The sequence below is a fragment of the Ovis canadensis genome, chromosome 14 (assembly GCF_042477335.2).
Source record: "Ovis canadensis isolate MfBH-ARS-UI-01 breed Bighorn chromosome 14, ARS-UI_OviCan_v2, whole genome shotgun sequence".
Classification (NCBI taxonomy): domain Eukaryota; kingdom Metazoa; phylum Chordata; class Mammalia; order Artiodactyla; family Bovidae; genus Ovis; species Ovis canadensis.
In genome coordinates this window covers 21,741,257-21,885,435 of record NC_091258.1, presented here as the reverse complement: position 1 = coordinate 21,885,435, position 144,179 = coordinate 21,741,257, and the positions used below count along the sequence as shown (strand labels likewise).

General features: G+C 43.9%; 1 protein-coding gene and 1 pseudogene across 3 annotated transcripts; both read right to left on the bottom strand.

Moving 5' to 3' along the window:
- Nucleotides 1-23,767: 23,767 nt before the first annotated feature.
- Nucleotides 23,768-123,021, bottom strand: HSD17B2 (hydroxysteroid 17-beta dehydrogenase 2). 3 transcript variants are annotated; one of them, XM_069552541.1, is made up of 5 exons: nt 122,465-123,021; nt 52,358-52,570; nt 45,595-45,780; nt 31,762-31,899; nt 23,768-24,186 (listed from the first exon to the last, which is right to left on the bottom strand). In XM_069552541.1, the coding sequence occupies exons 1-5, from the start codon at nt 122,730-122,732 to the stop codon at nt 23,825-23,827; spliced, it is 1,167 nt and encodes a 388-aa protein (XP_069408642.1). In that variant the 5' UTR covers nt 122,733-123,021; the 3' UTR covers nt 23,768-23,824. The 3 variants fall into 3 exon arrangements, with proteins under 3 accessions (XP_069408642.1, XP_069408643.1, XP_069408644.1); XM_069552542.1 differs by lacking the exon at nt 45,595-45,780 and having other exon boundaries at nt 122,465-122,941; XM_069552543.1 differs by lacking the exon at nt 52,358-52,570 and having other exon boundaries at nt 122,465-122,941.
- LOC138418488 (gametocyte-specific factor 1 pseudogene) lies at nt 56,455-57,547 on the bottom strand (annotated as a pseudogene).
- Nucleotides 123,022-144,179: the final 21,158 nt, after the last annotated feature.

Sequence of the window (144,179 nt, the reverse complement as noted above, 5' to 3'; positions counted from 1 at the left end):
TACCATTCACCTAGGTTCTCACACCCACTTCCCTTCTCCGACCTCTGCTCTGATCATTGTCCCTGCGTCTCTTTACCACATAAGACACCCCTGTCGAATAGATCCTATCCTTAAACCTGACACTTTGCTGCTCCCACCTCGGCTTCTCATTTGACCTCATTGGAATGGCAACGGCTCAAAAACGGAGAAGAACAATAAGCGTGCTCTTCAAGGCATGGACCAATTCTGGAGTCCATGGTAACGGAACACCTGAACTAAGTCAGTAGTATGAAGCACAAACCCACACTGGATCATCAGAGACCCTGCAGGTGTTTAACCAAGAAGGGTGCTGGTAATGGAGGACCCAGATGTCATCTGGAGAAAAATAAATCAAAGAAGAAACAGTTTCTCCGATACCACAGCAATAACCATGCAGAGATTTGTCATTAAATGTCAGGCATGTGCCAGGGATATTTCTGAGATTATTCCACTGTTTGTCTGTTTAATAAATGCTGAGTTCTGACACTCAGCCAGGCACTGCCTTGTGGGCTGGAGACGTAATTTACCATCTCCATTTTATCCAGGAAGAAGCTGAGGCACAGAGACATTCACTGACTCACCCGATGTCACACAGCTTGTAAGTGATAGAACCAGGATTTGAATCCAGGTCTACTGACCTCAAAGCCGACACTTTTCCTCTCATGTCACTCCACAGGCAAAAGCAAAAGAACAGAATTAGGATATACGCATAAAATCGCATAGCTTCCCAAGACCCTGATTGTTTCCAAACAGAATCATTCAGCAGTACAATGTACTACCTTATTTTCTTTTAATATTTCCTCTTTTCCTGAATTTATTTTTCCAGATGGTATGCATTCAGTTCAGTTCAGTCGCTCAGTTATGTCCAACTCTTTGCAACCCCATGGGCTGCAGCACGCCAGGCCTCCCTGTCCATCACCAACTCCCAGAGTTTACTCAGACTCATGTCCATTGAGTTGTTGATGCCATCCAACCATCTCATCCTCTGTCGTCCCATCTCCTCCTGCCTTCAATCTTTCCCAGCATCAGAGTATTTTCAAATCAGTCAGCTCTTCACATCAGGTGGCCAAAGTATTGGAGTTTCAGCTTCAACATAAGTCCTTCCAATGAACACTCAGGACTGATTTCCTTTAGGATGGACTGGTTGGATCTCATTGCAGTCCAAGGGACTCTCAAGAGTCTTCTCCAACACCACTGTTCAAAAGCATCAATTCTTCGGTGCTCAGCTTTCTTTGTGGTCCAACTCTCACATCCACACATGACTACTAGAAAAACCATAACCTCGACTAGACACACCTTTGTCAGCAAAGTAATGTCTCTACTTTTTAATATACTGTCTAGGTTAGTCATAACTTTCCTTCCAAGGAGTAAGCGTCTTTTAATTTCATTGCTGCAATCACCATCTGCAGTGATTTTAGAGCCCCCAAAAATAAAGTCTGACACTGTTTCCCCTGTTTCTCCATCTATTTGCCATGAAGTGACGGGACAGGATGCCATGATCTTAGTTTTCTGAATGTTGAGCTTTAAGCCAACTTTTTCACTCTCCTCTTTCACTTTCATCAAGAGGCTCTTTAGTTCTTCTTCTCTTTCTGCCATCAGGGTGATGTCATCTGCATATCTAAGGCTACTGATATTTCTCCTGGCAAATCTTGATTCCAGCTTGTGCTTTCTTCTCCAGCCCAGCATTTCTCATGTTGTACTCTGTGTATAAGTTAAATAATCAGGGTGACAATATACAGCTTTGGTGTACTCCTTTTCCTATTTGGAACCAGTCTGTTGTTCCATGTCCAGTTCTAGCTGTTGCTTTCTGACCTGCATACAGATTTCTCAAGAGGCAGGTCAGGTGGTCTAGTAGTCCCATCTCTTGAAGAATTTTACACAGTTTGTTGTGATCCACACAGTCAAAGGCTCTGGCATAGTCAATAAAGCAGAAGTAGATGTTTTTCCAGAACTCTGTTTTTTCGATGATCTGGCAGATGTTGGCAATTTGATCTCTGGTTCCTCTGCCTTTTCTAAAACCAGCTTGAACATCTGGAAGTTCACAGTTTACATATTGCTGAAGCCTGGCTTGAAGAATTTTGAGCATTACTTTACTAGCGTGTGAGATGAGTGCAATGGTGCAGTAGTTTTAACATTCTTTGGCATTGCCTTTCTTTGGGAGTGGAATGAAAACTGACATTTTCCAGTCCTGTGACCATTGCTGAGTTTTCCAAATTTGCTGGCATATTAAATGCAGCACTTTCACAACATCATCTTTTAGGATTTGAAATAGCCCAACGGGAATTCCATCACCTCCACTAGCTTTGTTCACAGTGATGCTTCCTAAGGCCCACTTGACTTCACATTCCATTAAATTCACACTAAAAATCTGTTTTCAACACAAATGACTTATTTTTTAAATAGGATATTCTCAACATCAGTAATCCTGTATTAAGAAAGATTTCATGTGTGACTCTCTATGGTAATAAAAACAATTAGAAAAGCAACTATGAGTGATCACTTGGAATGTAACTGTATGTCGTCACATATTTGTTTAGGTCACATTCTATGAAATATTACCTAATTTGAAAACAAGAGTTATGCCTCACTTTTAAAGTCTTTATTGAATTTGTTACAACATTGTTTCTGTCTCACGATCGGGTTTTTTGGCCTCGAGGCCTGTGGGATCTTAGCACCCTGACCAGAGATAGAACCTGCACCCCCTGCATTGGAAGGCAGAGTCTTAATCACTGGACCACCAGGAACGTCAACTATGCCTTACTCTTCTTTGTCTCTTTCCAAGCCAAATTCCTCAAGTAGGCTTTTGTTTGTTTGTTTGTTTGTTTAAGTAGGTAATTAAAAGATAATAGACTTTAAAAAACTGTTTTTCTATTTACCTAACTGCACATAATGTTTTTAGTGACTCTCCTGTGAAATTTGTTTAATAAATATTGGCTCCTCAAATATTCTGCATACTTTACTGTTTTGCAAGATAAATCTATCTGCAGGCATATATTCACAAACTCAAAGTCTTCAGGTGTTCAGTGCTCAAGAGTAATGGAGAATTTCCAAGTTTTCTCCAGGAGATTAGAATTATGAAAATCTTAGTTTAGGATGTACTTCTCCCTTCTGATTTAATCCTGGTGCCAGATTCTACTCTCTCTGTCAAGCAGAAGATGCAAGGTTCTTCCCAGAAATTAACTACAGGCCCACTACATCTGGTAACATCTGGTTGGGGACATTCCCAGGTAAAAAGTTAAAGGTGACAAATGGCTTCTTCTTGATGCCTATGATAAAACAGGTCAATGTGTTTTTTTTTTTTATTAATTTATTTATTTATTGGAGGCTAATTACTTTACAATATTGTATTGGTTTTGCCATACATTGACATGAATCCACCACCAGTGTACAATGTGGTTTTAAGAAGCCAGATAGATGAGCTACAGAAGGAACTGTTTAGTTTTGTAGCAGAATTTAGAGAAAATGTGAGAGCCTGGAGTAATCTTTCTAGCCAAGCAAAAGGCCCTCAAAGTAAGAAAATGTGAAGATTAAATCTGGAGAGTTTTCAATAAAATTTGGTCTTAGAATAAATATTGAAGTAAATCATCAAATTCAAGGATGCAGCTATACGATCATTTTCTGATTTGGGGATGTCAGATCTGAAGGTTTGTCTCCTAGATCTTCTTTGTTATGTAAGAGAGATTCTAAGAATCTTAACGGAAGTGGTTTGTTACACAGCCATGCGTAACAGATATTGACTTTGAAACATTTGCCAATCTTATGTGTATGAGGTATGGCATCTTGTTTCTCTCATCTACATTTCCTGGCTACTAGTGAGTTTAGGAAACTTTTTATTTGAAATGTGGTTGATTTACCGTGTTTCATTAGTTTCAAGTGTACAGCAAAGTGATTCACTTATATATATTTTATATATATGTTCTTTTGTATATTCTTTTCTATTATAGGTTATCATAAGATATTGCATACAGTTCCCTGTGCCATACAGTAGATTCTTGCTGTTTATCTATTTTATATACAGTAATGTGTGTCTGTTAATCCCAAACTCCTAATTTATCCTTCCCTATACCCTTTCCCTTTTGTTAACTGCAAATTATTTTTCTATGTCTGTAGGTCTGTTTATGTTGTGTAACTAAGTTCATTTGTATCCCTTTTTTTAGATTCCACCTGTAAGTGATATCATATGATATTTGTCTTTGTCTGACTTCACTTAGTATGATCATCTCCAGGCTCGTCCATGTTGCTGCACATGACTGCTATGACTGAGTAGTATTCCACTGTGTGCAGGTAACATCTTTTTTTATCTATTCATCTGTTGATGGACGTTTAGGTTGCTCCTATGTCTTGGCCATTGTAAACAGTGCTACCATACATGCACTGGGGTGCATTTATCTTTCCAAGTTAGAGGTTTTGTCTTTTCTGGATATATGCTCAGGAGTAGAATTTCGGGATCCTATGGTAACTCTAGTTTTGGTTTTTTAAGGCACCTCCATACTGTTCTCCTTAGTGATTATATCAGTTTACATTCCCACCAACAGTTAGAAGGGTTGGGAATCCTTTTTTTTTTTTAAATCCCTGTGGGTGCCCCTATACCTGTACATTGGATAACAAGGTTTGGAAGGGGGAAAAAAACATGTTTCTCTGAATTACCCAGGAGAAATCAGCTCTGTGGGATAAACTACAGTGCAGATATTTCTGGAGAGAAGTTGTAAGGGATACAAATAATCCCAGAATGTTAGGTTGCTGGCTAGCCAGGTATTACACAGGATGGTGGTAACACTGTAGCTGATTTCAGCGATAACACTGTTCAACAGACTGTGGCCCCTATGCCCTTGATTCTGGGAAAGTTGTCGACTGGATTTTTAGACATTATAATCCATAGTACCAAATGTGCAATTCTGAGTGACTCCTATCCTCTGTAACAATAGTGGCAGAAGCCCCAGAGCCTCCAGCAAGAATCAATGGGAAACCACTGGGTCAGAAGGCTCTCTGGTATAAAAGAAAGTAAGGCTGAAACCGGCTGTCCTCATGTTGAGGCAGAGACAGCTGGGTGGCAGCGGAGGGTTTCAACACACCCTCCAGCCCCCTGGATTGGCAGTTAGGAATTTTCAGATCAAAAATGGTATGCTTCCAAGTGTTTATACCTGGGAGCAGAAGAGCAAAACTAAGAATGCCTGAGGTCTCCTGGAGCTTACTTCGCCCAGATGAAGTGATTACAAAAAAAAACAAGAAATGCATGAAATAGATGCCAACGATTCCAAAGGTAGGAGGAAGTAATAATTATGAAGCTAAGAAAAGCTGTCTCATGAATGTGAATTATGCATGTTGGAGGCTTATGTGTTTTAATACTTTAAAGTGTTAGAATTAGTAGTACTGTCTTGTTCCAAAAATTCTAACTCATATTAAATCAACTCTGAATATAAAAAATTGACTATAAACTCAACTCATTTCCTTGATGGAGAATACTTTCCTCCTTAAGAAGAAAATGAAGGTGGGGAGAAAGTCCTGAAAGCTCTTTTTACACTGAGCTTCCCTGAGAAAGGGGCCAAGGAAGAAACTGGCTTCAAGCTGAAGGTTTTAAAAGTAATTATTTTCGGAGGTTGGGTCATTTTATACATCCCTTTTACTTTGACACTCTGTCTACTGGTAAAGGGATTTTTTTTTTTTAAGTCAGCATTGGAATATAATGTACATGTGATAAGATCCACCCATTTTAAGTCTATGGTTTGATGACTCTTGACACAAGTATTCACTTTTGGCAAAGCCATCACCGCAACGAAGAGGTAGACTGTTTCCATCCACCCTAGAAAGTCCCTCCTGCCTCCCTGTGGTCAGTTCCTGACCTCCTGTCTTAGGCAACTGCTGATATGTTTCTGCCATATTATGTAAGTTTTGCCTGTTTTAACATTTTATATAAAAGGAATCTTATATATACTTTTTGTATCTAGGTTCTTTTGTTCATCCTAATGTTTTGGGATTTATCCATGTTGTTTGCATATTTCCTGCACTTCCAAAATAAATTGCTTGCACCTGAACCTTCATTAGGGTCTCCTTCTGGGGCAATCCAAATTAAGACAGCAACTCTGAGTCAGATATTAGAACAATTGTTATTGACAAAGTAAGGATAGGTTGGCAAGCAAACAAATAAATGATAGGTAGACAGATAAATAGATGATAAATAATACATAAAGCCAAGAAAAGAATGATTGGAAAGGAGAAGGATCACAGATATTTTTATCTGGAAAGTTTGTATTGATTTCATTCATATTTCTTATTGAATGTTTAAAAATGGCAAATTTCAGTTTCTTTCAAAGATTTTTATTGTGGAATTTCAAATCTATATAAAAGTAGACAGAATAGTATCATAAATTTTCTATTTATGGAAAATTTTCCATTTTCCAGCTTCAGCTTTCTACCTACAGCCATTGTTACATTTGTACTTTCATCCACTACCCCACTCTGTATAATTTTGAACAAAATACTAAATGTCATACCATTTCCCCTATGAAACGGCTAAAATATGAAAATATTTTAGCATATACATCTAAAAGATAAGGTCTTTTAAAACAACTATTTTTGAAACAACTATCACACATAAAGTAACAATTTCTTAATATCATAAAATATCAAATTAGTATTAAATTTCTCAACTATCTAACAAATGCTTTTTTATAGTTTGTTTAATCAAGATCCACATCAGTTCTCTGCATAGCCACTCACTGATGTTTCTTTCAAGTCTCCTCTAATCTATATTCTCCCTACTCCATCTCACTCTGTTTCCTGCACTTCGTTTATTAAATAATTACTTGATATACTTTAATTTGCCAAGATTTGGCTAAATCTAATGCAAATTACATTTTGCTTCCTTTGAGTCATGCAATGTATAACCCAGGGTTAATCCAATGCTTTAACATGATTTCTTCTTTTTTGCAGACTAATGTTGGAAAGTCTTTGTATTTTGGAAGGCATTCTCAAAATGTAAATGCTTTGGAGGCTGTGGAAACAGACATATGTATATGAAAGTAAAATCAGGAGTGCTTAGAAGCTGGATAAGTAAAGAGAATGAGAAAGCCAGCAATAAGTGCCAAATTACTTTTTAAATCTAGAAATCGATCATGTCACTTTCTCAGCTTAAAATGTTTCTGTGGTTCTCTATCACACTGAGAATAAATTCAAAACTCCTTACCCTGGCCCTGTGTGACTTGAAACTGCCTTTGCAATCTTACCTTACTATCTAACTCTCTTATGACGATACGATCAGTCAGATGGCCTTCTCGCCACCCTTCTCACACCAGTAGGGTTTGTGCGCTCGCTTTGTCCTCTGCTGGGTAATGCTTTTCCAGAATGTAAACAAGTCTGCTCAAAATGGAGGACTAAACAGATGCAGACTATGCCCCAAGTTTAAAAACACAGAGCCAAACCTAAAAACAAAAGACAGTGTTCCCGTGGCCACCAGGGGAACTGAGCCCCAGTGACAAGGAGAAGTCAAAACCGTGTGGCCTGGGAATGCAAAATGGGACAACCGCTTTGGAAGACAGTTTGGCAGTTTCTTACAAAACTAAAACACATTCTTACCATCTGATCCCGCAATCATTGTCCTTGGTATTTATCCAAGGGAGTTGAAAATATGTCCACACAAAAACCTGCACATGGATGTTTACAGCAGCTTTATTCATAATTTACCCACCAAACTTGGAAGTAACCAAGATGTCCTTCAAGTAAGTGCAGGGATAAATAAACTGGTACCTCAGACAATGGAATATTATTCAGTGCTAAGGAAAAATGAGCTATCCAGCCATGAAAAGACATGAGGAAACTTGGATGTATATTACTTTGTGAAAGAAGCCAATCTGAAAAGGCTACATGCTGTATGATTCCAACTATAGGACTTTCTGGAAAAGGCAAAACCACGGAGACAGGAGAAAGATCAGTGGTTGCTGAAGGTAGGGCGGAAGGATGGATGAATAGGCAGAGTACAGAGGATTTTTAGGGCTGAGAAATTTTCTGTATGATATGACAATGGTGGCTACATGTCATTATACATTTATCCAAACCCGCAGAGCATAGGACATCAAGAGAGAAGCCGCGGTAAATTTTGTACTTTGGGTGATTATGATGGCTTAATGTAGGTTCATCACTTATAACAAATGTACCACCGTAGTGGGGGACATGGACAGTGGGGGAGCTTATGCATGTGTGGGGACAGTGAGCATATGACAGATCTTTGTACTCTCCACTCAACTTTGCTGTGAACTTGAAACTTCTAAAAAATTATCTTAAAAAAAAAAAAAAACCCTGGATGACTCGTGTGAGGCTCTATATAAAATAAATACTCTGGAATTTTGACCTTGAACTCATGCTTAGAAATGGAATTACTCGTGGGGCTTCCCTGATGGTCCAGTGTTAAAACTCTGCATTTCCAATTCAGGGAACATGGGTTCAATCCCCTGTCAGGGAACTAAAAATCCATATACCGTGTGGCTAAAAACAAATAAAAATAAAAAAAATAGAATGGAATCACTTGTGATGATAGCTCATTTGAGCATAGAATTCTGGATTGAAATTCACTTTCACAAACCCAGAAATCAAGAGCTATTATTTTTCACAGACCCTCCTTGAAAAAATTATTAAAAAATGAAACTAGAAAAAGACAAAGGTTGTGTCATGTAAGAAGAATTAGTAAGGACAGAAATCAGCAAAAATTGACCAGAGAATCTAAATATTAATTGATTATAAGTTGTGTAATTATTTAGGAATTGATTGTAAGTAGTCTATTTGGTTTAAGAAATAATACCTGAAAAAAAATCAGCCAAGATGGGAAAGGAGCATTTTGAAGAAATTTCAATTGTCCTCATCTTATTCAAGAAGAGAATAGAAATACAAATTTATGTAGATACTGTGTGCTGCATGCTAATTCGCTTCAGTTGTGGCCAACTCTTTGCAACCTTATGGACTGTATCCTACCAGGCTCCTCTGTCCATGGGATTTTCCAATTCAGGGAGCAAGAATACTAGAGTGGGTTGCCATGCCCTCCTCCAATGGATCTCCCCAACCCAGGGATAGAACCCACGTCTCTTACGTCTCCTGCATTGGCAGTCGGATTCTTTACCACTAGCACCATCTAGGAAGCCCCATGTAGATAATAGCTTTTAAAATAGAGCCTTAAGTGTACATGTGAAATTTTTGAGTAACCACTAATGGAACCGAAATAGAATATGGTAAAGGTTTTAAAAGGAGGCCAAAAATAAAAGAAAAAAAGCTAAAAAAAATAAAAACCATATGGTATTGGCATAAGATAGACACATAGGTCAATGAGATAGAGTATAATATAGAAATAGAAGAATCCAGAAATCTATACGATCAGTAAATGTTTTACAAAGTGTGACAGCCATTCAGTGGGGAAGATAAAGTCTGTTCACCAAATAGTTCTGGAACGACTGGATGACTATATGGAGAAAAGTGAACCTGATCTCTGCTCCCACCAGCATGGGATACAGCATGGGAATAGAACTCTATTCATCTCTCAAAACGCATTGAGCCGCATGCTTAATGTGCGTGTGTGTGTGTGTGTTTCTTGTACATGAAGTAATAATTTTTTGTAACTGACCTATGTTTGGTTGCTCTGTGTCTTTGTCACTGTGAGCAGGCTTTCTCGTTGCGTTGCATGGGCTTCTCACTGCCGCGGCTTCTCTTGCTGCAGAGCTCTAGCGGCCCGGCCTTCAGTAGCTGCAGCACGTGGGCTCAGTAGCTGTGGCTCGCGGACTCCGGCCAGGGGGTTTAGCAGTTGTGACTCACAGGATTAGTTGCTCTGCAGCATGTGGAAACTTCCTAGACCAAGGATCTAACTCATCCGTGTCCCCTGCATTGGCAGGCAGATTCTTATCCACTGTACCACCAGGAAAGTCCAATGCTCAATTTTTTAAAGCGCTACTAGAAATGATTACGAATTCCTCTCAACCTTTGCTCTCAGCCTAAATATCACCTCCTCAGAGAGGTCCTCCATAACCACTTCAGCAACTTCAGCACCTTCAGCATCTTGGATTGTACTGACTTCAGCCTGAAGAAGATAAAACATTATCTGTCAGGTGAATGCAGAGAAACAGAGAGTGAGCTGGGCAGTCAGGCAAGAAGAGGAAATTTATTAGAGGGAAAAGAGAGGGTGACTGGCTCTTAAGGAGAACCAGCGTTCTCCCTTTCTGACGGAGTCCTTCTTACACCCCACCAATGAAAAAATCTCTGAAGGGATGGTCATGTAGCCGGAGTTCTGGAATCTGGTCGTGTAGCAGCTCTGAAAAGACAGGCACCAGTGAGATAACAGGATGCCATTTGGGCAGCTTGGGCAGCCTCACAGATCACTGTGATTTATTCTTTGTTTGCGAGGTTGACATAAGGAGCCATCTTATCGAGACCCCATGTGGGCCCTATCATTATTCAGCTAAAATCCTTCATCCCTCTGCTCTATAACCCACCTCCCTACCCCCTGCTTCCTCTCTCTTCTCTTTTTGTTCAGCCCCTTCCTCCGTATGTTTATCCCATTCCCTCCCACCAGCTCCAGCCCCTGCTCTCTCATTATCTTGTCTTCCCATCCCAGTGTCTTCATCATCTTCTACTGGAAATGCTTTCCAGGCCTCCTCCTCCTCCTCCAAGATGGTGGGGATCACAAGACAAGTGGTGATAACCACTCCCAATGGTTAATTTGGATTTTGAAACCTCATACTTGCCCTGCCTTCTGGGCATCCTGTCAGTCTGTCTGGTTTTTCAGTACCTAATGATTTGCTGTTGAGAATCCAAAATCATTTCTGATGGCCCTGGAACAGAAGACTTCACCAGGAAAGTGGAACTGAAGCTGGATCCCTACCTTTTCTTCTCTAAATGCTACTTGCTCTTCCCCTTGGATGTGGTGCTAATTCTGTCCTCGCAGGGTGCCTTTTAAGGAAGGTTGATAGAAACTGTCCTTGGAGATTAGAAAGCTCAGCAAGCCTGACATGCACAGTTACACACGTTGTACATTTCACAACACACCCTGCTAAGGCAGTAAGAGGGGCCTGAAATCCAGCCTTCACTCCCTTTACCAAGCCGTACGTCTGTCAACTAAAAAAGAAGTACAACTTGAGATTTAAATTCATTTGGGGCAAAATGAGGACTGCAGCCTGGGAGGCAGTATCTCAGATAGCTCTGAGAGACCGCTCCAAAGTGGCAGCGGGGGAAAGTCAATAGATAAGGTTTTGGGGAAGGGGGAGTTCAGGACCATGAAGCGCTCATTTTACAAAAGGGTTTCTGTTAGTCATGAGGATCTGATGTCACCATGAAGGGATTTAGTGCTTCTCTAGATATGAGGAGATGCTAGGATTGAGATCATAACATTTGTTCCTAAAAACATCCAAGTATCTGAAGACCTGTCCCACCAGATTGCCGGGAGCACAGAGGGCCTCACTCCACCCTGAGCTCCCTCAGGGGGTGATGAAGGTCAACAGCTAGAGCAGATGGGGTTCAATCTCCATGGCAGATGGCAAATGCCTTTGTTGTTCAGTTGTTGGCAAAGCTCTTGGTAAGTGCCAATTTGTAGTTGACACATCCTTCAACTGTGTCTGTCTAGTGGACAATTAGTAAAATTGCGTACTAATTTGCAAAAGGCACTCTAGGAACTAGCACGCACCCTGAAGCCTAGCCTGGGGGAGACCCTAGCCAGGTAACTGGCTATGACTGGATGCAGAAGGCCTGCAGCCATTCAGGGCCCTGATTAACAGGGCTTTTCTGAGAAGATATGAAAGAAGCAGCCTTAAGGCATGTGCCAGTTTTTAGTGAGGCCTGTTATATGATGTTCAGCAAGTTAAGTGATATAAAATCACTTAACTTGTAAAATCAGCCACAGCCCCTGCCCAACGATTTCCATCCACCCACTCAGCTTTGGCCAGAGAGGCCCTCACATCGTGGGCCTCTGCCACCTAGCCTGTACCCAGATCAAACTGATTCAGCCATGCCAACTTTCCTTGTGTCAGGCGAGCATATGCTGCTCGGTTCTGTCTCATCACAACAGAGATTTGGAGTGACGGACATTAAAGCCCTCAGGGTGTCGCAGCTCTCAGGTCTTGGACAGCCCGTGTTATAGCTCTTAGACAAATCGGTGTTACAGCTCTATTTTATTTAGAAAATAGCAAGGGAATCCATCCTCGAGGCATGAGGGCATGCCGACCCAAAGATGGGAAGAGAAGAGAGTAGGGGAGCGCGCCAGCATGCGGGGGAGAGAGAGAGAGGGCGTGCTCTGTGGCTCCTCTTTTTATGTCTTTTCCTCCCCCTGGGCCTTCCCTATGCAAACTGGGCTAGCCAGGAGTGCTGTTAGTTCTACCAGAGGTCCTCACTCAGGTCCTCGGACCTTCCTTTGACCTTCCTTTTTTCTATTCTCACGGGCTTTTCCCTTCCTTGTCTTTTAGCCACCGCCATTTTGGACTCCTGTTTCCTGTTCTAACTACCCAACACTTGGATTAGTAAATGCGTGGTATAATTTATCTTCTTCCCTTCAATCTTACGATGTTTCTCTCGTTGACACTCTATAGTCTCAATGCCCTTGTGGACGTTGGCCCTCCACAGGCTGTGAATAGTCCTGGTATACTCCTGTCTCCTACACAGTGAGTTCTGGTTGGGCAGGGGCGATCTTCTTTGCTTTAGACCTATGCCTCCCTCCCATAGCTTCTCACCCAGTGTGGTTGCTTCATGGTCTACTGAAGTAGGGTTGTCTCCTATCTCTCAACGAAGTAGGAATTTCACCCATTTTTTCTTATTTCTTTACTTTTTGGCTGCCCTGGGTCTTCATTGTTGTGCGCAGGCTTTTCTCTGGTTGTGGCGAGCAGGGGCTTCTCTCTAGTTGCCATGCACAGGCTTCTCACTGGAGTGGCTTCTCTTGTTTCAGAGCATGGTCTATAGGACATAGGGGCTCAGTAGTTGTAGTGCTTGGGCTTAACTGCCCCTCAGCATGTGGGAATCTTCCTACACCAAGGATCGAACCTGTGTCGGCCTGCACTGGGAGGTAGATTCCTGGCCACTGGACCACCAGGGAAGTCCAGGAATTTCACCCTTAATGAACACTGAAGCAGAGGTCACAGAACACCAAAGACACAGAGAGGGGTCCCGTCTTCCACTTTGCCTTTACTGTGTAAAACTCACGAGGCTGGATATCGTCTGCTCAGTTCCCAGCCTCTGCCTCCTTGTACTTTTCTTCAACTGACCATTCACAGCTGTCCCAAGGGAGAAGGTTTCCTGTCCCTTCTCTTCATTTCACTCAGGACAGAAATGACAGTCCTATGATAACAGTGAATTAGTGTTCTCTTACCTTATTTGAAACATTGATGAACCGCCTTCTCCCCAATTTTGGATAGAAATATAAACATCAGGGGTAAATTTCAAGCGGGAGATTTTGTTGACAATTCAAACACTGTGTAAGTATAGGAAAGAATATTTCAACAAAGGACACTGACACACTACTTAAGTCTTCCCTCTTGCTGCAGATAGCCTTGCCTTTACTGGCAGAGGCACACAGGTCTTGGTGTAGCTCACAAAGGGAACTTGTTATAAGGTAGCATCTCATGGTCTTTCTAGGGAAGAGACTTCCTGAGTTCCAATGGACTTCAATAAAGCTTGGCTTATAGTGGGTGCCAGAGTATGCCTTGGAATGAATGAAGGATGACTGCCTCTTTTTGAAGGCCTAATCTTCCCATTTCTCATGATTATAACAGGTCCATTTACTGGATGGATGAACCATAAACTCTGTAACATCATTAGCAGCACCCAATGCAACTAATAACAAATCTCCCATCTCCTTCCAAGCTCCTCACTCATTAACACTTAGCTCTCTACATTTGTTGTTATTCAGTGGATAAGTTGTGTCCAATTCTTTGTAACCCTGTGGACCGCAGGGACCCTGTCCTTCCTTGTCCTTCACTATCTCCTGGAGTTTGCTCAAATTCAAGTCCATTGAGTCAGAGATGCCATCCAACCATCTCATCTTCTGTTGTCCCCTTCTCCTCCTGCCCTCAATCTTTCCCAGCATCAGGGTCTTTTCCAATGAGTTGGCTCTTTGCATCAGGTGGCCGAAGTATTGGAGCTTCAGCATCAGTCTTCCAGTGGATATTCAGAGTTGACACACAACTCTTTACACTAGGAAAAATCAAAACATACCATTCACATGAGATAAATGGCTCTGAAGCCATGTAGCTTGTCTATGAAATACTGACTTTAGGAAGGATTAGGAAACATTCATCTAGAATGGAAAAAAATCATCTTTGACCACCCACTTCCTTTGGCCTCTTGCCTTCTCTCAATGAGAGATGATGCTTCTTTAGGTCTTTCCTCGCGGCTAAGCCAGAGCTCTGACTGAGTCATTGGAATAGCCCCTGCCAGCTGCGGGCAAAGCTGTTTGGAAATTATAAATCAAGCCACCATTGTCATCAAAGGCTGGATGACAAATCAGTTTCTCCCTTGCACGAGTTTCCATCAACTGGTCATAGCCACAGGAAGCACACTGCTGGAACAGCACCTGAGACCTTATCTAAGTCTTGGTGGGGAAGGATTTCTAATTGCTCATCAATCCCTTCCATGGTTATTGTTACCAAAGTGAAAGTGAAGTCACTCAGTCGTGTCCGACTCTTTGCGACCCGTTGACTGTAGCCCACCAAGCTCCCCCATTCATGGGATTCTCCAGGCAAGAATACTGGAGTGGGTTGCTATTTCCTTCTCCAGGGGATCTTCCTGACCCAGGGATCGAACCCAGGTCTCCCACATTGCAGGCAGACACTTTAACCTCTGCACCACCAGGGAAGCCCCAAAAGAACCACCCAAAACTTGGAAATAAGGCAAAAGTCTTTTTATTATCAGGCTAGAGCATTGTCTAAAAGCCCTCAAAGGACCATCTGAGTCTCCAAGGAAATGTGAATTTGTATATTGACCAGAGACCCAGCTCTGCAAGGGTAGATAGTAACTTGGAAAAAACTTAGAGTACAGATTATTTTTATGTGGTAGAGATGCAAATGATTTCTGGCTAGCAGAGAATATAGACCCAAACAGTATGGATATATTGTCCTTATATATATTAACCAGTCTTACAGTTTTATATCTTACTTAGCAACTAAATTCTAGCATCCTTCTATTATTTTAAGAGCACTGTATTTTTACATATCAGTTTTCATATCCTCTCTGAAGCCAGCTCTGCCATCCTGCTGGTTCTCTCATTAATGAGTTAAATAAAACTTTGGGACATGCTTGCTGTGCATTTGTTTGAGATGTTAATATTTTCTAAAATTATTCCTTGACAGTATGGAAGGAGGCGGGAGGCAGCAGGAGTTATGAGCTCTTTGTTTCTGGCCTGGGGTCCAGAGGAAGAGACGGCTTTGAGGATGCTGCCTGCACAGCTTCCGTCCTGCAACTCACCTTAAGCTCTCCATCTGCCAGGTATCCAGCTCTGGAGACAGAGACACACGTATGTGTTAGCAGTTGCCTGCTTGGGCCACCCAGTTACCTAGTGATGAGAGAGATCATGTTGCCTTTCTACATTAGAGGAGATTTTAAAGATCTAATGAAACCCCATCAACCCCCTCCCCACCCCGCTCTTTTTTATTTTTGTCTTCATCTGGCCTCATCACACAGCATGTGGTATCCTTCTTCCCTGACCAGAGATCAAACCCACACCTCGTGCATTGGAAACACAGAATCTCAACCACTGGACTACCCAGACCGTCCTGGAATCCCATCAACTTGATTCAAGGAAGTGATGTATCACCTCAAGCCCAGCTAAAAGAAGTGAACTTGAATAAAATCCATGTGGTCAATAAAGCCCTCTCCACATCACAGCATCTTTCCTAATGCTCTGATGTGCCAGCTTTCCTTCCGTCAGGACCACAGCACCCTGTAATTAGCAATAGGGAGTAATAACATCTAATGCTTATTGTGTGCCTAATATCTCCAGGTGAATTCTAAGTACTTAATATAAACTGCAAGGAGATCCAGCCAGTCCATTCTGAAGGAGATCAGCCCTGGGATTTCTTTGGAAGGACTGATGCTAAAGCTGAAACTCCAGTACTTTGGCCACCTCATGCGAAGAGTTGACTCAATGGAAAAGACTCTGATGCTGGGAGGGACTGGGGGCAGGAGGAAAAGCGGACGACAGAGGATGAGATGGCTGGATGGCATCACCGACTCAATGGACGTGAGTTTGAGTGAACTCCGGGAGTTGGTGATGGACAGGGAGGCCGGCGTGCTGTGATTCATGGGGTTGCAAAGAGTCGGACACGACTGAGCGACTGAACTGAACTGAACTGAACTGAACTGAATATAAGCTAAATCACTTAATATGATAACCACTCTATAAGACAGGCACCATTAATTATCATACTCTCCATTTACAGAGGAAGGTACTGAGGCACTAAAAAAACCAAGTAACTTCCCCCAAGATCTCACAGCTCATCAAAGGCATACCTGAGGTTTGAATGCTCAAAGAATGTATACTCTAAGTGCTTCATAATAGGCTTCATTCACAAATTAGAAGATGAAGATGTTCCTGGTGGTATTAGGGTTAAGACCCCATGCTTCCAGTGGAGGGGGTGTGAGTTCCATCCCTGGTCAGGAAACTTAAGTTTGCACATGCCAAATGACACAGACCAAAAGGAAAAAAAAAAAAAAGACACTGCACAAATTCAACTTAAAAAGCTCAACTCTTGGGATAGTGAAAAAATTCTGGGAATGAAGAGTGGTGATAGTCACACAGTGTTGTAAATGTCCTTTATATGCCACTGAATTGTGTACTTAAAAGTGGTTAAAATGGTTAATTCACATGTTATATATATTTTACCACAATTAAAAAAAAAATAAAACCTCAGTTTTACTACATACTAGCTGTATGACTTTGAGCAGATTAACTTTCTAAGCCTGATTTCCTACCTAAACATGGAGATGTTAATAAAGTGTGTGCATCATAGTGCTATTGTAAGGACTGACTTGGTTGATTAAATTGCTCAGCAGAATTCCTGGCGCATAGGAAGACAGAAATGATTGTTAGCTTTAAAAAAAAAAGAAAAGTAGAAATTCTTACCAGCAAGAGTAGGAAATGTGAATTTCACTGTTTATCTATGAAAGACTACCTTGTACTCTTGTGAGAGGAAGAAGTATTAGCCAACCACCAGTCGTTCCACCGTCCAACCTCAACCTAGAAGAGACACACCAAGGGAACCTCATCTCCACAGCCATTGTGCTCAGATGCAAAGAAGAGAAAACCACCCACCACTATCCTATGCTTGGGGGCCCTTCCTAAATGCTAGGCACCGGCTAAACCCCCTTGCATTATGATGCTACTGTCTCAATCATTGTATGAGATTAGCATTACTGCTTGCTTCTTAGGAAAAAGAAGATCCCACAGATGCAGAGAGGTTCATCAGCTTGCTTAAGGTCACCCAGCTGCCGAACAACAGACCCAAGATTTGAATCCACATCTATGCATCTTCGTCAGTTCTGACTACTATAACAAACCACCATAACAAAACAGCTTCAACAACAGGCCATTTATTTCTCACAGTTCTGGAGTGTGGCAAGTCCAAGATCAATATGCCAGCAGATCTGATGTCTGCACAAGACCCACTTCTTGGTGTGCAGATGGACACCATCTTGTATCTTCACAGCAGGGAAAGAGAAAAGCAAGCTCTCTCCTTTCTTCTTCTAAGGGCACTAATCCCATCATGAGGGCTACACCCTCATGACCTAATTACCTCCCAAAGGCTCCACCTTCTAATACCACCACACGGTGGTGTAGGTTTTCAACATATGAATTGGAGGGGATGCATTAACACTCTGTAAAAATAACCCAAAAATGCCCATACTATACCACCTTGCTGCTCTGCCACCAAGAATGTGATATGTTTGGAGCAATATTAACCAGAATTCAAAACACAAAACAAAAACAAGTCCAAGTGAAGGAGGAGGAGAGGGTCATCCTTTGACTTTGAAATGGAAGAGACCAGGAGTCCTAGATGGAGCAAGAGAGGAGGAGAGGCCTATTGGGATGCTACACAAGAAGAAATATGCACTCCATCCCTCTTTGTAGAGGGAGCATCCTTCTTGAGACCCACGAAGACAAGGGGCTGTGTTTTAGGAGCGAGACTTTGAAAACACTGTGATGATGATAAGGAGGCGAAGGAGATAATTAAAATACTCGTAGTTGCAAGTAACAGAAACAGAGTTGCTTTGTTTTGTTTTTAAATTTTTGGCTATGTTGCACAGCATGTGGGATCTTAGTTCCCAAATCAGGAATTGAACCCACCTCTCTGTAGTGGAAGCATGGAGTCAACCACTGGACCACCAGGGAAGTCCCAGAAACTGAGTTCTGACCTCTTTGAAAAAAACAGGAGTTGATTCACTTAATCAAGGCAAGCCTGGAGAATAGATTGGAAAAAATAGAATAGATGAGACCAAGTGCCTCCAAAAGATTAAGAGACAGGAAACAGAACTGTCATTTGTAGGAGACTGCCACCATCGCTCTTTTTATCCCTCAATCAACACCCCATATCGTAGGAAGGTCATATGTCTGTTCATGATGCCCAAGTCCTTGAGGCTGAGATTCTGGAAGAGACAGGCTTTAGACCTCTGGCTTCTATAACTGGAGGAAAAGCATTGCTTTCCACCAAGATCTCACACCTGGGGAATAACTTCCAAATAAGAAGATAAGTGGATGCTTAAAAGCACAACGCCCCCCATGCCAAACCCCTGCCAAAAAATTCCAGTCATTGCAATGTCTATGATATATATTAATATTAATAGCCCTTTTATGATTTTTCCAGTCCCAGTATACTTGGATACTATAAATATTCAAGATGAAAGTGTAAATTTTGTGTTCATCAATGAAAATGTCTTGCATAAATATTTAAGTCTTACAAAAAAGTCCTACCCAGTCTAAAGAATAGCGTTTTCAGTTAGGACCTTCTCTGTATGGAATTACTTCATCTCGGACAGTAAGGAGAGAGAGTACAGGACAAGTCAAAGAAAGAGGTTGCATGCTATCCAGCAGCGAATTATTACCTATTATCAAAACAGGAAGAAGAACAGAAAGCAGAACTAAACCAAATTATCTCTGTGGTAAAATTCCTAGGGCAATTACCAGAGGCCAGAACACTCTCATGTGGATGAAAGAATTTGAGAAGAACAAATAATTGAGGACAGAAGTTTTGGGTTTCTTTGTTGATCTTCCTGCTTCCCATGGTAAGCTGGGATTTTCACGTTAGTCATCTCCATATTTTGCAATATGATAAACAGGTTGTGAGAAGAGCCAGGACAGGGTGTCCTACCACACTAGACACAGTGTGCCTACCACTGTTCTTCTAGCCAAGTGTGATTTCACACCTGAATTTCTAGAATTGCCAGTGATCAGATGAAATCTTCGATCCCCACCATGGGGCCCAGAAAGAATTTTGTGTCACCTTTTCCCTGAGGGACCATGCTCACAGATTTGGGGGCGTATTATGCGTGCTCTGTTGCTCAGCTATGTCTGACTCTTGGTGATCCCATGGACAGTAGCCCACCAGGTTCCTCTGTTCACCGAGTTTTCCAGACAATAATACAGGAGTGGCTTGCCATTTCCTCCTCCAGAGGGTCTTCCTGACCCAGGGATCGAACCCGAGTCTCCTGCATCTCCTGCACTGCAGGCGGTTTCTTTACTGCTGAGCTACCAGGAAGCCCCCACAGACTTTGAGGATAAAATCCCAAAATAAATTTTAACGGAAATAATTGCCTTTCTATGGAAGAGGGCCGCTAAACCATAATATCACCTACCCTAACCTCCTTTATTTTTTTTCTTTAGTTTCATCCCTTTCTTCCTCTCCTGTGATATTGTGACATTGCCTATTTTCTCCATCAAGCATTATTTTACTCTTCAACTCTGAATTCCTCCTACAGTGTATGTTTGTCAGGAACTAATTCTGTTGCAAAAGATAGAAACCCAACTCAAAATAGATTGAAGAAAATGTATCAGCTCACACCATTTGGAAATCAGTCCAAACAGTAGATATGCAGGTATAGCCAGATCAAGGGACTCAAACTATGTCATCACTCTTTGATTTTTCTTCATCATTCTGGTACACTATCCTCTTTATTCTCTACCAGATTCTCCTCTGTGGGGTCTAGAAGCTGCAGTTTAACATGGACATTGCAGTGGGAAAGGATAGGGTTTTCCTCCCAGTGCCCATTAGCAAACCTCACACAGTCAGGAATCATGACTGGTTCTTGTGTGGTCATGTGTCCACCTCTGAACCAATCACTGGATCCAAGAGTATACATTGATTGGCCAGCCTGGGTCACATGCCCGCCCCTATGGCAGGGCTGTGAAGTCACTTGAGTGACCATCTCACTAAAATCCTCCGCCAAAGGAAAGCTAGGCAGGCAAAAGAATAAGCAACTTCAGACTACAAACATATATTCAACTTTTACATTCATTCCCAACTTCCTTTCCTTTTGCTTCTTGTTTCTTGCTGTGGAATTCAGGTCTGGATATTAAGCTGAGTCTCTGAAACACCCACCTGGTCCAGCCATGGACACCCTACACTTGAGATCCCAGGAGAAATATTGGCTTATAAGATAAATCAACAGAGAAACACTGTTTGGAACTTCTCTAGACCAAGTGTTCAGGGGTCCTGGGTCCCTGAGTGGACGTTTACGTGTGAGTTGGACTGGGGACTTTTACTGGGCAGGAGGTACCAACACCTCATCAGAGCCATTTGCATGGAATTACTCTTCCTCAGAATTACATCATCCAGAATGGCATCCCAAAACACAGATATATCACCAGTATAATGAAACTCATGAAATTTAATGTTCCATTCAATAATGTAGTAAAGTTTATTTCCAGACCTTTATCAGCTCCCTGTGTAATAAATCATATTTTCGCCACATGCTTTTTTCTGATTCCTCCCTCTTATCCTGGGTTGTAAGGATGGCCCTCTTCCCTCTGCCAGTATTGGGAAAATACAGAAAGTGAAGAGATAAATGGGGCGTGGGTACGGGCTTGCATGCAATTTACATGTGATACTGTGTGCCCGGGTATTAAATGTACCTTGCATTGTGCCCTTAAACAGAAAGCAGAACTGGGGAAGATAAAATACTTTTTGCCAAGAGTCCTGTTTTTGAAATACCTGTTCGTTTTGCCTTCCCCTAAGAATATGACAAATACCCCAATATTGGGGCTTCCTTCTGCCATTAGCTCTTATTGTTTTATTGTAGTAAACCAGGAACATCAATTACTGTGCAGACATGGTCCAGACATGGTGTTTTGTATCTAGTACTTGTCTGTCTTTTTTTCTGAGAACCTGTAGATATTGTTCTAAAATTGAAATATATCTAACTTATATGTTTTTAGAGTTTTTTAAATCTGGACCATTTTTAAAGTCTTCATTGAATTTATTACAGTATTGTTTTTGTTGTTTATGTTCTGGTTTCTTGACCATGAGGCACATGGGAACTTAAACCCACACCCCTGCATTGGAAGGCAAAGTCCTTACCATTAGATCTCCAGGGAAGTCCCTGAAATTTATTTTAATGCTTGTTAATACTTACAGATAACAGCCTCTTCTGGTTTAAAACAGGGTCTCCAGGTGACTGTGAAATAGAATTCCAGATCCCTTCCCCTACCATCTCTTTCTCTTTTGCTTGCCCTAATCCTCAGAGTCTGGGTCCATAGGAGCTGGTGTGTTTTCAAAGTACCAGGAAAATGGTGGTATCTCATCTTCACCAGCTTTTTGGTTGGACTTCTCATCCTCACATCAGCCCCTAGCTCAAGTGGCCCCTGCTACAGCATTCCCCCAAACCACCCTACAGACACCCTGGGTCTTCATCCTGAAATTCTCTTCCTCTGTCCATGAGCCTCAGTGATGTTTCCAGACCTCCCACTTCTGCCCAAACCCAAGGGGTCATGGCCAGAGCGGTGGTGAGAGGTGGTCAGTCTTTCTCCAACCAAATGGACTGCACTGTGGTTTCTTTCCCTCTGTTGTTGTTTCTTGTTGCTAAGTCGTTTCCATCTCTTTTGCGAACCCAAAAGATGGCCCTAAATCTCCATGGGGTTGAAAAACAGAAAAAGAACCTGCACAGTCTAGAAAGAAAATGAGACAAAGGGAGGTTTGCGATGAGCAAGGTGTCTGGATCTCTACTTCCCTCGTGTCAAGCTGGTTTTCTTTCTAGTTACTTTCCTGCCCCGTCTGTTCACCAGCTCCTCCCCTTTTACCTCTACCAAGTGAACTTGGCTGCACCTTCCTTAGTATCTCACGTTGCTCCCTTCAGCTGGACTTCTGCAAGTAACGATGCTGGCTTTTCCATCCTACATGCTCATATGGAGGCCACAGGGATGGTTACCATGGACACCAATCCAGCCAAAAGACCTCAGGGCCCGTGCTTGAGATGGGAGGCCTCATCCTGTTATCCCCCAGGCTCCTTGGGTAGAGGAAGGGAGAAGAAGGGCATGGACCACTGGTTATAGACAATGAATCCAACACCTTGGCTGCAGTGGCTGCAGTGAGACATCAGTGCACAGTGAGAAAGATTCCATTTCACGGTGGTCCCTGCCGTTTCTTCCTCCTCTTCTCTCATCCTGCTCTGTTTCCTTTCTTCATCTCTCTTTCTCTCCCCCTCTCCTGGCGGGCAGCAGAGTCCAACCTGGATTTCAATTCTAGCTCTGCCTTTTGCTAGCTGTGTGACAGTGATCGAGGAATTTAACTTCTCCGATATTTAATTCCCTTGCCTATTAAACAGGGGTGAAGATACCTACCTCCATTCTCTAATGAGAACTAGATGAGAGAATGTCTGATATCTATCCAGGGCAAAGTAAATGCCGTCTCCCTTCCAGTAAGTCCTATTGAAACTATGCAACTCCGATTGGGACTCAAACCCATTGTCCTTTTTTTTTTAAATTTTTATTGACTAATTTTGGCTGCCTTGGGTCTTCATTGCTGCACACGGGCTTCCCGTTGCAGTGGCTTCTCTTGCAGAGCACAGGCTGTAGTGAGCGCAGGCTTCAGTAGTTGCAGCACATGGGTTTAGTTGCCCTGTGGCATCTCACGTGGGATCTTTCCGGACCAGGGATCAAAACCTGTGTCCTCTGCAATGGCAGGTGGATTCCCAACCACTGGACCACCAGGGAAGCCCCTCAAACCCACTGTATTTTAATTGAAATCACCCAGCTGGTCTCAGGACTTCATGAAGTTCGGGTTCTTTATGTCTCGTAGCAGAAGAGTGATAGGTAAAAAGCAGATTTATTGAGAAAGATATACGCTCCACAGACCGAGTGTGGGCCATCCCAAGAGGCTTGGAGAGCAGCCCTGAAATATGGGGCAGTCAGTTTTTATGGGCTGGGTGATTTCATAAGCTAACAGGTGAGGAGTAGGAGGGTCACTCCAACTGTTTCAGGGAAGGGGTAAGGATTTTCAGGAATTGGAGCACGGCCCGCTTTCTGGCCTTTTATGGTCGGCTTCAGAACTGCCCTGGCACCTGTGAGTGTGTCATTTAGCTAATACATTGCGATGAGTGTCTGTCTAATGAGGCTCGATCCACTGGGAGTTGAATCTTCCAGCAACATAGGCCTCATTGGTTCTAACCAGTTTTGGGGGGGTTTTTTTTGGTCATATGCTCAATGGCGCTATCATTCTTTTAAAAGTTGTGCCCTGTCCCCTTCCCTCCTGTCTCCCTATTCAACCAACAGAATTCACAGGGGCTGCAAGGTAGGAAACCACAACTTTAATGAGAAGCTTGAGATTTCTTTTTATTCCAAGACGCTTAACATTTTCCACTGAGTTGCCTACATAGCCTCATTCTCCCAGTTAGATGTGCTTAATACTCTTGGCATCTTCTTATCGTAGCTATGTATTTTTCTGCTAAGATAATCAAATATGCCAGTAGGGCTGAAGGAAGCAAAACAGAGCCATGGATAAGACAATTTCCCCGGCGCATAAAATGCAAAGGGGCTCTGAGCAGAGATGGCATGCCGAACGTCCAGGAGCACTGGGGAGATGTCCGGATCAGTGCAGGTTTTCATTAACCTGAGAAGACTACGTTCGCTAAGGATATAGTCCTGGCCGTAGTCCTCTTGCACTTCAGGGGAAAGGTTGTCCAGGACAGTTCTCTCCAGCGTCTCCCACATTTGACTCGTGCCTGAGATGTCTGAGATGCAAGAAGAAAAAAAAAGAGAGGCTCAGATGCTGGGAAGGCCAGAACAGGCATGTCCTACCCTTAACTGGGAAGAAGGCTCTTGTGAATTGGCTTCTGTCAGGAAGGACATTCCCAAATGCTTTTTAAAGTAAGTGCTTTGATTTTTATTTTTTAAAGATTTTTGGATGTGGGTCATTTTTAAAGTCTCTACTGAATTTGTTACAGTATTTTTTCTGTTGATGATGTTCTGATTTTTTTTTTTTTTTTTTTTTGTCAGAGAGGCATGTGGAATCTTAGCTCCCCCACCAGGGATTGAACCCACACCCCCTGCATTGGAAGGTGAAGTCTTAACCACTGAACCTCCAGGGAAATCCTAAAGTATGTGCTTTATAATGGCAATTCTATTCTTTTAAACAGGTATACAGAACAGGGCACAGAGGACTAGGTTTCCACAAACTGAACAGCTCATGTAACCAGCAGCTAGACCAAGAAAAGGAAAAACAAGCCAAGGCTCCTTTCCCAGGAGCAACTGTTCCAATGAACAGAATAGAGTTTTGCCTGACTTTAGATACACGCACACATGGGTAAATTATTGATCTGTTATACTATGATGGCCGTTGAGATTGTTTTCAATTTGAGGCTCTTACAAATAGTGTTGCCATAAACATTCTAGTACGTATCTTTTCATGACTATTATATACAATATAAAATATCATATATATATTATCTGTGCCAAGTCACCTCAGTTGTGTCCGACTATTTGCAACCCTATGGACTGTGGCCAGCCAGGCCCCTCAATCCACTTTTAAAAATATAGCAGTAATGCCTGTGTATTAAGTTAAATCTATGACATTGGGAATTCCCCGGTAGCCTAGTGGTTGGAATTCCAGGTTTCCACTGCCATTGCCCAGGTTAAATCCTTGGTCAGGGAAGGTCCCAAAAGCCTTGCAGCCAAAAAAGAAAAAAAAGTTAAAAAATAAATAATTTTGAACATGATTTTATCTATTTAATAAATATAACTTTCATTTTAAACAACACATTAAAATTGAACACATAATGATATGTGGTTAAATATATAACCATAATTTAATACAGAAGTAAATTCTTGCTTATTATAGAAAATTTAACAATATCTATGTGCTGTGCTGTGCTTAATAGCTCAGTCATGTCCAACTCTTTGTGACCCCATGGAGAACAGCCCACCAGGCTCCCCTCTCCATGGAATTCTCTAGGCAAGAATGCTAGAGTGGGTTGTCATGCCCTCCTCTAGGGGATCTTCCCAACCCAGGATTGAACCCATGTCTCCCTCATTACAGGCCGACTCTTTACCATCTGAACCACCAGGGAAGCCCAAGAATACTGGAGTGGGTAACCTACCCCTTCTCTAGGGGATCTTCCTGACCCAGGAATCAAACCTGGGTCTCCTGCATTGCACACGGGTTCTTTACCAGCTGAGCTACCAGGGGAAGCCCCATAATATCTATGCTAAGTCGCTTCAGTCATGTCCGACCCTGTGCGACCCCATAGACAGCAGCCCACCAGGCTCCTCTGTCCCTAGGATTCTCCAGGCAAGAACACTGGAGTGGGTTGCCATTTCCTTCTCCAATGCATGAGAGTGAAAAGTGAAAGTGAAGTCGCTCAGTCGTGTCCGACTCTTCGCGACCCCATGGACTGTAGCCTACCAGGCTCCTCCGTCCATGGGATTTTCCAGGCAAGTGTACTGGAGTGGGTTGCCATTTCCTTCTCCAAATAATATCTATATATTTACTTTAAAATATAATTTCGATGTCTGCTTATCGTATAAATAATGAATACTAAGGAAACGCATATTTTTAAAAAATTAATTTCCTCTGAGGTCACTCACAGTTTTCTGTCATCTTACAGTCCCTCCTACTTCATGAACATATACATGTATGTTTGACTTCAGCTTAATTTCATTTCGTTTGTGTTTTCACAAACAAAACACAGAAAGGATCATACTATATGTGTTTTCATTGGAAAACATATAGTATGTATTTTTTTGTTTGTTTGCAGGTTTTGTTTTTGGTCGCCTTGCTTAGTAATAAATCGCAGACCTGCCTCCTGGTCAATGGCTCGAGGTTTAAACCAGAGCTGCAGAATTTTCCACCGAGCAGTTTTTAGTCACTGCTTCTCAATCAAAGGACGACACAGTTGTTCCTAGGTTTCCCCATTTCAGGCAGTGCTGCCATCAACAACCTTGTACAATATATCCTTGTGTTTCTCACCCTTTACTTCTTTTTTTCTTTTTTTAAAATTAATTGTTATTTTTACTTTATTTTGCTTTACAATACTGTATTGGTTTTGCCATACATTGACATGAATCAGCCATGGGTGTACATGAGTTCCCCATCCTGAACCGCCCTCCCACCTCCCATCCCTATATCATCTCTCTGGGTCATCCCCGTGCACCAGCCCCAAGCATCCTGTGTCCTGTATCGAACATAGATTGGTGATTCGTTTCTTACCTCATAGTATACATGTTTCAATGCCATTCTCCCAAATCATCCCACCCTCGCCCTCTCCCACAGAGTCTAAAAGTCTGTTCTGTACATCTGTGTCTCTTTTGCTGTCTCGCATACAGGGTTATCGTTACCATCTTTCTTAATTCCATATATATGCATTAGTATACTGTATTGGTATTTTTCTTTCTGGCTTACTTCACTCTGTATAATCGGCTCCAGTTTCATCCACCTCATTAGAACTGATTCAAATGTATTGTTTTTAATGGCTGAGTAATACTCCATTGTGTATATGTACCACAGCTTTCTTATCCATTCATCTGCTGATGGACATCTAGGTTGCTTCCATGTCCTGGCTATTATAAGCAGTGCTGCGATGAACATTGGGGTACACGTGTCTCTTTCAATTCTGGTTTCCTCAGTGTGTATGCCCAGCAGTGGGATTGCTGGGTCATAAGGCAGTTCTATTTCCAGTTTTTTAAGGAATCTCCGCACTGTTCTCCATAGTGGCTGTACTAGTTTGCATTCCCACAAACAGTGTAAGAGGGTTCCCTCTTCTCCACACCCTCTCCAGCATTTATTGCTTGCAGATTTTTGGATTGCAGCCATTCTGACTGGTGTGAAGTGGTACCTCATTGTGGTTTTGATTTGCATTTCTCTGATAATGAGTGACGTTGAGCATCTTTTCATGTGTTTGTTAGCCATCCGTATGTCTTCTTTGGCGAAATGTCTATTTAGTTCTTTGGCCCATTTTTTGATTGGGTCATTTATTTTTCTGGAGTTGAGCTGCATAAGTTGCTTGTATATTTTTGAGATTAGTTGTTTGTCAGTTGCTTCATTTGCTATTATTTTCTGCCATTCTGAAGGCTGTCTTTTCACCTTGCTTATAGTTTCCTTTGTTGTGCAGAAGCTTTTAAGTTTAATTAGATCCCATTTGTTTATTTTTGCTTTTATTTCCAATATTCTGGGAGGTGGATCATAGAGGATCCTGCTGTGATTTATGTCGGAGAGTGTTTTGCCTATGTTCTCCTCTAGGAGTTTTATAGTTTCTGGTCTTACGTTTAGATCTTTAGTCCATTTTGAGTTTATTTGTGTGTATGGTGTTAGAAAGTGATCTAGTTTCATTCTTTTACAAGTGGTTGACCAGTTTTCCCAGCACCACTTGTTAAAGAGATTGTCCTCACCCTTTACTTCTTTAGGCTACTGTCCCCAGAGGGTAATGATCTGGTCAAAAAACAGGTATATTTTGAATTTTAATAGCTACTGCCAGATTACTTTCCAGAAAGGTTGTAGCAACCCACACTCCCTCCTGCAAAGCGTGTGGTTGCACAGGGGTTGCTGTGGGGGTGAATCTTGTTTGCCAGCCTGGGTGACTCTTGGATATCAGAACAGTGAGGGAGCCTGGCTAACCCAGTTATACTCAAGGAAATGCAAAGAGGGTTTCAATCGCTCATTTGTTTTCATGAAGGCATGACACCCTGACACCCATACTTAAAGAAATGATTACCCTGACAGTTACCACTCTGGGGGCTTCTTTGACTTGGAAAACATGTTTGCATGAACTATCGTTCCTCCAGCTGCTTCTTCCCTAGTCTCTGCTCTCACAGACTAGGGGGTTTCTTTTCCTCTCCACTTCTTCCCTCTCTGGACATCACATGGACATTCTAATCATTCTTGCACCTGCCCTGCCCACAATCCCCGAAGCTATGTTTATTGATGACAAAGCCACCAGCCTTTGATCAAACTTCATCTGCCTCTTCTGACATACAGTTGCCCTTCCCCTACCATTTTGAGGCCATACACAATAAAGCTGTTAAGATGACCTGGTTCCAAATCCAAACACTAGCTCATCTCAGCTCTGGCTGAGAAATTCCTTAACTCCTGAGCCTCAGTTTTCTGCCTACGAAATGGCACTATCATGATGCCTGCCTCGTGTGTGCCCAGTGGCTCAGTCCTGTCGCATCTTTGTGACCCCCGTGGACTGTAGCCCACCAGGCTCCTCCCTCCATGGGATTTCCCAGGCAGGAATACTGGAGTGGGTTGTCATTTCCTTTTCCAGGGGATCACATAAAATCTTAAAATGTGCTTGGAGTGCAAAATGTTCTAGCTATTTTTATTGCAAGGGACCCCTAAAATCTGATGCCTCCTTGAATGTCTTCAGAAATTGTGTGTCCCTAAAGATCCCTTTTCTCATCTCCCAATTCAAATGTCATTCTCCAAACATAAGTCCTCAGCCCTCTACCATCTGGCCTCTTGCCTTTAGAGAGCCCAGCAAATATCAGCTTTATTTTTCATTTTATTTATTCTTTTTGGCCCCACTGTGTAGCATGCGGTGGGATCTTCCCTGTGATCAGGGACTGAACCTCAGCCCCCTCCGTGGAAGCATGGAGTCCCAAGCACTGGACTGCCAGTGAAGTGAAGGGAAGGGAAAGTTTCTCAGTCGTGTCCAACTCTGTGAGACCCCATGGACTCTACAGTCCCTGGGATTTTCCAGGCCAGAATACTGGAGTTGGTAGCCTTTCCCTCTCCAGAGGATTTTCCCAACCCAAGAATTGAACCCAGATCTCCTACATTGCAGACAGATTCTTTACCAGCTGAGCCATGAGGGAAGCCCAAGAATACTGGAGTAGGTAGCCTACCCCTCCTCTAACAGGTCTTCCCGACCCAGGAATCAAACCAGGGTCTCCTGCACGGCAGGCAGATTCTGAGCTATCAGGAAAGCCCACTGGGCCACCAGGGAAGTCCCCAAATGTCAGCTTTAAATTGAGAGCAGCTTAGTTTATGATATAAAAGAACCAGACACTACACCAAGGGATCTGATTTCTAATTCCCCACCATTGTGGTGTCATAGACGTCCATGCTGGAATATCTGTTACCCACCCTACAGCTGTGTCCTCGCCTGGTGAATGATGTCGATTAAACCTACCCCTCAGGGCTATGATGTAAATTAAGACATATACAGAAAGGATGGGAGTAAAATTGGAATCATAATTAAGGGAACAATTTAGAATTATCCAGTAAAGTTGAAGATAATGAAAATCTATGATCCAGTCATCCCATTCCTGGGTATGTGTCGTAGAAAAAATCACATACACACACACATACACCACAGTACGTGAGCCAGGAGCTCCACAGAATTGTTCACAAGTGTCCCAAGAAGAAAGAAAGAAAGAAGAAAAAGTTGCTCAGTCATGTCTTTGCAACCCCATGAGCTGTGTAGCCTGCCAGGCTACTCGGTCCATGGAATTCTCCAGTCTAGAATACTGGAGTGGGCAGACATTCCCCTCTCCAGGGGATCTTTTCAACCCAGGGATCGAACCCAGATCTCTTGCATTACAGCCAGATTTTTCACCATCTAAGCCACCAGGGAAGTTCAAAGCAACCCAAATATCCCATTGATAGTAGAAAAATTTGTGGCATATTCACAGAATATGACACAGCAATGAAAAATGGATGAACTACAGCTATGCAGAGCACAGAAGAATTGTGAAAACATAATATTTTGTGAAAAAAGACACAAAAGATTACATCCATGTTGATTCCGTTCAAAGCTCAAAAACTAATAAAGGCAAACTATTGTTTGAGGATGCAGGCATGCATGGAACACTGTCAAGAACAGCAGATAAACAATTGTTAGAGAAGGTACAGGAGGTTAAATGTTGCGGGAGGAGAGAGCCAAAAGTGGAGAGGACCGTATGGGGGCTTCTGGGAGCTGGAAATGTTTTGTTTTTTGATCTGGATGTTAAGTGCGCGAGTTTCTATAACAATTTACTAAACTGTGTATATGTGATATATTTCTCAGTTTGAAAAAGAAGATCAACAGCATCGAGAAGGAATGTATGGAAAATGGCTAGTGCCTGATAAGAGCAGCTGCCCCCAAATGCTAGTGATGACAATTTCACTGGGTCCTTGAAACAATCACTTAATTGCAGGGCTGCTGTCTGGTCCATAGTGCATCCTACATCTCTGTGTTGGAAGTTTACGTGGGCTGTGTCACCAAGCCCTCAAATCCCCTGCCAGTTAATCATTCTCCCCTTTTCCACTAGCTGTCGGGCAGCTCTCCTCGCACTGTCTCCCAGGCTGTCACATTTGGCATCGTCTCTGACCCATCCTCCTTCCCCATCAACTCCCCTCGACTCTTCTCCCCACCCAGAGAGTCCCTCCCCAGACTTCACCTCCCCTCCACTCCTACACTTCTGGTCCCACCTCTCAACCCAGATGGGCCACGTGTCTTTCCCCAGGTTTCCATCCCAGATGAACCATTTCACCATCTTCTGGCTCCTCCTGGACAGCTCTGGGAGACTCCTGGCTGCCAAATACCTCAAGACAAAGTTCTGCTTTCCTTTTCAATTTACATCTGGTGCATTTGAGTTAATATTCAGACCTCTAGGGTTTGTTCTTTAGCGTGTTAGGCATCCCTCTCCCAGTGTGTGGTTTTTTATTAGACTTGCTCTTTTACATCTTCGCCTAAATCACCAATTAAATGCTTGATGGCCCAGAACTAAGGACTCAGCCATGAGGGGTCATTTGCCTCTCCCTAGAGTCCAGAAATTCAGCAAGAGGAGAAGAAAGGACAGCCATCTCCTCCCGGGGTAGAAGGAGGCAGATCATATCCATATCCTCCAGAGAGGACGAGGTGGTGTTTGAAAAAATACGTGACATCAATATAATCATGGGTGTGAGGAGGCAGGGGAGCAACTATAGATTGCAAAGCCGGGCACTCGGCCATCAGTGCTTGAAAGAGGGGCTTCCCAGTTGGCGCTAGTGGTAAAGAACCCACCTGCCAATGCAGGAGAAGTGAGAGATGGGGGTTTGATCCCTGGATCAGGAAGAGTTTCTGGAGGAGGGCATGGCAACCCACTCCAGTATTCTTGCCTGCAGAATCCCATGGACAGAGGGGCCTAGCAGGCTGCAGTCCCCAGGGTCACAAAGAGTCGGACGCAACTGAAGCGACTGAGCGCGCATACTCACTTAAGAAAGGCCCACCCATTCCAACCCTATTTTGGTCCACCGCTAATAGGTTTGATTTGACCTCTGTCGGAACAGAACCTCTGTCAGAATCTCTTCCAGAATGAACACTTCTGGGCTCTTGGGCTCAGACACCTACTTGTTTTGAAGCCTCCGGGCTGGATGACAGAGACTTTAACTCCCCATTTGGACAGCTCTTGTCGAAGGATTGATGAAAACATGATCAGAGCTGCCTTGGATGAGCCATAAGCTGCCATCTTCTGCATTGGAACCCCTCCTAGGGAACAACGAGAGGAAGAAAAAAAAAATCAGGTCTGAGGTTTTTATTTGTTCATCCACTAAGTTTTTAGATGGCACCTACTTCATGCCAGGAGCTGGTATTAGCAATGACTAAGGCAGACAAAGAAAGACAAGGGCTCCCAGTACCCAGGTGAGCGTGTGTTCCTGGTCACACTGTTGTCCGGCTTCCTCTGCGTCTGCTTTCCACAGCTGTTCCATCACAGCTGGTCCAATGACAAACCAAGTGTAAGGCTCAGTCCCTCCCAGCAATTAAGCGAATGTAATAAAGAGCGTCTGCCCAACCCCTGGCCTTCCGGTTTGGCCAACCTATGTTCTGAGGTCCTGGGTGGACATATGTTGGGGTAGAATGGGCACTGCTCACTCCATTACTGTACTTGTACTTGGGCTTAACACATTGCCGCAAGGAGTAACAGACACCACAGGGAACTGCGGGACATCTCTGTAAGAGGGTATGACCTGTCAGAATGGCCATCATCAAAAAGACTCTGCGTAATAAATGCTGCAGAGAGAGTTTGGAGAAAAGGGAATCCAATTACTGTGGACAGTGACTGCAGCCATGAAATGAAAAGATGCTTACTCCTGGGAAGAAAATTGCAGCCCAGCAAAACTGAGGGGCAGGGAACATAGGCATTGAAGAGATACCTAGAAGAGCTAATATCAATTAGCATTATTCTTCTTACATGATTATTAAAGCTCTGGTCTAGGATTCCCCTGATGATCCAGCTATTAAGACCCCATGCTTCCAGTGCAGAGGGTTCAGGTTTGACCCCTGGTGGGGAACCTAAGATCTCACAAGCCAGGCGGTGCAGTCAAAAAAAAATTTTTTTTTAATAAATCTTTGGTCTGGCTCACATAACTTCCTTTTGGGAAACACTCTCCCTTATCCCTCTGTCTTTGCAGGAAGGCCGTCAGTCAGAGGTACTGTCATCATTAAGACAGGCCAACTGGCCAATCATATCTTGCATCCCCTGGCTATGGAGACTGGGTTGGGGCTGTGCATGTGACTTCAACTGAGCAGAGTCCTGATATAGATTGTGGAAGGGAGATAGCTTTATCATTTATTCCTGGATATCTACATGTGATAATGGTGAAATATCAGAACTCCTGGGGCTGTTTTGGTCACCACCTCATGGAAGGTAAGCATAAGAAAGTGGTGACAAGCGAGTTCAGGAAGCTAGAGGTGGAGGGTTGTGGACTGAAATGGAGATGGAGCTGGGGGAAGAGTTATGATGACCTTGAAGCTTGTTTGCAACTGTCAGTGAGCTCATAAACTCCTACTTCCTTCTTTAAGTTCCTTTGAGGTTTGGCCCTGTCACTTAAAAGAAAGAGTCCTGAAGTTTAACTAATGCAATTTCAATACAGAATCTGGCATCAAATATTAAGCTCTGATTCCTGCTTGCCACATATTTAAGCTGCTTCTTATTGAAGTGATTGAATTAAGAGTTCAAAATCCAATTCCTTCCTTTGACCCGTGAGAAAGGCCAAAGAAGCTAAAGCAACTTGTTCAAACTCTCAACCCAGTTTGGACAGTTAGACTTGTCATTTCTTCACAGTTTTTAGAGATGAGGTATGCGTGGCCAGCTGGAAGGCAGGTTAGCAGAGGGCAGCAGTTAAGGGCTGGCTTCTGGAGCCAACTGTGCCTGTGTTCAAAGTCAGTTAAAGTTAGGAAAACCAGTTCATGTTTATGCACCTGTCTTTTGATCTGTAAACTAGGAATAAGGGTAATACGTGTATCACAGGATGGTTGTGAAAGCTGAGTGAATGTTTGGTACAAAACAGGCTCCCTAATAGACCTTCCTGTTATTTGCCCAGGCACTGGATTGTTTGAAAGCTCCCTCAAGTGATTCCAGTGGTCAGATTTGGTTGTTAAATGCTTCTCAAGAACATCTCTGAATTTTTTCCATTTATTTCTGTCTTCTGGACGTGTAAATCTTAATACAGCTTGGGACCTGGGAAAACCGAGGTTTATGTTTCGGTTGTAGAAGTTGTGACTCAGAAGTTGGATAGTGACTTGGCATTGTTGTCTTATCTTTGATCTAAGTCTCAGAGATGTGGGTGGGGGCAGGGGGAGAGCAGGGGTAAGGTATGTTGTGTTTCAAGAGTCTGAAATTAAATCTAAGGCTATGCTGGAAGAAAGTGTTTCTTGTTTACATGTTTGGTTTTGATTGGTCTTCAGCTGTATGTGCCTTGGTCAAAATATATTTCCCTTAAATTATGTTGACTGAAAGCATATCTTAAAATGCATTCTGTATGATTCCATCTATATTACATTCTTGAAATAAAATTATACAGATGGAGAATAGATTCGTGGTCGCCAGAAGTTGGAGCGAGAGTGTGGATATGGTCCTGAAAGGGATAGCTCAGGGGATCCTTTTGCTGAAACATTCTGTATTTTGATTCTGTTGGTGGTTTTAGAAATCTATGCATATGATGAAACTGCACAGAATTACACACACACATAAATGGGTGCAGATAAAACTGATGAAGTCTGAATAAGCTCTGTGCATGGTACTGATGGTTTTGATGTCACACTATAATTACGCAAAATGTTATCTTTAGGGAAGGCTGAGTGAAGGGCCAACAGGACTTCCCTGTACATTTCCTTGCAGCTTCCTGAGAATCTATACTTATTTCGAAATAAAAAAAATTTTTAAGGCATACTCTATTTAAGACATCTCAGGGAAAGAGAATTGCCTAGCTCCCATGTAGGTCTTTGGATGTACCAAGATCGTAAGGTCTGTTAACATTTTGGTAAATAAAACTAAAAATGTAGGTGTTTTTTTTTTTTAAAGCTTGTCATTGGAGGCCCCTGGATTTCCCTGGTGTCTCAGTGGTAAAGAATCCGCCTGCCAATGCAGGAGATGTGGGTTTGATCCCTGGGTTGGGAAGATCTCCTGGAGAAGGAAATGGCAACCCACTCCAGTATCCTTGCCTAGAGAATGCCATGGACAGAGGAGCCTGGCAGGCTACAGTCCATGGGATTGCAAAAGAGTTAGACATGATTTAGCAACTAAATAACAATAAATAGGAAGCCCCCAAATCAAGGTCTGGCTAATCTGAAACCTAAAAGATGAGCCCCCTAAGCACACCAGAGTGTGAAACGTTTCTGCTGAGGCTGTAAGCAAATTTAAAGTGACAGTGCACTTGTTTGTCACTCCATCCCACATGCACCCCCATCACATACGTGGCTAACGCGAAAGCAAAGCCTTGCCCTTAGAGGGATACTCGCTTAAGAGATACTAAAGTTGAATGCTGGGGTTCCTGTCAATGGATTCAAAGCAGCCAGCGCTGGTAAACTGCCCAGAATATGGGGTGACCTGTTATTAAGCAACTTAATGGAACACCCAGGCAACAACAGAACTTGTTTTAACCATCTGCATACAAACCTATGGACTATTTTGCTGCTGCTGTAGTTGCTTAGTTGCTAAGTCATGTCTAACGTTTTGCAACCCCTTGGACTGTAGCCCATCAGGCTCCTCTGTCTATGGGATCTTCCAGGCAAGAATACTGGAGTGGGTTGCCCTTTCCTCCTTCAGGGGATCTTCCCAACCCTGGGATCGAACCCTCATCTCCTGCATCGGCAGGCGGAATCTTTACCACTGAGCCAGCAGGGAAGCCCCAGGGACTCTTTCCATCCTTCACAACTGCAAGCCAGCTATCTCCCCTTGGTGGAGCCACCAGGAGTGCAGCATCCCACCCCCTTCTAAATCTACCAGTCTCCCCTCCCCAGTCTTTCTGCCTCGGGGAACTACTCAGTGACTCTGTTGTCTGGCAAAAACAAGCTCCGCACTCACTTTTGTCATCAGCCTGGGGTTCCCTGTCTTGGACTTCATGGTGTAGAGGGAACCTTGAAGTTTCAATCCTGCAGCTTACAGAACTGTGAGGCCTTCCCCGACCCCCACCCCCACCCCCTAAGGAGGGGCTCAGTCCTAGTCTTTGCCTGACTCATTTGGTGCTGGACAAGCAACAAGGTTAGTAAGCTTTCTCTCAGTTCTAGCAGTCAAGTGCTCTTGGGGTCCTCTAAGGAAGCACAGGGCCTCAAAGGCTCCTCATATGCACAACGATCCACACCTACCAGATCATCTTTTTCCTGACCGAAAGCTAACACACGGCTTTCCAAGTGGATGTCCTGTAACACAGGGTGGAATAACTGCGACTTTTCAGCCCGAAGCTGCATAGGTAGGGCGTGATACTTTGATTTATAATAAATGTGTATTTGGTCATGGCTGTTGTTTCTGGCACTGGGCTTCTAAAGCCCCGGGAGCTTTCTAAGGCAGCGGTCCCCGGCCTTTTTGGCACCAGGGACTGATTTCATGAAAGATGATTTTTCCACAGACAGGAGGTGGGGGGTGGGGATGATTTCAGGATGATTCAAGCACATACATTTATTATGCGCTTTATTTCTGATCTAACCCCGCCACTAATCTGACAGGAGGTACTAGTCTCAGGGCTGGCTGTTGGGGACCCCTGCCCTAAGGGGCAGGAGCTGCAAAGGTTAGAGGAGATTTGTCGTGTTAATGAGGCAACCAACAAAACCCTCACCTAAGGGTGGGGCTAGGCAACCCACAAAACCCTCACCTAAGGATGGGGCTGGTGGCCACTGGATTCAACCTTGTGATTAGAGGGCTGGAACTTTTGGTTTTACCCCCACCTCCATCTCCAGTGAGGGGAGAGGGGAGATTGAGATCAACCATCAATGGCTAATGATGTAGTCAATCACGTGCTCTAATGAAGCCTTATGAAAGCCCCAAAGGAGGGGGTTGGGAGAGCTTCCAGGTCAGTGACCACATGGAGATTGGCTTTCAGAGAGCATGGAAACATCTCACCCTTTCCCCATGCCTTGCCCTGTGTAGCTCTTCATCCGGCTCTTGATCTGTATCCTTTAATATCCTTTGTAATAAACCAGTAATCCAGTGAGTTGAGCTGCTCTAGCAAATTAATCAGTCCCAACAACGGAGTAGTTGGTACCTCTGCTCTACAGCCCATCAATCAGAAGCACAGATGATAACCTGGCTTGTGAGCAGCACCCACTGTTGGTTTGTTTGCCCCCGTGTTTGCCTGATATGTCCTTGTTTGGTAACCTGGAAGAGTGAGAATTTACAGCAAAAGACCTCGGTACCAACCCTCATTCCATTGCTTACCAGCTGGATGATCCTGGGCTGGATCCTGGGCTTAATCTAAAAGGAATTAGTCTCTGGATCTTGCAGATAGATGTTAGAACTGAATCCAAAGTGGGGATGGTGGGGGGTAGTGGGGGTTGGGAGGACAGTCCTATAGCACTGAGCCCTCAGCCAGCGGGACCTGATGCTATATCCAGGTAGAGAGCGTCAGAATTGAGTGGCATCGCAGGCACCATGCTGGTATCTGAGCATTGCTTGTTGGTGTCGGGGAAACTCTTCTCTGTGATTTGGGACCAGGCGCAGGACACATTTATAGGGGTACCAGGGTCCCATATCCACAGCAGCTTTCTCATTCTCTAATTATCTTCCCAAGACAGTGCTCATGACCTTGTCTCGGGAGAAAGTAGTGAGGGCTCCCAGCTGGTTTCTGCTTCCTCCAAGGTCAAGTGAGTCAATTCAACTAACAAAGTCCAGGGAATTCCCTGGCAGTCCAGGGGTTAGGGCTTCCCTGCTGAGGGCCAGGGTTCAATCCCTGGTCAGGGATCTAAGAATCCCCGCCTCCATCCTCCTCCCCTAAAAAAGGAACAAAGTTCATTACGACATTGCACCTTTCCAACTCAAGAACACAGACCAGGGCTTCCATGGTGGTCCACTGGTTAAGATTCCATGCTTCCACTGCAGGGGTCACGGGTTTGATCCCCTAGTTGGGGAAGTTCTGCATGCTACGAAGTGCAACCAAAAGAAAAAAAAAAAAAAAGAACACAGACCAACCCAGGAGAGGTAGGTTTGCTTACCTCGTTTAGGTATGGATAACAGAAATTTGAGATTAAGAGCATCTCCCCAGTCCCTGGGGATTTAACAGACTGTTCAATAACGAAAGGAATATCTAAGACCTTGTTCAAAGTGTGATTGAGAAGCAGTGGCAGCAGCTGGGAGTCTATTAGAAGTGCAAGCCCTCGAGTCCCACTCCAGACCCACTGAATCAGAAATTCTGGGGGTGAGAGCAGGAATTTTTTCTTACTGTGATAAAACACACAAAATGTAAAATTCACCATCTAACCCTTTTAAGGTGTATAATTCAGTGGCTTTTAGTATGTTTACAATATTGCGCAACCAACAGCACTGTTTGGTTCTGTATTTTCAATGCCCCAAAAGGAAACCCCGTAACCATTTAAAAGTCACCTTTCACACCTTTTCCCTCCAGGCCCTGAGAACCACTCACCTGCTTTCTGTCTCTATGGGTTTGCCTGTGTTGGACATTTCACATAAATAGGACTGTCCCAACATGTGGCCTTTTGTGGCTGGCCTCTGTCACTTAGCACGATCTTCTCAAGGTTCACCCTTCAGTGTATCAGCGCTTTGTTTCTTTTTGTGGATTAATAATATTCCACTGTGTGGACAGACCACATTATGTTCATTAGTTCATCAGTTGATGGACATGTGGATTGTTTCCACCTCTAGCTATTGTAAATAACGATGCTATGAAAACCTGTGTACAAGTTTTTGTTTGAACACCTGTTTTCTGTTCTCTCAAGTACACACTTAGGAGTAGAATTGCCGAGTCATACTGTAACTCTATGTTTAATTTATTGCTGCTGCTGCTGCTAAGTCGCTTCAGTCATGTCCGACTCTGTGTGACCCCATAGACGGCAGCCCACCAGGCTCCCCTGTCCCTGGGATTCTCCAGGCAAGAACACTGGAGTGGGTTGCCATTTCCTTCTCCAATTTAATTTATTGAGTAACTGCCAAATGTTTTCCACAGAGGGTGCACCATGTTACATTCCCACCAGCAATTCAGGAGAGTTCCACTTCCTCCACATCCTGGCAGATCAAGTGTTGTTTTCTGATTTTTCGTGACGTCACCCTACTGGGTGTGAAATAGTACCTCATTGAAGTTTTGGCTTCCTGTCATTGTTTTTAAGTAGCCCTCTTGCTGATATTAATGCATCCAAAGTTTAAAAAACATTGTCCAGGGATGAGTAGCATTCACGTAGGAACTAGTTACGAAATACAGACTCTAAGGCCCTCTCAGACCAATTCAGTCAAATCCTGCATTTTAACAGGGCCGCCCAAAGAGCAGAGTCATTGGGAAAGACCCTGATGCTGAGAAAAATTAAAAGCAAAAGGGGACGAGGGCAATAAGGATGAGATAGATGGCATTACCGACTCAATGGACATGAGTCTGAGCAAACTCGGGGAAATAGTGAAGGACAGGGGAGCCTGGCGTGCTGCAGTCCATGGGGTCACAGACAGTCAGACACGACTGAGCGACTGAACAGCAGCATCAATCAGGTGATCTCCATGCACAGTGTTTGAGAAGCACTGATGCAGGCGACAGCCCTCAGCTGCTAACACTTCCTCATCATTGCTTAAACATACTAGAGTGAGGGTCTGTGGTTTTCCTGTTTGTTTCGAGGTTTTTTTGGCCTCCTCCCCATTTTTGCCTGGTATCTCCTTGTTTGGTAGTCAGGAAGAGTGAGAGAAACACAGAATCTGGAGTCAAAAAACAGACATAGGTACCAACCCTGACTCAACTACTTAGCAGCTGGATGATCCTGGGCTAGAGTGTTCTTGATCTAAAAGGGATTAGTCTCTGCATCCTGTAGACATTAGAAATGAATGGCTTCAAGTATGTTAGCATCTAATCAAACTCAGCATGAAGACGTTCACTCCATCTTGCTCTCCCCCCTCTCCCTCATTGTCCTATGCTTGCCCTGGCTAGTTTTAAGGAAGTAGATCTCATCTTTGGCTTCCTCTCACATTACTGAGCAGCTGAGACTGGCTGAATGATTTGCCAGATGGTTCCCTTAAGGCAGCTAGTTCGGCAAGGGAAAAAAAAAAAACAGAAATCCAGGTATGATCCCATAGTCAATTTCTACCGACTTGGGCTTCCTGGTGGCTCAGTCAGTAAAGACCCTGCCTGCAGGACAGGAGACACGGGGTTCAATCCCTGGGCTGGAAGATCTGCTGGAGAAGGAAATGGCAACCCACTCCAGTATTCTCGCCTGGGAAACCCCATGGACAGAGTTGTCTGGCGGGTTACAGTCCCTGGGGTCACAAGAGTTGGACACAACTTAGTGACTAAACCACCACATGGACTAAGTCAAAATGAACTCAAGGTTGGATCTGCCGATACCTAGAATTTGTAGACTTGTAAGACTCTCTGTGAGGCCAATGACTTGGGCAAAGTTTTTCACGCATTTTTAAACAGCTTGATGTGATGGGTGTCAACAACAAATTGGCACTTGCCAAGATCGTTGCGAACAACTGAACAAGGGCATTCACCATCTGCCTCGGTGGAGGCTGAACCCTGCACTGTTGCAACTGTTGACCTTTAACACCTGCCAAGGGAGTTCAGCGTGGAGTAAGGCACTCTGTGCCCCTGAGGGCATGGGCCTTTAGATAGATGTTTTAGGAACAGATTTTATAAGCTCAATCTTTGCATCTCCTCATATCTAGAAAAGCAATAAATCCCTTCATGGTGACATCAGATCCTCTTGACTAGCAGAAACCTTTTTGTAAATGAATGCTTAATGGTATTGAGCTGCCCTCTTCACCAAAACCTTATACATTAGCCTTCCCCTATTACCTCTTTTGGAACAGTCTCTCAGAACTATCTGAGGTGCTGCCTTCCGGGCTCCAGTCCTCATTTTGCCCGCAATAAAACTCAACACGCAACTCTCAAGTTGTGCATCGTTTTAGTGAACTTGGGCAACCATTACTACCTCTCAGTAGAGAGATCCCTGTTGCTAGAGTGACTCCTACAACTGTGCTAAGTGCTCAGAACCCACAGTACATTTAGTTCCACAGTTGAGACCGGAAATTCTCAGCTGGGGGTGATTCTGCACCCCAACCCCACCCCCAGGGGACACGTGGTAATATCTGAAGGTTTCTCCGCACTGTGGGTGGGTACTACTTACATCTAAGGAATCAAGGACACGTGTTGCTAAACATCCTACAGTGCATCAGACAGCCCCCCACAGAAAGAATTAGCCTCCCCAGAAATATCAGTAATGTGGAGGCTGGGAAATGCTGCCTTAGACTCGGGTGCTGTGTCACCCTGTCACGACAGAAGACGAAAGGGACCCATAGACAAGTGGGGTAGCCTGCCCTCAGGTCACCCAGCTAGTTTAATACAAGAGCGCAGTTCAGAGCACAACCGGCTCAAAATCCCTGAGGCCTGTGTCGTTTCGATAAGGTTTGCTTTTAGCTGTTCTCACTCAAGCACAGCTTGCAGCATAACACAGGTATTTGCTCTGCAGTTTCTTAAGAGGACAGCTGGCCAGAAAGGACCTCAGACCTCTCAAACATAAAGATTTTTCACCTGCCCTTTGTCCCATCAATCAGAGAGTCTTCTCTCACTTCCTTCAATCCTTGGTTAAATATTTATCAAACTGCCTTGCCGGGATTTAGGTTAAAGAGCCATCCTATTCTGAGGGAGGAATGAGAAACGAACTTGCTTACAGGGTGGGGGGAAATGTCCTCCAGGGTAAATTGTGGTCAAATCTGGAAGTAGTAGCCTATTGGGCTTATCTGCCCAGGAGCTATAGTGTGTGATAGGGAGCAGCAGGATGAAATGCCATGAGTGTCACAGTCAGGCGTGGTGATGCCAGCAGAGGGCGAGATGAAAAGCCACAGGGGCGCACAGAGCCAGCCTCTTCATGGCAGATGGCTTTCGAGTCTCTGACTCTGCTACACACCAGGTTCAAGGCTGACGCTTAAATCCATGTCATTTCATCCCATCTCACCATGGCCCTAAGAAGCAACCATCATTTTTATCCCCTCTGTAAAATGCACAAGCTGCAACTCAGATTCAGAACTTTGTCCTGGTCACTCCACTGTCAGCGAGAAAGACAGGCTCAAAACCCACCTAATTTATCCCCACTCAGCTTCCTGGCTTTCTCTCCTTTTTGAAACCTGATTCTACCTATATAGCTACATGCTGCCTCTCTTGTTCTCTCTTTCTTGTTGCTTTCTTTGGAGAGGGGGAGATGTAGGAGGAAGAGGTGTATTCATAATGTGATCGACTGTTGTGTGCATCTCCTGGTGAAGTCTTTAAAGAAGCAATGTTTCTGCCCTGCCCCAATCCTGGAACTTCCTGTCTACAGGAGTGGTTATACTGACCCTCTTTACACCTGGGTATGCGGGTGAGGCTAAAGCTTACAGATTAGTAGGCAGAGGAACATGGTAGAGGTGATCCTTTGGGAAAAGTCTGTGACATGATGTTAACACAAGATCCTACCTAAATCAGTGGGAGAGGCAGTGATTTGGTACATCAGAACATGGGACCAAAGTTCAATTCCAGTTCTAGCTGGAGGGTTGGTTTATATAACTATTCTGAAACTTGATTTTCACAACTGCAAAAGGAGGAGACTAATACTTTGCAGGGTTGTTGGGATCATATCTCTGATGGCATCCCCAAAATGCCTAAAACCTAATAGTTGTTTGTGTAATTGCTAAGTCATGTCTGACTCTGACCCCATGGACTATAGCCTGCCAGGTTCCTCTGTCCATGGGATTTTCCAGGCAAGAATACTGGAGTAGGTTGCCATTTCCTTCTCCACAATGCCTAATGGATGCTTCCTAATAATTATTACCATCTATTAGATATCTGCTATATGCCAGGCACCGCTCTAAGTACTTTAATATCAGTTCTATTGGTCACAACTGTCCACCTTCCAACCACTCTTTGACTCTGACCCTCTGGCCTCCCTCTTATAAGCATTCTTGTAACCGCATCAGACCCACCTAGATAACTCAGGATGATCTCTGCCTTTCAGATCCTTGACTCAATCATACCTACAAAGTCCCTTTTGCCAAGTAAAGTCACATGATTCAGGTCCAGGGAATCACAGCATGGATATATTTGAGAGATCATTATTCACTACCAGACCACTTGTCTATTCACAGTGTCCTGAGACACTGTCTTTGGGGTTACTTGCTATGCAGCCTTGGATAAGTGGAACAGAGTTATCAGTTCCAGCTTAGCTCCTCCTGGCTGAGGCAAACTTCCATGATAAATCTACATGAGATTCTTGTCATGCAGAAGGTGGCCTAGGTGCCAGGCTCAAGACAACCTGAAGGGTCAGGGCAGCCAGGAGCTCCGGGGAGAACTTTGGAGAACACTTATTAGTGACTGGCGCTCTCTCTCTCGCCTTACCTCCATCTTCAAAATGAGAAAAAGACCAGCATGTACTCCCAAATAAGTACATTTTCCAAAATTACTATTACATTAGCTTTGCCAAGAGACTCATCACCAAGCTGTCATCATCTTGGATGTTAATTTCTGTGGATTAGTGGTAGGCTATATGCGGTCTTTTATACATCCCATGACTTTTCTGATTTTTGTGTTACAGTCTAGCTTCTTTTTTCCTTGCTTAAAATCTCTTCCATTGTTCTGCAAAACACTCATCAGCAAACTGCAAAGAATTCTGCTGAATTCCTCTGCTCCTTGTCGATAAGGTAGACTGTATGCGTGGCTTAACATCTTTGGCTCCTGTCTTCTTACAAACGCCTGTGCTATCAGGGACACATGCTTCCTGTCTGCTCTGATTTCATGCTACTGTTCTAACAACTTTATAAAATACCCTGGGTGATTTCTGAGTCCTGTAAATGCACCCACTGCTGGGTTTTCCCTGAAACATAAGGATTCGGAGCTGGGTGTGATGAAGGAAGACTCCACACATCCTGGTGGATGGAGTGAGAGGCTCCGGTGGGTGACTGGCTGAGAGCAAAGGAGAGAAAGGCACAGGGATAAACAAACCAAAGAAAGCTCGAAGCTCTGAAACCTAAAGACCAGCAGATGAACAGAAAGAAGTCAAGAGAGCAAACTTTTGAGTTGCTGCTAGCGAGTGTAGCTTCAAACATGTTGACTTGAGGATGATGGTAGAATAATGGAATGGAAATAATTAAGGCTAGGTGTAAAGGTTTTGCACGTCTAGTGGTGAGAATAGGAGTGAGATGTGTGATTTAATACTCAAAAATGTTCCTCTAATGGAAACATGTGATAAGTGAAAGTGTTAGCAGGACTGTAGCCTGCCAGGCTCCTCTGTCCATGGAATTCTCCAGGCAAGAATGCTGGAGCGGGTTGTCATTCCCTTCTCCTGGGGATCTTCCTGACCCAGGGATTGTGCCTGGGTCTCCTCCATTGCAGGCAGAATCTTTACTGTCTGAGCCACCAGGGAAAGTAGCAATGTTAGCAACACACTCAAATAACTGTAAAGCTCAAGGAAGTTGCTAACTTAGAACCAGGGAAGAAAATATCCGGGACAATATCAATTGTCTTAAAAAAAAAAAAAAAAAAAGACCTTCCCCCTTGAAACGTAAAGAAACCCAAATCAGACGAACAAATAGTTGGACTTCTACTTTTCTTTTTTTTTTTAATCTTTCTCAGAACCAACTGATCTACCAGTGAAGATCGGCATTCCTCTATGCAAAGACGGGATCCTGGAGTTTAGAGCCCACCCTCTAGGCTTCCCACTTACCCATGCAGTGACTTCCCCAAACAACCCCCTGGACACCACTCAAAGCCTACTAAGGTTCTGAGGAACCCCAGTTTGTAGGTTTATCATATATAGCCTTTACTATGCTGAGGTAGGTCCCTGCTATGCCCATATTTTGAAGAATTTTAATCATAAATGGGTGCTGAATTTTGTCAGTCTTTTTCTGCATCTATTGAGATTATCACATGGTTTTTATCTTCCAATTTGTTAATATGGTGTATCACATTGATTGATTTGCATATATTGAAGAATCTTTGCATCCCTAGGATAAACCCAACTTGATCATGGGGAATGAGCTTTTTGATGTGTTGCTGAAATCGGTTTGCTAAAATTTTGTTGAGGATTTTTGCATCTATGTTCATAAGTGATATTGGCCTGTAGTTTTCTTTTTTCGTGTTGTCTTTGTCTGGTATCAAGAATCCCAGTTTGGAAATATCTATTCTAGGAGAAAGAATTTGACATCACCTGCATGAGCATTTTTTCATGGAAGGGAGATGTTAAACCCTTGACTTGTTAACTATCTGCCCTTTGAAATGGAGAGAGATGAGAAATGTCACACCCTGTCCCAACTATCTTGAGATTGCAAAACGATGGGAATAATCTTATGGAAAGTACTAGTTGGCAGCCAACAGAGATACGCAGCACCGACAGTGCCAAAAGAGTGAAGACATGTGCCTACTCATTGTCCATGGAAGGACAGAGAGTGCAGATGCTGGGAGGCTGGAAAACACAGGTCCTCCCTCGGTCACACTGACGTGAACTGTATGCAGGGTTTCCTGGCCAGATCTAGGGAGCTTATGCATTAGCAGTCACGCTGTGAGGATACGTGAGAACCCTAAATCCCCAGTAATGAATAGGTGAGTTAGAAGAGAGGCAAGAGTCAGTACCAGGAAGGTTTTGTACTAAGACCAACGGCAAACACAGGATTGGACTAATCTTCATCCAGCCCTGCATGAGAGTCCTGTCTTCTTGTTCAGCCCACAAAGAATGCTACAAGCTGCATCTTGTAGGACTGGCATCCATGGCCTTGTAGGGGAAAGGCAAGCTCACCTGCCATGCTGCTGATGTTCACCAGCCTCCCCTTGGATTTTCTAAGAAGAGGCAGAAAAGCCTTCGTGACTTCCACGGCCCCGAAGAAGTTCACGGCCATGCATCGTTTGTATTCAGTCATGGGAATGAGTTCCCCATCGGTTGGTAAGCCAAGGACTCCAGCATTGTTGATCACAGCCCACAGTCCTGAGGACAGAAAGGAACAACTCTGAGATGGGGCAATAACAAGAGAGTGGGATGATTTTTAATCCTTCAAGCTCCTAAGTCAAAAGGACCCATTTGAGACTTGAGATCTGGGCAAGAGATCACTTCAACTCTCACACCTTTGTCTTAGGGTTTTCCTGGAGGTCCAGTGGTTAAGACCTCACCTTCCAATGCAGGGGGGTGTGGGTTCAATCCTTTGTTAGGGAACTAAGATCCCACATGCCTCATGGCCCAAGCCGAAACATAAAACAGAAGCAATGCCGTATCAAATTCAATTAAGAGTTTAAATATGGTCCACATTTTTTAAAAAGCCTTGAAAAGGGAAAAACCTTACTCTCCTTGAATACTTGTGAAATATTAAGAAATGGTTTTATGGAGGTATATTCTTTTGCCTCAAAGTTTATTCCAAGTCTGCCTCGAGTTTCTCCCTCAAAGGAGTATGTGGAGACAGAATGATATCTCTAGGACATGCAGATTTAAGACAATGTGGCTTACCTGCAGTGCAACAAAACAAGATTCTGTCTTCCTTTTCCTTTGACTAGAAAAGTTCCCCTAGTACAGGGAAACAGGAAAACTAGGGCAGAAATGCCAAGAGCTAAGAAGACTGCAGAGTCCTTGAGCTCTGCTCCCTTCCCCAGTCAGCCTGAACCCCTTGACGGACTGAAATCACAAGGAGAGCTTGTTCACACACAGGTGGCTAGGATCCAGCTCCAGAGAAACTGATTGGGGATGTCTGGGGTGAGGCCTGACAATCTGCATCTCTAGCAAGTTCCCAGGTGATGCTGACACTACAGGCCTGGACTTCATTTGGAGAACCAGTGTCCACAGCTGGTGATTTTTCAGCCTTGACTGCACATTAAAATCATCTGGGGAACTTTTTAAAACCCTGACACCCAGGCCATACCACAGCCAATTAGATCAGCAACTGTGGGGTAGTAAAGAAAGGGGATCTCAGCATTAGCCATTTTTTAAATTCCCTACATAGATGATTCCAGTGTACAACCAAGCTTCAGAGTCATTGCCCTAAATGGCAGGAGAGTGGTAACCCAGAAACTCCACGTGCTTTGTAGGGAGGAGGGTCTGGAGCACAGGTGAGTCACCTGGGAGAAACAGAGGCAACAGGATCTGGGGCATGTTCTGCTAGATAGACCTGAAGCAGATTCTCTGAGTTCCCTGAGCCACTGCAGTGTTTAGACCAGTGGTTCTCAAGGCATGGTCCAGACCAGCAGCAACAACTGGGAACTTGTTAGAAATGCAAATACTGGAGCCCCATCTCAGACCTGCTGGATCAGAAACTGATGATCAGAAATTGCTGTTGAAGCTCAGCATTGTGACATAACATGCTCAAGTGTGAGCTGCATGCCCATGTGTGAGAACCACAGGGATATAGAGGAGCAGAATGAGGCTCCATGCTAGGAAAGGCACAGAAATGGCAGCAAACACCAGCCCTAACTTCAAAGAGGCAAGTAGCAGCCAACCTGCATGAGGACTGGACAGAGTATTGGACATCTCAGCAGAGTCCAGCATGAAGCGCTGGCCATCAAAGATGTAATGTCCCGTCCCTAGGAATTTAAGATGCCACCCTGGGGAAATGAGAGAAAGCTCCAAACGACTGACATGGTTTTCACCATGTGGCTCAAGATAGAAATTGAGTTGACTTATAGAAAATAAAGTTACATTTCTTGCACAGCTGAGTTGGTGGTCTGACATTTACATGCAGTAATGACTGGGAGCTGTAAGTGAGAGGATGCCTGGCACACAGTAAGAGCTCTACAGCTATTAGGAGGTTGGTGATAGGAGGAGAGGATGCCTCCAGCTAATGCCTCCAAGTGATGGTTTTAATTGACTCAGCCTGATGCATACCTTTGACCAGTCAAACATACAGGTAGCAGCTTGAGAATGCCCTGTGACAGGGACCAGAAAACATATCCTGTAAAAGGCTGGATAGTAAATGCTTTAACATTGCAAGTCCTACTCACTCAACTCTGCCATTACAGTGTGAGCAGCCACAGCAATCTGTAAATGAACGGGAGTGGCTGCGTTCCAATAAAACAATAGGGATGTTGACATTTGTATCCCATATAATTTTTATGTGTCCAAAAAATCTTCTTCTGATTTCTTTTAACCATTTGAAAATATAAACATGATCCTGAGTTCACAGGATATACAAAAACAGGTGGCAGATCTATATAATAATCGATATATCTTTATAAAATACTCTTTAAATGACAAAGTTAAAGAGATAGAGAGCAGGTTAAGGATGAGAATATGGCTCTTCAGAGGTAACATGAGAGCGTCTGGTGGTGATGGAACAGTTCTGTATTTTGAGTGGGGTGATATTGCACAAAACTACACATTATGAAATTGTGAGCAAGCACACACACACACACACACACACATGCACTTGCATGTATAGCTGATGAAATCTGAATGAACTCTGGGGATTACACCAATGCCAGTTTCCTGGTTTTGATATTGTACTATAGTTACGCAAGGTATTAACAGTGGGGGAGACTTGGCAAAGAGTGAATCTACTATTTTTCAAAATAAAATATTGAAAAAAACAAAGAGGCAGGGCCACAGCTTGCCAACTCCTGCCATAGAATTCTAAGCTGGCCAATAAACCTATTATACCCGTAGGGCTTCATAATAGTTTTTTAAAAATTAATATTAATAACGAACAAAGGGATTCCCCGATGGCTCACGTTAAAAGAATCCACCTTCCATACAAGCGACACAGAAGACACAGGTTCAATCCCTGGGTCAGGAAGATCCACCTGGAGAAGGGCACAGCAACCCACTGCAGTATTCCCGCCTGGAGAATCCCACACACCAAGGAACCCGCCAGGCGATAGTCTGTCACGGGTCACAAAGAGCCAGACACGACTGAGCACGCAGATACCAGGGCAATAACGAACAATGTGTTCATCCCAATTTTAAAATCTGCTATGTAGGGACACCACACAGTTGCTGGCCCTCTTACAGGAGCTGAGGTTTTCTGGTTTATCCACGTGGCCCAGAGGGTTCTTTAGCAAACATCCTTCTTCGTGATTTTAAATGAACCTGTTCTACTGCTCCACTTTCTGTTTGACTTGAGAGGCTGAAGTCGAGAGAGACCTCGAGAACAGGTAATTCTGTATTGGTGTTGAATTGGTATACTGGTAACTCTGCCTCAGTAAGGACTGTTCTCCAGAACACAGGCCCCAAAACAGCATGCAAAGTGTTTTCCAAATGCTCACACCTTGGAAAGCATACTGATTGGATCCTTTCATCCCAGGACACTGACATTGTTATTAGCATTTCAAGAAGTACTTCTTTATCATTCACTATGACCAATACTGTCCCGCTGGGCCTCTCTAGATGGTGTTTATTGAATATCTCCTAACAAGATACCATCAGGTCAATAAAAGGGACAGCAAAAGAAAAGGCCAGGAAAATGACCTTTCTAGAAAACAACTATATTAGTTTCTTTTTTTCTGGGTAGATCAGCTGTGAAGAGGATATAAGGAGGAAGTCCTTGAGGTCTTCATGGAAAACCCCCAAGTGAAGCCAGAACAGGAGAAAGCAAAGCTGATTAAGAGAGGCTGGGTCCTGGTGACATTGCCTGAGTGCCTGGATCCAGACATGCCTGAAACCAACGGGTCCTTTTCATTATGTAAGCAAAATGCATTCCCTTTATGCAAAGAGCTGACTCATTTGAAAAGATTCTGATATGTTGGGAAAGATTGAAGTCAGGAGGAAAAGGGGACAACAGAGGATGAGATGGTTGGATGGCATCGCTGACTCAATGGACATGAGTTTGGTAAACTCTGGGAGTTGGTGATGGACAGGGAGGCCTGGGGTGCTGCAGTTCATGGGGTCACAAGGAGTCAGACACAACTGAGCGACTGAACTGAACAATGAATCCTCTTAACATCTGAACTGAACTATGCTTAGCAGTTTTGAATTGGTTATGTCACTTGTATCTGAAAGAATCCTGATGGAAACATAGTTTTGGTTCTTAAGAAACCTGTGGTGAGGAGTGGGAGATGGGCATATTTGTATAATAATCCAGTAATAAGGGTGTGTGCAAGGGGTAAAGAGTGAGTTTCCAGAAGAGGAAGTAAATGATGTAGCCTGGATTACTGTTATGTTTGAGCTAGATCTCCTGTAGAGTGTGTGGTTGGACAAAGGCAAAAGTCTAGAGAAATGAAGTGAAGGCAAGAGGGAAGTTTGAATAAGAGGAAGCTGAAAGTACAAAGTCATGAACTAGAACATTCTATTCTGGAAACCGTTCATCATTTACTGAGTGGAACAGCAGATAGTGCAGATGAAGGTTTTGGCAAGGGCTATTCTCCTGAAAGGTCTTAGAATCCCTGGGAAGGTGTTTGACGGTGAATGGAGGACCACAGAACCGTTCAGTGAGACAAAGCTTATGCCTGGCTCATGGGAGGAGCCCAAGACATGGAGGCTCAGTTTATCAAAGGAGATGGATGATACTCTAAGACGTGCGCATTGTAAAGACCATTCTCCATCTGGAAAGCGATGGGGAAGGAAATTCGATTACAAAGCTCAGGTGGGAGATGAGGGTCCCAGTTAAACCATAGCTACCCCGGGATAATTAGAAAGGGCGGGATGATAAAGATCTAGGACATAGAATTGACAGGACTCAGGACCAACAGAATGCAGAAATCAAGGGTAAGCTGCAGGCCTAAGCGACCCCAGGTTGTTTGGCTTGAATGACTGATTAGCTGGCAGTGCCTGGGCTTCCCTGGTGGCTCAGACAGTAAACAATTCACCTGCAGGAGACCTGGGTTTGAACCCTGGATCGGGCAGATCCCCTGGAGGAGGGCACGGCAACCCACTCCAGTATTCTTGCCTGGAGAATCCCCCTAGACAGAGGAGCCTGGCGGGCTACCGTCCATGGGGCCACAGAGTCAGACATGACTGAGCAACTAAGCACAGCTGGTGTCTGAGCCAGTGCCTAAGTCATCGGATGCAGGAGGGGAAACTGATTTGCAGACTAGAAGCAAAGGAAAAAATAAGGAGGTCCGTTTTTGACAAATTGAGGCGGGATATCTGGTAACCAGTTGTATATGCCTATAGGTCCTGACATTGTAAAGAGGGCTAGGTTGTTAACACAGATTCAGAAATTACTGGATTAAATGGCAGTGTTTCTCAACTCTGGCAGAATATTAGCATTGCTGGAGGACCTTTAAAATGTGCTAATACCTGGGACCCCCAAATGGAATCTTTTTTATAGTGGACCTTCCCAGCAAAAGGAGAGCACCAGTACCAGCCTCGCTGCGGAAGGATCTGCTGAGTTACTGTCTGTAGATACTGACTTAATCTGCTGGGGAAAAATCCCCAGGCCTCGTGGGAATCATAGACGGGAGACCTATGCTTCAGAAAGATCTCAAGCTTCGTTTAATTTTTCACTGGCATTACCTTAACATCTTAAACATTTTGTAAACAAGGGGCCCCACATAACTTGCAATTTTGCACTGCTGCTGCTGCTGCTAAGTCTCTTCAGTCATGTCCGACTCTGTGCGACCCCATAGACGGCAGCCCACCAGGCTCCCCCATCTGTGGGATTCTCCAGGCAAGAACACTGGAGTGGGTTGCCATTTCCTTCTCCAATGCAGAAAACTGAAAAGTGAAGGTGAAGTCGCCCAGTCGTGTCCGACTCTTAGTGACCCCATGGACTGCAGCCCACCAGGCTCCTCCATCCATGGGATTTTCCAGGCAAGAGTACTGGAGTGGGATGCCATTGCCTTCTCCAAATTTTGCACTGCATCCCCTAAATTACAGAGCCCATCCTGGGTCCACACATAGATATTTTAAGACACTTCCCAGGTGAAAAGTCCTGGTATAGGAAGAGAAACGGGATAGCCCAGGAAACTTGGAGTGGGGTCTGGGGACGGAGCCCTCAGTAACATTCACACTTAGGGGACTGGCACGGTGGGCAGAGGAAGGAGGTTCATATAAGAGAAGCAGAAAGAATGATCAGAGAACTTAGAGGGAAGATGTGGCTGGAGACCCCCAAAGCCCAAGGAGGGGAGGGTAATCAACACATTCAAACACTGCAGAGAGGTTAAGAGCTTGGTGTTCAGGATAACACAGACTGATTCCCTTGGCCAGACCATTTAAGGAGATGTGTCAAGAAGTGAACACAGAGCAGCAGGACTCCAAAGAGCTTGGCTGTGAAGAGAGAGGAAGAGGAAGGCAGGGGATAAGAGGGAAGACAGCCATTGTGAAGCTACTTCAATTCTAATACATGTTAGTATCAGTAAGAGGAAAGACATGTGGATGGGGAAGCAAGTAACAGGAGAGTGACTGAGCAGAGGTTGGAGGGAAAGAGATGGAGAATTCTGTAAGTTCTGAGGAAGGACCATGCCTAACTCCTTCCCAATGTCTTCATATATGCAAGAGGTCCCAGCAAGGGGCAGGGGCTCAGCGCAGGGGTCTCCAGGTGCCATCAGAGACTAGAGAGAAGTGGTAATTAGAGGCTAGAACCAGTGTCTGGCATTTGCAAGGAGGGTGGAGGGCAGCCAAGGGCACAGGTAGCTGAAGTCAGTACCTTTGTTCTGCACCTTCTCCTTCACTTTGCTGTAGGCCTCTTGTATCTCCTGAGTGTTGGTGATGTTCAGCTGGAGCACAGAGAGATGCTTGGAGCAGGTTCTTCGTAATTCCTCTGCTCCAGACCCCTGCTCATCCAGAACTCCGGCAAATACAGTGAAGCCCAGCTCGTCCAGATACTTGGCCAAACCATGGCCAAACCCAGAATCGCAACCTGCAAGGGGCCAAAGCAATACAAAATGGGCTCAGACTAAAATGACAGGAGAAGTTGTTGAAGAAAAAACTCACTGCATGCTGTTCATGATGGTCCGTGCTCTATGTAGAGAGTGGGTGTTCATGATGGCCCATGCTCTATGTAAAGAGTGGGTGTTCATGATGGCCCATGCTCTATGTAGAGAGTGGGTGTTCATGATGGCCCATGCTCTATGTAGAGAGTGGGTCTTGAGGACGTTTTCTCCTTTGCTAAGTGGAAAATGGGCACAGAAGCCACAACAGACAAATTTCTCCTTATTAAAAAAAAAAATATGGAGGTGAGGAAGAATTTGAGGTGGGGACATACACAGAAGGAGAAATGCTGATGAAGGGAAGTGGTCCAGGTGGCCAAAGAATGTAGCAGAGAAAACCAAGACATTCGACAGAAGCTTTTTTACTCATCTCTACGTGTAGTGTTTGATGTAATAACCTCCATCACTGCATACAATCTTCAGTAAAATTTTCATTACAAACTAACAGGTGGAAGTTGGGTTTTCTTTTTAAAGATATAACCAAATGTCAGGTCCTGCTTCAAAGTGGACCCAGGACAATAGCAGGGACTACCCACAGGATCCAATTCCTTCTGAATTATGAAAGATGAAGACTCCTAGCCACCTGCCCCACTCACCTCCTTGAAGCTTTCCCCTAGACATGGCCTTCTCCCAAACCACTGAACCCTAGGAAGACACCTGCAACAGAAACCAGATAGTAACCCCTAAGGGCACTGCTTTGTGAAATCAGAGGATAAGATCATGTGCAAAACATATGTCAAATCTCAGAATTTTTTTTTTCACTAATCAGAAAAAGTCCATTCCTGTAAACACTAGAAGGAATTTGGTCCATGTTCTTCAGAGAACACAAATACACAGTTACTTTTTTCCAATCCAAATTTCTTGCCTGCTTTAGTTGGATCCTTTAAGGTAACTTTTTGAGTGTTAGTTCTAGAAGGTCTTGTAGGTCTTGATAGAACCGTTGAACTTCAGCTTCTTCAGCATTACTGGTTGGGGCATAGACTTGGATTACCGTGATATTGAATGGTTTGCCTTGGAAACCAACAGAGGTCATTCTGTCATTTTTGAGATTGCATCCAAGTACTGCATTTCGGACTCTTTTGTTGACTATGATGGCTACTCCATTTCTTCTAAGGGATTCTTGCCCACAATAATAGATATAATGGTCATCTGAGTTAAAGTCACCCAAAAAAGATGTCCTTTTCATTATAGGGGACTGGAATGCAAAAGTAGGAAGTCAAGAAATACCTGGAGTACTGTGAAAATTTGGCCTTGGAGTACAAAACAAAGTAGGTCAAAGGCTAATACAGTTTTGCCAAGAGAACATACTGGTCTTATAAAACACCCTCTTCCAACAACAGAAGAGAAGACTCTACACATGGACATCACCAGATGGTCAATACCAAAATCGGATTGATTATATTCTTTGCAGCCAAAGATGGAGAAGCTCCATACAGTCAGCAAAAACAAGACCGGTAGCTGACTGGATCAGATCATGAATTCCATATTGCCAAATTCAGCCTTAAATTGAAGAAAATAGAGAAAACCACTAGACCATTCAGGTATGATCTAAATCAAATTCCTTACGATCATACAATGGAAGTGACAGATAGATTCAAGGGATTAGATCTGATAGAGAGAATGCCTGAAGAACTATGGACAGAGGGTCATGACATTGTACAGGAGGCAATGATCAAGACCATCCCCAAGAAAAAGAAAGGCAAAATGGTTGTCTGAGGAGGCCTTACAGATAGCTGAGAAAGAAGAGAAGCTAAAAGCAAAGGAGAAAAGGAAAGATATACCCATTTGAATGCAGAGTTCCAAAGAATAGCAAGGAGAGATAAGAAAGCTTTCCTCAGTGATCAGTACAAAGAAATAGAGAAAAATAATAGAATGGGAAAGACTAGAGATCTCTTCAAGAAAATTAGAGATACCAAGGGGGACATTTCATGAAAAGATGGGCACGATAAAGGACAGAAATGGTATGGACCTAACAGAAGCAGAAGATATTAAGAAAAGGTGGCAAGAATACACAGAAGAACTATACAAAAAAGATCGTCACTACCCAGATAATCACAATGGTGTGATCACTCACCTAGAGCCAGACATCCTGGAATGTGAAGTTAAGTGGGCCTTAGGAAGCATCACTACAAACAAAGCTAGTGGAGGTGATGGAATTCCAGTTGAGCTATTTCAAATCCTAAAAGATGATGCTGTGAAAGCATTGCACTCAACATGCCAGCAAATTTGGAAAACTCAGCAGTGGCCGCACGACTGGAAAATGTCAGTTTTCATTCCAGTCCCTAAGAAAGGCAATGCCAAAGAATGCTCAAAGTACCGCACAATTGCACTCATCTCACAAAATAGCAAAGTAGTGCTCAAAATTCTCCAAGCCAGGCTTTAACAATATGTGAAGTGTGAAATTCCAGATGTTCAAGCTGGATTTAGGAAAGGCAGAGGAACCAAAGATCAAATTTCCAGCTTCTGTTGGATCATCGAAAAAGCAAGAGAGTTCCAGACAAACATCTACTTCTGCTTTATTGACTACACCAAAATCTTTGTGTGGATCACAACAAACTGTGGAAAATTCTGAAAGAGACAGGAATACCAGACCACCTGACCTGCCTCCTGAGAAACCTGTATGCAGGTCAAGAAGCAACAGTTATAAATGGACATGGAGCAATGATTGGTTCCAAATAGAGAAAGGAGTACATCAAAGCTGTATATTGTCACCCTGCTTATTTAACTTATATGCAGAGTACATCATGAGAAACGCTGGGCTGGAGGAAGCACAAGCTGGAATCAAGATTGCCCGGAGAAATATCAACAACCTCAGATATGCAGACGATACCACCCTTATGGCAGAAAGTGAAGAAGAACGAAAGAGCCTCTTGATGAAAGTGAAAAAGGAGAGTGAAAAATTTGGCTTAAGACTCAACATTCAAAAAACTAAGTTCATGACATCTGGTCCCATCACTTCATGGCAACTAGATGGGGAAACAATGGAAATAGTGAGAGACTTTATTTGGGGGGGCTCCAAAATCACTGCAGATGATGACTGCAGCCATTAAATTAAAGGATGCTTGCTCCTTGGAAGAAAAGCTATGACCAAGTTAGAGAGCATATTAAAAAGCAGAGACATTACTTTGCCAACAAAGGTCCATCTAGTCAAAGCTATAGTTTTTCCACTAGCCTTGTATGGGTGTGAAAGTTGGACTATGAAGAAAGCTGAGCCCTGAAGAACTGATGCTTTTGAATTGTGGTGTTGGAGAAGACTCTTGAGAGTCCCTTGGACTGCAAGCAGGTCCAACCAGTCCATCCTAAAGGAATTCATCCCTGAATATTCATTGGAAGGACTGATGCTGAAGCTGAAACTCCAATACTTTGGCCATCTGATGTGAAGAACAGACTCATTGGAAAAGACCCTGATGCTGGGAAAGATGGAATGCAGGAGGAGAAGGGGATGACAGAGGATGAGATGGTTGGATGGCATCACCGACTCGATGGTCATGAGTGTGAGCAAGCTCTGAAAGTTGGTGATAGATAGGGAGGCCTGGTGTGCTGCAGTCCATGGGGTTGCAAAGAGTCCGACACTCCTGAGTGACTGAAATTAACTGAACTTAAGGTAAATTTAGATAATTCTGTTTCATTAATGTGGGATGGGATATGAATTCTGATCTTGGGATGCAGGCACTTAACCAAATTATCAAGCTATCTACAATGATGGTTTATTTGAAACAGTTCTTCTGAGCATGAGGCTTCTTTCTTGCAACAAATGAGTAAGGACTCAAAGGGGCAGGGAGAAGTACTCATCAGTGTGAAAGTCACAGACAGTTTATCCTTCTATAGTTAGCTCAGGAGAAAAAAGTGAAGAACCCACTGTAGCAGGAAGAAGCAAGAGTCTTCCAGGGCCTGACATTTGATTAATTATTGAAATTCCATTGTTTTTCCATGGCAGAACATATGGCAGAAACTTGGGAACGTGCATGCCTGAAGCCAGGTTACTCTTATGTTCCATAACTATGTTACTTGCAGTGCCACAGAAGTTGGCTGTTACCCAGACAAACGGGGTGCTGGTCTGTTCCCACAAACCTTTATCCCAGTCTTCATGGCAAGGAGGGCACTGCCATGTGCTCGCAGCCAGTCTCTTGCCCAAGGTTGCTGGTTTGGTTGACTCAGTTCAGTTCAGTCGCTCACTCGTGGCTGACTCTTTGCAATCCCATAAACAGCAGCACTCCAGGCCTCCCTGTCCATCACCAACTCCTGGAGTTCACTCAAACTCACATCCATAGAGTAGGTGATGCCATCCAGCCATCTCATCCTCTGTCGTCCCCTTTTCCTCCTGCCCCCAATCCCTCCCAGCATCAGAGTCTTTTCCAATGAGTTAACTCTTTGCATGAGGTGGCCAAAGGACTGGAGTTTCCGCTTTAGCATCATTCCTTCCAAAGAAATCCCAGGGCTGATTTCATTTAGAATGGACTGGTTGGATCTCCTTGCAGTCCAAGGGACTCTCAAGAGTCTTCTCCAACACCACAGTTCAAAAGCATCAATTCTTTGGCACTCAGCTTTCTTCACAGTTCAACTCTCACATCCATACATGACCACTGGAAAAACCATAGCCTTGACTAGATGGACCTTTGTTGGCAAAGTAATGTCTCTGCTTTTCAATATGCTATCTAGGTTGACTACATCTTGCTCAATACAGCTTTTGTCATCACAGCTTGAAATGTGATGACTGATTTCAGCCCAAGGAACCTGATGACTAGCATTGAAGGACAAGTTGCCAGTTTGTCTGCTACATCAAGATGATTCTTTCTGCACTTGATAAGTTGATAAGGAAACCTGCAGGCCCTGATCTGGTGGTTTTTATCATCAGGGCATGGTAACAGCTTTTCAGGGTTCAGAGTATCGATGTAAGTTTCTTCCATGTTGGGAATCAAGGAGCCTAATCCAACGTGCTCAGCTGAGACACACACTCCCAACAGTGGTCTTCATCCACACCCTGTCTCCCACCAATGGTTCACTTCCGGCCCCTGACATTAAGGGGTGGGGCCCCCACTTCCTGTGTCGCAGGGCTAGGTGTCAGCAGAGCGTGGGGATGGGGGCAAAATCTCAGAATTTGAGATGGGAGTCTACCCCATCCACTTGGGGTGTATTATGGACTCTAGTAAAGTTGGTTTATACCTATAAGTACAAAACAGAGAGATCTGAAATTTGAAGATATCATTTTAAGACATTGTGGACATAAACTCATCCTTTGAGCCATGCCAGAATAAATGTGTAACAATTACTAAGTCTCTACAGCTCTAAAGATAAGAGATCATATTCACATTGGCTGTGCCAGGGGGTCTTTCCTGTAAAACCTGAAGGAACTGCCTTGTCAGCCGCTGGGGGCTGCAGTCAGGCATGCCCCTAAAAATCAGAAAGTTCAGGAAATCAGAAAGCACACTGACAATCAACTCAAGGATCAATATGCAAGTGATTAGAAAAGATATCTGACTTTAAAGCTAACAACACCTCCCTGGAGGGACTTCCCTAGTGATCCAGTGGTTAAGAATACATCTTGCAATACAAGAATTGCAGGTTCGATCCCTGGCCAGGGAACTAAGATCCCACATACTGCAGGGCAACAAAGCCCGTGGGCCACAACTAGAGAATCTGTGCACTGCCGCAAAAGATCCTCTATGACACAGCAAAGCTCCCACATGCCTCAGCTGAGACCTGATGCAGCCAAAGTTAATTAATTAATTTTTAAAACCCCTTCATGGATCACAGTCTTGTCATGGTGAAGAGGCTTGCATAACTCAATGAAGCTATGGCTATGCCATGCAAGGCCACCCAAGTTGAACAGGTCATAATGAAGAGTTCTGACAAAACATGGTCCACTGGAGGAGGAAATGGCAAACCACCCTAGTACTCTTACTGCAAGAACCCCATGAACAGCATGAAAAGGCAAAAAGATAAGACACTGGAAATAAGCACACCCAAGGTGTCTGATATGCTACTGGGGAAGAGTGGAGGGCAATTACTAATAGCCCCAGAAAGAATGAAGAGGCTGGGCCAAAGTGGAAATGATGCTCAGTTGTGGATGTATCTGGTGGTGAAAGTGAAAGAGGAGAGTGAAAAAGTGCACTCAAAACTCAACTTTCAGAAAACTATGGTCATGGCATCCAGTCCCATCACTTCATGGCAAATAGACGGGGAAACAATGGAAACAGTGAGAGACTTTATTTTGGGGGGCTCCAAAATCACTGCAGATGGTGACTGCAGCCTTAAAGTCAAAAGACACTCGGTCCTTGGAAGAAATGTTATACCAACCTAGATAGCACATTGAAAAGCAGAGACATTACCTTGCAGACAAAAGTCCGCCTAGTCAAAGTTATGGTTTTTCTAGTCATCATGTATGGGTATGAGAGCTGGACTATAAAGAAAGCTGAGCCCTGAAGAACTGATGCTTTTGAACTGTGGTGTTGGAGAAGACTCTTGAGAGTCCCTTGGACTGCAAGCAGGTCCAACCAGTCCATCCTAAAGGAATTCAGCCCTGAATATTCATTGGAAGGACTGATGCTGAAGCTGAAACTCCAATACTTTGGCCACCTGATGCGAAGAACTGAGTCATTGGAAAAGACCCTGATGCTGAGAAAGATTGAAGGAAGGAAGAGAAGGGACGACAGAGGATGAGGTGGTTGGATGGCATCACCGACTCAATGGACATGAGTTTGAGCAAACTCTGGGAGTTGGTGATGGACAGGGAGGCCTGGTGTGCTGCAGTCCATGGGATCACAAAGAGTCAGACATGACTGAGTGACTGGACTGAACTGAACTGAACTGGTGGTGAAAGTAAAGTCCAATGCTGTAAAGAATAATATTGCCTAGGAACCTAGAATGTTAGATCCATGAATCAAGGTAAATTGGGCTTGGTTTTGAACCTGGCACCCCACCTCTGCAACCCTGCTCGAGTTATTTAACCTCTCTGTGCCTCAGCTTCCTCATCTCTAAAATGGGCTTGATGACGGTGCCTACATCAGTTTTCATTTGTGATGTGTTAATAGTGCCTGGAATTACTATAATAGATCTTTTTTTTAAAGGAAATAATACTAGGTACATGACGTTCTTCCTGAATTTCAGGTGTTTACATGCATGATCTTGGTAGATAGGAAGTTCGCCTCTACTGATAGCTAAACATCTCAGTGAAGACTCCACCTGCTTGATTCTGCCTCCACCATGTCTGAGCCCTGGGTAACATTACATAAAGTAGTGCAGAGCCTCCACTTATTCATCTGGGAAGTGGGGTTATAACGGTTCCTCTCTCCTAGGCTGATTTGGAAGTCAACAAGACAGAGAATGTAAAAAGCCCAGCATATCATACATGACTGTTACCAGTATTGTAGCTCTAACCCAGACATCATTTCTGATCTGCAGTGTGAATGATCAGGCTATGATAACCCTGGTGTCTTAGGGCCATGCAGGAGCCAGAGGGCCTTGAGAATGTTGGTGGCTGGGAAGCCACTCCCTGTCAAGATAGAGTAAGATTTGTGCACTCCAGAAACCCAAAGACAAGGCAGGGGCCTTTGTGAAAGCTACTTTCCCTGGTGGCTCCCTGGTAAAGAATCTGCCTGCAATACAGGAGACCCAGGTTTAATCCCTGGGTTAGGAAGATCTCCTGGAGAAGGGAATGGCAACTCACTCCAGTATTCTTGCCTGAAGAATTCCATGGACAGAGGAACCTGGTAAGTTGCAGTCCATGAGCTTAGACACAAAGAGTCGGACACAACTGAGCAACTAACACTTTGTGAAAAGGCAAAATGTTTCATAATTTACCCATCAGTAGCTCAGTTGGTAAAGAATTCGCCTGCAATGCAGGAGACTCAGGTTCAATCCCTGGGTCAGGATGATCCCCTGGAGAAGGAAATGGCAACCCACTCCAGTATTCTTGCCTGGAAAAATCCCATGACAGAGGAGCCTGGTAGGCTATAGTCCATAGGGTCATAAAGAGTCACACCCAACCAAGCAACTAAACCACCAGCCTCTGAAAATTATCAAACCTAGTGTGACTCAAATGCTTACCAAGACCCATCCAGCTTCATAATAGTAACTCCACCCACCCTGGGAGACAAGTCATTTTGCTATCATCACTCTATGGAGGAGGAAACTGAAACACAGAAGGGTTAAGTCATTTAGCTGGACATGGCAGAGGTAGGTTGAAACCCAGACAAGTGTTGATGTGTAAACATCTGGAATATAAAATATTCTATTCTTCTAGAGCACAGGGCTTGGCATATAGTAGGTGATCAATAAAACATGTGTGTTGGGGACTTCTCCAGCAGTCCAGTGGTTAAGACTCCACACTTCCAATCCAGGGAGAGCTCGATCCCTGGTGATGGAACTAAGATCTGACATGCTATACATCACAGCCAAAAAATTACACACACAAAAAAAGCATGTGTTGGCTAAATGGGCATTTAAGAGGGCACTGGCCTTAATGCCTTAAAAATGCAGAGTCTTATGTCGTTAGTATCGAGGGTTCCTAGCCTCTAAGTCCTAACAAACACCTGTTGAGTTGGATGCCTACCCCAAGAGAGGGTGGAGGAATTGCTGGGGGTCATTTAAGCTATGCCCTTTGAGATAATTCTGTCTCTCGTGGCCTGGAAAATCATCAGCTTGGAGCAAGCAACGAGTACTAGAGTCTCAGTTTTGCAAAACTGGGGTGAATGTGAAATTATGATTTATTCTAAAATATTAATTAAGTCTCTCAATTTGTGTGAAAAACGGAAATGTGAATCACTTTAACTCAGAAGAGTTAAGAATCATAGTTTCTGAGCTAGTGGACTACCTGTAAGTGGATTTATGCTATTGTTGTATGGGGGCACCACATCAGCTGGTGAATAGAAACATAGCTCATCATTTGTTGGGTCAAGTCGTCGGCAAGTTGTGAATAATTCAAGTTCTGGAGTTCTTCAAGGCTAGGTACCCTGAATGAAACACGCCTGTCAAGACTAACAGCATGTGCTCTTGGACACAAGCTGGTTCCTTGGAAGCTACATTCAGAAAAGGATGAAGAGGGAAGAATTTGCAACCCTGTAAGTGATTTCTTTGTTGTTGTTGTTACTGTTTAGTCGCTCAGTTGTGTCCGACTCTTTGCAACCCCATGGACTGGGAGGCTCCTGCCAGGCTCCTCTGTCCATGGCAAGAATACAGAAGTGGGTTACCATTTCCTTCCGCAGGGTATCTCCTCTCAGGAATCAAACCCACATCTGCATTGGCAGGTAGATTCTTTACCCCTGAGCTACCAATTTCTAGACAGTGTTAAAACATCATATAAGTCATGAAACTTTAAGAGTAACATCAGGATAAATAAAAGAAGTTACCCATAACATCACCAATCTAGCATAAGTTTCATAACTTTCTTGCTTTTTCTTTTTGTCTTTTTTTTCCTATACACTAATTTTTAAATTAGTATTATAGATATGCAGATGGCACCACCCTTATGGCAGAAAGTGAAGAAGAACTAAAGAGCCTCTTGATGGAAGTGAAAGAGGAGAGTGAAAAAGTTGGCTTAAAGCTCAACATTCAGAAAACGAAGATCATGGCATCCAGTCCCATCACTTCATGGCAACTAGATGGGGAAACAGTGGCTGACTTTATTTTTCTGGGCTCCTAAGTCACTGCAGATGGTGATTGCAGCCAGGAAATTAAAAGACACTTACTCCTTGGAAGGAAAGTTATGACCAACATAGACAGCATATTAAAAAGCAGAGACATTATTTTGCCAACAAAGATCCATCTAGTCAAGGCTATGGTTTTTCCAGTGGTCATGTATGGATGTGAGAGTTGGACTGTGAAGAAAGCTGAGTGCCAAAGAATTGATGCTTTTGAACTGTGGTGTTGGAGAAGACTCTTGAGAGTCCCTTGGACTGCAAGGAGGTCCAACCAGTCCATCCTAAAAGAGATCAGTCCTGGGCGTTCATTGGAGGGACTGATATTGAAGCTGAAACGCCAATACTTTGGCCACGTGATGTGAAGAGCTGACCCATTTGAAAAGCCCCTGATGCTGGGAAAGATTGAAGGCAGGAGAAGGGGACAACAGAGGATGAGATGGTTGGATGGCATCACCGACTCGATGGACATGGGTTTGGGTGAACTTCGGGAGTTGGTGATGGACAGGGAGGCCTGGCGTGCTGCGATTCATGGGGTCGCAAAGAGTCGGACACGACTGAGCAACTGAATTGAAACCAGTTTTAGCTATTTCCACAGTCTGAAAAACCATGTTATCATTTTTCACTACTAGATAAAATTCTCTCCATGAAAATGTAGCAGAGAAAGACATGATGAGAGCCTGGATTTTGGAGCCAGGATACCTGGGTCCAAATCCTGGCTCTGCTACTTACAAGCTGTGTGACTTTGGCCAGTCAATTTGCCTCTCTGTGCCTCAGTTTCCTTACCTATAAAGTGAGATGATACTAGGACCTGCCTCATAAGATTGTCCGAAGGATTAAATGATTTTATATACCAGAGTAATCGCAACAGAGCCTGCCACATGGCAATTGCCATCCAGGTGTTAAATAAATAGCAACTGCGTTTCTGTTTGTTTTAAATCCATGCTACTCCTTTCATTGGCTACTTCTGGTTCCTAGAACCAAAAGGATTTTGAGTTCTTATCTCAGAAGATCATCACAGACATTCTAACCACAGTGATGAATTGCCCAGGTACTGTGCTTTCTGCCAGCGGTCTCACCTCTCCTAGCCTCTCCTTCCCTAAAGCTCCTCGAAGTCTCCCCTTTGTCAATATCATTGAACAACAGCAGCTTAAAGCAGAGTTTCTCAGGGCGTGGGCCTCTTCAGAGGTGCCAGGGCCCATTCTCATAGTGGAATTTCACTTCTCTTCATTGGAAGGACTGATGTTGAAGCTGAAACTCCAATACTTTGGCCACATGATGGGAGGAGCAGACTCATTTGAGAAGACCCTGATGCTGGGAGGGATTGAAGCCAGGAAGAGAAGGGGACGACAGAGGATGAGATGGTTGGATGGCATCACCGACTCCATGGACATGGGTTTGGGTGGACTCCAGGAGCTGGAGGTGGACAGAGAAGCCTGGCGTGCTGCAGTTCATGGGGTCGCAAAGAGTCGGACACAACTGAGTGACTGAACTGAACTGAGTGGAATAGACAAACACAAATGGAGGACCTGCTGTGTATCAAATAAGAGGATACTATCTGAACATGTGTTTTGCTTGGCCCATACAGTGTATTTCTTAAAAATTTAAACAAAGGCTAAAACCCAGGAATGCCACCTGAAAACCCAGACCGCTGGTTTCTCTTGATTTACCGGAAGATGGGCCAACTGTGGGCCTGCGTTCCTGTGAGGAACCCGTGTACTGAAGCTGAGGATCCCAAAGCTGCCCCCTGCCACTCCCCGTCCCCCACTCCCACCCCCCCATGCCCTCAGGCCCAGGTTACCCTCTTCCTATCGCAACTGCCTTGGCCACTGAGACCCGCCCCACCTCTGTAGCCTTTTGAACCCAACATACCTGCCACTTACAAAGGTCATCTGGGTGTAGAGTTAATTATCTGTAAAACCGTTTAAAGCTGGGGGGAAAAGACTGTCCCCGCCCTTGTTTGAAATTGAAGCACTCCACCAGATTGCCACCCTCATGTTGACTCTGCCTGGTCCCTATAAAATAGATTAAGGTGTAATAAAATGGTAGACACATAGAATAAAACTGTAAGGTACCTAATAATTCCCTGAGAGCCATCCAAGGCTCAGCTTCTAATCCAGGAAGAGAAAATACTTGACAGTTAAACCACTGACACTACCTGTGTTGACTTTGGCACTCTTAAAAGATAGTGATGTTGGGTGGTGAACCCCTGGGAATTAGCTAGATCTTTTTTGCTTAATTGGAGGATAACTGCTTTACGGGGTTGTATTGGTATCTGCTCTACAAAGTGTGTGTTAGTAGCTCCGTCATGTCCAACTCTTTGCAACCCCATGGACTGTAGCCCACCAGGCTCCCTTGTCTGCTGGATTCTCCAGGCAAGAACATTGGAGTGGGTTGCCATTCGCTTCTCTAGGGGACCCTCCCGACTCAGGGATGGAACACAAGTCTCCTGGAGTGGCAGGTTGATTCTTTACCATCTGAGCCACCAGGGAACAACATGAATCAGCCATAATTACATATATATATATATATATATATATATATATATATATATTTATCTTCTCCCTCTTGTGCCTCCCTCCCACCCCACCTTCCATCTCCTCTTCTAGGTCATCACAGAGCTTAGCTAGATCTTTCATGTCAATTTTTTAAAATAATTTTAAGTTTTATTTTTTGGCTGCGCTGGGCAGGCGGCTGCGAGAGCCGGGCCGGTGCACCTGACGCAGCCGAGAGGAGCTACCCTGGGTCCGAGGTCAGCAGCGGCCGAGAGGAGTTACCCCACGTGCGAGGTCAGGGGCGGCCGGGAGGAGACACCCCGCGTCCAAGGTCAGAGGCGGTCGGGAGAAGCCACCTCGCGCCGGAGGCCAGGGGCGGTGACCCTGAGGAGCCACCCCGAGCCCGAGGTCAAGGGCGGCAGCTGGGAGGAGCCACCCACGCCCAAGGCCAGGGCCTGCGCCCGGGAGGAGCAACCCGAGGAGCGGTGGCTGCGTGGGCGCAGGAGGGCCTAGAGGAGCTATCGCACATTGAAGGCCAGGAACGGGGGCGGTAGGGAGATACCCCTCGTCCAAGGTAAGGAGCAGCAGCTGTGCTTTGCTGGAGCAGCCGTGAAGAGATACCCCACACCCAAGGTAAGAGAAACCCAAGTAAGATGGTAGGTGTTGCAAGAGGGCATCAGAGGGCAGACACACTGAAACCATACTCACAGAAAACTAGTCAATCTAATCACACTAGGACCACAGCCTTGTCTAACTCAGTGAAACCAAGCCATGCCTGCGGGGCAACCCAAGAGCAGCGGGTCATGGTGGAGAGGTCTGAAGGAACATGGTCCACTGGAGAAGGGAATGGCAAACCACTTCAGCATTCTTGCCTTGAGAACCCCATGAACAGTATGAAAAGGCAAAATGATAGGATACTGAAAGAGGAACTCCCCAGGTCATTAGTTGCCCAATATGCTACTGGAAATCAGGGGAGAAATAACTCCAGAAAGAATGAAGGGATGAAGCCAAAGCAAAAACAATACCCAGTTGTACACGTGACTGGTGATAGAAACAAAGTCTGATGCTGTAACGAGCAATATTGCATAGGAACCTGGAATATCAGGTCCATGAATCAAGGCAAATTGGAAGTGGTTAAACAAGAGATGGCAAGGGTGAACGTCAACATTCTAGGAATCACTGAACTAAAACGGACTGGAATGGGTGAATTTAACTCAGATGACCATTATATCTACTACTGCGGGCAGGAATCCCTCAGAAGAAATGGAGTAGCCATCATGGTCAACAAGAGTGTCTGAAATGCAGTACTTGGATGCAATCTCAAAAACGACCGAATGATCTCTGTTCGTCTCCAAGGCAAGCCATTCAATATCACAGTAATCCAAGTCTATGCCCCAACCAGTAACGCTGAAGAAGCTGAAGTTGAATGGTTCTATGAAGACCTACAAGACCTTTTAGAACTAACACCCAAAAAAGATGTCCTTTTCATTACAGGGGACTGGAATGCAAAGGTAGGAAGTCAAGAAACACCTGGAGTAACAGGAAAATTTGGCCTTGGAATGCGGAATGAAGCAGGGCAAAGACTAATAGAGTTTTGCCAACAAAATGCACTGGTCATACCAAACACCCTCTTCCAACAACACAAGAGAAGCCTCTACACATGGACATCACCAGATGGTCAACACTGAAATCAGATTGATTATATTTTATGCAGCCAAAGATGGAGAAGCTCTATACAGTCAACAAAAACAAGACCAGGAGCTGACTGTGGCTCAGATCATGAACTCCTTATTGCCAAATACAGACTTAAATTGAAGAAAGTAGGGAAAACCACTAGACCATTCAGGTATGACCTAAATCAAATCCCTTATGATTATACAGTGAAAGTGAGAAATAGATTTAAGGGCCTAGATCTGATAGATAGAGTGCCTGATGAACTATGGAATGAGGCTCGTGACATTGTACAGGAGATAGGTATCAAGACCATCTCCATGGAAAAGAAATGCAAAAAAGCAAAATGGCTGTCTGGGGTGGCCTTACAAATAGCTGTGAAAAGAAGAGAAACAAAAAGCAAAGGAGAAAAGGAAAGATATAAGCATCTGAATGCAGAGTTCCAAAGAATAGCAAGAAGAGATAAGAAAGCCTTCCTCAGCGATCAATGCAAAGAAATAGAGGAAAAGAACAGAATGGGAAAGACTAGAGATCTCTTCAAGAAAATTAGAGATACCAAGGGAATATTTCATGCAAAGATGGGCTCGATAAAGGACAGAAATGATATGGACCTAACAGAAGCAGAAGATATTAAGAAGAGATGGCAAGAATACACAGAAGAACTATGCAAAAAAGATGTTCACGACCCAGATAATCATGATGATGTGATCACCAATCTAGAGCCAGACATCTTGGAATGTGAAGTCAAGTGGGCCTTAGAAAGCATCACTACAAACAAAGTTAGTGGAGGTGATGGGATTCCAGTTGAGCTATTTCAAGTCCTGAAAGATGATGCTGTGAAAGTGCTGCACTCAATATGCCAGCAAATTTGGAAAACTCAGCAGTGGCCACAGGTCTAGAAAAGGTCAGTTTTCATTCCAATCCCAAAGAAAGGCAATGCCAAAGAATGCTCAAACTACCGCACAATTGCACTCATCTCACATGCTAGTAAAGTAATGCTCAAAATTCTCCAAGCCAGACTTCAGCAATACGTGAACCGTGAACTCCCTGATGTTCAAGCTGGTTTTAGAAAAGGCAGTGGAACCAGAGATCAAATTGCCAACATCCGCTGGATCATGGAAAAAGCAAGACAGTTCCAGAAAAACATCTCTTCCTGCTTTATTGACTGTGCCAAAGCCTTTGACTGTGTGGATCACAATAAACTGTGGAAAATTCCTCAAGAGATGGGAATACCAGACCACCTAACCTGCCACTTGAGAAATCTGTATGCAGGCTAGGAAGCAAAGTTAGAACTGGACATGGAACAACAGACTGGTTTCAAATAGGAAAAGGAGTACGTCAAAGCTGTATATTGTCACCCTGCTTATTTAACTTATATGCAGAGTACATCATGAGAAATGCTGGACTGGAAGAAACACAAGCTGGAATCAAGATTGGCGGGAGAAATATCAATAACCTCAGATATGCAGATGACACCACCCTTATGGCAGAAAGTGAAGAGGAACTAAAAAGCCTCTTGATGAAAATGAAAGAGGAGAGTGAAAAAGTTGCCTTAAAGCTCAACATTCAGAAAACTAAGATCATGGCATCTGGTCCCATCACTTCATGGGAAATAGATGGGGAAACAGTGGAAACAGTGTCAGACTTTATTTTTTGGGGCTCCAAAATCACTGCAGATTGTGGTTGCAGCCATGAAATTAAAAGACGCTTACTCCTTGGCAGGAAATTTATGACCAACCTAAATAACTTATTCAAAAGCAGAGACATTACTTTGCCGACTAAGGTCCGTCTAGTCAAGGATATGGTTTTCCCTGAGGTCATGTATGGATGTGAGAGTTGGACTGTGAAGAAGGCTGAGCGCCGAAGAATTGATGCTTTTTAACTGTGGTGTTGGAGAAGACTCTTGAGAGTCCCTTGAACTGCAAGGAGATCCAACCAGTCCATTCTGAAGGAGATCAGCGCTTGGATTTCTTTGGAAGGAACGATGCTAAAGCTGAAGCTCCAGTCCTTTGGCCACCTCATGTGAAGAGTTGACTCACTGGAAAAGACTCTGATGCTGGGAGGGATTGGGAGCAGGAGGAGAAGGGGACGACAGAGGATGAGATGGCTGGATGGCATCACTGACTCGGTGGACGTGAGTCTGAGTGAACTCCAGGAGTTGGTGATGGACAGGGAGGCCTGGTGTGCTGCGATTCATGGGGTCGCAGAGTCAGACGCGACTGAGGGGCTGATCTGAACAGGGCCCTCGTTGCTGTGAAGGATGTCCTCTAACCTGGGTGAGTGGGGACGATTCTCTAGTTGTGGTGCACAGGGCTTCTCATTGTGGTTGCCTCTCTTGTTGCTAAACACAGGCTCTAGACACGCAGGCTTCAGTGGTTGCAGCTCGAGGGCTTGATTGCTCTGCAGCAGGTGGAATCTTCCCGGACCAGGGATTGAACCCATGTCTCTTGCATTGGCAAGGGGATTTCTCACCACTGAACCACCAGGGAAGCCCTCATGTCAAATTTTTAAAGAAAATGAATTTCTCCTGGAATGTGAAAACCTTTATGAATATTTCTTCAGTACTATTGATATTCCTATGTTAAGATGGGCAACTGAGATGCCAAGAGATTACTCATTCAAGGCTACACAGCTGGGATGTGCAAGAGTTGGCTCTCAGAGTAACCTGGAAATGTACATTACCATATGTAAAATAGATAGCCAGTGGGAATCCACTGTATGACTTGGGGAACTCAAACCCAGGCTCTGTAACAACCTAGAGGGGTGGGATGGAGAGGGAGGTGGGAGGGAGGTTCAAGAGGGAGGGGACATAGAAATACCTATGGCTGATTCATGTCGTTTAGCAGAAACCAACACAATACCTTCAATTAAAAATAAATGAATTTTTTTAAAACATAAGGATAAAAAAGGTTCTCGTGAACTGAAAACAAAACAAACAAACAAACAAAAAAGAGCTGGCTCTCAGACCCAGATTTGCTTCTTTCATATTCTATTATTACTATGATTCATTTATTGTCTCCTTGAGTGCTCTGCAGTGGTGGGGATGGAGGCACCAAAGATGAAAGCTCTCTGCCTAAGAGGGGTCTCCATCAGTGAGGCCAGTTCCCTTCACACAGGATGGACTGCCATCATCCACCCAGCAGTGAAAATGACTTACAGCTGAGTTTCTGGATGGAAAAATGCAGTGGGTTTGTTCTCAGTGGTGCATAAGGAAGCAACTCCTAGCCTTGCAAAATAAGCAGCCAATCAAGGTAGCCCTGCTGGGTTTGAGCAAGTGGCTGGATTTCCAGTCTAGTCCTGATGCTTCTTCTGAACTCTACCTGCTGCAATTTCAAGTTGAACTGGAATTCATCTCCAATTGCCCCCAACTGCTTCACCTTCTGGAATTTCTTGTTCTCCTAGTTACTCAGGACCAACACCTTCTCTCCCAATGCTCACCTTCAGTCAGTGCCCATACCCGTCCTCCTAAGACTGATATTTATCTCTATCTCCTTTCCAGCATCTCGTGACAAAAAAATGCCAACTCAGCTCAGCCTCTCATCAGGTTGTTAAGTTAGGGATTGTTTTCGCTGTTGCTTAGTCACTCAGTCAGGTCTGACTCTTCTGTGACCCCATGGACTGTGGCCCACCAGGATCCTCCCTCCATGAAGTTTCCCAGGCAAGAATACTGGGGTGGGTGGCCATTTCCTCCTCCAAAGGATCTTCCTGACCCAGGGATCAAACCCACGTCTCCTGAATTGGCAGGTAGATTCTTTACCCCTGAGCCATCAGGGAAGCCCGAAGTTAGGGGTATATATCCTCAAAAGCCACAGAAAATGATGCTGTAATTGTCTAAAATTTCATATTATGTCTCTTAAAGGTATGAGAGTTAAGAAACACTGGACATGAAACTCAGTACTGACAGGGATGATGTTCAGTCAGCTGAGAAGGCCAGAATTTCAGAAATCCTCAGTCAAGCACAGAAGCCATTAAAAAGAGGTGAGTTAGGATCTAGACAAGATACATGGGGTAAAACAGAGCTGGACACAACTTCGCAACTGAACAACAACACGCAGAATCCAGGGACGCTTCTCAACATCCCACAGCATTCAGGACAGCCCCCACCACAAAGAATGATCTGGCCCCAAATGGCAATAGTGCTGAGAAACCCTGGTCTAGGGGAAGACACACATTAGGTAAATAAGTAAAACAGAGAGTAAGAAATGTTTTCAATAGAAAATCTCTGGGAACTACAGGCCATAGTTTCTGTCCAAGGAGAACTCCCCTCCTTTAGGGGACAACCCATTGGAGAGGAAAACAGGCAGGAAAGAAAAAGAACTAGGTCACCTCCACCAGGACAGGGAATCTACTGGGTTAACCTAGTTCACTGTTCTAGCCTCTGTGCCTAAAACAGTGCTGTTAGGCTTCCCTGGTGGCTCAGACAGTAAAGAATCCACCTGCAATGCAAGAGACCCAGGTTCAATCTGTAGGTCAGGAAGATCCCCTGGAGAAAGGAATAGCAACCCACTCCAGTGCTCTTGCCTGGAGAATCCCACAGACGGAGGAGCCTGGTGGGCTATAGTCCACAGGGTCTCAGAGTAGGACACGACTGAGTGAGTAAGCACACACACACAGACACTTCTGTGCCCAAAACAGTGCTGGGTCTAAGTCCCAACAGTCCGAGAGCCTTATGTTTATATAAGTTACCTTATTTCATGCCCAAGGTCTCAAAGTGGGTCTTTTTTTAAAAAATAGATTTTAATTTTTTAAAGTTTTAAATGTATATAGAAATTGAGAAGAGAGTATAGAGTTCTCTTTGCTTATAGTTTCCACTATTATTAACATCTTACATTAGTATGCTACATTTTCTGAAATTAATGAACCAATATTGATACATTATTATTAACAGAATTTCAGACTTTTTTCAGATTTCCTTACTTTTTTACTTAAGGTAATTTTTCTATCCCAGGGTCCCATCCAGGATCCGTTATTATCTTTAGTCATTATATCTCCTTAGGCCTCTTTCTCATACTTTTTCTTGCTTTTGCTGTCTTTGATGGTTTTAAAGAGTACCGGTCAAGTATACAGGGCTTCCCAGGTGGATCAGTGACAAAGAATTTGCCTGCCAAAGCAGAAGACGCTGGTTTGAATCGGGAAGATCCCTTGGAGAAGGAAGTGGGAACCTGCTCCAGTATTTTTGCCTGGAAAGCCCCCTGAACACAGGGGGCTGGGTGGCTGCAGTCCATGGGGTCACAGAGAGTGGAGCACAGCTGAGCCCACAAGTATACTGCACACGTGCACGGTCGCGTATATTGCAGGATGCCCCTCTGGCGGGATCTGTCTGGTGTTTTTCTTATGTTCTGGCTGGGGTTATGAGCTTGGGGAAGGAGACCACAGACACAGCGCCATTTTCATCACATTGTATTAAGAGTACAAACAAGCAACAAGACATGAATGTTGAAGTGGCCTTTGATCACCTGGATGAAGTAAAGTGGGGAAATTTCTCTGCTATAAAGTTACTCTTTATCCATCCCCTCTTCCATACTATACTCTTTGGAAGGAAGCCTCTATGTATTAATACCTACATAAATTATTTGGAAGTTTTGTACATGGGAGATTTGTCTCTTTTCCCTCATTTATTAATTTATTTTTATCTTTATGGACTCATGAATATTAATTTTATACTTTGGGTTATAATCCAATACTTTATCTTAGTGCTCAAATTATTCCAGCTTAAATCATTTTGAGCTCTTTCAGTTGGCTCCTGTGAAAGTATATTTTTTATTCTGATTTTATAGGTGAAAGAATATAAAGTTTCTTTAATCCAAGCTTCAAAGAATATAAAGTTCCCACTATCACTAAACTAACAAGAGCAGAGGTGCAATGAAAATCATTAGATTCTAAAGCACAGGGGTTTTTTTTTTCCCTACTCATTCTTGCCTGGAGAATCCCAGGGACAGGTGAGCCTGGTGGGCTGCTGTCTCTGTGGTCGCACAGAGTCGGACACGACTGAAGCGACTTAGCAGCAGCAGCAGCAGCAGCAGCAGCAGCAGCAGCATTGGCTTCTGATCATAGCCAATCTTTGTTGACCAATGACTAGTGTATCTTTCACCTGATGGAGTTACTTAAGGCAATAAGTTTTGAGACTACCAGTCTGTTTTGTACATTACAGGGAAACTTCCTTATTTTTTGACCTTTTATATGTTGATGAATTTTCACAGAGTGAATCCAGTCACGCAGCCAGCACCCACATCCAGACCCAGAGCTTCACTAGCTCACCAGAAATCTCCCTGGTGCCTTCCTCCAGTGATCCCCACCCCAGAAGCTGCCATTATTCTGGCATCTAACAGCAGATCAGGTGTACCTGATTTTCACTTTAAATGGAGCCGTCCATTATTCCTTTTGGAGGCTGGATTCTTGTGTTCATCCTCACTTGTTTTCATGTGGTTTGGTTAGTGGAATTTTTTAGAAAGAGGTTCCAACCACTTATTTCATAAGAAAGGCTACAAACAAGGTAACACTTGTAAAAACATGTTAAGCAACTCCATTAAGAAAAGAAAATAGCAGACTACTATTTAAAAAGTAAATTTACTTAAGATTTACGTTACACAAAGAAGGGGAAACTACCTGGAGATGTCACTAAATTGCCCCATTATACCGGGGTGGCTCACTTCCTCCTCCCTGTCTTTATAATTTCATCTACCACAGGCTCTCTTAATGTTTCTGTTAGCCTCTTTCACAGCAAAGGTGCTTCTTGACTGACAGGATGTCCTTCTTGCCAACACATAGCCAAAAGTTCACGAGGTTGCTTCTTACATCTAATGCTGCAAGATGCTACCTGCCAAACTGGACTGAAATACTGCCCAGAAACCCGAGAGACCTGTGATCTACAGAATTTCTCTTTCTCTTTCGTTAGCCGTCACTGCCAATGACCTAGTTCCTCCTGATAGGGCCCACGTGGGGTCTCGTTGGTAAGACGGCTCGTTATGTCGACCTCGCAAACAAACACTAAATCACAGAGATCTGTGAGGCTGACCCAGTTGCCCAAACGGCATCCTGTTGTCCCACTGGTGCTTGTCTTCTTAAAGCTGCAAGACCACCAGACTCCAGACCTCCGGCTACGTGACCATCCCTTCAGAGAACTTTTCCTTGGTGGTGTATAAGAAGGACTCCGTCAGAAAGGGAGAACTCTGGATCTCCTTAAGAGCCAGTCATCCTCTCTGTTCCCTCTAATATATTTCCTTTTCTTGCCTGACTGCCCGGCTCGCCTTCTTTTTCTCTGCACTCGCCTTACACCTCCCAACAGAGGTGCAGAACCCTTGATGTCCCTGCCACCACCCCCCTCTGATGTCACCATGGACCTCATTCAATCAAAGCACACTCTCCCTCAGGACCCACTCCCCCACCACACGCTCCTAACCAACCAGAGACAGCACAAGAGAGGAAGGTATTTGCCATCCCCACTCACACACAAAGCATTGTGTTATTTTCTAGTTGGATCCAGGCTTTCACCCCGTGGTTTTCTAGCTGGAGTCAGGTTTCTAGTTTCTCCCGCATCCTTACCACCATATCTCTCACTGACTTACAAACCTCCTCTGGCTCCCTCTTGTCTGATAAGTGGTGGATGAAGTATCCTGCTTGGGTTTCAGTAATCTCTTTAATTTGTTCACATCCAGCCAAGCCCAAGATCAGGCTCTACTATGTATTCTAGTCAGGCTGGTTTCTTCAACATACCACACATGTCCTGCTTTACCTATCCTGTGTGTTCCAACCTATCCTTTTAATATGCATGCATTTGTTCATTCTTTCAATAGCTTTTTTTTTTTAACAGCTATTTGTTCAGTTCCCTTCAGTCACTCAGTCATGTCTGACTCTTTGTGACCCCATGGACTATAGAACGCCAAGCTTCCCTGTCCATCACCAACTCCGGCAGTTTACTTAAACTCATGTCCATTGAGTCAGTGATGCCATCCAACCATCTCATCCTCTGTCATCCCCTTCTCCTCCTGAATTCCATCTTTCCTAGCATCAGGGTCTTTTCCAATGAGTCTGTTCTTCACATCAGGTGGCAAAGTTTGGGTGGTTCCACTTCAGCATCAGTCCTTCCAGTGAATATTCAGGACTGATCTCCTTTAGGATGGACTGATTGAATCTCCTTGCAGTCCAAGGGACTCACAAGAGTCTTCTCCAACACCACAATTCAAAAGCATCAATTCTTCGGTGCTCAGCTTTCTTCACAGTCCAACTCTCACATCCATACATGACCACTGGAAAAATCATAGATTTGACTAGACAGACCTTTGTTGGCAAAGTAATGTCTCTGCTTTTCAATGTGGGGTCATAGCTTTTCTTCCAAGGAGCAAGTGTCTTTTAATTTAATGGCTGCAACCACCATCTGCAGTGATTTTGAAGCCCAAAATAAAGTCTCTCACTGTTTCCATTGTTTCCCCATCTATTTGCCATGAAGTGATGGAACCAGATATCATGACCTTAATTTTCTGAATGTTGAGTTTTAAGCCAACTTTTTCACTCTCCTCTTTCACTTTCGTCAAGAGGCTCTTCTTCACTTTCTGCCACAATGGTGGTGTCATCTGTGTATCTGAGGTTATTGATATTTTTCTAGCAATCTTGATTGCTTGTGTTTCATCCAGCCTGGCATTTCGCATGAGGTACTCTGCATATAAGTTAAATAAACAGAGTGATAGTATACAGCCTTGATGTACTCCTTTCCCAGTTTGGAACCAATCTGTTTTTCCATGTCCAGTGCTAACTGTTGCTTCTTGACCTGCATACAGATTTCTCAGGAGGCAGGTAAGGTGATCTGATATTCCCTTCTCTTTAAGAATGTTTATTAAGTTATTTATTAAGTATTTATTAAGTGCCTAGAAGGTGCTGTGCAGACCTCCCAGGTGGCTCAGTGGCAAAGAATCTCCCTGCAATGCAGGAGACTCGGGTTCAACCCCTGGGTCAGGAAGATCCCCCAGAGAAGGAAATGGCAACCCACTCCAGTATTCTTGCCTGGAAAATGCTATGGACAGAGGAGCCTGGTGGGCTACTGTCGACGGGGTCACGAAAGAGTCAGACATGACTTAACAACTAAACAACAATGACAACTGTGTGCTATGTACTCTCCATGAGGGTACAGCAGTACGTAAAGCCATCCAAGTCCCAGTCCCATGGGCCTTATGTTATAGAGATGGGATACATTCAGTAAACACACAAACAAATGCATATGGTATCAGGAGACAACGAGTGCTGTGACCAGAGAGGAGGACGCCGGGTTCTATATGGAGGTCAGGGAAGGCACCTCTGAGCAGGAGCAGTTGAACAGTCTTCCTAGGGAAAACTGTACAGGCACAAGGAAGAGTGGGCGCGAAGGCTCTCGGGGACATAACTGTTAGAGGAAGAACAGGGAGGCCGTTGTGACCACAGGGGAGTGAGTGAGGAAGGGAGCAACAGGAGGTAATCAGAGCAGGGATTCAAGGCCAGTTCACGTGGGGCCATTAAGCCAATGGCTCTCAACTGGGGTGATTTGGCCCCCACTCCAGGGGACAGCTAACAATACCTGGAGACATTTTTGGTTGTCACGGTTGTGTGGTGCTGGACGCCAGGGCCTAAGGATGCTCTTTAATATCCTACAGTGCACAGGGTGGCGCATCAAGGAAGTATCCAACCCCGGCACCATGGTGCCAAGGTACAGAAACCCTGCTTTATTTATTTGCCTGTGCCTGGTCTCCATTGTGCCATACGCATTCTGAGTTGCAGCATATGTGATCTAGTTCCCCGACCAGGATCAAACCTGGGCCCCCTGCATCGGAAGCACAGAGTCTTAGCCACTGGACCACCGAAACCCTGCTTTAAACCATGATGATGACTTTGGCTTTTACTCTAAGTGTGATGAAATGGCATTACAAAGCTTTAAACAAAGGAAAGACATGAACTGACTTCGATTTTGAAAGGGTCACTTTAGATACTGTGTAGTAAATCATACCTTGAATAATGAGTGATATAAAAGGCTACCATTTATGAAGCCATTTAAAGGCTACCAATTTGAGAGACTGTACTACACCCCTTAAGCCGGGATATCTTGATAACTTTCTTCATTGTTCCTACCACTACCTGACATTATATGACATATTGGTATGTTATTGTTTAAATATTTGTCTCCCCCAGTAAAATGCCAGTTGAGAGAGGACAAGAACTTTGCTATGTGACCTGTTGGATCTCTAGCCCCTAGGGCAGTGTCTGGTATACCTTGGGGACTCTGTATTTGTTGTATGAACACACGGCTCTTGAGGTCAATCCATTTATCCCCATTTCACAGACAAAAAGAATCAAGTTTCAGCATTTGTGGCCTGAACAACACTAGGAGTACAACTCATTTGTGTTGTGTGGGCCATTTCCAGGGGGATCACCTCCGATTTTGGTGACAATTCCCAGAAAGAAAAGTTCCCAGGGGACACTATTCCAAGTGACTTGCCTAAGCTACTGAAGCTATTGCTACACCTTAATGATTTTTGACATCAGTATCTATTTAGTCATTCATTTGCTAAGATTTTACTGAGATCATACTATGTGCCAGACACTATGCTAGGCACTTGGGATATACTGCTGAGGAAGATCAATGTGATCCCTGTCTGACTGACATATATAAGCTATTGATACTGTGTATAAAGTAGAGAACTTACTGTATAGTTCAGGGAATTCTACTCAATGCTCTATCGTGACCTAAATGGGAAGGAAATCCAAAAAGAGGGGATATATGCATGCGTAGAGCGGGTTCACTTTGCTGTACAGTAGAAACTAACAAAATATTGTAAAGCAACTATGCTCCAATAAAAATTGTTAATTTTAAAAAAGAAAGGAAAGGAAAAGACAGATCAGTATTCATACAGGAAAAGACAGATCAGTATTCATACAGGAATATCCAAGATGCATTGCTAATTTGCCTGTGAGGAAGTATAGTGTGATAACTTTATTGTGAAAGAGCCCATGAGATAGGAAGGTATATACACTTGTATGAGCACCAAGAAAGGCATGGAACCATAATGTCCAAGAAGAATATTAATTTGAAACAACTGGGAATAAAGGAAATAAAAACAAATCTTTAAGTACAAAAGAAAATGTGAACTCCACTTGTATTAGTTGGCTCAGGCTGCCATAACAAAATAGCATAGACTGGATGGTATCTCAACCACAGAAAGCCATTCTCCCACAGTTCTGGAGGGCAGAAATCAGAAACCAGGGTGCAAACATGAGCAGCTTCTGGTGAAAGCGATCTTCCTGGCCCTCTGCAAGGAAGTCCACTGCAAACCTCTTCACTGTGTCCTCACAGAGAGAGGGAGAGAGCTCTCTGGCAACTCTTCTTATTTTTTAAAAATTATCTATTTATTTATTTGGCTCCACTAGGTCTCAGCCATGGCACACAGGGTCTTCCATCTTTGTTGCAGCATGCAGGACCTAGTTCCCTGGCCAGGGATTGAACCCGGGCCCCCTGAATTGGGAGTGCAGAATATTAGCCACTAGACTACCTGGCAATCTCTTCTTATAAAGATACTGATCCCATCATGAGGGTCCCACCCTCATGAACCCGTCTAAACCTAGTCACCTCCCAAAGGCTCCATCTCCAAACAGCATCACAGTGTGGGGGGCAGGGGGACTAGGGTTTCAACATATGAATTGAGGGAGAGTATAATTCAGACTATACCACCATCCTCACAAAGTTTACAGTCCTCTGTGGGATATAGACATTATCTGTATGATATTTTTAAAAAAATGATGCACTGTGGTAAGTGTTACAGAGGAACTAAGTGAGTGCTGTGCGATGAGTAATTGAGGCAGAAAGGAGGGGCCAGACTTAAGGAAGCAGACTCCTTCAAGGAAGTAACCTACAAACAAATCACCAAAAATGTGGTACAATGAAAAATGCCTCATTCATAACTTTTACACAGATTACATATTGAAGTGATACCATTTTAAATATAATACATTAAATTCAATATATGATTAACATTCATTTCACCTGTTTCTTTTTCATTTCTTTTTAAATGTGACTATTCGAAAAATCTAAATTACTAATGTAGTATGCATGTGTAAATACTCTGTCGCGTCCAGCTCTTTGCAACCCCATGGACCCTGTGTAGCCTGCCAGGCTCCTCTGTCTATGGGATTTTCTTTCCCAGACAGGAGTGGGTTGCCATTCCCTCCTCTAAGGGATCTTCCCAACCCAGGGATCAAACCCCCAACTCCTGTGTCTCCTGCATTGTTAGGCAGATTCTTTACCAATGAGCTACCACAAAGTACTTATGTGGCTTGCATGATAATTCCACTGGACAGCACTGCCTTGTACTATTCCCTTCTACCAACACCAGTGGAAAAGAAGAGCGACACCCCAAAGAGACAGAGGTGGAGGTGATGAAAAGCAACATGTCAGGAGGTTGAGGGGGCGAGTTGGCAGAAATGACTAAGCAACATTTTCAGAAGAGAACAGTCTGCTAATGGTTCCAGCTTTCTTTTGGGGGTTATTGAAAATTGGGGATTAGATAGTAGTGACAGTTGGATGACCTTATGAGTATACTAAAATCCACTGCACTGTACACTTGAAAGGGTAAATTGTATGGTATGTGAATTTATAGCTCAATAAAAAGTAAGATATAAAAAAGAGTAGAATAGGGCAACCTAATATCTATGATGTCTGCTATGACAAAAGACACCTGGATTTTCTGGAAAGCTTACTACGATTTGTGTATGGAAGGGTGTGGGTTTGAGAGTGAGTGATTAAGGAGACAGGGCTCTTACATGTTCTGGTAGAAAGCAGGGCAGAGAACAACATTGCACCTTCACTTGGAGAAAGATGAACTTGAGGATTTGCAAACACACTCTGGAGGGCATGAATGGACCTAAGGGATCACATAGGGACTTAAGCACATGATGTCTTGACCTAGTGGGGCAGGATGACCTTCCCTGATATCTGAGTCCCTTCGCTTATCTGCTTGATTAAATTCAACCGTGAACCTCTATCTATGGTTATGCTTTCTAGGTTAGAACCTCCTTGCCTAGTGCCAAGGGGACGCCCTGCCCATGGGCAACTCTCCATGTCCATCTTTGTGTTGGTTCCCCAGCTGCAGCCAGAGATGAAGCTTATCCCCAGGGGACAACGACACACTGTATGCCCAGTCTCGGAGCTGATTAACAACACCTTTAGAGGCTAGCCCCAGCCAAAGAGTCCACTCATGAGTTCACTCGGCTTCTCTCTGCTTCACACAGGACTGGACGCTGGGGGTAGAATGGTGACTGACATCAACCCAGTCCCTGCCCTCAAGGCACTTACAGTCTGGTGGGAAATTCCAAGTCCACGGCTAGCAGTATGGACTTTACCCATTCCTGATAAATGTATCATTGTTTGGCTATGCTGATATTTGTTGTCTTGGTTTGCGGTTCCTGTCATTGTTTTTAGTTCAGGAGGATGGAAGATGGTGATGATTTCCATGAACCCTCTTCTCCTCTGTGGACTCTGCACGAGGGCTACGGTAATCTTGGTCTGTTTGGAACGCGTGCCTCTTCCAGATCTCCACTGCTCTTCGTGCTTCATGGCTTGGCTTCTTTTCTCTGTGGTTCAAGTCATGACTCCCAGATCTGCATGGGCTCTGTGAGCTCCCTGCGCTTCCGCACCTACAGCGCAGACAAGTCCTGCGCTAGGAAAAATCTCTAGAAAGCACCTTGTTGCTGAGTTATTATTAAATGAAGTTATTGTTAGACGAAAAACCATGGAGACCCAGCAGTCATGACCAAGAGATGTCATTTAGTAAAGTGTGTGTTTAATCAAATGATAATTGTAGAATGAGCATTTCTTAGAAGTATAGTGGACAGCTGTTATATTTGCTGCTCTGTAAGGCAGGATATCTTGGGTAAAGAGGTGGCAAATTGGGTGATTGGAAAGAAAGCCAGTAATGGACGTGAGAAGAGTCAAAAGGCAGTGAAATACCCCTGGGCACATAAAAGTCAGGATCCCTATTTTAGGCCTAAGGGGCAAAGGAAGGGATCAGTTGCTGAAATCCAAAGAGAGTAAACTGTGACATTCCATCAGGGAGTTAGGCAACCCCTAGTTCCCTGGTGGCTCAGCAGTAAAGACTGCAGGAGGCGCAGGTTTGATCCCTGGGTCAGGAAGGTCCCCTTGAAAAGGAAATGGCAATCCACTCCAGTGTTCTTAAAGAGGAAAAGTTAAAATTTTACATAACCTCCTGCTCCTTCTGCCTCTGTAACTCAGCTTGCTCCTAGCAAAAGTCTGGATCACATAGGTCACATAGTCTCAGAAAGTGAGGACTCACAATACTAGTAACTGCAGCTTATCTCACTCACTCTTGTCCTGCTCTTTGCAATAGCTGCTGCTGCTAAGCTGCTTCTGTCATATCCGACTCTGTGCGACCCCATAGACGGCAGCTCGCCAGGCTCCCCCGTCCCTGGGATTCTCCAGGCAAGAACACTGGAGTGGGTTGCCATTTCTTCTCCAATGCATGAAAGTGAAAAGTGAAAGTGAAGTTGCTCAGTCGTGTCTGACTCTTTAGCGATCCCATGAACTGCAGCCCACCAAGCTCCTGCATCCATGGGATTTTCCAGGCAAGAGTATTGGAGTGGTTGCAATAGCTAAGTCCCTATAAACCTGCTTAATCATGCCTGTCTGTGTATAAAAATTCTGTAACCCCTTTGTTCAGGGCTCAGAGCTTAGTGTACGCCTCTGGGCCACCAGCATGAAAAGCCTGAGTTCTCCAACTCTCCGAGTGTGGTGCTTGCTTTCTTGAGTACTGGTTTCCTCAGCATTTCGGGAGACCCCAGTGAGATTCCAATCATACTGGCCTGTTGAGCAGCCGGACCGGTGGCTCAGCCAGGCTGGAGCAAAGGAGCCCTGAGACAAACACGGAGGTGCGCCCCCTGACAGTATTCCGGGTTTTCTTTCAGACCGGTGTTCCAATTCTCTGGACAGCCGAGATCAGACTGGACTCATTGGAGGGGCGGACCAACTCACCAGGAATGGCCACAGGATCAGGTAAGGCCCCGGGGCCAGTCCCCAGTCAGGTCCTACTCCAACAGGTAGAAGACTGATAACCTCTCCTTGGGGCTCCCAGGAAGGGAGCAACAGTTACAGAAAACATGGGGACTCGGGAGAAGGGAGGCATTGTGATAACCTCTGAATGATTGTGAGTGTGTGATTGCTGATTGAGTGAAGTGAGAGAAATTTTTCTTTTTGGAAACTGTAAAACCAATTATTTTTGAATATACAATTAAAAACAACTCGCTGGTTAAAAGGCCTGCCCAGGAGAAAGATTGAAGTTAACCCTTTCCGTATCCTTGAAATACACAACCAACTTTGCCTGAGACCTCAGCCTTTGTCAAATTAGAACTTCAAGCAAGGGAAAAAAAAGGGGGGGGGGGGTCAAAGAGATATTTTAAACCTCAAACAGAAAACTGTAAGATCTCTGTCAGTCTGTCTGTCTGGATTTATGTATGTCTAGTGTATGTCTTTTGTTTTCTTCTGATAATACAGTTAAAGTTGTAAATGAGTTGTAATTTAATTGGCCTAAAGAAAAGCAAGCACTTACAAATCAAACAATTCTAAATTTAAAAAAAAAACTTAACCTAAATAAATTTCAAATTCACATAAACTGTTCCCAGTTAATAATCAATATTAAATATCAGACTAGAGGTCTCTTCAAGAAAATTAGAGATACCAAGGGATACCATCTTTCATGCAAAGATGGGCTCAATAAAGGACAGAAATGGTATGGACCTAACAGAAGCAGAAGATATTAAGAAGAGGTGGCGAGAATACATAGAAGAACTGTACAAAAAAAAAAAATCTTCACAACCCAGATAATCATGATGATATGATCACTCACCTAAAGCCAGACATCCTGGAATGTGAAGTCAAGTGGGCATTAGAAAGCATCACTACGAACAAAGCTAGTGGAGGTGATGGAATTCCAGTGGAGCTATTTCAAATCCTGAAAGATGATGCTGTGAAAGTGCTGCATTCAATATGCCAGAAAATTTGGAAAACTCAGCAGTGGCCACAGGTCTAGAAAAGGTCAGTTTTCATTCCAATCCCAAAGAACCACAATGCCAAAGAATGCTCAAACTACCGCACAATTGCACTCATCTCACACGCTAGCAAAGTAATGCTCAAAATTCTCCAAGCCAGGCTTCAGCAATATGTGAACCATGAACTTCCTGATGTTCAAGCTGGTTTTAGAAAAGGCAGAGGAACCAGAGATCAAATTGCCAACATCTGCTGGATCATGGAAAAAGCAAGAGAGTTCCAGAAAAAACATCTCTTTCTGCTTTATTGACTGTGCCAAAGCCTTTGACTGTGTGGATCACAATAAACTGTGGAAAATTCCTCAAGAGATGGGAATACCAGACCACCTGACCTGCCTCTTAAGAAACCTATATGCAAGTCAGGAAGCAAGAGTTAGAACTGGACATAGAACAACAGACTGGTTCCAAATAGGAAAAAGAGTATGTCAAGGCTGTATATTGTCATCCTGCTTATTTAATTTATATACAGAGTACATCATGAGAAACACTGGGCTGGATGAAGCACAAGCTGGAATCCAGATTGCTGGGAGAAATATCAATAACCTCAGATATGCAGATGACACCACCCTTATGACAGAAAGTGAAGTGGAACTCAAAAGCCTCTTGATGAAAGTGAAAGTGGAGAATGAAAAAGTTGGCTTAAAGCTCAACATTCAGAAAACTAAGATCATGGCATCCGGTCCCATCACTTCATGGGAAATAGATGGGAAACAGTGGAAACAGTGTCAGACTTTATTGTTTTGGGCTCCAAAATCACTGCAGATGGTGATTGCAGCCAGGAAATTAAAAGATGCTTACTCCTTGGAAGGAAAGTTATGACCAACCTAGATAGCATATTCAAAAGCAGAGACATTACTTTGCCAACAAAGGTCCGTCTAGTCAAGGCTATGGTTTTTCCAATGGTCATGTATGGATGTGAGAGTTGGACTGTGAAGAAAGCTGAGCGCCGAAGAATTGATGCTTTTGAACCGTGGTGCTTGAGAAGCCTCTTCAGAGTCCCTTGGACTGCAAGGAGATCCAACCAGTCCATCCTAAAGGAGACCAGTCCTGGGTATTCATTGGAAGGACTGATGCTAAAGCTGAAACTCCAAATCTTTGGCCACCTCATGTGAAGAGTTGACTCACTGGAAAAGACCCTGATGCTGGGAGGGGTTGGGGGCAGGAGGAGAAGGGGATGACAGAGGATGAGATGGCTGGATGGCATCACCAACTTGATGCACATGAGTTTGAGTGAACTCCGGGAATTGGTGATGGACAGGGAGGCCTGGCATGCTGCGATTCATGGGGTCACAGAGTCAGACATGACTGAGCGACTGAACTGAACTGAATGTTTCGTAATCTAATAAGGAAGTAGGATGTGTGTTTTTAATAAAGGAGATAGAAAAAATAAGATTACATTTTATAAAGCGAAAAGAAAGTAGGTCTGACTTAAACAGGTCTGACTTACAGGCTGTTACAAAACGCGATTAGAAGTTTTGTGGAAAGTGACCCGGAAAAAACAGTTTGTGCATGGTAGGACTGACTAGTCAAGATTAAAACACATTTAATTAAGTTCACCTAAATGAGTTTAAAGTAAGTTGGTGCAAAAACTAAATTTGGCCTTTCTCTCTGTTAAGAGGACATGCTTTCTTCAGATGTTGAACTGCTTTTAATTATAGATTTAAGTTTCTTTACCTCTTAATTGATCTGTTCTATATTTACCTTTGAAATCTTCTGTTAACTTTGACTAAGTGAATAACTATTATTTCACAGTAAATTATATGATCTTACCTGACTGTTATAAGCCATTTGACATTTATTGACAAAACTTCCTAAATAACTTGACTTCTAGCTAACTTTGGGATGCTTCAGAGGGCCCCTGAGACATCCCAAAGAGCTATTAAGCATGGGTTCATTAGACATGTTAAATTACATGAGAAGTACTATTGAAGGGGTGATAAATCTTTTCGGGTTATATGTATGGTTGATGTTTCTAATATAGATATCCTAAAATTATGTTAAATTCATATAGATCTGATATTCCCTGATAAAATATGGTCAGTTATAATCCTAGTTATCATATTAAAGTGTTACATATCACAACAATGATCAGGTTTCTTTGTTAATTACAATAGAATCAGATTTTAAACATGCCTTCTATGGTTTTACTCTCATGCCTTTAGAAGAATACTGCTAGCTCTTCAAGACTTATGGAAAAGACTTTCTAAGGTTAAACAGATAAACAAACTTTGTTGTAAACAGTAAGCTGGTATAGGACTAAAGTTTGGTTTTCTCTCTGTCTAGAGAACAAAATTTTCTTACAATGCAGCTTTTAATAACAGATTATTAATTTCTTTGTCTTTAAGTGATTTACATTTGTTTTTAAAATCTTTTTGGTAAAGTAAATAAACTTTTTGGTAAAGTAAATAAACATTATTTAAGATTATGTTACATGTAGACAAAGCTCATTCTGCTTCACAAAAAAATAACCCGTGACAGTAAGACTTTTGCTATCCTGATGTCCTTAAAACATGGCAATAGTCTGTTCCTAAATCAGAAAATTAAAAATGGATAAACAACAGCTGAAAATCAAAGAGCCAAGGCCACTTGGTTTTTCCCGGCTCCCTGACGGACCTCATTTTTATTTGATAGGTTAAAGCCTTCCCTGGCGACAGTGTTAATGCCCTCACAATGAGTTCTCCAAAAAGAAAAAATTATGTTTCACTGAATATTACTCGCAGGCAGCTGCGACAGTGCACATAGTGCAGCCGAGAGGAGTTACCCCACATCTGAGATCAGGGGCAGAAGCTGGGAGGACCCCATGCCCACGGGGCAGCAGCCAAGAGGAGCTACCCCACGTCCAAGGTCAGGGGTGGCAGCCTAGAGAAGCTACCCCACGCCAGAGGCCAGGGGCGGCAGCCGGGAGGAGCAACCCCACATCCAACGAGCGGTGGCCACGCAGGGGCAGGAAGGCCTAGAGGAGCTATTCCATGTTCAAGGTCAGCAGGGGTGGTGGTGAGGAGATACCCCTCGTCCAAGGTAAGAGAAACCCAAGTAAGACAGTAGGTGTTGCAAGAGGGCATCAGAGGGCAGACACACTGAAACCATACTCACAGAAAACTAGCCAATCTAATCACACTAGGACCACAGCCTTGTCTAACTCAATGAAACTAAGCCATGCCCATGGGGCCACCCAAGATGGGCGGGTCGTGGTGGACAGGTCTGACAGAATGTGGTCCACAGGAGAAGGGAATGGCAAACCACTTCAGTATTCTTGCCTTGAGAACCCCATGAACAGTATGAAAAGGCAAAATGATAGGATACTGAAAGAGGAACTCCCCAGGTCAGTAGGTGCCCAATATGCTACTGGAGGTCAGTGGAGAAATAACTCCAGAAAGAATGAAGGGATGGAGCCAAAGCAAAAATAATACCGAGTTGTGGATGTGACTGGTGATAGAAGCAAAGTCCGATGCTGTAACGAGCAATATTGCATAGGAACCTGGAATGTCAGGTCCATGAATCAAGGCAAATTGGAAGTGGTCAAACAGGAGATGGCAAGGGTGAACATCGACATCCTAGGATTCAGCAAACTAAAATGGACTGTAATGGGCGAATATAACTCAGATGACCATTATATCTACTACTGCGGGCAGGAATCCCTTAGCAGGATGGAGTAAGCCATTATGGCCAACAGAAGAGTCCAAAATGCAGTACTTGGATGAAACTCAAAAACGACAGAATGATCTCTGTTCGTTTCCAAGGCAAACCTTTCAATATCACAGTTATCCAAGTCTATGCCCCAACCAGCAACGCTGAGAAGCTGAAGTTGAAATGTTTATGAAGACCTACAAGACCTTTTAGGTCTTCAACACCCAAAAAAGATGTCCTTTTCATTATAGGGGACTGGAATGCAAAGGTAGGAAGTCAAGAAACACCTGGAGTGACAGGCAAATTTGGCCTTGGAATACGGAATGAAGCAGGGCAAAGACTAATAGAGTTTTGCCAACAAAATGCACTGGTCAAACAAACACCCTCTTCCAACAACACAAGAGAAGACTCTACACATGAACATCACCAGATGGTCAACACCAAAATCATTGATTATATTCTTTGTAGCCAAAGATGGACAAGCGCTATACAGTCAGCAAAAACAAGACTGGGAGTTGACTGTGGCTCAGATCATGAACTCCTTATTGCCAAATTCAGACTGAAATTGAAGAAAGTAGGGAAAACCACTAGACCATTCAGGTATGACCTAAATCAAATCCCTTATGATTATACAGTGGAAGTGAGAAATAGATTTAAGGGCCTAGATCTGATAGATAAGAGTGCCTGATGAACTATGGAATGAGGTTTGTGACATTGTACAGGAGACAGGGATCAAGACCATCCCCAAGGAATAGAAATGCAAAAAAGCAACATGGCTGTCTGAGGAGGACTAAAAATAGCTGTGAAAAGAAGAGAAGCAAAAAGCAAAGGAGAAAAGGAAAGATATAAGCATCTGAATGAAGAGTTCCAAAGAGCAGCAAGAAGAGATAAGAAAGCCTTCTTCAGCAATCAATGCAAAGAAATAGAGGAAAAGAACAGAATGGGAAAGACTAGAGATCTCTTCAAGAAAATTAGAGATACCAAGGGAACATTTCATGAAAAGATGGGCATAATAAAGGACAGAAATGGTATGGACCTAACAGAAGCAGAAGATATTAAGAAGAGGTGTCAGGAATACACAGAAGAACTGTACAAAAAAGATCTTCACAACCCAGATAATCACGATGGTGTGATTACTCATCTAGAGCCAGACATCCTGGAATGTGAAGTCAAGTGGCCCTTAGAAAGCATCACTATGAAAAAAGCTAGTGGAGGTGATGGAATTCCAGTGGAGCTATTTCAAATCCTGAAAGATGATGCTGTGAAAGGGCTGCATTCAATATGCCAGAAAATTTGGAAAACTCAGCAGTGGCCACAGGTCTAGAAAAGGTCAGTTTTCATTCCAATCCCAAAGAACCGCAATGCCAAAGAATGCTCAAACTACTACACAATTGCACTCATCTCACATGCTAGCAAAGTAATGCTCAAAATTCTCCAAGCCAGGCTTCAGCAATACGTGAACTGTGAACTCCCTGATGTTCAAGCTGGTTTTAGAAAAGGCAGAGGAACCAGAGATCAAATTGCCAACATCTGCTGGATCATGGAAAAAGCAAGAGAGTTCCAGAAAAAACATCTCTTTCTGCTTTATTGACTGTGCCAAAGCCTTTGACTGTGTGGATCACAATAAACTGTGGAAAATTCCTCAAGAGATGGGAATACCAGACCACCTGACCTGCCTCTTAAGAAACCTATATGCAGGTCAGGAAGCAACAGTTAGAATTGGACATAGAACAACAGACTGGTTCCAAATAGAAAAAAGAGTATGTCAAGGCTGTATATTGTCACCCTGCTTATTTAACTTCTATGCAGGTTACATCATGAGAAACGCTGGGCTGGATGAAGCACAAGCTGGAATCAAGATTACTGGGAGAAATATCAGTAACTTCAGATATGCAGATGACACCACCCTTATGGCAGAAAGTGAAGAGGAACTCAAAAGCCTCTTGATGAAAGTGAAAGCGGAGAATGAAAAAGTTGGCTTGAAGCTCAACATTCAGAAAACAAAAATCATGGCATCTGGTCCCATCACTTCATGGGAAATAGATGGGGAAACATTGGAAACAGTGTCAGACTTTTTTGGAGGGGCTCCAAAATCACTGCAGATGGTGATTGCAGCCATGAAATTAAAAGACGCTTACTCCTTGGAAGGAAAGTTATGACCAACCTAGATAGCATATTCAAAAGCAGAGACATTACTTTGCCAGCAAAGGCCCATCTAGTCAAGGCTATGGTTTTTCCAGTAGTCATGTATGGATGTGAGAGTTGGACTGTGAAGAAGGCTGAGTGCTGAAGAATTGATGCTTTTGAACTGTGGTGTTGGAGAAGACTCTTGGGAGTCCCTTGGACTGCAAGGAGATCCAACCTGTCCATTCTGAAGGAGATCAGCCCTGGGATTTCTTTGGAAGGAATGATGCTAAAGCTGAAACTCCAGTACTTTGGCACCTCATGTGAAGAGTTGACTCATTGGAAAAGAGTCTGATGCTGGGAGGGATTGGGGGCAGGAGGAGAAGGGGATGACAGAGGATGAGATGGCTGGGTGGCGTCACTGACTGGATGGACATGAGGCTGAGTGAACCCCGGGAGTTGGTGATCGACAGGGAGGCCTGGTGTACTGTGATTCATGGGGTCACAAAGAGTTGGACATGACTGAGTGACCTAACTGATCTGAACTGAATATTAAGTTCTAGTTTTGTTAATTAAGGTCTGTGCCTACTAAGACTCACTTCTGAGATAGTTTCTTGTTATGTTATATTGCTAAAAGTTTTAATTGTTATTAAAAAGGACCCTCTAAGATTGTTTTTAAAGCTTATCTCAGTAACCAATCTTTGGATAAAGGTCAGATGCTCCATGATTTACAACCAGGAGATTCACACTTGGCTATAATCATTTAACTGAGTCAGATGACCTGGGGTATACCAGGCTATACCCAATGAAAGTTCTTGACTTAAATTCTTGCTGCTGACCTTACTAATAACGGCTAGCTATATTATTTTCTGTGTAGATTGTTTCAGAAGATTATTGCTTACATTACCAAATGTGTGACTGAGCCTGTGGTAAAATGCTGATATGCAATTCCATATGAGATCAATAATTGTAATAATGCAACTCTAGATATGGGAAGAAGCAATAAGAAGAAATATTTTCCTGGACCAAGAGGCTAGTAAGACAGGTATGGTCCAGAGACTTTTGCTACATACAAGGCCTGGTCTAGTGACAACACATTGAGTGGCCTGTCAATGGAATCTTTGTTAGACCTTGGAATGAACCTTCCCAGCACCGTGGGACACAATGACCATGAAATGCCCCCAAAACATGGTCAAATATGTGACTATGAAGGGGCCCTGCTGACTGAGAGTTGGCCCTTGCCAGCTGCCTCTACAAAGATTAAATCATGAGCACTGAAAGATGCTGACCTTCAATACCCTCTTGAAAGGAGTTCAGGGTGGAGACAAAAAATGAGGCACTCTGTGCTCTGGGAAAAACCTGGAAAAACAGGCCTTCAGATAGTCAGATGTTTTCAGGTAAAGATTTTTATGAGTCTAAATTCTTGTATGTTGTACCTAGAGAAACACTAATGTCACAAACCAACATTTGGACCTGATTCTCCTGGCTAGCCCCCCAGCACCTTTCATACTTCTATTAATCTTTGGGCCAAATATCTCTAACTTTCTTGTTACGTTTCCTTCTCCAGGTAGTAGTACAACAAGAATATCCCCTGGGCAACACCCAGACAATGCTGAAACAAGCTGCCTTATCATTCTGTGGACTCTTCTCTCCCCCTGTAAATGCACCCTGAGGTCCTCAGGCTATTTTCCCTTTGAGATCTTATACGGGAGACCACCCCCCAGTGATAGAAAAGCTCAAGGGAGACCACCAACAACTAGCTGCACTGGAGATGTCCCAGCACCTCCAGGCCCTGGGAAAAGTCTTCTGCCATATTGCCTAACAAACCTTAGAAAGAACAGCCATTCCCTTGAACAACTGGGTTCACCCCTATCAGCCAGGAGATGAGATATGGGTTAAAGACTGAAAACATGAGCCACTTCAGCCAGTTTGGACAGGCCTCACATGCTCGTCCTGGCAACCCGTATTGCTGTTAAAGTTACAGGTGTTGTCTCTTGGATCCACCACCCCAGAGTCAAGAAGGCAGCAGCTTCCTGTGATGAGGACACCAGGAAAGCAGATTGGGACCCCAAAAACCTCCTGAAGGTCCAGTTCCAAAGACAAAGGCCCTGATCCAGGAAGGACGCTGAGCCCTGCTCTAGTCACTCCGGAAGCTGACTAGACTACACACGGCAGAAGCTTGAGGATTTTTCAACCTTGCTCCAGCCACACTCCGGCAGCTGGCTGGTCAATGCACAGTGGAAGCTTGAGGATCCACCTATCAAAATATCAATGGATTTTCATTGTCAACCCCGGCTGAGACGGTTTTACAGAATAGGAGAGGGCTAGACCTACTGAAAGCTAAAAAGGGAGGACTCTGCCTCTTCTTGAATGAAAAATGCTGCTTTTATGTAAACCAGTAAGGAATAGTCAGGGACATGGCCCAACAGCTAAGGGAATGAATCATGAAAAGGAGAGAGGAACTAGCAAATTCCTGGGGTGATTGGAACAGTATCTGGAGCTGGGCATCGTGGCTTCTCCCTGTAACCAGTCCACTCTTCATGTTCTTTGCACCACTCTTATTTGGCCCTTGTATTCTCAATGCTATTACCCAATTCGTAACCTCTCAGGTTGAATCCATAAAGTTACAAATGGTAATAGTTCAATATAGCCCCCTAAACGATGGGGAGCTCTGAATGTCCTACCAAAACATGAGATGATGCTTTCTACAATGAGTGATAGACACATCAAGAGGGGGGAATGAAGAGGAAAAGTTAAAATTTTACATAACCTCCTGCTCCTTCTGCCTCTGTAACTCAGCTTGCTCTTTGCAAAGTCTGGATCACATAGGTCACATGTAGTCTCAGAAAGTGGAGACTCATAATACAAGGAACTGGAGCTTATCTCACTCACCCTTGTCCTACTCTTTGCAATCACCAAGCCTCTACAAACCTGCTTAATCGTGCCTATCCATGTATAAAAACTCTGTAATCCCTTTGTTCAGGGCTCAGAGTTTACAGTGTTAACTCCTCCAGGCCTGCTGGCATAATAAACCTGAGTTCTGCAACTCTGAGTGTGGTGCTTGGTTTCTCGAGTACTGGTTTCTGCAACATTCTTGCCTGGAGAATTCCATGGACAGAGATGCCTGGTGGGCTACTGTCTATGGGGTTGTAAAGAGTTCGACCTAAACAACATCAGTGACCCTGCAGAAAGGGCATCAGGAGGAAAAAGCTGATTTCATGCTTCTCTCTTCATTCAACCTCTGACCTTTGCTCTCTGCTGATGGAGGTCAGTCTCTGGGATAGAAAGCAGAGTGGGGAAGACACGTGGAGAAGGGTGGGTCCATGTAGATTTGCCCATGGCTAGCACATATGCTCAAACATCCATCCCCACTTCCTCTGATGGGACATTGCTTTGGTTTGAGGGAATCTTATGAGTTGCATCATGTCTCCCAAAAAGATATGTGAAAGTTCCAACCTCTAGGACCTCAAAATGTGACCTTTATTTGGGAACAGGCTTGTTGCAGGTGAAATTAGTTAAGATGAGGTCATACGCAGTAGAAAAGAAAGAGGAAAGTGAAGTCGCTCAGTCGTATCCGATTCTTTGCAACCCCGTGGACTGTAGCCTACCAGGCTCCTCTATCCATGGGATTTCCCAGGCAAGAATACTGGAGTGGGTCGCCATTTCCTTCTCCAGGGGATCTCCCTGACCCAGGGATCAAACCCTGGTCTCCCGCATTCCAGGCAGACCCTTTACCCTCTGAGCCACCAGGGAAACCATACACAGTAGGGGAGGGCACATATTCCAATATGCTGCTGCTGCTAAGTCGCTTCAGTCGTGTCCGACATTGTACGACCCCAGAGACAGCAGCCCACCAGGCTCCCCTGTCCCTGGGATTCTCCAGGCAAGAACACTGGAGTGGGTTGCCATTTCCTTCTCCAATGCATGAAAGTGAAAAGTGAAAGTGAAGTCACTCAGTCGTGTCTGACTCTTAGTGACCCCATGGACTGCAGCCCATCAGGCTCCTCCACCCATGGGATTTTCCAGGCAAGAGTACTGGAGTGGGGTGCCGTTGACTTCTCCGATTCCAATATCACTGGTGTCCTTATTAGAAAAGGAAAATTTAGACACACAGGTGGAAGACTGTCATGTGAAGATGGAGGCAGAGATTAGAGTCACACTGCCACAAGCCAAGTATCACCTGGGGCTGCTGGAAGAGGCCTCCTTCTCTAGAGGCTTCGAAGGGAGTGAGGCCCTACTCACACCTTGATTGTGAATTTCTGGCATCAGAGCCATAAAACAAATTAAAAATGGAAGGAGAGGGAGGGATAGATCAGGAGCCTGCAGTGAACACACACACACACACACACACACACACACACACTAGTATATATAAGATAGATAACCAACAAGGATCTACTGTATAGCATAAGGAACTCTACTCAATATTCTGAGATAAGCTATATGAGAAAAGAATCTTTAAAAAGCATTTATGTGTATGTATATAACTGAATCACTTTGTTGTACACCTGAAACTAACACTGCCTTGTAAATCAACTGTACTCCAATAAAAATAAAAACACCAACTCTTCTGATGTTTTAAACCACCCAGGATACAGTCCCTTGTCACAGCATCTCTGGGACACCAAAAAGGGGGCTACCCCTTCCTCCCCACATGGTACTACATGACAGTCCAACCCTGCTGGAGCTAGGGAAAAGGGTATTTGCCCCCTGAGAAGTGGATTTTGAGCATGAAAACAGGGAGCTGGACAAGTCTTAAATTCAGATCCCTGCTTTGTCACTTGCTCGCCTGATGGGACTGGGATGAGCCAGTTCAAGGGAAATTCATACCCCTGGGGCTTGCCTCCTGGTTGGGATTTTTAAGCCATTAGGAGACCTCAAAGTGCTGCCTCCTGAGGGAGCTCATGCTATGAACAAGCAGAAACTCACTGACAGCTCTGCTCACAAAGACTGCTTGCTAGAACCATCTTGAAGACATAGACCTTCCCTTTTCTGGTGACTGAGGAAGAGGACATTACTGCCCACACTCAGCTCACTGGGTCTAAGACACAGTCAGAAAATATCATCAACTTCATTATTCACAAAGCCTGGAGAAGAAGGAGGAGCAGAGAAACAGGAAGACCAAGGCCTAGCTTTCCAGACTTCTGCATTAAGGTGGGAAGCCCTCCTTAGTGTGAGCACACGACAGAGAGCGGCACAACCTTCCCAGGCCCACAGCCCACCAAAGGGGGCACTTGGCATTGGCCATTTTCCTCACAGCGACCAGCCCCATGGCGATCATCTCAGCAGACTGGCCACAGCGCTGTCGTTCAAACGTGGACACAGTATGATTTGTGGTCACGCTGCACACAGATTATTGTTGATATGCTCGGCACCAAATAAGGCCTTGAGGGTGCCGTGTTGGTTCCTGTCCTTGGTGATGGTGAGCTCTGATAGAGACCTACTCCAGCAGCCAAGGGCAAGGGAAGGAATGCCTGGGATCTGGGAGAGTTGACCCAACATTCAAGGACAGTCTGCCAATTTTGCAGATAAATTAAGGCTCTGTGGTGTTAATCACCCGGAGGTGGGAAGCCAGAATTTGCTGGCTCCAAAGTTCATGCTCTTTCTGCTGTGCCAGGTCACCTCCCACTCACATGTCCAGCAGTCCTGGCTTATTTGTGAATTTAAACATTCATTCATTCATGCATGCATTTCTTCATCGCAGGTTTATTGAGTAGCTACTGTGTCCCAACAGCTGTGTTAGATACGAGTAAAGCAGAACTGAGTGAGATAGTCAAGGTAATCTAGTGGGGAGAGGGGAGCGCAGATACTTAATAGATAAATAAATGTGTATTTAATTTCTATGTGTGAAAAGTACTATATCAAAGTAAGATATGGAGATTGAGAATAACAGCTGGAGACTTAAAGTCCCAACACTAGAGAACACTCACTCAATGAGGTAATATTTAAGCCACTAGTGTTTCAACTGGTCAGTGATTTTGTTCCCACGGGACATTGTCTGGAGACAATTTTGGTGATCACAGTAAGAAATGGCAGTAAGATGCTATTAGCGTCTAGTGAGCAGAGGCCATGAATGTTTCTAGACATCCTACAATGCACAGGACAGCCCCCAAAACAAAGAATTTTCTGGCCCAGAGTATTAATGGCACAAGACTGAGGAACCCTGATTTAGACAAAGATATGAAGGTGACCTTTGCCGACAAAGTAGTCAAAGCTATGGTTTTTCCAGTAGTCATATGCAGAGGTGAGAACTGGATCATGAAGAACGCTGAACATCGAAGAACTGATGCTTTTGAACTGTAGTGCTGGAGAAGACTCTAGACAGTCCCTTGGACTGCAAGGAGATCCAACCAGTCAATCCTAAAGGAAATCAACCCTGAATATTCACTGGAAGGACTGATGCTGAAGCTCCCATACTTTGGCCACCTGATGCAAAGAGCCAACTCACTGGAAAAGACCCTGATGATAAGAAAGATTGAAGGCAAAAGGAGAAGAGGGCGGTGGCGGATGAGATGGTTAGATAGCATCACCAACTTAAGGCATGTGCATTTGAGCAAATTCTGGGAGATGGTAAAGGATAGAGGATCCTGGCGTGCTGCAGTCCATAGGGTCACAAGGAGTCGGACATAAATCAGCAACTGAACAAAAACAGCATGAAGATGAAGAAGATGCTAGCCCTATTCACCTGCCCCAAGCATCCCAGATGAAAGGGAAAGCATATGCAAAGGCTACAACATCAGGAAAAGCTTTGTGTCTCAAGCTAAGGAATAGGGGAGAAAGTTACAGAATGAGACGGACCAGATTGTACAGGGCCCTTGGTCTTGGGCAGAAGTTTGACGTTTCATTCTTTGCCATGGAAAGCCTTTAAAGGGTCTTAAACCAGAGAGGGGCACTCTGGCTACTCTGCAGAGGAGTGGCAGTGAGGGAAGAGTAGAATTCCAGAGACTGGGAACTGCCCAGGAAGAGATGACAGCCTTGACTAAGCCCAGAGGTGGTACAGGAGAGAAACGGGGGTATCAGTGACAGCTACACTGGTGATGAACTGGATCAGGGGAGGAAGAGGAGGAGAAACAGGGACTCTGGTCTCCAGGGTGCTGGGTCACATGGACCTCCAGACGAGGAAGACTGAGCCAGGGCCAGGCCAGGAGGGGTCCCAGATCAAGAGCTCGCCTTCAGACACGGCAGGTGTGAGACACCCAGTGGACTTGGGTAGGTAAGGTGTTGGAAAGAGGAGTTACTCATAAAAGGCCTTGCAAATGTGCTTGCGGATCTGCCCCAGGCAGGGAACCTTCTCTGTGTGCACGGCAGCCCACAGCTGGCTGAGAAGCCTCACCTCTGTGTGTTACCAAAAGAACTCTCTTTTGTGTCTGTTTAAAATCCTGCCTCTGCTGCTGCCTCGGTGGTTGGCTGCGTTCCATCTGTCAAAGCAAAGAATGGTCAACGTCTGGGACGTTCTCGCACCACCTCCAGTTCCAGACCCTTTGTTCTGAGAGTCTCTTGTTTACAGCAATGTCAGTCTCCTGCTGAAGCCCGAGGGCTGCTTCATCTCTTCCATCCCATTGGGGATAGAATATTTACAGTCTTCTTTCTGACCTCCTTTTTCCAAACAACTCCCAGCATCCTCTGCCACTGTGTACTCAAAGCAGAGAAAAATACATTGAGACCAGGCCTGTCCTTCAAGCTCTAGTTCAATCCTCTGTTTCCTGTTTTTCCCTACCTTTTGACTGCCTTCACCCATTTCCCCATTCCCCCACTCTCATCTCTGGTAACCACAAATTTGGCCTCTTTTTCTATGAGTTTGTTTTTGAAGCATGAGTGATCTATAAGACTGTTATTTCCTGCTATGCATCATAGCCATTTGGTATCTTATGCATTTCAAAATGATCATCATGAAAAGTCTGGTTATAATATGTCAACGTACAAAGATATAACATAGTTATTGACAACATTCCCCACACAGGCACATTTTGTACCCATGACTGGAACTTTGTATCTCTTTCATCTCCCTCATCTATTTCTCTCCTTGCCTACCACCTGTTTGTTCTCTGTATCTATAATCCTATATCTGTTTTATCGTGTTTATTTGTCTTGCATTTTAGATGCCACATATAAGTGAAATCATATGCTGTTTGTCTTTCTCTGTCTGACTTATTTCACTTCATGATACCCTCATGATACCCTCCATCCGTGTTGTCACAGATGGCAAGATTTCATCCTTCCTTTATGGTTGAGTAATATTCCGGTGATTGCAGCCATGAAATTAAAGACGCTTACTCCTTGGAAGTAAAGTTGTGACCAACCTAGATAGCATATTCAAAAGCAAAGACATTACTTTGCCAACAAAGGTCCATCTAGTCAAGGCTATGGTTTTTCCAGTGGTCTTGTATGGATATGAGAGTTGGACTGTGAAGAAAGTTGAGCACCAAAGAATTGATGCTTTTGAACTGTGGTGTTGGAAAAGACTCTTGGGAGTCCCTTGGACTGCAAGGGGATCCAACCAGTCCATTCTAAAGGAGATCAGACCTGGGTATTCATTGGAAAGACTGATGCTGAAGTTGAAACTCCAATACTTTGGCCACCTCATGTGAAGAGTTGACTCATTGGAAAAGAGTCTGATGCTGGGAGGGATTAGGGGCAGGAGGAGAAGGGGACGACAGAGGATGAGATGGCTGGATGGCATCACCGACTCAATGCATGTGAGTTTGAGTGAACTCGGGGAGTTGGTGATGGACAGGGAGGCCTGGCGTGCTGCGATTCATGGGGTCACAAAAAGTCGGACACGACTGAGTGACTGAACTGAACTGAACTGAACTAAATGTTCCATCACCTGTATGCGCGCGCGCGCGTGCGTGTGTGTGTGTGTGTGTCTCCCATCTTTTTTATCCATTTCCTTTCATACCCTTTTATTATTATTGGACACCCATCATTGACTTGCTCTGTACCTGGCACTTGGGGATACCATGATCAATGAGAGTGATATGGTCCCTGATAGGGCCCCTGATAGAGACCCAGGCTTGATTCCTGGGTTGGGAAGATCTCCTGGAGAAGGAAATGGCTACTCAACCCAGTATTCTTGCCTGGAGAATTCCATGGACAGGAGAGCCTGGCTATATATAGTCCATGGGGTTGCAAAGAGTTGGACATGACTGAGCAACTAACACTCACTTTCAATATGGAGCTCACAGCTTAGGACAGGATGTCTCAATCTCAGCACTATTAGCATCTGACATCAAGTAATTCTTTGTTGTGGGGACCATCCTGTGTGTTGTATGATGTTTAGCAGCTTCCCTGGCTTCTACCTATTAGATGCCAGTAGCTTGTTCCCATCCCTCAAGTTGTCACTACCCAAAATATCTTCAGTCATTGCTAAAACTTCTCCTGGGAAGCAAAATTTTCCCAGTCAAGAGATTTTGTTCTAGAAGGAATAGGACATTAAACAAACACTCATCAAGGTAGATAAACGTGATGACAGAGGGATCAACAAGAGATTCAATTTATCTTGGCAGGAATGGAGAGATAAGAGTCCAACGTGGAGACTACCTGTTCCAGCCCAGAGAAATAGTTGGTATTCCTTCCAACATGAGGCTTTCTCTGATCACTTAATTGTCTTCTGTCTTCCCTGGTTTCCTACAGTAGCATTCACCGATTCTGTACTAGGCAGCCGAGTACAGTACTGAGCACTGGGCATGCCTTATATCCTTGTATCCTTGGAAGTACCCTATAAGCATAACTGGACCCCAAACCGCTAAAGATTCACCACAAAAGTAAATTGAAATAGTAAATTGAGTGAAAGCTGAGACACTGACTGCTGCTACTTCTTGTTCATCCTCTGGCAACAGCTTCCCATTTCATCAGTTACTGCAACCTTTTTGAACTGTCCATGTCTCCTGCCTTTTGAGCCTCCAAAACTACTCCCCCAAATTTTCCCATCACCCAAATTTCTTTGTTTGATCTTACTATTCCCTGGGCCTGATCTCCCATCTTGCTTCTTCCTTTTCCCGCCAGTGTTGTCAAAACTTCAGAGTTGCCCAACATCTCCTTCATTGTCCTTACACTGGGGTGTCTTCTTATACCCTTTACTGAAATCATTCTCATCAGTTTCCCCAAAGCATAGAATCCAGAGGTATCCTGTCATCTCATTCAATCTGTCCTCCATGTTTGATGTTATTTAAAACTCTCTTCCTTGGAACTTTCTTCTCCCTTGGTACCCTGCACCCTTCAGGTCTACCTTCTGCCTCCTATCCTATAGGTTTGGGTAGCCTCCACTGTTCCTCCAAGTCCCCAGTTCCTGGTCCCACTCTCTATCTACACTCATTGCTCAGGCATTGCTTTAGCTTTCAGAGCTATATTTAACCTACCTTTATGGAACACTAGCTTAACTCACTTTTGCAATCCATCTGGACACTCTACCTGAATACAACCTTGACACCTCAAATTGAAAGTGTCCCAAAGAAAAGGCTCTATCTTTCCTTCAAAGTCAGTTCTTTCCCTCCGCTTCTCAAAATCTGCTGTTTCTTTTAGTAGGAAGAATCATCCTTGGAGCTTCAGAACAAACTGTCCACATTCATCTTTGTTCACGAACATCTTTGTTCATTCCTTGAACCTATTGTGGGCACCATGCTTTACAGACTGTCTGCTCTCATGGAACTCGCAGTCCATCTGGCAAGACAGATGGTCAGAAGACAGTGCAGAGACCTTTGATGAGGGTAATAGTAGGAGACGGAGAAGGCAATGGCACCCCACTCCAGTACTCTCGCCTGGAAAATCCCATGGGCGGAGGAGCCTGGTGGGCTGCAGTCCATGGGGTTGCAAAGAGTCGGACACAACTGAGAGACTTCCCTTTCAGTTTTCACTTTCATGCACTGGAGAAGGAAATGGAAACCCACTCCAGTGTTCTTGCCTGGAGAATCCCAGGGATCGGGGAGCCTGGTGGGCTGCCATCTATGGGGTTGCGCAGAGTCGGACACGACTGAAGCGACTTAGCAGCAGCCTAGTAGGAGAAGTCTAATGTGGAGCGGGTCTCTCCTCTTCTTTACCACCTAGACCCAATGAGCTGGTAAGTGCTCTAGTTTCCCCTTCATTGTGCCCCTCCAATCAGCTGCTTGCTCTCCAAACTCCTGGCCACTGCCTTGGCCTCCTAAGTGGTCTTATTTCCTCTTATTTCCTTTCACTTCTCTGAATTCTCACTTGTTATGTTGCCTTGTAACATCTTCCTTCTTATCGGTCCCCTTGCAACACTATAAGTTTATTCAATATAACTCTGTGTGTGTGTCTTGGTTGTTCATCATGTCCGACTCTTTGTGACCCCATGGCCTGTAGTCCACCAGGTTCCTCTGTCCATGGAATTCTCCAGGTAGGAATACTGGAGTGGGTTACCATGCCCTTCTCCAGGGAATCTTTCTGATCCAGGGATCAATCCAGGGTCTCCCTCACTATGGGCAGATTCTTTACCATCTGAGTCACCTTGGAAGCCAAAGACAGAGAACATTGCATTTAAATTCTAGCACTGCCACTTACTTCTTTTACATTATATAACCTTAACTGTATCATCTCTTGAAAGCCTCAATTTCTACATCTTTGAGTGGGATTAATAATAGACTATCAATGTCTCGATTATGATTTTAGAACATGGGTATTGGGCTTGTTGCATATATTCACCCCCTTTTATATATTTAAAACTTTTCATATATTTAAGAATGATTTATAAGGTATTTGTGAAAATTAAATGAAATTAGGAAAATGCTAATCACAGTGCCTGTCACAGTTCCTAACACATAGATAGCCTCCAGTACAAAGTGGTCCTCAGCAGTGAAGGAAGGGTCACTCTTCATGCCACCAAATCCTTGCTGGGCTGGGATTATCTTATCTCTTTACTGGTTTGTGCTGTGTTCTTCTCCACTGGAACTAAGCTTCATGAGGGCAGAGACCCCTGTCTGTCTGTGCTCCCCATTGTACGTCAAGTGTGCCCAGGAGGCAGTTGACGAGTGGTAATTGCAGACACGAACTGTGAAGACACACCATCATGGTTCCCTCATTCCACATAAAGATAATTAACCTCAGGCAGGTGAAGGCCGAGAGCTAGTGAGTGGTCTTCTACTTTCTTTTCGATATTGTGCATCTTAAGAGTATATCTGTGTATATATGTTTATGTGTGTGTGATGGAATGGGTGTGGGGGATGGTTGTGGGAAAACAGCCCTCCATCGGTCCTGTTAGAGTTTGTAGTCACACCTCCCTGGACCTCTATCATACAAGCGCAGTCTGGATACAAGCATTCTCCCTCCAGAGAGCTGGTTTTCTGAGCCTAATATTAGGAGGGGACGCTTCTTCTGCACTGCACATGCTCCCTTCAGTATAGAGGGGTATCTATTAGTGCATCACTAGCTCCGCTCTGTCTCCCACTCCTTCCTCCCCCTTGGGAGGTGGAGCAAAGCATCTGGTTGGTGATTTTGACAGAAAGAACTTTGGAGGCTGTTTCAGTGGGTGCAAAGTCTCTTCTCTCTCTAGCAGAAGAACCAAAAGGACAGTTCGAAGAAAATTATCAGGACTGAGAAGCAATGGAGAAAAATCAAGAGGCCAGAGTGTCACATGGAAGCTCTCTTCTCTTTCTCAGCATCTCCCAGCATGCAAAACCCCTGTGTTATTGGGCTATGATAGCCTAGCTGTCCAACCCAAGCCCTACCTCGTGGGCAAGGCTTGAGTCTTTGCAACCCTGCCTTGACCGGATGCACCATTTGCTGTTGTCCAGTCACTAAGTCGTGTCTGACTCTTTGTGACCCCATGAACTACAGCACTCTAGGCTTCCCTGTCCTTCACTGTCTCCCGGAGTTTGCTCAAACTCATGTCCATTGAGTTGATAATGCCAGCCAACCATCTCATCCTCTGTCGCCCCCTTCTTCTCCTTCCCTCAATCTTTCCCAGCATCAGGGTCTTTTCCAATGCACCGTTATTACTACACAACTAAGATACCTTCTTCTGGAGAAGGCGATGGCACCCCACTCCAGTACTCTTGCCTGGAAAATCCCATGGGTGGAGGAGCCTGATGGGCTGCAGTCCATGGGGTCACTAAGAGTCAGACACGACTGAATGACTTCACTTTCACTTTTCACTTTCATGCACTGTAGAAGGAAATGGCAACCCACTCCAGTGTTCTTGCCTGGAGAATCCCAGGGACTGGGGCCTGGTGGGCTGCCGTCTATGGGGTCGCACAGAGTCGGACATGACTGAAGCGACTTAGCAGCAGCAGCAGCAGCAAGATACCTTCTTCAAGGCTTATATCAGGAATAAAACTGACATCTTGATTTCCACTTGCCTGTCTCTATGAGATCAGAACTCAGCTAGGAATATTAGAAAAGGACTTATGAATTGACCCCACCAAACAAAACAACAACATTCAAGGAAGAACTTTGAATGTATATTGATTTAATTTTATTTCATTAATTCCAGTTTGGCTTGTATTGCTAATACCAAGATGGCACATGATGTTAAATCTGAGTCAACATCTCAAAGTAATGTCAAGTAATTAGAAAGGGTCCAGAGGAAACTTAAGAGAATGGTGAGAGTTCTGGAAACCAGCCAGTAGGGAAAGGTAAAATGAATCAGGAGATTTAGTTCAAAGCAGATTTGGCTATGATATGACACAGTCTTCACATTTTTCAAGGGCTACCATGCAAAAGAGTGGTTTAACCAGATTATGTGACTTCCAAGGGCAGAATTAAGTGCACTGATGGATGTTCCAAGGAGGCATATTTTGGCTCATTATAAAAATTATATTTGCAATGACTATCATTGGATAGAAGTATAGTTACCACCTACAGATGGCCCTTTATGTGTATTATCTCATTTCATCCTGGCAGCAGTCCCAGTGAGATCAGTATATGATTATCTCCATTTAACAGATAAAGAAACTGAGGTTCTGGCAGGTAGATTAATTTGCCCTAGGTCAAAAAACTAATAAGTGGCAAGGCAGGAGTTAGTAAATGCATCAGTCATTGCCCTAAGTATGTGGTCTTAACCACTACACGCTACTATTCACCCTGAATAACAGTGATCAGACCTGCACTTAGATGCACCTGTGTTGTTTCAAAAGAGGAACAGTTTTGGTTTTGTTTCTATTCTTCTTAATGATGCCCAGGTTTGGTTTGACCTTCTAGGCTACAGGACCTCAGTAAATGTGAGTGTTTATAGAAAATAGGATTCAGGGCTTCCCTGGTGACTCAGGGGGAAAGAATCCACCTGGAAACACAGGAGACACAGGTTCAATCCCTGGTCCAGGAAGAACCCACATGCTGTGGCTTAACTAAGTCTGTGCACTGCAACTACTGAGTCTGTGCTCTAGAGCCCAACTACTGAAACCCACGCACTGCAACTATTGAAGCCCATGCGCCCCAGAGTCTGGGTCTGTAACAAGAGAAGCCACTAGAGTGAGAACCCCACACACTGCAACAGGAGTAACCCCTGCTTGCTGCACGTAGATAATAGCCCATGGGGCAATGAAGATCCAGAACAGCCAAAAATACAAATAGATAAAATTATGTTTTTCAAAACAGAATACAATGAAACCCAGATCCTTTCCCAGTGTTTCAATTGCCCTATCAAAGCCTTTGACCCATAAGGATGAAATTGAGGTTTCACTCAACCTAAGACCCTGTTGGGCGCTGACTGTTTCAAATAAAGATCCATCCAGTGCAGTCCCTGGGTCTTGAGTCCTCTGCACACAAAGAGCATTCCACACAGGTCCCTAGCAGCTTCTGGTTTTGAATTTTAGAATTGTTTTTCAGCAAACCTGTATCCACTGAGGATACATAAGAGGAAGGAACTCATAAGACATACCAGTGGGCAAGGGAGTGGAAGTAGGGGTCAGGGAGCACATGTCGTGCGTGGTAAATCCTTTTAAAGAGGAGACGCCCCTCTGTGACAAAGGTGGGTGGGATGGATGCAGGCGTCCCTGGATCATCCAAGCTAGACATGTTCCTCCATTCCACTCCATATCTGCCCCAGACTCCTTCCTGCTCCCTGCTTACCTAGCCCTGTCTTATTCTCTTTGGCAGCTGGATTCACTGACTTGTCTTACCCCTAGGTGTCTGTTTTTCTCCATTTTGTTCAGTACGACAGAACTATATGAACCATCTACCCATTAACATGATGTCCCTGGCCTTGATTCAGAACCTCTGCCCACACCGTGTCCTAGCACATATTTGTTGACATCTTATGATCTCATGTAATCACCAATTCTGAGGGCCCAGCACTGGAGGGTAGGGGATGATGCAAAGGAACAGCATCTGGAAAGGGTTCATCCTTAGGAGCATAAATAGGGGACACCAAAATGCAGGGGGTAATCAAGGTTCACAGACTGAAAAACAAATGGACAAGGCAGCTATGTCTACAAGGCAGAAAGCAAGGATGATCTTGGATCGATTTTTTTTTTTAATTTTTTTTTAATTGTTGTGCTAGTTTCTGCCATACCACAACATGAAAAGTATGAAACACTGCATGTATTTTTGTGTGTTATCCCTTGCACCAGGGCCAAGCTGATCTGTGTCATTCCAGTTTTAGTGTATGTGCTGCTGAAGCGAGCCCTTTCATGGCTTTCTTGAGATGAACTTGTTTGGACCAGGAATCCTGCTGAAGAGGGCTAAGGGCAAAGGCCACCTAAGCGGGAGGGGGTAAGAAGAAGGACAGGGAGGAGTCAGAGGACAGAGCAGTGGGGGAAAAGCACGGACATGTAGTGTTCTGGAAGGCAAAGGAGGCCGTGTCAAGAAGGAAAACAGTCAGCAGTGCTGGCGTGGAAGCCATGCTCGGGGGACGAGGAGGGTACCGGTGACACGGGAGAGCAGCTTCAGCAGCTGGGGTACGAACCAGAGGGTGTTCTGTTCGTGCTGTATCCCGGGTGACCAGGAGCACGCTTCGAACCAAGTCATCACAAAGCCCTGTCCAGAGCAAGCCAAGAATGACATCTCTACAGGACAATGGGCCCGCTGCAGCTCAGCCATGTCACTCTGACCTTTCTACAAGTGTGACCTCAGCAAAAAGAACCAGCAGAGATAAGTCTTTAAGCAAGTGAGTCTATGGGGACAAACCCATTGTGTCCAACCAGTGACCCCAACGAGGGGAGGACATTTCACCAGCTTGGTTCATTCACTAATGGCTCTCTCACTCACGAACACTGAGATGCTCTAACATGCTCAGAGACAGAGAAGGCACTTGGTCATAAAAGAGATCTGGTCTCTGCCATCAAACAGCTTACAACACATCTGGGAGAACTTCATTCCATGAGTATATCCGCCAACCTCAACACGCCATCTAGGATGCCTAATGAAGTCCCCATTCAAATTTTACAAAATTACCCAAGTTTTAGCAATACCTTTTTTATGTCTCTCTATAGAGGGCTACTGCTGCTGCTAAGTTGCTTCAGTTGTGTCTGACTCTGTGCAGCCCACAAGGCTCCACCATCCCTGGGATTCTCCAGCAAGGGTACTAGAGTGGGGTGCCATTGCCTTCTTTGGTAGAGGGCTAAGGTTAAGCTTAAAATGAATGATCAAAGAGGATATGTGTTCATTAAAAACAATCTGATAGACTGACTAAATTATAGGCTCACTGAGGACTATTGATTCCTTACAATATATACCAATGACCTCTTCCCTTGAAGCACTAACCATGCTATGCTGCTTGTGTTTCTCTTTCTCCATCCTCCTTCTCCAAACCTAATCAAGATCTAGGTCTGTATTTCCGACGGCCCCCTCACTGCCCTCAAACTCAAACCTGAAGTCAGATTCACCATATGGCGTCTCTGCATTATCACCCTTTTCAGGCATCCTCATTCCCATCTGTGGTGCCTTTCATTTCATCTTCTCTCATGAGCATATCCTGCATCCAGTCAATTACCAAGTTCTGTGTCAAGCAGGGTCTTGTGCCCAAAAAAGATGTTCAACACTTACTTTCCGATGAATGACACATTTTATATTCTGGAAACATTTATAGCTGACTGGTAACTGTAGCTATGGCACTGGTAATGACAGCTGTTAAGAGCAAGGCTTTGGGTGGCAGATGGGGCTGAGCTGGGTGTAGTCTCATAAGACGCTTGCTCCTTAGAAGAAAAGTTATGACCAACCTAAACAGCATATTAAAAAGCAGAGATATTACTTTGCATACAAAGGTCCATCTAGTCAAAGCTATGATTTTTCCAGTAGTCATGTATGGATGTGAGAGTTGGAGAAAGCTGAGCACCAAAGAATTGATGCTTTTGAACTGTGGTGTTGAAGAAGACCCTTGAGAGTCCCTTGGACTGCAAGAAGATCCAACCAGTACATCCTAAAGGAAATCAGTCCTGAGTGTTCATTGGAAGGACTGATGCTGAAGCTGAAACTCCAATACTTTGGCCACCTGATGTGAAGAACTGACACATTTGAAAAGACCCTGATGCTGGGAGGGATTGAAGGTGGGAGGAGAAGGGGACAACAGAGGATGAGATGGTTGGATGGCATCACTGACTCAATGCACATGAGTTTGAGTAAACTCCAGGAATTGGTGATGGACAGGGAGGCCTGGTGTGCTGCAGTCTATGGGGCCACAAAGAGTTGGACACGACTGAGTGACTGAACTGAACTGAACTGATGTTGCTTAGTATTCCAAGGGCTTTGGACACATCATTTCCTCATTCATAAGATGTTAGTTACTAAGGTTGTGGGAATCAAATATAAAAAGTATGTAGAGCTCTGAGGGCAGAGATGTTATTTCCTTTAGTTCCTAGTCCACTGTCAGCCTAGAAAAGGAAATGGCAACTCCAGTATTCTTTATTTTTTAATTGAAGGATAACTGCTTTACAGAATTTTGTTGTTTCTGTCAACCCTCAACATGAGTATACATATATCCACCCGCCTTTTGAACCTCCCTCCCATCTCCCTCCCCATCCTAACCCTGTAGGTTGATACACAGCCCCTGTTTGAGTTTTTTGAGACATCCAGCAAATTCCGGTTGGCTGTCTATTTTACATAAGGTAATGTAAGTTCCCATGTTACTCTTGCCTGGGAAATCCCACGGACAGAAGAACCTGGTGTTCTACAGTCCATAAGGTCTCAAGAGTCAGAAGTAGCAACTAAACCACCGCCACCCACTCCCAATGCTTATCCATTTGAGCAGTCTAACATTAAAGAAATGGAGTAGCCATCATGGTCCAACAAAGAGTCTGAAATGCATTACTTGGATGCAGTCTCAAAAATGACAGAATGATCTCTGTACATTTCCAATGCAAACCATTCAATATCACAGTAATCCAAGTCTATGGCCCAACCAATAAAGCTGAAGAAGCTGAAGTTGAATGGTTCTATGAAGACTTACAAGACCTTTTAGAACTAACACCGAAAAAAAGATGTCCTTTTCACTAAGGGGACTGGAATGCAAAAATAGAAAGTCAAGAAACACCTGGGGTAACAGGCAAATTTGGCCTTGGAATATAGAGTTTTGCCAAGAGAATGCACAGGTCATAGCAAACACCCTCTTCCAAAAACACAAGAGAAGACTCTACACATGGACATCACCAGATGGTCAACACCAAAATCAGATTGAGTATATTCTTTGTAGCCAAAGATGGACAAGCTCTATACAGTCAGCTAAAACAAGACCGGGTGCTGACTGTGGCTCAGATCATGAACTCCTTATTGACAGATTCAGACTTAAATTGAAGAAAGTAGGGAAAACCACTAGACCATTCAGGTATGACCTAAATCAAATCCCTTATGATTATACAGTGGAAGTGAGAAATAGATTTAAGGGACTAGATCTGATAGATAGAGTGCCTGATGAACTATGGACGGAGGTTCATGACATTGTACTGGAGACAGGGATAAAGATCATCCCCATGGAAAAGAAATGCAAAAAAGCAAAATGGCTGTCTGGGGAGGCCTTACAAATAGCTGTGAAAAGAAGAGAAACAAAAAGCAAAGGAGAAAAGGAAAGATATAAGCATCTGAATGCAGAGTTCCAAAGAATAGCAAGAAGAGATAAGAAAGCCTTCCTCAGCGATCAATGCAAAGAAATAGAGGAAAACAACAGAATGAGAAAGACTAGAGATCTCTTCAAGAAAATTAGAGATACCAAGGGAACATTTCATGCAAAGATAGGCACGATAAAGGACAGAAATGGTATGGACCTAACAGAAGCAGAAGATATTAAGAAGAGGTGGCAAGAATACACAGAAGAACTGTACAAAAAAGATCTTCATGACCCAGATAATCACGATGGTGTGATCACTCATCTAGAGCCAGACATCCTGGATAGTGAAGTCAAGTGGGCCTTAGAAAGCATCACTACGAACAAAGCTAGTGGAGGTGATGGGATTCCAGTTGAGCTATTTCAAATCCTGAAAGATGATGCTATGAAAGTGCTGTACTCAATATGCCAGCAAATTTGGAAAACTCAGCAGTGGCCACAGGTCTAGAAAAGGTCAGTTTTCATTCCAATCCCAAAGAACCGCAATGCCAAAGAATGCTCAAACTACCGCACAATTGCACTCATCTCACACACTAGTAAAGTAATGCTCAAAATTCTCCAAGCCAGGCTTTAGAAATACGTGAACCATGAATTTCCAGATGTTCAAGCTGGTTTTAGAAAAGGCAGAGGAACCAGAGATCAAATTGCCAACATCCGCTGGATCATGGAAAAAGCAAGAGAGTTCCAGAAAAACATCTATTTCTGCTTTATTGACTCTGCCAAAGCCTTTGACTGTGTGGATCACAATCAACTGTGGAAAATTCCTCAAGAGATGGGACTGCCAGACCACCTGACCTGCCACTTGAGAAACCTATATGCAAGTCAGGAAGCAACAGTTAGAACTGGACATGGAACAACAGACTGGTTCCAAATAGGAAAAGGAGTATGTCAAGGCTGTGTATTGTCACCCTGCTTATTTAACTTCTATGCAGAGCACATCATGAGAAACACTGGGCTGGAAGAAGCACAAGCTGGAATCAAGATTGCTGGGAGAAATATCAATAACCTCAGATATGCAGATGACACCACCCTTATGGCAGACAGTGAAGAGGAACTAAAAAGCCTCTTGATGAAAGTGAAAGAGGAGAGTGAAAAGTTGGCTTAAAGCTCAACATCCAGAAAATGAAGATCATGGCATCTGGTCCCATCACTTCATGGGAAATAGATGGGGAAACAGTGGAAAGAGTGTCACACTTTATTTTGGGGGGCTCCCAAATCACTGCAGATGGTGATTGCAGCCAGGAAATTTAAAGACGCTTACTCCTTGGAAGAAAAGTATTTCCTATTCAAAAGCAGAGACATTACTTTGCCAACAAAAGTCCATCTAGTCAAGGCTATGGTTTTTCCTGTGGTCATGTATGGATGTGAGAGTTGGACTGTGAAGAAAGCTCAGCGCCAAAGAATTGATGCTTTTGAACTGTGGTGTTGGAGAAGACTCTTGAGAGTCCCTTGGACTGCAAGGAGATCCAACCAGTCCATTCTAAAGGAGATAGTCCTCCTTGTTCATTGGAAGGACTGATGATAAAGCTGAAACTCTAGTACTTTGGCCACCTCATGTGAAAAGTTGACTCATTAGAAAAGAGTCTGATGCTGTGAGAAATTGGGGGCAGGAGGAGAAGGGGACGACAGAGGATGAGATGGCTGGATGGCATCACCAACTCGATGGACATGAGTCTGAGTGAACCCCGGGAATTAGTGATGGACAGGGAGGCCTGGCGTGCTGCAATTCATGGGGTCACAAAGAGTCAGACACGACTGAGCGACTGAACTGAACTGAACTGAATGTTGAGTTTAAAGAAGCCCAGAGAATTCCCTGGTGGTCCAGTGGTTTGGACTCCTGACCTTCACTGCTGAGGATGCAGGTTGAATTCCTGGACAGGGAGGTAAGATCCCCCACAAGCCACGTGTTATATGCATCCCCACCCCCAACCCCCACCACAGCCACCAGAAAAAAAATTCAAAGGAACCTAAATCCCAAGCTGAGGCCAACAGTATTCCATTTTAGAACACAAATCGGGCTGTTTAGTAAGTCCTAGAAAGGGATGACCACCCACTAGGACTCTGTTTGGGGCATAAGATAAAGACTTCCACATCAAACATATTCTTCTTCCCTTCCCTTATCTGTCTTCCATTGTACCTACTTTTGCAAATTCCAATTAAAAATTATGCAATTCAAAAAAAAAATATCCAACTCAACAAGTTTTAATGAGTGCTGGCTGTGTGTGTCATGGCTGATTAACCAGTTGCCTAGAAGACCTTATCTTCCTTGTAGAAAGTAACTTTTTCAAATCCTAATGAGCTCCCTCCCACACCCAACACTGGGCTTCATGCCACTCTGGGAATCCTTCTGGAGGATTCCTTTGTCAGCCATTGTTTTTCCTTTCGGTTTTCTTTTTATCCTACCTAACCTCACCTGTCACCACGTCAACAGACAAAATCACCTCTCTCCCTCCCTCCCCCTCCTCTTTCTCATCCACTAGCTCCATTTATAACTGTGAGTGTGAGTGTGTGTGTGTGTGTGTGTGTGTATCATTTCCAGTTTACAGAGGAGAAAACAGTTTAAAGCCTAAAACCAGGTACTTTGAAAGATCACACTGCTAGTAAGAGGTATCTAGCAGATATCAGGGTGCCCCAGATCCTTGATGATTTTTTTAAATTGCTTTAATTGGACTATAATTGCTTTACAGTATTGTGTTAATTTCTGCTGTACAATGACGTAAATTAACTATGCGTGCATGTTAAGTCACTTCAGTCATGTGCCACTCTTTGTGAGCTCATAGACTGTAGCCCTCCAGGCTTCTCTGCCCATGGAATTCTCCAGGCAAGAATACTGGAGTGGGTTGCCATTCCCTCCTCCGGGGGATCTATATGCATACATATATCCGAGGCTTCCCAGGTGGCGCTAATGGTAAAGAACCCGCCTGCCAATGCAGGAGCCGTGGGTTTAGTCCCTGGATGAGGAAGATCCCTTGGAGGAGGGCGTGGCCACCCACTCTAGTATTCTTGCCTGGAGAATTCCATGGACAAAGGAGCCTGGTGGACTACAGTCCATAGGGGTCACAAAGACTCAGACATGACTGAAGCACTTAGCACACAAGCACACACATATACCCTCTCCCTCTTAGGCCTCTCTTCCACCTCACCCCAATCCCACCTCTCTATTTCCTTCCTCCAGGGGGTCTTCCCAACCCAGAGATCAAACCCGGGTCTCCCGCATCACAGGCAGAGTCTTCACCATTTGAGCCCACACCCCCGGAAGCCCCTTCCCACTCCTCTAGGTCATCACAAAGCACTGAGCTGAGCCCCCCGTGCGACACAGCAGCTTCCCCCCAGCTCTCTATTTTGCATACGGCAGTGTATATGTGCCTTGACCATCTGGAGGGGCTCTCATCCTCAGCGCAATTCTCTCCCAGCGAGCAGAACATGTGACCTTGTCTACCAGCTGCTCAGAATGCTGGGGTTCTTTTAGGCAGTGGCCATGGAAAGCCAGAGGGCTTCCCTGGTGGCTCAGACAGTAAAGAATCCACCTGCAATGCAGGAGACCTGGGTTTAGTCCCTGAGTTGGGAAGATCCCCTTGGAGGAGGGCATGGCAACTCACACCAGTATTCTTGCCTGGAGAATCCCCACGGACAGAGGAGCCTGGCGGGCTCCAGTCCAAGGGGTCGCAGACACGATTGAGCGACTAAGCATGCACACAGCAGGGAGAGCCAGCTGGAGTTTAAGCCACTCCTCCTCTTGCCAAAGGGGGTGGGGGTGACAGCCCTTAACTAATGATTAACAAGTATGAGGGTATCCCCTGGCCTGCAATGGGGACCGCTCTCGCCTGTGACACCCGGGCCTCCTGATCTGCCCCAGGTTATTGAGCTAATACAGGAGCCAAACGCACTTCCCTTGTTGCTGGATCGGGGCTTGGCCTCCTCCCCTTCCCTGTTCATCTTCCCTACTCCACAACCTATCACCCTTAACCTATAAGTTCAGTTCAGTTCAGTTCATTTCAGTCATGTCCGACTCTTTGCAACCCCATGAATTGCAGCATGCCAGGCCTACCTGTCCTGTCCATCACCATCTCCCGGAGTTCAGTCAGACTCATGTCCATCGAGTCAGTGATGCCATCCAGCCATCTCATCCTCGGTCGTCCCCTCCTCCTCCTGCCCCCAATCCCTCCCAGCATCAGAGTCTTTTCCAATGAGTCAACTTTTCGCATGAGATGGCCAAAGTACTAGAGTTTCAGCTTTAGCATCAGTCCTTCCAAAAAAATCCCAGGGTTGATCTCCTTTAGAATGGACTGGTTGGATCTCCTTGCAGTCCAAGGGACTCTCAAGAGTCTTCTCCAACACCACAGTTCAAAAGTATCAATTCTTCGGTGCTCAGCCTTCTTCACACTCCAACTCTCACATCCATACATGACCACAGGAAAAACCATTGCCTTGACTAGACGGACCTTAGTCGACAAAGTAATGTCTCTGCTTTTGAATATACTGTCTAGGTTGGTCATAACTTTTCTTCCAAAGGGTAAGCGTCTTTTAATTTCATGGCTGCAGTCACCATCTGCAGTGATTTTGGAGCCCAAAAAGATAAAGTCTGACACTGTTTCCACTGATTCTCCATCTATTTCCCATAAAGTAATGGGACCGGATGCCATGATCTTCGTTTTCTGAATGTTGAGCTTTAAGCCAACTTTTTCACTCTCCTCTTTCACTTTCATCAAGAGGCTTTTTAGCTCCCCTTCACTTTCTGCCATAAGGGTGGGGTCATCTAACCTTTCCAATAAATTCCTTTCACACAAATCTTTGCCTCGATCCCTGCCCCTAGAGAACATACCCTGAGGCAATGTGCATGCAAGTTTCCAACCCAAGCCTGTCAGACTTCAACCCTCTTGCCTCTGTGGCGCTTGACATGCTGTTGCAGGGCGGCTGGGCTCGTCACTAATCTTACAGCCCTTAAAAAAAATGGACTGACTGCCATAAGCCTTTGGGGCCCTGGATGCCCTACATGCTATAATTATATGTCTCAGAGACAAAAGCCCTTTATCTTAACAAAGTGAAATAGGGGACTCAAGGAAAAAGGTTTTTTGAACTTGTCCTATACCTGGGTCCATAATTAATTAGACACTACAGTGGACTTTATCCTTTTAATATGATCTCTGTTAAGTGGTTTTGTTATGAGAAATGGAATATTTCCTGCTATATCCATAAACAAGAATATCATAGTCATCAAGGACTGCAATCCTTCAAAGTAAGGTGGTGACCCCTAAGGGCACTCAGGAAGGAAAAGAATATCTGTCAGCTAGCAGCCATCAGACTGCAGCCACTCCCTGCAGTGAGCCCTGAGGAAAGGAAGCTCAGGATGTGAAAACACGGGATGCTGGCCCCAGGTAGCCGAGGCGCATATGAAAGGAATGATCTTAGTGAGCACTCATCTTCCCATACAGAGAAAAGCCCCAAATTCCTTAACTTAGAATATCTGATCTTCTTTAATTAACAATAACCTTCTGATGTGCAGACTACCTGCCCTTTGTTCCAAAAGTTCTGGATAATCTTGGCCCTTCTCCTCGCCTCCTCCGAGCAATTTTCTCAGGGTTACTTGAGATGCTGTCTCAGGTAACAGCTTGAGAGGCTTGGCTTGAGGCCCTAAAAATTTCCACCAAATAAAACATGATTCTCAACTTTTAGATTATGAGTATTTTTAAAGTCCATGGTTATATAAGCAATATAACTACATTAGACAAATTTCTGAGGGAAAAACAAATCTAAGTACTCTGATCCAACCATTCACATTCTATTTCCGTCTAGTGCTTTCCATCTTCATGTAACATGGATATAGTCTTAGCCAAACACCAGGATCCCCTGGGTGCTTTCTCTTAGTTCAGTTTCCATGTTCTAGCACAGTTGTCAGGTCATTTCACATGAATTTTTCAAATTCTCGTTTTACGTCTGGAGACGATACCATCATTTCTCACCATTTTGTTTTCTCTTCATTTCAATGACATTTGTTGCTTTCTGTCTAATTTTACAACGTGGTCACCTTTTTGATTGCTTTTGATATTTCACAATTTTAAATAACTTTGTAAATGTATCAGTTTGGTTTGCATGTACACTTTTTCTCACATTTCAGATTATTTCTTTAAGAGAAATGTCCAAATCTTGAATTACCAGGTAAAAGAATAACATTTATGGTTTTGAGGTACACTGCCCATTTCTCTATGTACCCCCCATCCCTAAAATGTGTACTGATTTACAGTATAAGCCAACCTGAAGCAAAAGCTGTTCCAAGTCATGATGGCTTATTCTTTAAGGAGTTATGAGCTGGATTACTATGATGGTGCAGTCAGTCACCCACAGCCAGACATTCTGGAGAGTGAAGTCAAGTGGGCCTTAGGAAGCACTGCTGTTAGTAAAGCTAGTGGGTGTGACAGAATTCCCGTGAAACTATTCGAAACCCTAAAGGATGATGCTATCAAGGTATTGCAGTCAATATGTCTGCAAATCTGAAAGACCCAGCAGTGGCCACAGGACTGGAAAAGGTCAATTCTCATCCCAATTCCTAAGAAGGGTAGTACTTAAAGAATGTTCTAACCATTGGACAATTGCATTCATCTCCCGTGAAATAAGGTCATGCTTAAATTCTTGCATGCTAGGCTTCAGCATTATGCAAACCAAGAACTTCGAGATGTCCAAGCTGGGTTTAGAAAAGGAAAAGGAACCAGAGATCAAATTGCCAACATTCGCTGGATCATAGAGAAAGCTAGGGAATTCCAGAAAAACATCTACCTCTGTTTCAAAGCCTTCGACTGTGTGGATCATAATAAACTGTGGAAACTCTTAAAGAGATGGGAATACCAGACCATCTTACTTGTCTCCTGAGAAACCTGTATGTGGGTCAAGAAGTTAGAACCCTGTATGGAACAACTGATTGGTTCAAGACTGAGAAAGGGATGTGACAGGGCTATCTGCTGTCACTCTGATTGTTTAATCTATACGCTGAGCACATCAGGAGAAATCGCGGGCTGGATGAGTTACAAGCCTGGAATCAACATCAGTGGGACAAACATCAAACTTCATTTATGAGGATGATACCACTCTAATGGCAGAAAGCGCATTTAGAAGAAGTCCTAAATGTGAGTGGTGGCTGCACTGTGCTGGAGCAGCCATGTGCAGATAACCCACGTCCATGGTCAGAAAAACCCCAGTAAGACGATAGGCACTGGAGCGGCTGTGAGGAGATATCCCACGTCCAAGGGCAAAGGAGACTGGCATATAGGTTTCTCAAGAGGCAGGTCAGGTGGTCGGATAGTCCCATCTCTTGAGAAATTTTCCAGTTTATTGTGATCCACACAGTCAAAGGCTTTGGCATAGTCAATAAAGCAGAAATAGATGTTTTTCTGGAACTCTCTTGCTTTTTCGATGGTCCAGCAGATGTTGGCAATTTGATCTCTGGTTCTTCTGCTTCTTCTAAAACCAGCTTGAACATCAGGAAGTTCATGGTTCACATATTACTGAAGCCTGGCTTGGAAATTTTGAGCACATTACTAGCGTGTGAGATGAGTGCAATTGTGCGGTAGTTTGAGCATTCTTTGGCATTGCCTTTCTTTGGGATTGGAATAAAAACTAACCTTTTCCAGTCCTGTGGCTACTGCTGAGTTTTCCAACTTTGCTGGCATATTGAGTGCAGCACTTTCACAGCATCATCTTTCAGGATTTGAAATAGCTCAACAGGAATTCTATCACCTCCACCAGCTTTGTTTATAGTGATACTTCCTAATGCCCACTTGACTTTACATTCCAGGATGTCTGGCTCTAGGTGAGTGATCATACCATCATGATTATCTGGGTCATGAAGATTTTTTTTGTACAGTTCTTCTGTGTGTTCTTGCCATCTCTTCTTAATATCTTCTGCTTCTGTTAGGTCCATACAATTTCTGTCCTTTATTGTGCCCATCTTTGCATGAAATGTTCCATTGGTATCTCTAATATTCTTGAAGAGATCTCTAGTCTTTCCCATTCTGTTGTTTTTCTCTATTTCTTTGCAATGATCACTGCTCAGTTCAGTTCATTTCAGTCACTCAATCGTGTCCGACTCTTTGTGAACCCATGAATTACAGCACACCAGGCCTCCCTGTCCATCACCAACACCCGAGTTCACTCAAAGTCATGTCAATCGAGTCGGTGATGCCATCCAGCCATCTCATTCTCTGTCGTCCCCTTCTCCTCCTGCCCACAATCTCTCCTAGCATCAGGGTCTTTTCCAATGAGTCAACTCTTCACATGAGGTGGCCAAAGTATTGGAGTTTCAGCCTCAGCATCAGTCCTTCAAATGAACACCCAGGACTGGTCTCCTTTAGGATGGACTGGTTTGATCTCCTTGCAGTCCAAGGGACTCTCAAGAGTCTTCTCCAACACCACAGTTCAAAAGCATCAATTCTTCCATGCTCAGCTTTCTTCACAGTCCAACTCTCACATCCATAGATGACCATTGGAAAAACCATAGCATTGACTAGATGGACCTTTGTTGGCAAAGTAATATCTCTGCTTTTTAATATGTTATCTAGGTTGGTCATAACTTTCCTTTCAAGGAGTAAGCATCTTTTAATTTCATGGCTGCAGCTACCATCTGCAGTGATTTTGGAGCCCCCCCCAAAAAAAGTCTGACACTGTTTCCCCATCTATTTCCCATGAAGTGATGGGACCAGATGTCATGATCTTCATTTTCTGAATGTTGAGCTTTAAGCCAACTTTTTCACTCTCCTCTTTCACTTTTATCAAAAGGCTTTTGAGTTCCTCTTCACTTTCTGCCATAAGGGTGGTGTCATCTGCATATCTGAGGTTATTGATATTTCTCCCAGCAATCTTGATTCCAGCTTGTGCTTCTTCCAGCCCAGTGTTTCTCATGATGTACTCTGCATATAAGTTAAATTAGCAGGGTGACAATATGCAGCCTTGACTATTCCTTTTCCTATTGATTGCTGAAATGTAGTGAAGTCGTTCAGTCGTCTCCAACTCTTTGCGACCCCATGGACTGTAGCCTACCGGGCTCCTCCGTCCATGGAATTTTCCAGTCAAGAATACTGGAGTGGGTTGCCATTTCCTTCTCCAGGGGAACTTCCTGACCCAGGGATCCAACCCGGGTCTCCTGCATTGTAGGCAGATGCTTTACCGTCTGAACCACAAGGGAAGCCCCAGGTTAAGCCCACAAGTGTAAATTGATTACTGAGCCCCAGGTAAATAGCAGGGAGGGAACACACTTCCACCCATCAACAGAAAATTGGATTAAAGATTTACTGGGCATGGCCCTGCCCATCAGAACAAGACCCAGTGTCCCCCTCAGTCAGTCTATCCCATCAGGAAGCTTTCATAAGCCTCTTCTCCTTCTCCATCAGAGGGCAGATGGACTGAAAACCACCATCACAGAAAACTAACCAATCTGATCACATGGACCACAGCCTTGTCTAACTCAGTGAAACCATGAGCCATGCATGTGGGGCCACCCAAGATGGGCGGGTCATTGTGGAGAGTTCTGACAAAATATGGCCCACTGGAGAAGGGAATGGCAAACCACTTCAGTATTCTTGCCTTGAGAACCCATGAACAGTATGAAAAGGCAAAAAGATAGGACACAGAAAGATGAACTCCCCAGGTTGGTAGGTGCCCAATATGCTACTGGAGATTGGTGGAGAAATAACTCCAGAAAGAATTAACAGATGGAGCCAAAACAAAAACAACACAGAAGCAAGGTCTGATGCTATAAAGAGCAATATTGCATAGGAACCTGGAATGTTAGGTCCATGAATCAAGGCAATTGCAAGTGATCAAACAGGAGATGATAAGAGTGAACATCGACATTCTAGCAATCAGGAACTAAAATGGACTGCAATGGGTGAATTTAACTCAAATCGCCATTATATTTACTACTGTGGGCAGGAATCCCTTAGAAGAAATGGAGTAACCATCTTGGTCAACAAAAGAGTCTGAAATGCAGTACTTGGATGCAATCTCAAAAATGACAGAATGATCTCTGTTCATTTCCAAGGCAAACCATTCAATATCACAGTAATCCAAGCCTATGCCCCAACCAGTAATGCTGAAGAAGCTGAAGTTGAATGACTCTATCAAGAGCTACAAGACCTTTTAGAACTAATACCCAAAGATGTCCTTTTCATTATAGGGGACTGGAATGCAAAAGGAGGAAGTCAAGAAACACCTAGAGTAACAGGCAAATTTGGCCTTGGAATATGGAATGAAGCAGGGGAAAGGCTAATAGAGTTTTGCCAAGAGAACGCACTGGTCATAGCAAACACCCTCTTCCAACAACACAAGAGAAGACTCTACACATGGACATTGACAGATGGTCAACACCAAAATCAGATTGATTATATTCTTTGTAGCCAAAGATGGAGAAGCTCTATACAGTCAGCTAAAACAAGACCGGGAGCTGACTGTGGCTCAGAACATGAACTCTTTATTGCCAAATTCAGACTAAAATTGAAGAAAGTAGGGAAAACCACTAGACCATTCAGGTATGACTTCAATCAAATCCCTTATGATTATACAGTGGAAGTGAGAAATAGATTTAAGGGACTAGATCTGATAGATAGAGTGCCTGATGAACTATGGATGGAGGTTCATGACATTGTACAGGAGACAGGGATCAGGACCATACCCCAAAACAGAAATGCAAAAAAGCAAAATGCCTGTCTGAGGAGGCCTTACAAATAGCTGTGAAAAGAAGAGAAGCCAAAAGCAAAGGAGAAAAGGAAAGATATACACATTTGATACAGAGTTCCAAAGAATAGCAAGGAGAGATAAGAAAGCCTTCCTCAGTGATCAGTGCAAAGAAATAGAGGAAAACAATAGAATGGGAAAGACTAGAGATCTCTTCAAGAAAATTAGAGATACCAAGGGACCATTTCATGCAAAGATGAGCACAATAAAGGACAGAAATGGTATGGACCTAACAGAAGCAAAGATATTAAGAAGAGGTGGCAAGAATACACAGAAGAACTGTACAAAAAAGATCTTCATGACCCAGATGGTGTGATCACTCACCTAGAGCCAGACATCCTGGAATGTGAAGTCAAGTGGGCCTTAGGGAAGTATCACTACGAACAAAGCTAGTGGAGGTGATGGGATTCCAGTTGAGCTATTCCAAATCCTGAAAGATGATGCTGTGAAAGTGCTGTACTCAATATGCCAGTAAATTTGGAAAACTCAGTAGTGGCCATAGGACTGAAAAATGTCAGTTTTCATTCTAATCCCAAGGTAAGGCAATGTCAAAGAATGCTCAAACTACCACACCATTACACTCATCTCACACGCTAGCAACGTAATGCTCAAAATTCTCCAAGCCAGGCTTCAAGAATACTTGAACTGGGAATGTCCAGATGTTCAAGCTGGTTTTAGAAAAGGCAGGGGAACCAGAGGTCAAAGTGCCAACGTCTGCTGGATCGTGGAAAAAGCAAGAGAGTTCAGAAACACATCTACTTCTGCTTTGTTGACTGTGCCAAAGCCTTTGACTGTGTGGATCACAATAAACTTGGACAATTCCTCAAGAGATGGGAATACCAGACCACCTGACCTGCCTCTTGAGAAATCTGTATGCAGGTCAGGAAGTAACAGTTAGAACTGGACATGGAACAACAGACTGGTTCCAAATCGGGAAAGGAGTGTGTCAAGGCTGTATATTGTCACCCTGCTTATTTAACTTCTATGCAGAGTACATCATGAGAAACGCTGGACTGGAAGAAACACAAGCTGGAATCAAGATTGCTGGGAGAAATATCAAAAACCTCAGACATGCAGATGACACCACCTTTATGGCAGAAAACGAGGAAGAACTGAAGAGCCTCTTGATTAAAGTGAAAGAGGAGAGTAAAAAAGTTGGCTTAAAGCTCAACATTCAGAAAACGAAGATCATGGCATCCGGTCCCATCACTTCATGGGAAATAGATGGAGAAACAGTGGACACAGTGGCTGACTTTATTTTGGGGGGCTCCAAAATCACTGTGGATGGTGACTGCAGCCATGAAATTAAAAGACACTTACTCCTTGGAAGAAAAGTTATGACCAACCTAGACAGCATATTACAAAGCAGAGACATTACTTTGCCAGCTGAGGTCCATCAAGTCATGGCTCTGGTTTTTCCTGTGGTTATGTCTGGATGTGAGCGTTGGACTGTGAAGAAAGCTGAGCGCTAAAGAATTGATGCTTTTGAACTGAGGTGTTGGAGAAGACTCTTGAGAGTCCCTTGGACTGCAAGGAGATCCAACCAGCCCAGCCTAAAGGAGATCAGTCCTGAATGGACATTCAGTTTGAAGGACTGGTGTTGAAGCTGAAACTCTAGTACTTTGGCCACCTCACGCAAATAGCTGACTCCTTTGAAAAGACCCATAATGCTGGGAAAGATCGAAGGCAGGAGGAGAAGGAGACGACAGAGGATGAGATAGTTGGATGGCATCACTGACTCAATGGACATGAGTTTGAGTAAACTTCGGGAGTTGGAGATGGACAGGGAGGCCTGGTGTGCTGCAGTCCATGGGATTGCAAACAGTCAGAAACGACTGAGCTACTGAACTTAACTGAACTGAAGAGGAACTAAAGAGCCTCTTAATTAGGATGAAGGAGGAGAGTGAAAGAGCTAGCTTAAAACTAAATATTGAAAACCCTAAGATCTTGGCATCTGGCCCCATTACTTCATGGCACATTGAGAGGGAAAAGTTGGAAGCAGTGGCAGATTTCCTCTTCTTGGACTCTGAAATAACTGTGGATGGTGACTGCAGCCATGGAATCAGAAGACATTTACTGCTTGGCAGGAAAGCTATGACAAATCTAGACAGCATGTTGAAAAGCAGAGACATTGCTCTGCCATTACTCAAGGCTATGGTCTTCCCAGTGGGTATGGTTGTGAGAGCTGGATCATAAAGAAGGCAGAGCACCAAAGAATTGATGCCTTTGAACTATCGTTCTGGAGAAGACTCCTGAGAATCTGTTGGACAGCAAGGAGATCAAACCCATCAATCTTAAGGGAAATCAACCCAGAATACTCATTGGAAGGACTGATGCTGAAGATGAAACTCCAGTATTTTGGCCATCTGATGCAAACAACTGACTCATTGGAAAAGTTCCTGATGCTGGGAAAGATTGAGGAAAGGAGAAAAGGGCATCTGAGGATGAGATGGCCGGAAGGCATTGCTGATGCAATGGACATGAACTTGGGCAAACTTTGGGAGATGGTGAGGGACAAGGAGGCCTGGTGTGCTGCAATCCATGGAGTTGTTAAGAATTGAACACGACCGGGCAACTGAACAACAAGAGTCTAACTAACTAAATTCATTTAAAATTTCCCTATTTGGTACAAAGGTCTTGAGAGCTTCCCTAGAATTATATGGACTCTATGGCATTCCTCATGAAAGTGACTTGAAAGGCTCAGTTCAGTCAGCTTCAAGGTATGTCCTTCCTTTCCTAAGCCTGAGCCTTCTAACTGCTAAGCATTTCACTGAGGGATTAGTCACTGGGTTTGAGTTGCCTAATTGAATCAATCATTTTCCATGCCACTGAACACAAGTCAGGACATTTCAATGGCTGATGTGAGCTGAGCTGGGTGTGTATTTGGTGCGTTTCTGCATGCCTCTGTCTTCAAAACCATAGGATAAAGAACACTGACAAGACAAACAAGCAAAAGACAATTTCTGCTTTCTCAGTTACCTTGAAGTTTGCCTCTGTTTATCCTAAGCTTTAGTATTCTTATCTAATAGTCTTAGAAGTGCTGCTTCTTGAAATCCATTTCCCAGGAATATTTGGACCTCCGGGAAATCATAGCCATTAGTGTCAACAACAGCATCATGATTATTTTTTTAAAACATGCTTCATTGTTCTGTCTTCTATCATGCAAGTGGAAAAGTACAAAAAATAAATTGGAACTGGAATTACTCTGAAGACTGTGGGGACTTGCTACTACAGACTGAACAGAAAAATTTATACTGTTCTTACAGCTTTTCACCCAGCCAGCCCTAGAGCATTTGAGTGAAACAGTGGAAAACCCAGCCAAGCCCTCCAGATGCGTGATTCCAGGTAACACCAGAGATTAGCGTAGATAAACATCCCATGGATCAACTGAATTTTTTACCTTTGAACTGTTTTGGTGATTTTTCTTTTTCATTGCAGAAGCTTGTTTTCTGCAGCACTTCAGACCTCCAACAAGTGCCTACTTGAGTCCCATTTTAAGAGAGAATTTCATGATTGAGTTAAAAGTCAAGAGCAAGATAGACGAGTGGCTTTCTAGTCCCTTTCTCGGCAACTTGGGAAATCGGCTGATTTGGTTCCATTCACACTGCCTGTTTGCCTTCACTCCGCTCCGTGGGTCACAACCTAGGGGTGGAGAGTGGGGTAATGACCTCCCTCCCAGCAAATGCTTCTGCAGCCGCCGTCCTCACCGTAGCTGGACTTGCTGGGTGAGGATAACACTAGGCAACCCTAATTAAAGTCCTAGCCAAGCTCAAACTTCACAACCAAACAAACCAGTTTTACAACACCTAGGAATTTAATTTGGCCTCACACTTGCAGCAGGGGGAAAAAGCAACACAGGAGAAGGAAAAAAAGCTAGCACCTCAGCCAACCGGCAGCCAGCCGCCTTCTGGACACCTTGCCAAACTGATCCAAATAAGAAACGTTAGCAGTCCCAAGACAGATCTGAAAACAAATGTTCGGATGAGACACAAGGTTCTTGACAGCAGTTGGGGAAAATCACAACTTTTTCCAGCCCAGGTGAGTCTCTTTGATATTTAAATAATGAAGCAAAGTACAAGGATAACCTCAATTTGACAGCTTTTTTATGCATCTCAGGAATAAGAAGCAAAGTCTAAAACACAGCTAAACATTAATCTCAGAACGAAATTTGGTTTTAGCTTTAAAAAAAAAAAAAAAGAAACCATAGGCCTTTCCTGGCTATGATGAAACGAACCCCCTTGGCTTATTTGTACATATCCTGGGAAATTACCAAAATCGTGACTTGGATACATGTTCCCTTCCAAGTCCCTCTTACCACCAGCCTCATCAAAGGCACCTTCTAAAGAAAGCAGACCAAATCGCTGTAGTGAAAGACACTGGGGATGTGCTTGCATTTACTCTATGCCAAATATTTTCTTTTTAAACCTAATCTGAAAAAAAGTCCTGCTAAGGCAAAGCAAGGGCCAGTTCCAGCACTGATCAGGGCTGTCCACTTACCTGTTATCAGCACCGCCTTTTGATCCACAGGTAACAACTCTTGGCCAGAAAAGTAAGTATACATGATGAAATACGACAGGGAGAAGAGAACCAAGCCCCAGAAGAGGGACAGGCTGATCAGGCAAGCGCCTCCCCAGAGGCCCGCCAGGCAGACCACCTTTCTCCCCACCTGCCCTGGGCTCGTCTTGAGTTTGCAAAGAATTGTTCCTCCCAGCACTGCGGTGACAGTCAGGCAGAGCCACCCTGGCTCAGAGAAGAAAGTGCCCATTCTTGGCGACTCTGCACCTTTCCGTGCTCACGGCCAGTGAGTCAAGTGGGCAAAGGCAGTCTGGAGGCAGCCTGGGTTATATGAACGGGGAGGCAAGAAGGGAGGGGGAGAAAACAGCCCCAGCTCACTTTGAATGAGTATGAATTAAGCATACTCATACAGCCACATATTTCCTGGTGGGTAATTTAAATCAATCTGCAGTTTAATATAAATACTAGAGCACTGACTATTTGATTACTCCCCCCCACGCCCACTGCACACATGACACAGATGTGTACTCACCCACAACAAACACACACACCATTATTTTTTAATCACCTCTGGAGAGATAACTAGTTGGGTAATAATTGACAGAATTCAAACTGTCTGAACAGCGAATAATGAAACCTCTAGCTTGCAGATCTCTTCTCCTTTCAGTGCCTGTGATGTGTGAGTCAAGCCTCTTTTCTGACCCAGGAGTGTGTGTGTGTGTGTGTTTGTGTGTGTGTGTAAATCCAGGCAACCACTCTGGAAGATCAACTCTGGAAGGGAAACAGTTCACTGATTTTGTCCACACCTGCAGCATTCCTGCCATCTCCCGCTGGAGCCAGGCTGAAGGGTTGGATGGAAAGAGAATGCAGAAATAGAGATAGAGAGTCTCGGCAGATGAGACGTGCTTTGGTCTCACTGGAGGAAAGGCAAGCCAGGGAGAGATAACGCTATAATAAACATATGAGTAATGGCCGATAGATACCTATTTGTGCCAGGAGCCGTGTTCAGCTGAGACACTATTTTCTGCTAAACTCTGCTCCAGGCAGTAGCGCTCAACAGTCAATATGCACAGTCTGTCTGAACACAGTATCTCTATGAAGTAACTTCTATCACTGCAGTGACTTGACGGGCAAGGACACTGAGGCACACAGAGCTTAAGCGACTTGCCCAAGATCACACAGAAGTGGAAACGAGCAGTCTTATTTCAGAGTTTTATGCTTTAACCACTCTCCTGTCCCAGGAGAAAAAAAAAATTAAAGACAATTAGTATATTATGTACTAGGTCTTCTCTACCCTCATTTGAAGCATGAACTAGTTCAAGGCGGATGTTATTATGCACATTTTACAGTGTAGAAAGTTGAGGCTGGAAGAGGATAGGCTACTTAAGAACAGTGGGTCAAGACCCACAGCCATGACTCAATTTTCTCAAAAGGCAGCACTTAGGAGTGTTGACAATGCTGATAGCCCCAAGAGGTCACCGCCCCACTTGGGTTTACAGCCTCATGTGCGCTGGGCACCTGTCTGGGAGGGACCCAGAATTCTGATAAAGCTGACTGTTGGCATCTCTGGAGAAACAAGAAAAGTCCTCACTCTGAGGTCGGATTGGCTCTATTCAAATCCAATCTCAGCTCTGCAGCTTAATAGCTAGGTTGTCTACGGTGGGTGATTCTTTTTCCCTAAACCCTCATCTCCTCAGCTGTAAAATCATAAAAACACTAAGGTAAAGTGCTAAGCACATCCTGCCTGGCACACCAGAAGGAGCCTCATCAGTGCTGGCAATTTGCATTTCTTCAACAAGAGAGAAAGAACCAGAGGAGAAAAGCAGAGCGCCTAGTGGCGTGTAGATTTCTCACAAACCCTAGCTGAAGTTAGCACGTGCTGAGGGTGGGGAGGAGGTGGGGGATTGTGTTGTTGTTGTTTAGTTGCTAAGTCATGTCCGACTCTTTTGTGATCCCATGGACTGTAGCCAGCCAGGCTCCTCTATGCATGGGATTCTCCAGGCAAGAGTACTGGAATGGGTTGCCATTTCCTCCCCCAGGGGATTTCCCAACCCAGGGACTGAAGCCACGTCTCCTGCATTGGCAGGTGGATTCTCTACCACTGAGCCACCAGGGAAGCCCGAGGTCAGGGGAGAGGACTCCAGTGATGAATGATGGGGCGGAGGCAAGACTTTGCAGGATGTGTACCTAGCAGCCCATCAGGTAGATAGGGCTTTGGATAGGAGTCGGGAAAGTTGTCTTCTGGCCTCAGATGAGCCTGAGATGAACCACTGGGCTCAGCCAGCTCAGCTGTAAAGGGAGATGAGGCCAAGCCACCTGGGCTTGGTGCTATCTCAAGACCCAAGGAGGGATAGTTCTTGGACTTCCCTGGTGGTCCAGTGGCTAATCACCTTCTGGACCATCACCTTCCAATGCAGCGGATGCAGGTTCAATCCTTGGTCAAGGAGGTGATATCCCACATGCCTCGTGGCCAAAAAACCAAAATATAAAACAGAAGCACTATTGTAACAAATTCAATAAAGACTTTTTAAAAAATGGTCTACATCAAAAAATCTTAAAACAAAACAAAAAAAAATGAGGGGAGACTGGGTGTGAAACTTATTGTGCTGTGGAACCATGAGGGGTGACAAGAAAGCCATTATGGGGGTCTCACTTGGGGCAATGGCCCTTCTTGTCTGCCCTCCCAGCCACAAGGACATCAGAAGTTGTCGGCTTCGGGTCAGGGATCTGAAATCCTGCTTGGTGAGCCCCGAGATCGCCCTCACACCACACACCCCATTTCTTCCTGTCCGCTGTCCACAAAGCCATCCCTGGAGCTGGTACCTCATTGTCCTTGTGGCCTCCTCAGCCAGGAGGATTCAGTCAAGCTAGCTCTGATGTCAGATGGATTCTAGGTGAGGATGCAGCTCTGGGCCAGGGCCCTTTGTGCTTTTTCTGGCCCCTCGGGCTGGGACCTGACCCCCACTGCAGGTCTTCTGACGGCACACGTCCACCAGAGACAGAGCGAATCTTCTCTGGTGGCGGCCCATGTAGCTTCCCAGCTGCTCGACGCTGGGGCCCCCGAGGAGAAAGCAAAAGACACTGTGATGTGCAGGAAGGGCGTATGCTATACTAAGAATACGAGCTTTATTTTTTTATTTTTGTGGAATGTTGTCAATGTACAATGTTGTGTTACTTTCTGCTGCACAGCAAAGTGATCCAGTTATACATATAGACACATACTTTTTAATCTTACTGTTAATCGTTTATTATTATTATTATTATTATTATTATTATTATTTTGGCTGCGCTGGGTCTTCGTTGCTGGGCGAGGGCTTTCTCTAGCTGTGGCAAGTGGAGGCTCCTCTTCGCTGTGGTGCACAGGCTTCTCATTGCAGTGGCCTCTCTTGCCACAGAGCATGGGCTGTACATGCATCAGCTCAGTAGTTGCGGCAGGCAGGCTTAGTTGCTATGTGCCATGTGGGATCATCCTAGACCAGGGATTCAACCCATGTCCCCAGCGCTGGCAGGCGGAGTCTTAACCACTGGACCACCAGGAAAGTCCTATACACATTCTTATTTTAATTTTATTTTCCATTATGGCTTATCATAGGTTATTGAATACAGTTCTCTGTGCTCTACAGTAGGACCTTGTGGTTTATCCATCCTGTAGATGATAGAAAGTGAAAGTGAAAATGTGAGTTGCTCAGTGGTGTCTGACTCTTTGCAACCCCATGGACTGTAGCCCACCAGGCTCCTCTGTCCATGGAATGCTCCAGGCAAGAAGACTGGCATGGGTAGCCATTCCTGACTCCAGGGGATCTTTCCGAACCAGGGATCAAACCCACGTCTCCTGCATTGCAGGCAGATTCTTTACCATCTGAGCCACCGGGGACACCCTTATACTGACTAACTCCACCATCCCACTCCACCCCTCCCCGAACACTCTCCCTCTTGGCCACCACAAGTCTGCTCTCCTTGTCCTAAGTCTGTTTCCTGTTTCATAGATAGGTTCATTAGTGTTGGGTTTCAGATTCACATATAAGTAGTATCCTATGATATTTGTCTTTCTCCTCCTGACTTACTTCAATTAGTACAATAATCTATAGTAACATCCATGTTGCTGCAAATGGCATTATTTGAAAGAAAACGTGAGCTTTAAAGATTCACAGGACTGAGTTTGAACCGTGATTCTGCCAACTTACTAGCTGTGAGGCATTGGGCAACTACCTGCCCTTCCTGAGACTCAGTCCCCTCCTCTGAAGCAGGGTAGATGGTGGTGGAAACGGAGGGTTTTTACCATTGGGAGAACAGACATGGGACTGCAGAGTTCCCAGTTGAAAACTAGTTCAATCCCACCTGATCTTTGGATGTCCTCGTTCAGATTGAGGATTCCAGGGCCCTAGTCCATCTGAGGGGCTGCTCTACCTCTGAATGAGGACTTCTTCCATCTGACTGAGCTGAACTGGGTCTCCTGTTCATCCTCATTATTCTATCCCAGAGCTTTCCTTGAGACCATTTTTGCTTGACCAATGTCCCATTTCTGGCAAACTTGTGCTTAGCTTTCCAGGGGGATGGTGCCAATTGGGTCAAGTCATTCCTGTTGATGGTGTCAATGAGCCAACTTGTTGCTCCCTTCTGGCAGTGGAGGTCCCTTTTTGATGGTGCCTTCTGGCCCAGATGGTTAAGAATCTGCCTGCAATGCAGAAGACCTGGGTTCGATCCCTGAGTTGGGAACATGGCAACCCACTCCAGTATTCTTGCCTGGAAAATCCCATGGACAGAGGAATCTGGTGGGCTACAGTCCACGCAGTCACAAAGAGTTGGACACAACTGAGTGACTAACACTCTGAAGACAAGATATCTTACCCCATTTCTCAACCCAGGGAACGGGGGAAATGCTGAGACTCTGGATGTGTATTTTCTTAGGATCGATGGATCTTGAGTTTAAAAGGGAAATTTGAAGAAGTAAAACATGGATTCTCTCTGTAACACCCCCACCAAGTGGTCATCCTGTCTATTGCCACTATGCCTCCCATAACAGGCACTGAAAAGCTTCTGTAGCTGCCTTTCCAGTTCAGGACATTCAGAGCATTAGGAAGATCTCCGCTAGACTGAATTTTATCATGTCACTTGTCCGTCCTTTTTCACTAGGTGTCACACAAGCCAACTTAGTAGTCCCTATTTCATTCAGATATTTGAAGACTACTGTAATGTCTCACTTTCTCCAAGTGGATGGTCCTCAGTTCTCTCAGTTGCCCCTTATGTATAGTAGAATATAATCTATCTGGTACTTAGTGCCTGAAGCAGCCATAACTTCAAGAGTTCAAACATTTAAAAAATCATGTTGTTGCAATAACTGAAGAAATGCTGTTATAATGAATGTAACAGCATGATGACAACATAATTCATCCAGTAGAGAACGACCTTGTGTTGATATCACCATGACCCAAATGTCGAGATATGGAGATGGCGGTACCGTCATAATGGGTCATCCCATGGACATCAGGGTGGTCTTGGAGTAGCACAAGGGTTGTCATGTATTTTCAAGCTTTGGGGTGATAACTAACATTTTAAGTGTTTAGCTTAATTGTGCAAATATTATATATCTGTTCTCTAGTTCACATTTGGGAGGGGGAAAAGACAAGCTGATGGCGGTGCTGGATGGAGCCTTTTTTTATTCCACTGAACTATTGCGGGGTGAAAATGTTGAAATCATTCATTTTAAATAGATCAGATCTAAATTTATTGTATATGGTTTCAAGGATCTTTAGCAGCCTGGCCTTTCCTAGAATGGAACTCAAGTACTTACTTCTCCTCTGAAAGGTTAGGCCCAGAAGAAGTCACCATATTTTCAGTACAGTGCAAACAGCAGAGAATAGAGCAAGGTGATCACCTCCCCTATCCCTGAAGTGATATCTTTAGTTATATGTCCGAAGACTCATTTGCTCTTCTGGCAGTAGTGTACTGTGGCTTACTCCCATTGTGTTTGCTATCAAGTAAAACTCCAATTTTTGCAGCTTTTTTGTCTTTTTAAAATTATTTTGGTGTCCAAAATATAAATGTAAGTAAATATCCATGAGTCCATGCTGATACAGATAAATGATTAAATGAGTATAAATAAATGGAGAAAAGACAAATCTCTTATGCAGAAAATTTCCAATTAATTTACATAGATACCCCCACTCAAGGAGGTGGAACAGAACTCACACTTAGAAGTGTGGGCTGCACATAGCGACTTCCTTCCAAAATGCACAGCCTGGAAACTAAAACAGGAGCCTGCCATGGAGAAACATGAAGAAACTCCACCTCAGCCAGGTGGTTGACATCAACTGACTGGGGATAAGTCACGTAATGAAAAGGGCACAATCATCCTTGCAGAACATTCTGAAAAACACCTGGCCAACACTCTTCAAAGACATCAAAAACAAGAAACTGCTGAGAAATTGTCACAGCCTAGAGGAGCCTAAGGAGACATGACAAGTAAATTAACGTGGGATCTCGGATGGGGTTCAGGAACAGAAACAGGACAAGGACCTCAGGTAAAAAGTATAGACTTGAGTCAGTAATAATGTATCAGTATTGGCTCATTAGCTGTAACAGATGCCCCGCCGGTAATGGGAGATACAGGGAAGAATGGGTGGAAGTACAGAACTCCATAATAATCTTTGTCTCTTAATCAAACAGTTTAATTCATTTTGTTAAATGTGAGTGTTGATATATTTAGTTTAAACCCATTATTTTACTGTTTACCTTCTATTGGTCCCTTCTATTCTATATTACTTTTCTTCTATTTGTTGACTTCTTTTGAATTAATTATTTTTCAGCCCATCTTCCACCCTCCCCCCCGATTACATTCACAGTTACATACTTTCAAAATACAGATTTATTTATTTGGCCACACCAGGTCTTAGTTGCATTATCCAACTTGATGCAGCACGCAAACCCTTAGCTGTGGCATGTGGGATCTAGTTCAGACCAGGGACTGAACTCATGCCTCCTGCATTGAGAGCATGAAGTCTTAGCCACCAGACCAAAGTCCTTGACAGTTGCACACTTTTTATGATTCTTTTAATAGTTGCTTATGACACTTATCAAAGTCAACATGACTTGGCATTTTGGCTCCCTCTCTACACAATGCAGGACCTTTGAGCACCATAACACCATTCCACCCTTCCTGACTTGAATGCTAACGTTGAAATTAACTTTTATTACCTAGACATGCCAAATCACACGTGATACTACTATATTTGTCTTATAAGTCAAATGTTCAGCTAATTTTCCCACAAAGTTGTTACCTTTTGTGACTTCTCATTCTTTCTCATATCTTCACGCTTAATCTCAAGGTAATTTTTCTTTGATATTTCCTTTAGTGTGGAGGCCAGTGAAGAAACCTCTCAATTTTTGTTTTTCTAAAAATGTCTTCATTTTTTGAAGAATATTTTCACTGGGTATAGAATTTCTTGTTGGCAGTTGTTTTCTTTCAGCATTTTTATGCCTTTGGGGAGATATATTTTCTGTTTTATCTAGGACTATTGGATAAGTTCTCAGCAAAAGTGCTGATCTTAATTACCTTGTCTGCTGTTCGTGAAGGCAAAGTTCTTGATTCTCTTTTTATACTATCTGGTAAGACTCACCTCTCCCTGTCCTTGTATGATATGTTATTTATATAAAAGTAGAAATCCTGTTAAAAACAGGTCCACTGTGCTACCCTCCCAGCAACATGTCATGGGGAACACGTCTACATGTATCTTCCATAGCTTTATCTACGTGTTAAAGTAAGACATTTAATAAAACATTAACGCATTTATCACATATTTATAGAGTTCACATTATGTGCCGGATGCTGTTCTAGGTACTGCAAATACAACAGTGGAGGAAAAAAAATGACTTGGTTCACGCTCTCATAGAGTTTAAAGTCTAGTCAGGGAAACAGACCATTAAATAGCTAATTACAACATAGCTATGAGAGATCTACCACTAGAAATCATTTTCTCAGGTTGATATGAATCATCTGACATGTCTTTATCTTGCCAACAGTGATATCAAAAGTGACCTTGTCAAATCCTTTGCTGAAATCCAAAGTCAACATGTTTATTCATTCCACCAGTCAGCAGAGTTCTTTTAATCTGACATACTCATTTACTGGTCAACCATGTTAATTCCTGGGAACTGTGGATTCCTCTTCTAAGATTACCCAAATCATTTTTTAATAAGACCCATGATGAAAATCTAATTCCCTGCTGTGGTCTGTGGTTTTCAGAAGGCATTTTCTTTCCCTTTTTAGAAAAAAACAAAAACTGGGAGTGCAGGGCTTTCAGAACCCCAAAGCATTTCTCAGAGTAATTAATTAATACACAACACAAAAAGATGTTATATGCTATGTCAGAAACAGTAAACATGCGGGGGAAGCGGTAAAAAGGCAAGGTTGTTGAAATGTATTTAAACTTAGGAGCTCAACAAAGTTAAAAATATAAATATATACACATATGTGTGTTTACATACATATATATACACACACATACATACCTCACAGTAACCACAAACCAAAAGTTTATGATGCATACACACACAGAAAAAAGGACTCCAAATAGAATACTAAAAATAGTCATCAAGTAACAAGGGAAGAGAACTGAAGAAGAAAGGAAGAAAAAAGAACTACAAAAACAACCCCAAAACAACAAAATGGCAATAAGTACATACCTATCAGCAATGATTTTAAATGTAAATGAACTAAATACTTGAATTAAAAGACATAGAGTGGCTGAACGTGTACAAAAACAAGGGCCATATATGTGCTGCCTATAAGAGACTCACTTCCAATCCAAAGACACATACAAACTGAAAGTGAGGGAATGGAAAAAGATATTTTGTGTAAGGAAATGAAAAGAAAGCTGGAGTAGCAATACTTATATCAGATAAAATAACTCTAAAACAAAACTGCTACAAGAGACAAAAAAAAGCCATTACATAATAATTAAGGGATCGAACCAAGAAGAAGATTTAACAGTTATAAATATATATACATAGTTTCCCCAGTGGCTCAGTGGTAAAGAATCTGCCTGCAATGCAGGAGACCCAGGAGATGCAGGTTTGATCCTTGGGTCAGGAAGATCCTCCAGAGAAGGAAATGGCAACCTACTCCAGGATTCTTCCCAGGAAAATCCCGTAAACAGAGGAGTCTGGCAGGCTGCAGCTCGTAGGATCACAAAGAGCTGGACAAGACGGGGTGACTGAGTGTACACATAGACAGCAACGTTCACTGCAGAATTATTTACAATTGCCAAATCTATGGGGTCGCACAGGGTCGGACACGACTGAAGCAACTTAGCAGCAGCAGCAGCAGCAACAGCAAGATGTGGAATCAATGCAAGTGCCCATAAATTAGTGGATAAAGAAGGCGATATACGTAAGCACACATATATACACATACCCACACACACATGCACACACACATAAACACAATGGACTATGACTTGGCTATAAAAAAACAAAACCTTTCTGTTTGCAGCAACACAGATGGACCTAGATAGTACTATGTTCACTGAAATGTCAGAGACGGACAAATGCTACAAGATTTCACTTATATGTGGAATGTAAAAGAAATAAATAAAACCCCAAACAAATGAATACACCTAACAAAACAGAAACAGAGCCACAGATATACAGAAAAAATAGCCATTTGCCAGAGGGGAAGAGTGGGAGGGGAGGAAAGAAATAGGTGGGGGAGATTAAGTACAAACTTTTAGTTGCAAAATAAATGAGTCACAGGTGTGAAATGTACAGTTTGAGTCAATAACTATGTGATTCTTTGTGTGGTGACATATTGTAACTAGACTTATTGTGGTGATCTTTTTGAAATGTATAGAAATACCAAATCAAGAAGTTTTGTAACAGGAGCTAACGTAATGTTACGGGTCAATTCTACTTCAAAGACAAACAGAGAGAGTTACAGAGGAAGAGATCAGATTTGGGTAGGGGTGGGGAGGACAAATTGAAAGAAGGCAGTCAAAAGGTAAAAACTCTCAGTTATAAGATAAATTAGTACTAGGAGAAGGCAATGGCAACCCACTCCAGTACTCTTGCCTGGAAAATCTCATGGATGGAGGAGCGTGGTAGGCTGGTAGTCGAACACGACTAATGCGACTTAGCAGCAGCAGCAGCAGCAGTACAACATGCTAGATTGATCAAAAATTAACACTACTGTATGTTATATATGAAGATTGTTAAGGGAGTAAGTTCTAAGAGTTTTCGTCACACATAAAAATTTTTTTTCTGTTTCTTTAATTTTGATCTATACAAGATGATAGAATCCGCTAAACTTACCATGATGATCATTTCATGATGTATGTAAGTCAGATCAGTATTTTTTAACTGAAGTATAGTTGATTTACAGTGTTGTATTAATTTCTACTATACAGCACAGTGATTCAGTTATACATATACATATATGTTCTTTTTCTATTCTTTTCTATTATGGTTTATCATGGAATATTGGATCTAGTTCTCTGTGCTATACAGGAGGACCCTGTTGTTTATCCAGTCCATAGAGAACAGCTTCCATCTGCAACCCTTAGCTTCCCATCCATCCTTCCTTCACCCCTCCGCCTTGGCAGCCACAAGTCTGTCCGCTCTGTCTATGAGTCTGTTTCTGTTTCATAGATAGGTTCATTTGCATCATATTTTATATTCAGACATAAGTAATCTGGTGGCTCAGATGGTGAAGAATCCGCTTGCAGTGCAGGAGACCTGGGTTCAATCCTTCAGTCAGGATGATCCCCTGGAGGAGGGAATGGCTACCCACTCCAGTATTCTTGCCTGGAGAGTCCCACGAACAGTCCATGGGGTCGCAAAGAGTCAGACACAACTTAGCAACTGAACAACAACAACAGAATGCCCATTGCATCAAGGTTGCTTGTAGGTAAAATCCAAATCTGGGTCTTAGCTTCGTAGAGGAAGGTATCCTATCTTTAGGTTTAGTAACACTTTATATTTTTAGTTTCTAGACTGCTGTGTAATTTTCTTAGAAAATCTTCACTGTGATTCTGGCTGATAATTTTCCTGGAACTATAACTAAATAACTGAACTGCAACTTAATAATAAAATTACCTAAATTAGTAGTTTCCAAATTTTTTGCTTCATAGACCAGTAAACTATTTTTTAAGATGCAAGAGATACACATGGGGTCACCAATAGTTAGTTTTGCCAAGTGAGAATGCATTAAGAAATCAACTGCCAACAGTCTACACAAGAAAAGATATTTTAACACTGAAAAGATGGGCATAGTCTCAGAATAAATTGTGATCTCATACTGATTGATTTTAACTTTTAAAGAAACTTTCTGTCTTGTCCTCCTCTTTTACGTGTCACCCCCCACCCAAAAAAAAAATGAAAAAGTTGTCACCAACTGGCAGTGGTGAATGGCCACTTGGAAACCAAAATGTGAAGTGTAAGAATGGAAAAGGTCTTGCTCTTGAGACAATAGAATTTCATGCTTAAGAGACATAGGGAAGAAGTTATGGGTTCTGTGGGTAGGAAATAGCATCCCAATTGTTAAAAATTTTGGTTGCACCAGATCTTCATTGCAGTTCCCAGGCTCAGTAATTGTGGTAATTGGGATTTTCTAGTTGAGGCCCATGGGTTTACTTGCTCCACAGCATATGGGATCTTAGTTCCCCAACCAGGGATTGAACCGCATCCCCTGCATTGGAAGGTGGATCCTTAACCTCTGGACCACAAGGGAAGTCACAATCCCAATGTATTTATCTCTGTTTTTGTTTGGGGGCCCATCCCCTTCTTGACTTTTAGTACTGACCACAGCAAGGGGCAATAAACAACAAGCATCAAAAAATGGAAAGGCCAGATACACACACATACACACACACACACACACACACACACACACACACACATACCCTCTAAGTTACATAAGTATGTTTAAGCAGATCACGAGGTAGTTCTCCTCCTGCCAAGTGGGTTTGTAATCTCAGTTAGAAAAAGATTTCAATATTCCTCTGCCACCTGATGGTAATTTTGGCTTAATGTTCACACAGATATATAACTCGGATATTTCCAAGTCTGGCTTTCTGAGACCTTCTTTCTCTTTCGTAAGGCTGGAGTCCTAATGTGTCATCAGAACTCAATATTATTCCTGAGGATTTGGGAGGAGTTCCATTTCTCATAAAGCATTTCTTGCCACCAGTAGGTTCAGGGAGGTCTGGGTCCTATAGGCAATTGGGTTCCCTTGGACCCCAGAGATTCCCTTCAGGCTACTGCATGGGAGCTCAGAGCCTTCCCTTCACATGACAGGAAGATGGCCCTGATTGTGGTCAGCAGGCTGCACTGTTCAACACCCTGTCCCACAGTCGCCTGTAGCCCCAGAAAGGCAAGGCTCCCGCCTAGGACAGACCTCGGCTGTAAGCTGCAGGGTGGGAGGTGGCCACTAGGAGGCGGCCACAGAGCATCAGCGGCTTCCACCCCTACTCGGTGAAGCCCCTTGGCCCTGCCTGGTCTGCAGCATTTTCTCAGGCTGGTCCTCTCCCCAGGACTCAACTCTGCTTGCTTCCGGTACTTTTGTGCTAGTAAAATAATTGAGTGGAACAGAAACCAGTGAAACGAACGCAAGTTTAGCCGTCCTGGTTGAAGCCCAGGTGAGGCACAGGCAACCTTCCGGCTGGGCTTTTCCATCACCCCTGAAGCAGCCCCAAGGCAGGACCCGAGGACTCCGGGACCTGTGACCAGATGATCATTGATTTAATCTAAACTTGCTGTGAGGAACCCGAGGAGCAGAGAGGGGATAACATTTTTTGCTAGAATCATACAGATAAGGGATGCTTTCCAGGTGGTGCAGTTGGTAAAGAATCTGCCGGCTACTGCAGGAAATGCAAGAGATCTGGGTTTGACCCCTGGATAGGGAAGATCTCCTAGGGAAGATCCCCTGGAGGAGGAAATGGCAACCCACTCCAGTATTCTTGCCTGGAAAATTCCATGAACAGAGGAGCCTGGCGGGCAACAGTCCATGGTGTCGCAAAGAGTCAGACATGACTGAACAATTGAGCGCACACTCATACGCACACACACACATACAGTGAGCGTCAGAATTTGGTATATGACCAGGGTTCTTGCTGTGTGTGTGTGTGGGGGTGTATATATGTGTATGTGCATATATGTATATGTATGTAGGTGTGAATGTATATGACTCTGTGTATGTGTATGGGTGTGTGGGTATCTGTGGGAGTGTATATGTGTATGTGTGGGGGTGGGCGTGTCTCTGTGTGTGTGTGAGTGTATGTATGTGTGCCTGCTTTGTGTGTGTGGAAGGCTGGTGTGAGTTCCATCCTTGTTCCATTACAACTCTCAAGCCCAGCTGCTAAGCATCTCCTTGAGCTCTGCAGACTGTAAACTGGAGATAATATTAATAATTTCTCCTTCACTGTGTTCTTAGGGGGATTGTATGAGCTCAGTGCTTTAAGAAGGCTCTCTTATCTCTCCTTGCTGTTCTCTGGAACTCTGCATTCATTTGGGTATATCTTTCCCTTTCTTCTTTGCCTTTTGCTTCTCCTCTTTTCTCAGCTATGTGTAAAGCCTCCTTGGACAACCATTTTACCTTCTTGCATTCCCTTTTCTCTGAGATGGTTTTGGTCACCACCTCCTGTAGAATGTCACGTGCAGGTAAGTGTTTTGTACAATGTGAGGTCCAAAGTGCTCATTCAACAATGGCTAACTTCAATGGTTGACTTCAGGAATCTCAACCTTATTCCTGAGTAAGAAGATCATCCTGACCTTCATTTTCTTTACCTTTTCAATGACATTTCTATCCATGGAAACTACAGCCAACTCTGCTTTTAGGAACCACGTATGACTGTAAATTGAAGAGAGAAGCGATGAGGGTGTATGGGGTGGAGTGAGGTACTAAAGTCAGATAATAACAGGTTGATGTAATAATTGCTGTTTGTCTATTTTGTGGCTCATCGATTATTTACTAAGTGTCCATTTAGCACTAATAATTGGAAATACAGACCTCACCTTGTCCCTGAGGGACTCAGTGTGAGTAAAGGAGTAAGGTGTACTCATGAATCCATTGTCCTTTCCTCCCATACACTGTGTATCAGAACAAGGGACAGCTTGAAAGATCCTTAAATCCATTTGGATTTATCTACTTGGAGACTGACAAGGGTTCTCCATGTACATAGCTCCACTTCTGATGAATACATTAAGGAATCTACTCCAAAATTTTTCTGTTTCCAAATACTCCTCTCTCTTCTTAATCTACCCTTAAATGTCTTGATATTAGTCTCCATCTCCTGCCTCCACTTCTCTTCCTCACTCTTAGAAAGGACTGGAGTGTGAGAATTCTGCCCTGAATAGAGGGGGTAATGACATGAATGCCCCACTCTCACCAGGCTGAATGTTTTCCCAGCTCCTTCCCACAAGCACTTCCCTCAGACAGTAAAGTGTCTGTCTACAATGTAGGAGACCTGGGTTCAATTCCTGGGTCAGGAAGATTCTCTGGAGAAGGAAATGGCAAGCCACTCCAGTCCTCTTGCTTGGAAAATCCCATCAACGGAGGAGTGTGGTAGGCTACAGTCCATGGGGTCGAAAAGTGTCAGACATGACTGAGTGACGTCACTTTCACTTTCACTCTCCCACAGCAGAAGAGAGGCCATGCACCCCTTCGGTGTTGGTTAGCCAGGCCAGAGGAACATCCCCATCAAGCAGCGATGCAACAGGCCTCTCGAAGCAATTCTTGAGTGTGGTCTAGAGATAGCAACTGCTTTTCACTGATCCATGATGAGATATGCTCATCAGCAAGGACAATGTACTGAATGTTCTTAAGACTGAATATTTCATTTAAAGGATCATCAGTGGAGAGTATATCCTTCCTTTTTGTCATTAAAATATCTATTCGTGTATGAAACAGTGGTGACAGGATATCACAGTTTGGTTGTTTTTTAAAAATATATATTTTATCTCCTTTCTTTTAAAAAAGCTTTTGTATTTTTGGCTGTGCTGGGTTTTAGTTGCAGCATGCAAACTCTTAGTATGTGGGATCTACTTCTCTGACCAGGGACTGAACTTGGGCCCCCTGCCATGGGAGCATGGAGTCTTAGCCACGGGACCACCAGAGAAGCCCCTTGGTCGTTGTTTCTGTTTTGATTTCCTTGGCAAAATTCAGTGCAGTTCAGTCACTCAGTCGTGTCTGACTCTTTGTGACCCCATGAATCACAGCACACCAGGCCTCCCTGTCCATCACCAACTCCCGGAGTTCACTCAGACTCACGTCCATCGAGTCAGTGATGCCATCCAGCCATCTCATCCTCTGTCGTCCGCTTCTCCTCCTGCACCCAAGCCCTCCCAGCATCAGAGTCTTTTCCAATGAGTCAACTCTTCGCATGAGGTGGCCAAAGTACTGGTTTAGCATCATTCCTTCCAAAGAAATCCCAGGGCTGATCTCCTTCAGAATGGACTGGTTGGATCTCCTTGCAGTCCAAGGGACTCTCAAGAGTCTTCTCCAACACCACAAAAGCATCAAATCTTTGGCGCTCAGCCTTCTTCACAGTCCAACTCTCACATCCATACATGACCACAGGAAAAAAACCATAGCCTTGACTAGACAGAACTTAGTCGGCAAAATAATGTCTCTGCTTTTCAATATGCTATCTAGGTTGGTAGTAACTTTTCTTCCAAGGAGTAAGCGTCTTTTAATTTCATGGCTGCAATCACCATCTGCAGTGATATTGGAGCCCCCCAAAATAAAGTCTGACACTCTTTCCACTGTTTCCCCATCTATTTCCCATGAAGTGATGGGACTAGATGCCATGATCTTCATTTTCTGAATGTTGAGCTTTAAGCCAACTTTTTCACTCTCTTCTTTCACTTTCATCAAGAGGCTTTTTAGTTCCTCTTCACTGTCTGCCATAAGGGTGGTGTCATCTGCATATCTGAGGTTATTGATATTTCTCCCGGCAATCTTGATTCCAACTTGTGTTTCTTCCAGTCCAGTGTTTCTCATGATGTACTCTGCATAGAAGTTAAATAAGCAGGGTGACAATATACAGCCTTGACATACTCCTTTTCCTATTTGGAGCCAGTCTGTTGTTCCATGTCCAGTTCTAACGGCTGCTTCCTGACCTGCATACACATTTCTCAAGAGGCAGGTTAGGTGGTCTGGTATTCCCATCTCTTTCAGAATTTTCCACAGTTTATTGTGATCCACACAATCAAAGGCTTTGGCATAGTCAATAAAGCAGAAATAGATGTTTTTCTGGAATTCTCTTGCTTTTTCCATGATCCAGCAGATGTTGGCAATTTGATCTCTGGTTCCACTGCCTTTTCTAAAACCAGCTTGAACATCAGGAAGTTCATGGTTCATGTATTGCTGAATCCTGGCTTGGAGAATTTCGAGCATTACTTTACTAGCGTGTGAAATGAGTGCAATTGTGCAGTAATTTGAGCATTTTGGGCATTGCCTTCTTTGGGATTGGAATGAAAACTGACCTTTTCCAGTCCTATGGCCACTGCTGAGTTTTCCAAATTTGTTGGTATATTGAGTGCAGCACTTTCACAGCATCATCTTTTAGGATTTGAAATAGCTCAGCTGGAATTCCATCACCTCCGCTAGCTTTGTTTGTAGTGATGCTTCCTAAGGCCCACTTGACTTCACATTCCAGGATGTCTGGCTCTAGATGAGTGATCACACCATCGTGATTATCTGGGTCATGAAGATCTTTTTTGTACAGTTCTTCTGTGTATTCTTGCCACCTCTTCTTAATATCTTCTGCTTCTGTTAGGTCCATACCATTTCTGTCCTTTATCGAGCCCATCTTTGCATGAAATGCTCCCTTGGCATCTCTAATTTTCTTGAAGAGATCTCTAGTCTTTCCCATTCTGTTGTTTTCCTCTATTTCTTTGTATTGGTCGCTGAAGAAGGCTTTCTTATCTCTTCCTGCTATTCTTTGGAACTCTGCATTCAGATGCTTATGTCTTTCCTTTTCTCCTTTGCTTTTTGTTTCTCTTCTTTTCACAGCTATTTGTAAGGCCTCCCCAGACAGCCATTTTGCTTTTTTACATTTCTTTTCCATGGAGATGGTCTTGATCCCTGTCTCCTGTACCATGTCATGAACCTCCATCCATAGTTCATCAGGCACTCTATCTATCAGATCTAGGCCCATAAATCTATTTCTCACTTCCACTGTATAATCATAAGGGATTTGATTGAGGTCATACCTGAATGGTCTAGTGGTTTTTCCTACTTTCTTCAATTTAAGTCTGAATTTGGTAATATTAAAAGTTGGCAAACTGACATGTCTCCCCAGATTTTAACCTGATATTTTACCAGTGTTCAAAATTCAAAAATGTGACAGTCCCACTAACACACCACATGGTGGATCTGAGTAAGACAAACCTTACGTATAAATCCAACTCTGTTACTTCCTTGATTGTGTGAACTGCCCTGTCTTGTCTGAGCCACAGGCTGCTCACCAATTGTTCAGTTGCTCAGTCATGTCTGACTCTTTTCGACCCCATGGACTTCAGCATGCCAGGCCTCCCTGTCCATCACCAACTCCCAGAGTTTGCTCAAACTCATGTCCATTGAGTTTGTGATGCCATCCGACCATTTCCTCCTCTGTCATCCCCTTCTCCTCCCGCCTTCAGTCTTTCCCAGCATCAGAGTCTTTTCCAATGAGTTGGCTCTTCACATCAGGTGGCCAAAGTATTGGAGTTTCAGCTTTAGCATCAGTCCTTCCAGTGAATATTCACAGGTGATTTCCTTTAGGATGGACTGGTTGGATCTCCTTGCAGTCCAAGGGACTCTGAAGAATCTGATGCCTTCGAACAGTGGTGCTCATCAATAGTGGGATAATAATTTGTACCTTATATTGGTTATAATCTATGTGTATGACCTGGCATATTAGAGACTTTTATGGCAGCCATTATACAAAAATCTTTTTGGCTTCAGCAAGAATTCTTGCAATAGAATTTTTTCACTTCCTGTCCCTTCTTGGAATTTACAAATTGAAAAATAGGAGCCACAGGCAACCAATGTACTACTTGGCGTGGGCTCTTTCCTACTGTCATGGCTCCCAGACTGAAGGTTCACAGAGGAGACACACTGACATCTGTATCTCCAGAAGGGAGATTAAATCTCAGATGAGTCTGTTAGAAAGAAGACATTTCAAAATTTGAGAGCATAGCTGAATGCCAAAAGTAAATTATACCATAAGCCAGATGTTCCAGGAACTTCTTTTCCTTTTTTTTTTTTTTTTGCCTGAAGGAAAATTTTAGTTCATAAAGAAAACAATGAGCAGAAATTGTTATTGCAGAAGTGTTCATGGTTATTTAAAATGAGACCATTTGAAAATAATCAAAGAGGTGCACAATGATTTACAGAGAAAGTTGTTCATTTCAGTGTTATTTATCATGTGTTAAATGCAGAAACATTCTAAATGGCTTACCATAAAGGATATGGTATATAAATTAAGGCACTTTCATTTGATGGACTGCTATGCAACCATTAAAATTGTGTTGTTGGAGAATATTTAATGTCTTGAGGAAAGCTTTGCAACATTTTTGAGCACAGAGAGCAGATTACAAAGTAAAATATATAATGTGATCATATTTTATGCCCTTATCATCCAGATATCAGTTGGAACTTCTTAAACTTTGGGATCCAGATAAGACTGGCTCAAATTCCCAATCCCACAGCCTGGGGAAGTCAAAGCCTCACCAAGATTTCTCCAAGATCCTAAGGACCTACCTTCTCACTGTTCCTTCTGCTTCTTCTAAGTCATTGCTTCTCTCTATCATTTTGAATTCAATATGAAATCCAACCTCTCTTATCTATTCACAAAACAAAACTGAAAGCAGTAAAGTCAACTGTATTGAATTTCCTTCTACCTTCAGTGGCTTTGGAGTTCAGGTAGGAGAGATGGACAGGATAGAGGGAAAATTCTACCACTGTAGTGGAGTGAATCATTGGCATATGTTCAAGTCCTAAATCCACGAACCCATGAAGGTGACATTATTGGAGGGGAGGGGGTCTTTGCATGTGTAATTAACATAAGGATCTCTAGATAAGATCATTCGGGATTCAAACGACCCCTAATTCCCATGACAGGCATCCGTGTAAGACACAGAACAGAGACCGAGGGAGATGGGTTGAATACCCTGGGAAGATGGTGCCACAGCCAAGGAATACCCGGAGCCACCAGAAGCTGGGAGAGACAAGGAAGTTCCTCCCCTAGAGCCTTCAGAGGGAGCACAGCTCTGCCCATACCTTGAATTGGGGCTTCTACTCTTCTGAACTGTAAGAGAAAAAATGTCTGTTGTTTAAGCCACCAACTGAAACAAACAGAGTGAAAAAGCTGGCTTAAAACTCAACATTCAAAAAACTAAGATCATGGCATCTGGTCCCATCACTTCATAGCAAATAGATGGGGAAAAAATGGAAACAGTGACAGACTTTTATTTTGGGGGGGCTCCAGAATCACTGCAGATGGTGATTGCAGCCATGAAATTAAAAGATGCTTGCTCCTTGGAAGAACAGCTATGACCAACCTAGACAGCAGATTGAAAAGCAGGGACATTACTTTGCCAGCAAAGGTCCATACAGTCAAAGCTATGGTTTTTCTAGGAGTCATGGGGGGATGTGAGAGTTGGACCATAAAGAAGGTTGGATGGCATCATCAACTCAATGGACTTGAATTTGAGCAAACTCTGGGAGATAGTGAAGGATGGGAAAGCCTGGCATGCTGCAGTTCATGGGGTCACAAAGGGTCACACATGACTGAATGACTGAACAACAACAAAGCCACCTAGTTTTGGCCATTTATTATGGAAGACCCAAGAAACTAACACAATCACCCAAGTGTGTGCAATGGTAAAGGGAACTGTACCTACTAATGGGCCTAGGCGTCCTCCCACCATCACCTCAGTGAGTGTCACCGACCTCATGGATGCTCCTTTGAGCTTCTCTCATGCTGTGTAACCCCCTCCTCTTCCTCCTTCCCTTCCTGTCCCATACACTCGCATGTCTCCTCCTTCCATCCTGCAGAATTCTCTGCTCACAGCTCACTCTAATGTCCCAATTTACATGTCCCAAACTTGCTTAACCACATCCTTCCCCATCTCAGTGAAGGCAAGGCCGCCCTTCCAGTGGCACAGCGCTGGACTCCCCTTCACTCTGATCTCTGACTCAGTCAGTTCAGTCGCTCAGTCGTGTCTGACTCTTTGCGACCCCATGGACTGCAGCACACCAGGCTTCCTTGTCCATCACCAACTCCTGGAGCTTGCTCAAACTTACGTCCATTGAGTAGGTGACGCCATCCAACCATCTCATCCTCTGTCATCCCCTTCTCCTCCCGCCTTCGATCTTTCCCAGCATCAGGGTCTTTTCCAATGAGTCAGTTCTTTGCATCAGGTGGCCAAAGTATTGGAGTTTTAGTTTCAGCATCAGTCCTTCCAATGAATATTCAGAACTGATTTCCTTTAGGATTGACTGGTTGGATCTTCCTGCAGTCCAAGGGACTCTCAAGAGTCTTCTCCAACAACACAGTTCAAAAGCATCAGTTCTTCAGTGCTCAACTTTCCTTATAGTTCAACTCTCACATCCATACATGACTACTGGAAAAACCATAGCTTTGACTAGATGGACATTTGTTAGCAAAGTAATGTCTCTGCTTTTCAATATGCTGTCTAGGTTGGTCATAATTTTTCTTCCAAGGAGCAACTGTCTTTTAATTTCATGGCTGCAATCACCATTTGCAGTGATTTTGGAGCCTCCAAAAATAAAGTCTGACACTGTTTCCCCATTTATTTCCCATAAAGTGATGGGACCGGATGCCATGATCTTCATTTTCTGAATGTTGAGTTTTAAGCCACTTTTTCACTCTCCTCTTTCACTTTCATCAAGAGGCTCTTTAGTTCTTCACTTTCTGCCGTAAGGGTGGTGTTATCTGCGTATCTGAGATTATGGACATTTCTCCCAGCAATCTTGATTCCACCTTGTGCTTCATCCAGCCCAGCATTTTTTATGATGTACTCTGCATATAAGTTAAATAAGCAGAGTGACAATATTCAGCCTTGACATACTCCTTTCCTGATTTGGAACCAGTCTGTTGTTTCATGTCCAGTTCTAACTGTTGCTTCTTGGCCTGCATACAGGTTTCTCAAGAGGCGGGTAATGTAGTCTGGTATTCCCAAATCTTTAAGAATTCTCCATAGTCTGTTGTGATCCACACAGTCAAAGCCTTTGGTGTAGTCAATAAAGCAGAAATAGATGTTTTGCTGAAACTCTCTTGCTTTTTCAATGACCCAGCAAATGTTGGCAATTTGATCTCTGGTTTCTCTGCCTTTTCTTGAACATCTGGAAGTTCACAGTTCATGTACTGTTGAAGCCTGGCTTGGAGAATTTTGAGCATTACTTCGCTAGCATGTGAAATGAGTGCAATTGTGTGGTAGTTTGAACATTCTTTGGCATTGCCTTCTTTGGGATTGGAATGAAAACTGACCTTTTCCAATCCTGTGGTCACTACTGAGTTTTCCAAATTTGCTGGCATGTTGAGTGCAGCACTTTCACAGCATCGTCTTTTAGGATTTGAAATAGCTCAACTGGAATTCCATCACCTCTATTAGCTTTGTTCGTAGTGATGCTTCCTGACTCAACCCACAACCCATCCATCAACAATCTTGTGGGATATGCCTTTAAAATTTACCCACT

Excerpts from the sequence above, each read along its gene's own strand:
- HSD17B2 (XM_069552541.1), bottom strand. The coding sequence starts at position 122,732 with ATGGGCACTTTCTTCTCTGAGCCAGGGTGGCTCTGCCTGACTGTCACC. Across the intron at positions 45,781-52,357 it reads GGAGAAGGTGCAGAACAAAG|GACTGTGGGCTGTGATCAAC; the intron begins GTACTGACTTCA and ends TTCTGTCCTCAG. Across the intron at positions 31,900-45,594 it reads GAACATCAGCAGCATGGCAG|GAGGGGTTCCAATGCAGAAG; the intron begins GTGAGCTTGCCT and ends GTTGTTCCCTAG.